Source organism: Aedes aegypti, chromosome 3 (genome assembly GCF_002204515.2).
Source record: "Aedes aegypti strain LVP_AGWG chromosome 3, AaegL5.0 Primary Assembly, whole genome shotgun sequence".
NCBI lineage: Eukaryota > Metazoa > Arthropoda > Insecta > Diptera > Culicidae > Aedes > Aedes aegypti.
In genome coordinates, this window is record NC_035109.1 from 298,947,019 (window position 1) to 299,091,197 (window position 144,179).

The 144,179-nt window shown below is 39.1% G+C and overlaps 1 protein-coding gene and 1 long non-coding RNA gene across 2 annotated transcripts; both read right to left on the minus strand.

Moving 5' to 3' along the window:
• Positions 1-12,511: 12,511 nt before the first annotated feature.
• On the minus strand, positions 12,512-68,421 carry LOC5568706 (low-density lipoprotein receptor-related protein 1; the record flags this gene model as incomplete). Its single annotated transcript, XM_021850801.1, has 15 exons — positions 12,512-14,098; positions 27,076-27,196; positions 27,261-27,419; positions 27,488-27,836; positions 27,902-28,720; positions 28,781-30,195; positions 30,253-30,642; positions 30,711-35,884; positions 35,949-36,156; positions 36,221-38,245; positions 38,359-38,631; positions 51,868-52,857; positions 53,021-54,170; positions 55,142-55,651; positions 68,307-68,421. Coding segments are annotated over 15 exons (13,884 nt in total), but the record flags the coding sequence as incomplete, so codon positions are not given.
• On the minus strand, positions 39,207-39,682 carry LOC110678364. Its single transcript, XR_002501526.1, has 3 exons — positions 39,429-39,682; positions 39,302-39,367; positions 39,207-39,246 (listed from the first exon to the last, which is right to left on the minus strand). It is a non-coding gene; the product is annotated as an uncharacterized LOC110678364 (long non-coding RNA).
• Positions 68,422-144,179: the final 75,758 nt, after the last annotated feature.

The following is a 144,179-nucleotide window of genomic DNA, read 5'->3' on the forward strand; positions in this document are numbered from 1 at the left end:
ATCAGTTGATAGTAATAAATTATAACATGTGTGTTGCTGGGGTTGCCTCGCTGGCCGACAACGGGCAGACAAGCGCGTCGAAACGCACAAGGAATGAGGATGCCAACCGGGCGGCGTACAGCAGGTTGCTGGCAAACAACCAGTTTGCCTCCCTGCCTGTGGACCAAGCCTTCCAGAGCGCAAAGGTTCCCCCTCTGTTCGCGGCGTTGAAGGACCTCTCGGCACTGCGGTCCGAACTAGCGGCCCTAAACATCAGACGGCTGTTTACCGCTGCCACACCGGCACCAAAATCATGTGCGCCTCCGGCGTCGATTTCGACAAGGCCAGCAAGCTACTGAAGGCAAGATCGCCAAACCTCCATCGGTCCAATCAAAATCATCGCAGCGTACTGCCCGAAACAAGCCACCATCAACGACGGAGCATCAGCGGCCCTGAAACAAGACCTCACCGAGCTGACACGACGGCAGAGGCAGTTCATCCTGGCTGGCGACCTGAACGGAAGGCCACTATACCATCCTGAGCCCGGATTCACCCAACCATCGATGTCTTCCTGACCAACATGGACGGCAACATCTCCCAACAGGTTGTTCACCAGGACCTCAGCTGGGCCCAGACAACCAAAATGTACACATAACGAAATCACCTGGAGGCTTTGTACGTGCAAAATTTCACTTATAAGATGTCGCGAAAAGGCCTTCTCCGTACAAAAGTGGAGGCGATATGCGTGCATATATTATGTGATGATTAATAACATACAATGCGAGTGTATAAATATTCTCCCGAACTAACCTGTTATCTTATGCGACTTCACTTATGATAACAAATGTTGATTTGACAGCTGCTACGAATTGATTCGACTTACTTTGTACAAATGTACGGGACGAAACAAAATGTACAAATGAACTCAGAAAAAAAATGTTTTATGCGAGGACACTCATCAATTTGACGAGTTTATCCACGGTGCTTTGCGGGTTTGATGTAATTAGTATGAATAAACGAGTTTTAACGTGAACTTTCATGCGATTTCTGGTTGTCTTGGGGGTGGCAGGGCCTCAGCCGGTGGTGGCAGAAGTTGGTTCCATGGTCAACCAGCATCTGGTCACCCAGGTCAACTACCACCGTGTCGACCGGTCCAATTTCAGCGGTTTGTCATCGCCAATATCCGGTACGAGGCTCCTCTGGCGTCCGTGGAAATTATCGACCGGCATCTGCAGAGCGTTGAAGAGGCCATCTCCGTGGCCCGAGAGCAGCATGTACCAGCATCTGGTCAGGTGAGCAACACCCTTTTTATCGATCGTGTTACCAAAGATCTCATTTGTTTACAGAACACCAAACGCAGGCAGTACCAACGCACTGGTCTGCCTGCGTTAAAAAGCGAAATCAATCGCATATCCAAAAGAAAGAAACGATGATTTTTCCGAAAAGATCCGCTCTTTCCCAGATTGTGCTAGGTCATTCTGGAAGAGGACCAAAATTTAAAAAACCAGACCAATTCCACCGTTGATCCTATTAGACAACACCTACTCTAAGGATCGCTTGATAATCCCTGCGGAGAAGGCTGCTGAGATAGGTCGACATTTCGTCAGCTCCCATAACCTAGGGCTAGACATTCCTAGCCCACACGAAGGTGCTGTCTCCGAACACGCAGCTAAACTACCCAGATTTCCCAAACGACTTCTCAGAAGAGTTGGAGATCACAGCTGACGAATTGCTGGCCTATGTCAAAACATCTAAAAACATGAAGGTCCCAGGTTTCGACAACATCCTGAACTTGGAGCTCAAGCAATTGAGTCTCCAATTCTATCAACATCTGGCACTGATTTTCAATCAGTGCCTCCGACTCCGGGTTATCGAAGCTTTTTGAAAAGGGATCAACAAACGGCTGCTTTCGTCAGCTGATCAAAACAACAGAAACAAAAGAACAGTTTGGCTTTCGACGCTTTCGTTCTACCGTACACCAACTGACTCGAGTAACCAACATTCTCAGGCGGAACAAGTCCCTTGCCAAATCCTCTGCCATGGAGTTGCACGATGTTGAAAAAGCATTTGACAACGTCTGGCATGACAGCCAGATACAATCTTCCCACCTATTTGGTGAAATTCATAAAAAATTATCTGTTTGACAGGACGTTCAGGGTTTCCCTCAATGGAGTCAACTCAAACCCACTCTTCATCCCCGCAGGTGTTCCACAGGGCAGTATTTTAGGTCCCCTACTATACAACCTGTTCACCTCGGACATGCCTCTGCTCCCTGAAGGCGGCTCTCTATCGCTGTTCGCTGACGACACCTCAGTCGTCTACAGCGGCAGATAGCCGAGAGCGTTAACATCTCGACTCTAGAGAGATTTGCATGTCTTGTCAGATTATTTGTACAGCTGGAATATCTGTATTAACGAGGCGAAGACCCAAATTATTCTCTTCCCCTATTCCAAATTCCCTAGACTTGTTCCGGCTGAGGATTGTAAAATCACCCTCGGTGGATCAACGGTGGAATGGTCTGATGAGGCCGACTACCTTGGTTTAACGTTAGACAGCAAGTTTCTCTACAAACAACAGGTTGACAAAACGGTCTCCAAATGCAACATCTTGCGTAAAGGAAAGCACTATACCCACTGATCAACCGAAAGTCAACCTTGTCTATGAAGAATAAGCTTGCTGTTTACAAACAGGTCATTCTCCCGGTCATTGAATATGGCGTACCAATCTGGGAGAACTGCGCCAAAATCCACCATCTGAAACTCCAAAGGACTCAGAACGGATTCCTCCGGATGATCCTCAACAGTCCTCCGAGAATGAGAACAACTGAGGTCCACCGTCTGGTCGAGATAAAAACACTCGAGGAGTGCTTTGGTGACTCGATCGATAGATATAGGGCTCGTTGCCAACAATCTGGCCAGCAGGTCATCCGTGACCTCGTTCCCCCTAGGTTAACAAATTTATGTAGTGTAAATAGTAGTAGTTAGGTTATCAATTTGTAATTTGAAAAAAAAAAAAAAAAAAACTACCAGAGCCCATAAGGCCAAAAGACCACTAGGGTAAAACCACAAAATCCAATCAGTACAAACAAATACTATCGCAATCAAAGCTGAATGACCCCTCGGGGTCAAACTCTTACAATGTAAAGCAATTTTATTGTAAAAAACTAAATGAAAAATATACATGAATTTAATCGAATACAAACCTTGTGTATTTTGGGTATATGAGACCAGTGTGCTGAAACTCACGTCTAGTCAAAGTTCCAATGATTAAGTTTTGATTCCATTGAGAATAATGGAAGGAAAAATGAGAATCCTAGAAAGTTTCTGATGAATCCTCTCAGGGATCTCTCAGAGAGTTTGGTTCGATAATCCGTCGCGTGCAGTCGCTCTCTAGTATCGCTCCGCGAGTAATGTTGGTTGTCGTAATTTTTTTTGTAATTTTAAAGTGTGAAACATATAAATATCAATGAAGCAAGTATAGTGCGTGGCTCTGGTGTGCGATTATTTTCTTAATTTGCTTAAAGTTCTGAAAACTGAGTGCAATTATTCATTCGCGTCAATGAATGACGCTGAAAAAAAATGCTCCCCCTCCGTAATAGTGTGATAGTTGTGCAACGAAATACCGAACCTGATCCGAAAATTGACGGACGCGTATGTGTTTGTGAGCAGCACGCCAATGGAAAAGTTCCCAGTCTCACTGTTGGATGAGAATAAAATTTGGTTGTCGGCAGTGATGTGGGTTATGCGGAGCGGATGTTTATTTTGGGGAAAACTGGCATGTGGTAGTGATTATATTTTGTGTGTTTTAGTGATGATAGTAATAGTGAAGAGTAGTGCTTCGTGAAGCCCAAGCAGGACAGTTCGGTTTTGCGTCGTCAGATAGGTTTTGCTCACAGTTTCGCGCGTGGTTTCGTTGCCGAAGAATCATTTTTTTTCTGTTTTGGAGCGTCTTGCTGGGTAGGCATTTGGGAAGGCACAAGCAAGATGGTTTGTTTTCGGGACGCCAAGAAGTTTTGCTGTCAGTGTCAGTTTTGTGTTCAGTCGAGGATGGATTACCAACTGGTGAGTTCGTTTCATGCTTGTGATAACACATTTTTTCTTGAAAGCGTAACTTTTAAGTAATATTAAAACAAACTTTGTATGGTTCGTCACTATAAGTGTCGGCATTATGCTTTTTTCTTATACAATTTCAATATACATATATTTTTCTCTTTTTGACATTATTAAAAATTATCTTTTCAATTGTTCGACATTGTGAATATTGACGTATTTTTTAAAACTTCTACCATATCGAGACAAATGCACAGTAATACTCATATGTAATTTTCAAACTAACTATGTATAGTTTGTCACTACAAGTGTCGGCATTATTCCTGTTTCATATAATTTAAAATATACACATTTAATTTTCAGTTTTCGTCATTAATAAAAACATCTTTTGAATTGTTCGACATTATAGATGTTGACGTGTTTTTTAAAATTTCTACCAAAAACTTCTCGAGAAAAAAATACAAAACTAGCTTTAAATATAAGTCGTATATTTCCCCCTTGTCCATGGATCGCATCACCGACCAGAGGTGACTCCCAGATCTTTTCCTCTCTCACTAATACACACCCTTCCCTTGGTGATTGTGGAGATGCAGAGGTATTCTCGGTCTCTAGAAACAACAATCATTACTCCCTAACATTCCTTCCCCATCCCAACTGACTGTAAGGACTTGGCCGGCGCCGTTATTGATCAATAATATTCGATCTGCTAAAATTGCACTTCGAGAGTAAGAGGAAACTCCCATCCCTTATTCATTTGGATCGTAGTGCAATTCTTACCAGTTCCGATCAATCACGGAGTAGCAACCATTGACATGTACAGTCAGTCTATGCTATGCTATGCTAATCCTCTCAGGGATCTCTCAGAATATTTATCAGAATTTATTTATGATAGCAAGATTCTCATCAGAATCATCGCAGGATTCACATAACATTTCTCCAGTATTCACATCAGATTCCTCGCAGGATTTTCATCAAAATTCTCTCAGAATTGTTCCAGGACTTTCATCAGCATCTTCTTAGAATTCTGTTCAGAATTCTCTTAAGATTTATATCAGAATCCTCTCAGAATTTTTTCAGAGTTGTCTCAGAATTCTAATCAGATTCTTTTTAGAATTCTTATCAAAATTCTCTTCAACTCCTTTGAAATTACCTCAGGTATTGAATCGGCATCCTCTTAGAATGCACATCAAATTCGACTCAAGCATTTCATAAGAATTCCTCGACAATTCACACTAAGCTCTTACGGTGAATTTCACCGTAATCTCAACAGCTGAACAGTTTGGCGAAATAAAACACCGTAACTTCGTCGGAATTTAACGGATTCCGGTGATTTTTTTTCCGAATACTGTAAAAATTTACTCCGTTAATTTATTTTACCGAACTGTTCAGCTGTTGAAATTTCACAGGAATCCGTAAAATAATTTAAGTGTGTTCACTTTAAAATTCAAAGACTCTCATCGAAATTCTCTCAGAACTCTCATCAGAATCGTCTCACATTAGAATTCTCCCAAGATTTTCAGCAAAACCCTTTGATGATTCTCTTAAAAATCACCCAAGGTATTTCATCAGCATACTCTCAGAATTCACATCTACCTCGGTTCGTGTTTTTTTTTTAGGATTCTTCAAATATTCTTTTTAAAACTCGAGGATTCTCAATAGAGTCCATTCGGAATGCTTGTCAGAATCGTTGTAGGATTGACATCAGCAATCTTTCCAAGATGCTCTTCAGAATCCTTCCAAAGTGCACATCAGAATCTTCTCAGGATTCTCACCAGAATCCTGCCAGTATACCCATCAGCATCGTTCCAGAATTCTCATCAGAATCATTCCAGGATTCTCATTAGATTTCATTTAGGATTTCCATCAGATTTCTTCCCGAATTCTCAACAGCGTCCTTCTAGACGCTCCAGCATTCTCAACACAATACTTCCAGCCTGAGACGAGACTCGCGAAGAGGAAAAAAAGCAACGTCATATGCAGCCCAGATTTCGCTGTCACGAAACGTCAGATGCAGCCAGTTGATTTTGTGGGCGAATATGTGGAAAGTATTGGAATAATTTCTAGAAAACTTAATTCAACGAAATATTTCATATAATTTGCACTGACGAAACTAAATCGAAACAAGCTAAACATTTGTTACTGCAATGTTTACTGCGTTTGTGGATATGAAATTTAACTTTAAAAGGTTTTCTGAACTTGGAACGATACAATCGCAATTCATCTTTGCCATTTAGTTCATGTAAAAGCTTGAACATCTTGCTCACAAATTTGTGTAAACACAGAATCGAAGAAGAAAATCTTAGCAACCGTAGAAAAAGAAGACCGACTTCGCGAGTCTCGTCTCAGCTTCCAGCCTGTGCTGGGAATGGTAAAAGTAGTAGGCTTGAATTTTCGCGAAAATCACGTGGCTCTCCCAGTACAGTAGTTCAAAAACGTGAATCTCATCAAGTAGCCTATGTTGGGTGCACGAATTTTCTAAATCATGAGTGTCATTGAAGGCTCTAAATGCGGGAAATGCAGTGGGAAATAGAACATTTTTCTACAGTAATTCTGGGTTGCCCTTAGCAACGCGTGTTTTGCTATTTTCAAGGCATTTTGCCTACAGCAGCGATGGGCGTGAGTTCCACTGGCTTCGCTGACTGTGATTGGCTTTGCTTGGCTCAAAAGTGAATTTGGACAAATTGAGTTGTAAGATTGTGAAAAATAATAGAATCGTTCTGGTGGGCTTCGAAAACACCGTCGGCTGGTTAAGCCGTAATAGACATGACAACCCTAGTTGAGTAAATTTGAGCGGCGATCTCTCTATCGCAAAAGGGGTCGATATGACGAGATACGACCACGTCGAAAGCCGGACCCATACTAACCATCTCATTGAGCCAATGTTGGCTTATGAGTAGTGTGGCACAAACAAGGCAACAGTGCGACGCTTAAAATAAAATCTCTCACTGTTGTTCGTAGGCACAATAGAAGTAATAAACCATAGAAGAAGAATGTCGCTGGCGTCGCAGTAGGAACATCTTTTGCTGGCGGAGATAGGCGGGGCTATAAATGTCAACGCGAAAATGTATGCAGTTTGACATTTATGTACCCAACATGTTTCTGAGCGAGAACAAAGGGAACATCAGTGACATTATTCTTCTATGGTTTATTATTTCTATTGTAGGCACGCTTAGGAGGGATTGTTCAAATATTACGTAACGCAACAGGGGGAGGGAGGGGGTCTTACATAGTGTTACGGTCCACACAAAAATTTAAAAATTTTCATACAAAAGCTGTTACGTGGGGGAGGGAGGGGGTCCTAAATTGACAAATTTTGCATTACGTAATATTTGAATGAACCCTTAGGAGAGTCGAATTGGGCATCTCAGAGAGCCGAAGGAGGTGTAGGGTTGTGAAGGAGAAAATGGGGTCGTGACGGACTTTGGTTTCAGGTTGGCCGATTGCGCTGCAGAATCGTTACCCGTTCTGTGGCGTAGTTGGTTAACGCGCCCAGTCTAGCGTATTGGGAGTCGTGGGATCGAAGCCCACCAGAACGATTCTATTATTTTTCACAATCTTACAACTCAATTTGTCCAAATTGACTTTTGTGTCTACGACCTTCAGGTATTTTCAAAACACCGTCGGCTGGTTATGCCGTAATAGACATGACAACCCTAGTTGAGTTTGCTTGGCTACTGTAGAGTGAATTTCAGATTTTTTCCCAACCCTGCTTCCAGGATTCTTATCAGAATTCATCAAGGATTCTCATCAGAATCCTTTAAGTATTCGCATTCCAGAATTCTTACCGATATCCTTCCTGGATACTCATCAGAATTAAGGTGAAACATCTCAGAATCCAAATATGGCCGGCACAATGGCCGTCTTGTGCCCCTACTCACGATTTCAAAGGCACAAAACTGGAGAAATAGTTGGCAAACGTTTCTGATCTTCTTATTTTAAGCTTTCTGCTAGTGCACAAAGCCAAAATAAAAAGTGCACGGTTGTTGGATGCTTTCTTTGCGAGATTTGTGCCTTTGAAGTTTTAGTGCAATCTTAGAAGTTGATTCAAAACTGTTTCACCTTAATCTTAAGTTTTTATCAGAATTCTTCCTGGATTTTGAACAGAACCCTTTTGGATTTTCATTACAGTCAACTCTTTATAACTCGATGTTGGAGTGACCATCGACTTAGGGAGGCATCGAGTTACAAAACATGAAACCAATGCAACTACGATCCAAGGAACGATCGAATTAGCAATGAAAAACAACATGTACTATGGTTCTCTAACATCGATATACGGAATATCAAAAAAGGGAGAGTTTACTGTATATTCCTTCTAGGATTCACATTGAATCTTTCCACGATTGCTATCCAAACTTTCCTTCCAATATTGTCACCAGAAACTGTTCAGGATTTTGATAAGAAACTATCCAGTGATTACACTATAAGCCTTCAAGGATTGTTATCAGAATCTATTCAGGATTCTCATTAGTTTTCTTCAGGGTTCTCGTTAGAATTGTTTCAGGAATCTTATTCAATCGTTTAAGGCACATCACCAGAAGAAAGCATGGATGAAAGTGACCAAAAAGAAGGTTGGCTCCACCATTGCACAAAATGTAATTAGGGGTCTTAAGGGAAAGGTGTGGGCTTTCATCGCAGGAATGGACATTGAATACAGTAATTATACCGAAACCTAAATATGTATTAGTTCATTTCCTGAAAGTTTCAAGGAAATCGAAATTAAAATAAATTTTTGGTGAACACTTTTATCTGGTGCACTTTTTCGAGTACAGGCCTTAAATCCAAAAGTGGTACTTTGAGTTCTGGCATAATGTTCGACCTTAACCCAAACACTCTTAGTTAGCTTACGATAGTTTTGCCTTAAGGGGTCATGCACAAATTACGTCACGCTCCGAGGGGGGGGGGAGTAGGTCAAGCCAAGCGTGACAAGCCTTACAAAAATTTCGGAGGACTCATACAAAAAACGTGACAAAGGGTGGGGGGAGGTGTCGAAAAAGTTGAAATTTAGCGTGACATAATTTGTGTACCATCCCTAACCATTAAAAGCCCGAGACGTAAGTTAATGCGTTTAGTTAGTCTTAGTAAGACTTCTTACAATCCTTGGGTGAGACATCCCACCTGTCCCCTCCCCCTTTTCTGGGTAACGAAAAAAGCGTGGACACGAGGGAATTTTTCGGATTCCAATTGTTCACCGTCGTACTTATTTTCCTGCATTCAGTTATTTGGCATTTACTGCATTTTAGAAAACACGTGTAAAACAGTGAAAAATGATCAATTTCACCCGAAATTACGGTATAGCACAAACATGCTGTGGAAATCTGTTCAAGAGTAAACATTAAACAGTAAACATTAGTAATTTACGCAACAAGTTAAAGAATTGTGATATTTACAGCACGAGCTGTATGAGGCTCGTCGAGTTGGATAATTACAACGAGTGCTGTAAAGAGTTGCGTACAACATTTTTAGCAATTTCGTAGAAGACAACTTGAGGGTATCAGAAACCATATCAGAATGCATTCACCATTATTTTGCAATTTTTAAAAATTGTTATCTAATGATTCATTACGCAACTCAAAACAGTAATGAAAAGGCGATGCGTAATATTTATTACGCAACTGATTTGAGTTGCGGAATGAGTACACTGCCCATAACTGCATAACAGTCACATTCGACATTTTTGACAAATTGGAGTTAATACCGGGGAGAGTCATCAAATGATAAATACTTTCGATCAACTTACTAAAATCTGTGAGTTTGTTCTAGAAAATTCGAAAAAAATACCAAGTTGTTTTGTCACACTGGCAAATGTAACCGCATAACAGTCACATTGAGATTATACATTAGCCTCATAATGTAGTAGCAACGAAATCTCTATCAGAATTATTTTCTGTCTATTCACCCAATATGCGGTATGAGTTGTACAAGATTTCAGCCTCAAATAAGCTCTTTTGAATTCTTAATGATTTTTTGAAATTTTAGTTTCCTCCCATACTGCAGTAAAATATAAACTTGGTACCCCGTTTACTCAATGCCTACTTTTGTCGAATGTTACAAATATGCAGTTATGGGCAGTACAGTGGGATTCCGTTTTTGGCATGCTCCGTTTTTGGCATGCTCCGATTTTGGCATCCTCCGATTTTGGCAACATTTTGCAATACCATTAAAATTTGTATTTTTTTTTGTAAATATTATCGTGTCTGTTGCTTTAGTCATTTGAACAGCATATGTCACCTCCACACTGATTACATTCCAGAGCTCCATTTTCGTCGATATTTCCCCAAATCTCACCAACTACTAAGGACTCGCGTACGCGCTTATTTACTTCAGAATGGTCATTGGTCATACATTAACAACGTTTCATGAGGTCAATAATCTCCACCAGTATCTCAACTAAAGACTCTTTTCTTAGGCATTCATATTGAGTGTCCAGCCCACTTGAGTCTGCCAGTAGGTGATACAATAAAAAATACTTTTCTACAGATTTGGAACAGCTTGTTTGAACAAAGCACCAGCACCGACATAAGAGCATAATCTATGACTCACACAGAGTTACAATCATAAATCTTGTCTCATCTTTTTGAATCACTGTCTTTATAATTATGGATTTACAAACATAACGCATGTAAAAACACACCGCAATAATATATACAAATATGTACAGCAAAATGTCGTGCATCATAACTTTTAATAAATTTCATTAAATAACATGACAAATGCGAATATAGTCCAAACTACAATTTATTCTCAATAATATCATTGAAGCGTGCGATAAATACGACTGAGAGTGTGTTAACTATTGGTCTGTGGTATTGGTGTGTATATTGATCTCTCTGCGTCAACTATTTAAAGCTACGTTTCCTTTTTTCTATAGACTCTGTAAGACGTTAGATTTGTTAAGAGACGATCCGAAAATTCTGTAATCAAGCATACGTGTCTTAACATCATCAAAATGTTCCTTACGAGCTGAGTATGTGAGATTCCTAACTAAACCCTGGAGAATCCTTAAGGGATTCTTGGTTCTTGTGGGACTTTCCAGAAATTTTAACGAATTCATGAGGATATCTGCAGATTCCAAGTGGACACTGAGCGCTTCTTGAGGGATCTTCAGAGTGGTTATGGAGAATTATGTCCAAAATCTGGTGATTCCTAATAAACACTAGGGCGTCCTGTAAAATTTAAACGGGATAATGTGAATTTCTAGTGGTATTTTTAATATTTCCGGCGAAAGCTTGGGGGTTTTGAAAAGGTTCCCAGAGGAATTTGAGGTGTGCTAGTGGTAGCCTAATAATAATAAACTTAAAATGTTTTTTAATCGGAGACTTGAGAATTTTCAGCAACATCGCAGCGGAATTCCAAGATATTAACTGCTAGCAAAGTCCTTAGCAAGATCCTGAGAACTCTATGCAAGATCATGCGGATGCTTGGCAAGATGCTTCAGAGCTCAAGCATTTTTCTGTATATTTCTTATGAGAACCTGAGGATTCCTATAAGGTTCTTGAGGTTTCATAACAGGATCCTGTAAATTTCAGTTGATTTCATAAGGTAGGTGTAAACATATATCAAGCTCAATGAAAAATTATTTCAAGAAAAAATTAAATTCTACAGAATTACAAGTCACATTTACGCATCATCCCACCTTTATGTTTGCTCTTTTGATTGCAGTCAACCGTTCATTATAAAATGCTTTACTTTATCAGAAACATTAATTGAAAAAGCAATTCTAAACTTACCGATTTTTTTCAAATTTTACGCTCAAGTCCAAAAGTTAAACTGATTTTAAATGTTCATTCAATTAAAAAAAAAAGCTAATGCCGTTTTGCAAAACCCAGCGCTTTTGATTTGCAAATACGTCTTTATAAGAAAACAAAAATATGTTTTTCGTGTTCTTTCATAGTTTTAAGAAAATGTCTAGTTCTTGAATAAAGGTCACTCATGCTATTATTGGTTTTACAAAGCCCTTTTATACAAAAATTAAATAAAGCTTCTAAATATAATTGAAGACGTTGAGGCGTAAAAACGCCACTAGAAAAACGTTTGCCAGATTTAACATTACGGGGCTATAGATTCATAGCATAGTATAACCCTTCGGGAAAATACTTCGAAGTGAACCTTTTCGAAGTCTCAAAGCCTTATGATTCCATAAAAATGATGTATTAACATTTTAATGATGTTTTCAAAACCAATAATTGAAAAATGAAATTTGAAATATGGGTTCCGATTTTGGCACGGTTCCGTTTTTGGCAACTGAAAATTTAAACTTTGTTGCCAAAAACGGAATCCCACTGTATTACCACACTGTATAAATCAGTGCAGGAAAGTAGCCCGTTTTATGACAGATTGGTGTGATGAAAAACAGCCTATTACAATGAGAAATCGCAAAAAAAAAATTTGAGTATAGCTCCATGAGTCGATATCGAGTCATGGAACTTCGATCAGTGAACGATCGAAATGGATATTTTCTTTCAGCGTTAAATGAACCCACGTTTGCAAAATTACAGTCTTTATTTCAAACGATTTTCCTAGTTTTTTTTTTCGTGGCAGAATTTCAACCGTCGTCATCAGTTTCACTTTGGGTTTTTCGTTTTATTTTTGCAACTCTTGCTTCAATTTCGACCACGTCTACGTTCAGTACAAAAACTACTACAGCTATGTTCACGTGTGTCGCGTAAAAAACTTCCACATATTTCGTTTGATGATTGATTTCTTTTTTCTTCGTCCTTTCCTTAATGCATACCTATTGTAATGTGTCTATTCTGTATTGGCAAACTGGAATTGATTTATCTATATGGCATTGGATATCAATGTGTTCGTAGTTTCATCTTCCTTTATGGCAAAATGTTTCCATCTAGAGTCGATCCTTCAGATGAGTCGATATCGTTCACATTATTTCTAACTAACTAGTATTATTTTAACTGCCGTGCTTCACATAATTTCTCAGAACTAGTAATATTTTTCTTTAACATTAGGATTCGTTTATTTACGTCTTGTTTTCTTTAAAAAATCACAAACAATTTCTAGTGTTTTTCGTTTAATTTCTGTTTTCTTTACAAACAAGCTTTGATCTGCTTTTCTTTAACAATAATTGTTGCTTTGTTATTTGCTAATTTGGCTTATTATCAAAAAGTGGATGGACAAATTCCGCATCATGGTTAGTTTAAATTTATTGTTGCTTTGTCGTTTGAGAAAAATGTGTTCGCTTCACAGGAAGAGCGCCGTCATAGTGTCGAGTAAAATGTGATAATGAAGCTGTTTCAGAGTATAATAACTATTTAGATACTGTAAATGTACACTGTAGTAATTATTGATTAGTTAACGTAAAGTTATTTAAAGCTCATTTGAAGTGATCTTAACGATCTGTCCTACCACTTCCAGGGCACCAAGATTGATCCTTGACTAACTAACGGAAAATAGAAGCTAACAGCAGATTCAAATTTATTCTAAATTCACTTCTCCTCGATTGGTTTTACTAACTGGATCTCGCTCAAATGCGATCGTCACATTGGGACAAACCACTCGACAGCCAGGTCAAGCAACTTTAAAAATCGTCACACGCCCGCATTGACTAAAATTGAATTTCGAGATCTTTAAAACTTTTTCTAGCTCGATCCTATACTTACATGAGTTTGAAAGTTAATTATTACTCTTACATACAGAATATCTACAAATCCTTTGCGAAAGGTTACCAACAGTAGGAAAATGACTATTCTTCCGTTTCTTTACTAAAGCGCAACGAAATCAACACATATTTCTAACAGTATTATCGGGGAAAACTTACAGCCAAGCATGCCTACGTTATCCAACTGGCACAAGTGATGCCAACGCTAATTCTAGAAGGATTCGGTCACCCTCTAGAATCGCATTTGCTACTATTTCTTGATCCGATATCATAACAAGTCCTGGGCGCTCGAGTCGTCCAGTGTGTGCTGGAGGAGTCCCTTCTTCTCCTCCGGAGCCGAGCAGGACATGTTCAACAGCGGGTGGGCACTGTTGCCCGGTATCGAGGAGGAATCGGCGTGGACGTTCACTCCGCCCGCGTACATTGAGTCGTACACTGGGTTGGCAAAGTGGGCCTGTAAAGAAAAAAAAAACACTATAAAACCGAGATTCTTGACTACTATAGAATGATCATCCATCATAATATCATTATCTAGTTCAACTGCTACTCTGGAGCTGTACGATCATCCAGACAAGCGATACAAACAAGTAATTTCTGTAGTTCAATCCACCATACGGCATGCAAAGTAATCCTGTTAGGGAAGCTACCCTACCTTTGAATCACAAACATCTGCATCAATTTCTGGTCTTTAAGCACTTCTGCACTGAACTTCTGCCAGTTGCCGATCTTTTTCTGGCCAAATCCACCTTGTCTCAAGCTTCTCCTGACTACGAAATGTCTTCTAACACCGCCGAGTTGATCGATCAGTAATCGCATTTCTCCAACCTCGACCTCATATTGGCCTTCGACTCTTGATTCATTGTTCAGACCCCCCCCTTATCTCTATCTTCTCGACGAGACTCTGTCTCATCGTTCAGGTTCTGCATCTTCATGGTACAGGTCGGACTCGATTATCCGGAGTATCGTTTTTTTTTTTCACTCCGGATAATCGAATCACAAAGAAAAAAATTGATATCTTTGATAAAAGAACTTAAATATTATCTTTTTTCGCTATTTTATTTATATGATGCGGTGGCGTAGCCAGAATTTTTTTCTAGGAACAATAGGGGTCTTTACAAGAAAACAAAAATTTTGACCAGCATACATAAAAAACTACTCTTTTAAACCCCTCTCTCTTAAATACGTTCTAAACTGCTAAACTATTCATATTGTATATCGCAATACAAAATTATCTCAGATTTATGCATAAACATTGGAAAACAAGAACATTGAAAAACGAATTCCGGATAATCGAGTCTAAAATTCCGGATAATCGAGTCTCCGGATAATCGAGTCCGACCTGTATCTTAACTATCTGTACCACGGACATGGCACTCGAAACTAACACAAACTCAAGTGCACCTTAGCAACCCATTTTGACCAAAGCCATCAGTGTAACAACGCTTCAACGCCGCAACACCGCCCGTCCAAAATCCTGGTTGTAGATACCTATCAAGATTGCAGTAGTTTAGGGGGTTAAGTTTAGTGTGCAGGGGTGCCGAGGGACCATGGTGTTTCCATACATCCGGAATAATGTCGAAATTTATCAACTCAAATAAAATTATTGAAATAAAAAAGGGATGAGCCAGCCTCAGACTGCAATTTTTTTTTTCAAATAGATATCTATCTATCTCCATCTGTCTACTAAAGCAAAATATTAGAACATTGAGAATGTAGTTTTGCTAATATTACGACAAAAAGATGATTGAGAAAGATTTGAAAACGATTTGGATAAGCTAGTAGAGTGTCATCCTTCTGTTTCAATTCTTAAAAATGTTCTAACGTGATTTTTCCAACTGTAACGAAAACTTTCTCAATGAAGTCTTAGGTTTGAATGCAGTTTTGTATATCTGCAGATCAAGTAACAAGACTTAGTTATTCGCATATTTATTTTGAAATAACTCTATATTGATCACACTGCAAATCTGGTAGTGGTTAAGTGCCTTGGATAAATGAACTTTAGGGACCTCTAGCTTGAACAAATAAAACAACAAGGGACCAGATAGCCCAGATAACATTGGTAGCCTAATAACAGTTTATTCAGCAGAAAAGAGACTGTATAAACTGCACATTAGCTGAATAAGCTGTTACTTGGGAGGAATAAAAAAGAGATCGAAAATGAACCCAACAGAAAACAGAAATACAATACGTAACCTTATAGGAACCAGAAGATAAGAGTTTGATTCTTTATCATAGGATCAGGCCAGACATTCTTTTTTTTGTAATTCCTCGTGACATTACGACAGTATTACTGCTCGTATTACTGTATGTATTTTTCATGATTTTCTTTAGGAAATTCGTAAGAATTTAGGTATTTCCTTAAGTTTCATAGATTTTTCAGAAGATTTTTTCAGGATCTCAGGAAGTGATTATTAGGGGCCCAGATAGCCGTAGCGGTAAACGCGCAGCTATTCAGCAAGATCAAGCTGAGGGTCGTGGGTTCAAATCCCACCGGTCGAGGATCTTTTCGGGTTGGAAATTTTCTCGACTCCTAGGGCATAAACCCAGACAACCAGAAATCGCATGAAAGTTCATGTTATAACTCGTTTATTCATACTAATTACATCAACCCGCAAAAAAACCGTGGATAAACTCGTCAGATTGCTGAGTTTCCTCGCATAAAACACTTTTTTCTGAGTTCATTTGTACGTTTTGCTTCGTCCCGTACACTCGTACAATGTAAGTCGAATCAATCCGCAGCAGCTGTCAAATCAACATTTGTTATCATAAGTTAAGTCGCATAAGATCATAGGTTAGTTTGGTAAAATATTTATACACTCGCATTAATAACATAATTCATCACATAATATATGCACGCAAATCGCCTGCATTTTTGTATGATCATCAGTTTTTCCTCGAAAACTTGATACCAGCCCTACACAAATTTCTTCAACCCAAAACTGTTAAATAAATCTGTATGTTCAACAATTTGAGTATTAAAACATAGAATAATCATGATGAATTTCAATCAAATTCAAAATAATGTTATTGTTGACAAATGACACCAACAAGCATTGAATATAGCCTGCAAAGGCTGGTTCGCTACTGACAAGAAAAGGAATCGCCTATCTCGATGCGTGGGAAATTTCTTCCCAGAAATGGTCCAGAAAATCATTTTTTTCTGATCGCAGTACGCAGTTGAGAAGAAATGTCATTTCAAATGAGGCTCTCTGTAGGAAATTTCTTAACCCATTCAGTTAAGGAATTTCTTTACTTTTCTTGAGCGAAACAGCATACTTAGCTCAAACAAATAAAATCTAAAACGATGTAGAAAATATTGAAGAAAACATAAGTAACATTAATTATTTTAAATTTAAAATTGGTTTACGTTCCTTAGGGATTTGAAGTGATTGTTGAACGTTATAAAATAGTTTTATTTCTGATAATGAAAACATTACACAGGGCATGAAAAAAATCTAGTCTATTCTAAACTATCAAAATGTTTTTTCTGGAAAAAGGGCCCCCACAAGACTATGGCCCCCGGGCCCCCACATTTGTAAATCCGGCCCTGCTGGCAGTGCTACTCAAGTGCTATCATGTGATGCAGCGCTTCGGCGATTGCTTCAAAGCTCGTTCAGATGAAAGATTCTTGTTGAATTGCTCAAGTGGTGTATAGAGTTCACAGACAACCTTTGGCCTCAGACCCTCTTCTCCCTGGAACCACCATAGGTATTAAATTAATTAACTCATTACGCGTGGTAAAGATGGACAAATTATGGGTGAAATTATGAAAAAAGTCCACGGCTGGGATTTGAACCCAGGACTCTTGTATGCTAGACGAGCGCTTTACCAACTAAGCTACCGATCCACTTGGTGACCCAAAAACTGGGTTGGTTACAAGCTTAGAATTCAAATCCCTACTAAATAAATCGCACTCGCTCTTTCCGCGTGTGTATTACCGTTTAGGTCCAGAGTGTTCCGTTCGCGCCTCAGGGTTTCGCCGTCGCGCTGTTTTCCTTCCTCGGGCTTGGGTCGAGTTACATCGCCCTGCCTTCCGCCCGCCTGGTATTATACTATAGCGAATCGATTGATGATCACTATGAGTATAACCGTCATCAACGCGCCAGTTCATGGTACCTAAAAGGCTAGGACTACAAAACGTCACGTCGATAATCGATTCTGCACCATTCCTGCGGAAGGTACTCACTGTACCCACATTTGCCAGCTCTAAATTTAATGTGGCCAGGGATTCCAACAATAGCTGGCCTCTTTGATTGGTGCAGCGGCTACCCCACTCCACTGCCCATGCATTAAAGTCGCCAGTTATCACTACTGGCTGCCGATTAGCTAGTTCGGCCATCATCCTGTCAACCATGTGGGAAAATTCCTCAATCGACCACCTTGGGGGCGCGTAACAACTGCAATAGAACACGCCGTTGATTTTTGCTATCGCAAAACCGTCATTTAAGCTAGAGACTACTTCTTGGATTGGGTATCATCCTGTCGTCCCTATAGCTGCTAGCTGTTGAGACCTATCTGCCACCCAGTTCCCATTGTTGGCTGGTATGCGGTATGGGTCCGATAGTAACACCACGTCAGTCTTGGTTTCCGAGACTGACTGCCAAAGCAACTGCTGGGCTGCATCACAGTGGTTTAAATTTAACTGTATTACTTCCGTTTGTGCCCGGACATTTGGGTCCGCCCGTTAAGTGTCCGTTGTCTGCTCTGTCGACACATATAATGCACTTAGCGATTTGCTTACAATCGCTTGCCCTATGGCCTTCAGTGCCGCATTTTCTGCACATCTTACTTTTGTCGGGACCATTGCAATTCCACGACTTATGGCCCTTCCCGAAATACTTGAAGCAAACTTCAGGAGGATATTGTATGCTCAGCCGGCAAACCGACCAGCCTACCTTGAGTATGCCCAAGTTCTTCGCTTTGTTGGCCTCTGCGACCGGCAGCCTGATCGCCGCCACCTGGGTGCCCTGCGGGCCCTTTCTAAGGTGGATGGCCTTACTGGCTACGTCGATGTCAAACTACTCTTTGAGAGCAGCCGAAACTTCCGCTGCGTCGGTGACCTCATCCAGATTTTTACACTGGGGAGTCGCTTCAGCAGTAAGGGATCTTACATCAACCTCGTCGCCAAGTACTTCTTGTGCCAGTTGCTTATAGACTGCACCCTTTTCCTTGGCGTCCTTCTTTAAGACTAGGATCATTTCGCCAATCCTTTCGCTTCTTCCGTTATGATAACGAGGACTTCGCCTAAATTCCTACGTTTCGCTGTTTTCGGTTTAGCGCTCTCCTTGGGCTCCGTTTTTGGTTTCCTCTGTTTTTTCTTATTTCCAACTCGTATCCACGGGTTGCTGTTGCCTTGCGCCCGTGGTTCCTGTGGATACACTGCCTGGTTCGGGTTATCCCGTGGCTCCTTTTTCTTGGCTTTCTTGGCCTTAGGCTTGGTGTTGGCCTCTCCTTTGTTGCCATGTCCTCTTGATTGCGGGGCTTGGCTCGTGCCAGCTTAGGTCACTTTTCCCTTAGCAACCATACGTCTTTTCGCCACGTATTCATTCTCGGATGGTCCCCTCTTTCGCATCGCGTATCGAATAATATCATCAGATATATTCGCGTTGCCTGTGAAGGAAAACACTTCGGTCTGACACGACCTAGTGTCTTTTTGGCCTTCTACCTTGCCAAGTTGTTCCTTGGCTTTCTCGTAGTCCTGCTTTGCGGCTAGGACTGATTGTCGCAATTTCAGTAGACTTGTTTTCAAGTCTTTGCTGATATTGCTTTTGCTCTTAACAAACTCGATGATGACATCAAGTTGCTCAGCTGCTACTTGCATTTTAGGGAGGTACTCCCTATTGCGATCCATGGCCTCGATTAATCCCGGGCCATCGGTCACCTTGCATGTTGCACTGGAGCGGCCAGTGCCTGCCGTCGTCACAGTATCTAGGCTTTACCTATGGTTACCTATGCAAGCAGGGAGGCCATGCTAGGATTGACATAGTCCTTTATGGGGTACTATGTTCAGAGCCGGATCGGCGCAAATCAGTTTATGACATCTGAGCCTACTCCCGCTCAGTGGGAACAACCAGGAGACGGATTTGAACCATACTTTAGGGCCTGCCACGGTTTTACAAGACGGGAGCAGCGATCGCCATTAGTCCACTCGCCGTTTCGGACCAGTGTCACTCGACCCTACTAAGGGAGTAGAATGTCGCCGCTGTCAGCCTCAAATCATACAGTACATATACCGTTACTTGTCCTTTGTCGTGCGCTGCCAGTATACATAATTGGGGCCGTACTGGCGTTGGTCCCAATGTGGTCGAAGCACTCCTACTCGTAGTTCCATGCCATGTCCGTTTGTATCGCGACCAGTATGCCATAATCAGGATCTCACTGGGATCAATCCTGATGTGCCGGTTGACACTCCTGTTAGTTTGGGCTAGGGTACTTTAAGCGACACCGGTCGCTGTGACAGAGTTGCATTCGGATTTTTGTGGTTTTTATGAAGGTTCATCAGAGCCCACTGCGAACTTCACCACATCCTGGGCAACTCCCACACTCGCAGAGGTCCTGGGGGGGAGGTCCTTTAAGCCCGTGGACTTTCGTCCCTGCTGCCCCAACAGAATACACTGTGTAAACGCATAATGCGAAACCATAAGGGTGAAAATTTAAACTAAATTACAACATCCTTATAATCCCACCCTTATTTAGCCTCAGGTTTGAGACTGAAGAGGAGCAACCGATTATTTCGGAGAAACAAAAGGTCACCTGCACCATTTCTCCGGGTAGCACAGGAAGGGAATAATACTGTAGAGGGCGCCCTGGTACTCCACAGGCTCCGTTTGCGGTCAGGTTTTTTTTTTAGACCCCCTAACCATTCATTCTTAGGCACGGTAAGCTTAAAGCCGTATAAATTAGGGGTCACCTGTGAGGTGGACTTTTACCACCGGAACAGGCAGTCCGTAGTGTTAATTCTTATCCAATTGAAACAACCGCTACCGATACTACACGCTGATCGGGAAAAGGAAGTTAACATTGACAAATTGATGATTACCTCTTGACATGTCCAAACACCCCGCACTCCCCTTGGAAAAAAAAAATCCATAATTTTATCCCATTTATCCACCTGCATTCACACAACACGCATGACATTTATTGTTCGTGGGAGTTAACGAGCCACGAAAGAAATAAAAAAACCCAGACACACATAGAATCAAACCAGTTAAGGGGACACGGGAGACCGTGTTATTTTCCCTATTATTCTTCTCACTCTAACAATTATCATCAAAACTTTGTGGAAGCAAATCTCGAGTTTTAATGAACCGATAAAGCTGAAAATTTATCGGGTTGTGCACTACATATATAGAATCATAGTGATACATTTTCGCATCGATATATGGAGTGGTTCTTGGGATTTGCTTCTTGAAATGAATAGGGTGATTATGATGACGTCCCGTGCGGCCTTAAAATGTTTCACATAGCTTCTTACTAGACCTGTTCATATTTTGCAAAAGTTTCAGAAATCAACCGGTCAAGTGGTATACCCAATTCTCATGATAAATTGAACTGCTGGTAAAAATTTCAGCTCATTTGGTCCAAATTTAGATGTGCTCAATCAATCAGTTTTATGTTTTTGGGCTGTATTTGAGCTTTAAAAATTTGTAACTCACGATTGAAGAAATAAAAGATAATTTAATTGCCGTCAAATGAAAGCCACACTAAAGTAGCAAAAGTTCTCAGAATAAACATAGTATATTTAAACATGTTTTATTTAATTTTAGACCATTTTTCTTCTGCGCGTCATAGAAAAATGTCTGGTTTTAGATAGATATTTGCCCACAGAAGGTACCGTAAGGACGCCATTCACCGCCCATGCTCCATTCACCGCTCATTGAATTATTTTGAAAAATCTGAACAAATTTCCGCAATAAAAGTCATTAACATGTATCAGTATACCAAAATTGTATTGAAATGAAATTCATATAATTTTATATTATACTAGTGGCCCCGGCAAACTTCGCCTTGCCTTCAAGTAGGCTGTTGAAAAACGCTATGGATCATCCCATACAAAATGACAGTTCCGTTCACGCTTGTTTTTCCAACTTTCCCGGTGAATGTCCTGGGATTTTTATACACACAAACACGTCGGAACACTTGACGAACAAAACGGAAAACCATTCATTCAAATCGGTTGACCCGTTCGGAAGCCATTTCGTGACATACAAACATCACTCCATTTTTATTTATATAGAAGATACTACTTATAAAAAATATTTTTAGACTGTTTAAGGTGGTAAACATGAGTTGAATAAAGATTCGTGTATGGCGGATCGAAAAATGCTTCTTAGCTGCCACGGTTTAATAGGTTGTCGTTATATACTACAAAGATAACAACCAGCTAATGAAAGTAAATTAATTCCAAATAGTGGCGTTTATAGGGCCTCATACTTTGGATGAGCGGTGAATGGCGCCCTACACATGTATCATTGGCATACATATTTTTCGATACCATTGTACGTTATTCACATTTCTATTTGTTTCATATAAAAACAAATGTTTTATCTTGCGTCTAGCGCAAAAAGTTGCGAAAAAATATTGAAAATCCGATTTTTGACAGAATTTAACGTATTAAAATGCTGTTAAATGAGCGGTGAATGGCGTCCTTACGGTACATACAGATCATTTATCCATAGTAAATGTTAAGGAAACAAACGCTTCATATTCATACTATTGCAGTCTAGCCAAATTTTCCATGTAGCTATTGAGAATAAATTGTTAAAAATCAATAGGTTTGAAGCTATCTCAATTTTCAGCCGCCGTACTGAATAACACAATGACACAAGCATTGACGGATATTTTTTCAAACACGTTAGCATTGCTTTTCAATGATGATTGATGATTGTATGTTATAGAGGAGTGAAAAGTCATTCTGTTCTGAAGCAGACAAGTTGCTATCATCGGCTGCCAAGGATTGTCTTCAGCTTTGCGGATTGGTGGAAGAACTAGTAATTCAAGAGTTGAAAGATCGAATCCGGTATTTTTTTTTGTTCCTGAGATAAATAGTATATATTTTAATCTATTCATTTATATATTCTTCATTTATATATAATATGGAAGACGAGAAGAAAGTATTTGTTCCGGGTGTTGGTTTGGCTAATCCCCACTTCAACAGAAATGGTTTGCCAACAATAAAAAGTACCTTACAAGTGTTTTCCATTATCGTCGTAATGAAAAGAAAAGTGTTGCGGAGAGTTGTGCACTAGTGGCTAATAAACTTATTGGCGTTTATAATAGTTCTCAACTGCGGACACAGCGTGCTTGGCATATTGGAAAGAAGGTTAAGGATCTGTATTTTTCGTGGAGAAAATTTCAAATAAATTACAAGCGAAAAGGAGAATGTTTCATTAAGCTACGACAAAGATGGGATTTAAAAATCAAACAAACTTTTAATGTTATGAATCGCAACTCCAAAGTGCCAATCAAGCTGGAAATGAAAACTGAAGAATTTGACGAATCCTGTAAGAAAGGTGAGTAAATGTTTGATTTTTGAGATCAATATTATTTCATTATGATATATGTTTGTAGCCGAAAATTTCATTGATGTGGACGAAGAACATTCCCAAAGTTCAGATGAATCAGGCGAAGAATTCGTTGCACCTGTTATTAAAAAGAAAAGATCATTTCCGTGGAGTAGTGAGACTTTAGCCCTGCTAGACCGAACAACGACATCGAATAGCGCTGCCGTTGCTGTATTGACGTCTAGTGTGTCAAACAACATTCAACAAGTCTCTCAACAGTCCGCAGATATCGTGGGGAGGTAATTATAGTCAATCATACACAAGTTAAGAGAATTCTATGAGTATCTAACATTACAGAATCGACTAGACGTGTTGGATCGATATAAAAGAGAGTTTGTTCTGGAAGATGCGCTAGTGGTTCATATGGACACGAAGCAGATGTCTACGGGCCCAAGCAAGAGAGCTGAAGAACGCTTGTCCATACCCGTAACAGGGAATGGAAATGAACAATTGTTGGGAATTCCTGTTATTAAAAGCGGTTCGGGAAAAGACATTGCTAATGAGGTTTACACGGTACTTGAAGGATGGACTATAACTAATTCAATAAAGGCAATCGGATACGATACAACTGCATCTAATACAGGAATACGTAATGGTGCAGTAACGCTGTTAGAGAAAAGGCTGGGTCGAAAATTACTCCATTTCCCATGCCGTCACCATATAATGGAGCTTATTTTGGAGGCCGTATTCAACGTGGCTTTGAACTCGAAATCAACAAGTCCCGATTTGGCGATTTTCAAAAGATTCCAAAAATCATGGCGAACTATTGATATTTCATCCTACGCATCAGCAGACGACAGTTCGAGTTTATCAGAAGATAGCAAAAAGGATATCCGTGAAAAAGTTTCTCGATTGCTGGATCTCGAATATGCGCGCGCAGATTACAAAGAAATGTTACTTCTATCTTTGCTTTTCATAGGGGATGATGAATACTAGGGAGAGAAGATTAAAATGAAAGCGCCCGGTATTATCTATGCTAAGTAGAAACAGAATAATATATTGACAATATTTTTTTTTACAGGTGCAATGCATCATGCCCGATGGATGGCAAAAGGCATATATACTTTGAAAATATATTTTTATAGAGAACAATTTACACTATCTTCAGCAGAGCAGAGATGATTAGAGAGAATATGTTTATTTATAATAAACATATATTTGGACGCCTGGTATACAGCTCCTTTGGCGATAGTGGCACCAAGGAAAGACTTAAATCTGCTAAAAATGCTAACAGATTATGAAAAAGTCGACAAGGATATTGCCACAGCTGGAAAGTTGAAACTTTTCCGTCATTTGGATTATCTCAACGAGCAAAATGTATGTTTAGCATTTTTCGATAACGAGGTAACCAATGACCTAAAACGTAAAATGGTTCAGAATCCTTCGCGCATCACTACCTCCAACAGTCCTAACAAAATCAATGAAGATCTCGCTGATTACGTTAGTGAAAATTCGAAAATATTTTTCCAAATTCTGGGTATTTCCATGGACGTCATATTGAACCAAGATCCATCAGAATGGGAAGCACATGAAGAATTCATCCAAGCGAAGGCAATGTGTTCAAAATTCGCCGTAGTTAATGATTCTGCAGAGCGTGCTGTTGCACTAGGACAAAAATATAAGGATTTTGCTACACAAAACGAAAATCAGAAGCAAGCTTTTTTGGCAAATGTTTTCATCAATCGAAAACAGTTTCCAAAACTTTCCAAAGGAGAAATTGCGGATCGAATACATAAGGCTTAGATTTTATAACTGCTGTTGTTTTTTCTTTTGAATAATTTTTGTTGTTAAAAATGTAGTTACTCCAGATTTTTTTGCTTATGTTTTACTGTTCATGAAACTTCCTTGTAAATTTCATTTATTTAGATTATTAAGGTCAGCATAAACAAATCATTTAGAAAATAATAATAACTTTAAAATAAAAACATTGTTATTACCTGAATTGTTCTCTTTTATTGAAAATATACAAAAATTCTAACAAATTACGAACAACAAATAGGTAGCTTTAAATGTTAGTTGTTTCATTCTCACGAGTTTTCAGTAGGCAGAATGGCTGCTATTGAGCCACCTGCCTTTACTCATTTTCAAATAATTCAATTTGGCGACAAAATGGTCCTTAAAAAATTCTCAACGCATGTTTTTCTTCAAGGCCTGATGTTGTGGTGCAGAAAACTGTGATAAAAAATATTCGATACATTCATGCATAAAGAAGAATCGAAACATTGACCATCCAATTATGAGCTCAACACGTTACCTACTAAGCCAACGACGTTGGCTATGAAACATTTTTCTGCAATCGATATTGTTTAAATCACAGTAACAGCAGCATTTGCTCTTCTAGAACAAACAATCATCAATCATCATTGAAAAGCAATGCTAACGTGTTTGAAAAAATATCCGTCAATGCTTGTGTCATTGTGTTATTCAGTACGGCGGTTGAAATTTGAAATAGCTTCAAACCTATTGATTTTTAACAATTCATTCTCAATAGCTACATGGAAAATTTGGCTATGTGAGGCATAGATTGCACTGTGTTGAGTAGTGGCAATATAATTGATCGCAGCAAGCAGTCTGGTGCATTGAGCATATTCTTTCTGTCACTTGCGAACCAACACTTTCCTGGGTAAGTTGTGTATGCATCATGTGGAGGGTAATTCCTCTCCATCGATAATCCAAACTCCACATTGGCGATCCTACCAGTTATCTGCTAATTTGCGGAAAGATATCTGGTTTTTGGTTTTCGTTTAATGGGAGGAATCACCCTTCAGCGTTGCAAGAGTGAAAATAGTGAGAAAAGAATACGAATGGAAGAACAAATTGATTTGTCTAGAATGAAATTTCCGGCTCCCCGTATGATGTTTGTTTTCTGCTTGTGTGAAAAAAAAAGTGTTCCGCAAGTTCCTGTAGAATCTGACAAAGTGACCGAAAGTTTACGGCGGCTAGTGAAGTGAACAAAAAAGCAGCAGGTTAAAATCGATCTTGTTGTTTTGCCTTGAGCAAATGTCAGATCTAAAAGCTTACAGCGCGTTGTTTGCCGTGGAGAAAGAAAATTCCCAGCAATGTCCGCTGCCGATAAGCTTACAGCGTGTTGTTTGCCGTGGGGAAAAATGGTCCCCGGCAATGTCCGCTGCCGGAAGATTCCAGCGAGTTGTTTGCCGTGGGAGAAGATGGTCTCCCGGCAATGTCCACTTCCGAAAAGTTTCAGCGAGTTGTTTGGCGTGGTAGAAGATAGTCTCCCGGCAATGTCCGCTTCCGGAATGTTCCAGCGAGTTGTTTGCCGTGGGGAAAAATGGTACCCGGCAATGTCCGCTGCCGGAAAGTTTCAGCGAGTTGTTTGCCGTGGGAGAAGATGGTCTCCTGGCAATGTCCGCTGTCGTAAAGTTCAAGCGAATTGTTTGCCGTGGGAGAAGATGATCCCCGGCAATGTCCGCTGCAGGAGAGTTTACAGCGTATGACTTGTCGCCTCACAGGCTAGACTGCAATAGTATAAATATGAAGCGATTGTTTCCTGAACATTTACTATGGATAAATGATCTCACATTTTTCTATGTCGCGCAGAAGAAAAATGGTCTAAAATTAAATAAAACATGTTTAAATATACTATGTTTATTCTGAGAACTTTTGCTACATTAGTGTGGCTTTCATTTGACGGCAATTAAATTATCTTTTATTTCTTCAATCGTGAGTTACAAATTTTTAAAGCTCAAATACAGCCCAAAAACATAAAACTGATTTGAAGCACATCTAAATTTGTACTAAATGAGCTGAAATTGTTACCAGAAGTTCAATTTATCATGAGAATTGGGTATACCACTTGACCGGTTGATTTCTGAAACTTTTGCAAAATATGAACAGGTGTACTTCTTACCTTATCATCCTCGTGTACAAATGATGGCACCTCTTCCACATCGCCCAGATACATGGGATTGGTGATCTCCACGTTCTCTGTGAGCCGAGCGTGTGAAAATGGAAGCCCGCCTCTACGTTTTCTGCGAATAGAATTGAGAACACATTAGTAAATTCTACAAGTCGCTTCATAGTGGTCCAACTTACTTCAACCCGTAGAGTGCACCGCCGAACCCGGCCACCGCTAACAGTATCACAAATAGCACGATCGCTAAAATCTTCAGCGTGAAACCGGCTCGATCTCGACCCTCCAGTTCGGCAACGGCAATCTCCTTCAGACAAATGCTAAGCGAACCATCTTCGCATCTGTTCAACGAAATAAGCGTTAAATGAGCACTATCTACATCGAATATCTCCGAATACCGTTAACTTACATGCACTCGTTGATGGAACTGCCGGCCACACAGGTACCGCACTCCTCGATGCAGTTCGGTGGCCGCTCGCATTGCGTTCCGGTCCATTCGCCGACGCACACACACGAAGGCACGTACGTCACGTTCCACACCGAGTACACATCCAGCTGGCAGATGCCACTGTTCTTGCAGTAGTTGATGCACGGATTGTTGTACCCGACGTACATTTCGCAGTGCTTGCCGCCATATTGGTTGGTACAGTTGCAGATCGGTTTACCACGCACCTCCAAACAGTGACCGGTGTTGCTGCAGATGTAGTGCTCACACGGAGTCGGCAGCGGGCTTGGTGAAGGACGCACCGGTGGGCAATCTGAGGAAGGGGGGTTTCAATCATTTTTGTGGTGTTGATGTGTGGAATCATCTTAAGGTACTTACATTCGGGTCGATTTTCGGAGCTTTCGCATAGATCGATCTCGCAGTACTGTCCCTCGTAGCCTTTCCGACAACTACAGAACGGCTTCGGACCGATCATGCAGAAACCTCCATTCCGGCAGAGTTCCTTACAATTTTGATTCTCGCAACGATCTCCGTACGATCCATCCGGGCAGCTGCACTTTGGATATCCCTTCTCGATGACGCATCCGCCTCCGTTGTGGCAATAGTTGGCACAGTTGTTAACCTCGCAGCTGCGACCGCTGAATCCGTCCGGACATTCACACTGATCCCTATCGGTGGCGGTTTTCCTACAGATGCCACCATTCTCGCATTTGAAGTTGGAACAGTGTTCGCACTGCGCTCCGCTGTAGTCCTTCGGACAACTGCAAGATAAACTGCCGTTGTTCGAAATCGAACAGTTGCCTCCGTTGTGGCAGTGCTGCAAGCATGCTTCCGTAGAGATGTCGCACCGCTCTCCGGTCCACTGGGGCAGACAGGTACACTTGCGCACGTTGTTTACGATGTAGCACGCACCCCGATTCTTGCAGTACTCGGAACAGATGTAGTGCTCGCAGTACTTGCCGTCGAACAACGCCGGACACTGGCACCGCTGCTGGCCATTTTCGATGACACACTTGCCGAAGTTGCAGGGCAGTTTACACTCCATTGGTGCTTCCTTGGCGCACTGAACCATCGGAGCAGTCTGGTTGACGATTTTGTGGTTGTCCGGGCATAGGCAACGCCGCCCGAGAGGATCCTCGATCGAGAGTAGACAAATGGCCGATTCGTGGCAGGGGTACATGGTGCATGGGTTGGCAGCTGTGGGAAAAAGGTTTCAAATTAGAATGTATTGAATATAAATGGCTGTTGAACACCTACCTTTTCGATTATGCTTCAACGGATGGATATAGTGCAGATCGGACGATCTGTATCCTCTGGTGCCCTGAAACACCTCCGTACCGTTGTCCCGGCCAAACTTGTTCAACTTTAGGATACTCTGGTTGTACAGTATCACGTAGATACTGTCCTCAAAAATGTCCAACAGCTTCGGCTTCGAGTAGTCGTACATCTCCCGGATCACATGCCGATCGCCACCGGTCATGAGTAGACACGTCTCGATCGTACTCTTGCGGTAGTCAGCCCAGTAGAGCCGGTTGGTGGTTTGATCAATGGCCAAACCGGACGCCCACTCGATGTTTGCACTCACTAGCTTTTGCTTTTTGTAGCCATCCATGCCGGAAAGGATGATGGCCTCCATGACGGACCACACCATCACCCGATTGATCGGATCGACGACGATATCGATCGGATGTTTTCCAGTCGCTGTGAGAGTCGTTTGGTTGGTGCCGTTGAAGTTGATCACGAAGATATTACTCTGCTTCTTGTTGATGACGTACAGGTGTTCCGTTAGCCAGTCACACGCGATTGCTAGTGGGATGACTTTTTGATCTTTCAGAATTACAGTCGAGTGTGTCCCGTCCAGTGTCTTGACACGATCGCTAGATGGCAGAGCTCTGGGTCGAACGCTGTGAGAAAATTCTACCGTTTCTTCCACCTTCACCGAAGTGTCCATGTGCACCTTCTGTAAGCACTTCTCAAGACTGTCGATCCAGAACAACGTGATGTTATGTTTGGTGATCGAGTAGTCGAACCGATCGATCTTCTTCGAAGTGGTCTGTAGGTAGCCCATCACGGTCGTTCCCTGGTAGATGCTTCTGAAGTCCGATTCGGAGGAAACCAACAGTAAGCCTGGTTCATCAGCTGCCACACAGGTATCATTGCGGAGTGGTCCCTTGCGATATCCCGCAGCGCACTGGCAATTGTAGTAACCCTTCTTGACCAAGCATATCTGACTGCAAGATCCAAAACCGCAATCCATTCGAACGCAACCGAGTTCATCCGACTCGTCTATGCAGTTCGCCTGGCCGTCGCACCGGAAGCTGCTAGGAATGCACTTCGAATCACTACTGCAACGGAACGTCCCGGCTGGACACTTATGGCACATGCTTGTCTTCTCATCGCTGTTGTCACCGCAGTCGTCCTTGTTGTCGCACACCAGCCCCTTGCGGATGCAGTTGCTATTGCTACATTTGAAGGCACGTTTGTTGCATCCGTGTTCCTGGCAGTACTCGAATTTTTCGTCCGATCGGTCGAAACAGTCGTCGATGCCGTCGCAGACCCAATTCTTGAGGATGCATTTGCCGTTGTCGCACCGGAACTCGTCCTCATGGCATTCGCAGTTCTCTTCGTCCGATCCGTCTATGCAATCGTTATCGCCGTCGCATAGGAGTTTCCTAAAGGTGAGGTTTTTGAGGTTAAGTTATGATTATACCGATATCAGGGATACTTACATGTTCACGCATAGGTTTTGTCCCGTGCACTTGAACTCGTCCGGTTTGCAACTCAAATCGCAGTTCTCCTCATCGCTGTGATCCTCGCAGTTGTACTCTCCGTCGCATTGCCGAATACCCCGGATGCAGTACCCGTCTCTGCAGCGGAATTCCGATTCCGAGCAGTTGCGCATCTTGCAGTTCACTTCGTCTGAGTTGTCGCCGCAATCGTTCTCATAGTCACACTGCCACCGTCCGGGGATGCACTTGGAGTTGTTGCACCGGAAGTACGACGCTTCACACGTTACCACATCCGGTTGCTTGCAGTTTTCCTTTTCGTCTTCTCCATCGTGGCAATCATCCTCTCCATCACAGCGCCATGAATTCGGAATACAGCGACCGTTGTTGCACCTACATGACGGAAATACAAGAAACGTTCTAGAGATTGAATCTTTCACTGATCCGTCCCATACCCTTACCTAAACTCTCCATTCTCGCACGTTCGCTCACCGCAGTTCTTCTCGTCCGAACCATCCGGGCAATCGACGTCTCCGTCGCAGGCCCAAACCTTCGTAATGCACTTGCCCGAACCGCACTTGAACTGATGGTCAGCACAGGCCGTCACGTTGCAGCCGATCTCGTCCTCTCCGTTGTGGCAATCCAGCTTCGCATCGCAACGCTTATGTCCATCCAGGCAGAACGCGCTATGATTGCCCGAGCGGCTACACTTGAACTGCGAGTTGAAACACTCGTAATCGTCGCAGTCCTTCTCGTCCGAGCTGTCGCCGCACTGATCAATGCCGTCGCATATCGAGCTTGGGCTGATGCATTTGTTGTTATCGCACTGGAACTGGCCTGACTCGCAGGCAAACTCTGGGCAGTCATCCGGCTCGTCGCTGTTGTCGCCGCAGTCATCCTGTTTGTCACACTTCCAGTAGTACGGAATGCACTTGAACGTTGTGTTGCACAGGAACTGAGCCGACGAGCAATTGGATATGCAAGTCTTGTTGTCAATGCCCAAAATGAAATTATCCGGACATGCACACTTGTAACCTTGTGGGTCTGGTGAAAGCAGACACAGCGTTGAGCATCCAGCTCGCAAGCAGGGATCCTCCTCGGGTTTCTTTTGTCGATATGGGTGGAAAATGCGGAGGTCCATGGGTCGATGAATTGTCTTGATCACGTTGCCGCACTGATCACCTCGATACTTGTGGCAATACTCGATCGATTTCGTTTCCCAATCTGTCCAGTAGATCCGATCCTCCCATACGGCGATGGCGAACACGTGATGCAAGTTCATGCTTGGATGCATGTCTCGGTAGATGATCACTTTGCGGTTGCGTCCTTCCAGATCACTGACGGCAATAAAGTCCTCCCTTGCATCGCCCCAGAAAAGTTCGTTGGTTTCGAAACTGATCGTCAAGGCGTTTGGCCATCCAAGGTGGTTCTTGATCAACATGGTTTGATTCGATCCATCCATACCGGCTTTTCCGATGTACGGTTGATCACCCCAATCTGTCCAGTACATATTTCTGCGGAAGGGATCCAGCACGATAGCCCTTGGCTCTTGGAGGTTTTCCGAGATCAAAATTTTCCTATAGCGTCCGTCCAGTTTGGAGATTTCTATCGTGTCCAGACTTTTGTCGCACCAATACAAATTCCTGGCAACCCAATCGATCGCCAAGCCGTCCGGATTCTTCAAGGTAGACTTGTGCAGAGTCTCCGTCTTGTTAGAGCTCAAGCACATCCGTTTGATTGAACTTATTACCGAATTGACGTCGGACCAGTAGTAGCACTTAGTCTCCCAATCAAAGTCCAGTGCAACCGCATTGGAAAGGTTGTGCGCCAGGATGGTCATGGAGCCGTTGAGGTCCACTTCACGAACATAGTATCGATTCGAGAATATCAGTTTCATGGTTTCGAGCGAATCGGCCTTACACGATCCGTTCTCGCGGCTAACGTAACCTTCCTGACACGAACAATGATACGACCCGTAGGTGTTGGTACAGATTTGACTACAAGGACGATCGAGGCACTCATCTACGTCGTCACAAAGATGTTTGTTGATCACATTGACTTTGAAACCAGGCCTGCACGTGCACTCGTAACCCACTTCTCGATCTTCGCAAGCATGCGCGCACAAATCCGGCATTTGGTCGCATTCGTTGATCTGGCAGGACTTCTCGTCACTCCAATCGCCGCAGTCGTTCTGTCCATCGCACAACAGTCCGCTAGTTATGCATACTCCACTCTCGCAACGGAACAGTTCCGGACCGGCGCAGATCAGCGTAGTGTTTTTGCACAACTGGATATCTTCATCCGATCCATCCTCACAGTCATTGTTGACGTTGCATGTTAGGTTACTTGCAATGCATTTCTGATTCTTGCATCGGAACTCATCTGCCTTACACGCGGTCGCCACAGCACTATCAGTACAGTTGATCGGTTCATCAGAGCCATCTATACAATCCGCGTCACCATCGCAGACAAACAGTCTACTGATGCGCTCGCCGCTGTGGCAGGTGAAAGAATCCAGATCCCATCCAATCGTCACTGTATCACAATTCTTCTCATCGGCTCCGTCGCTGAAACAGTCCACCTCTCCATCGCACATCCACTTCTTCGGAATGCAGCGTCCACTTCCCGGACACTGAAACTCCCAATCGGGACAAATCCGCTGCTGACAGTGTTCACCCTCGTCCGATCCATCGGCACAGTCCGGATTGTTGTCGCATTGCCAGCTGTTCGGAATACACTCGGAGGAGTTCAAACACTGAAACTGGTTCGGCTTGCAATGGCGCGTACAATTCACCTCGTCCGAACTCAAACTAGTGACCGTTCCGTCCAGACAGTCATCTTCGTTGTCACATCGCCAGTTTTGCGGGATGCAGTGGCCATTGTCACATAGGAACTTATCGGTGGGACATGTCGGCACGATCGAAGTCGTGCAATTCTGCTCATCGCTGTTATCCCAACAATCGTTTTCTCCATCGCAAACCCACGACGCCATGTAACAGGCCGTCGTATTTGGGCACTGAAGGAACTCTCCCGAGTGCATTGCACTGCAGTTGCGTACTTTAGGACAACCGATCTCATCCGAGGCATCCGCACAGTCAGGGTCATTATCGCAACGCATCTTATTTGATATACACAATCCGTTGTTGCAGCGGAACTTTGTCTCCGGATCGCACGGACAATTTTGCTCGTCACTTCCATCGCCACAGTTCTGGATATTGTCGCAGTACTGCGACTCCGGAATGCAACGCCGATTGGTGCACAGGAAGAATCCTTTCGGGCATTGCCTGCTGTCACAGAAACTCGCCATTTCATCCGACCCGTCGATACAGTGCGTGATCTTGTCACACGTCAAGTAGAACGGAATGCATCCACCGACCGAACAGCTGAACTCTTCTGCCGAACAGCGCGACGATAGATCAGGAACGCAACGCTTCCCGTCCGAGGCCAACACTCCCTGCGTACAGCTGCACTTGATCTTGCCGGCTGCGTCGATCATACAAACGTCTTCGCAGCCTCCGTTCAGCACACGACACGGGTCCGCACTGCAGTCCTGATCGATCTTCTGAACCGCAACAATACCCATCGGTCGTACAATATCATTCCGCAACCACAGAACATCGCTGCCGGAATACTTATTGGCTCTGATCACCGCATGCAGTATCCAGTCCGTCCAGAATAGCAAGTCCCCGTAGACGGCCATTGCGAAGGGATGCTTTGGAGTCGAGTGCGCCAAAACTACTCGATTGCGACCGTCGTAGTCCGCCCGTTCTATTTTGTCGTACCGTGCGTCGGCCCAGTACAGTTTCTTCGCTTGGTAATCCAAGGTGATCGCGTTCGGCATTCGAATATCGGTCGTGATGATACTCTCCAGCCCATAACCGGAAGGATATGCTCGTTGAATCGACGCCGAAAGGGGATTCCAGTTGGTCCAATAGATCATGGCTAGGCAAGGTTCAACGGCGATTCCTCGAGGTTTATCTGTGGGTTTCAGTTTGATCAGCTCCTTCACCAATCCGGCATTGGTCTTGGGGTCGTGGGTAATGTTGGACATGTCAAGTGAACGAATGGATGCTTCGTTGTTAGAGGTCCAGAACAGGTGCTTGGTGATTGGATTGTACGCGAGACCTTCGACGGTTAGCTGCTTGGTAATGATCTGGCGATGGTCCGAACCGTTGAAGTACACGGAGTTGATCGAACTGAACTCTACGTCTGAATAGTAGATCAGACTTTGATCGTAGTCGTACGTTAGAGCGATCGTGTTTTTCAGCAGGGTCGAGTTCTGAATCTCAGGAATGGGGCCATTGCGGTTCTGGGAATCGGTCAGGTGGATACTTTCGATCGCGGAAACTCGGGAGTAGATCAAAAAGCTGTCGTATGGCTCACACGTTTTGTAATCTTTGGTAGACACTTTGCCGTGGGAACATGCACAGATTGGGTGCGTTCCGTTAAATAAGCAGAGATGCTCACAGCCACCATTGTTCATACCACAGGCGTTCGTTGTTTGCTGTTTCTTTGAAGAGAATATTTTTATATCCTTCATCGGATTACCATCGGCCTCAATCACTGACCAAAAGTTGGTAATGTTCTTCACATTCGCAACTTTGATATTTCCTCGAACATCCGACCAGAAAATATTTTCCTCGTACAGATCAAGTGCTTGTACATTGTCCAAAGTGTTGTTCAGTAGGACCTTCTTCATATTGCCGTCGTAATCTACTCTCCAAATACTATCCGTTTGAACCTCGCACCAATACACAACCTGGTTTTCAATATCCAGTGTCAGATCACTAATAATTGCAGTCTGGTTAACCAAAATAAACTTCCCCGTGCCGTCCAGTCCTGTCCTTCCGATCTTTCCTTTTCCAGCGTAGAATATGTACCCGTTCACGGGATCGACCGCGATCAACTGAGGACTTTCCAAATTCGACGCTACCACGTACCGCATAAATCCATCCAATCGAGCCACCTCAATCAGGTTCCTCTTCTGATCCGTCCAGTAAATGTTGTTCGCCACCCAATCAACTGCAATGCCTCCTAACCAATCCAGCGAATTCCCATCCACCACCTGCTCAAAATTGCTCACGATCACCGATCTTTCACTACCGTCGCGCTTGATCTTCGTTATCGATCCTCGATCACTGTCCGCGATGAACACAAAATCACTGCTCGCGTGGTAGTCAATAGCCGTGGCAAGTGAAATTTTCTGCAGGGGTCCCAACACTACTTCCTTCTGATCCAACGCTTTACCCACCGGGATGCCCTTCAGTTGATGCCCGATCGAGTACATCAAGAAGTTGTCGATTCCCACGCACCGCGACGCATCTTGCGGGTCCTGCCGGTAGCCCATGGCACACTTGCAGGTGTGGGTCTGACTGGACAGCGGCACGCAAAGATGATGGCAACCACCTCCGCTGCTCTGTTGACAGGAGTTGGTCCCGTTCTGCGCTCCCGGGTGGTACATCCGAATGGCGTTTACTCCACCGGTGTTGTTCCGAACGATCTCCCGACTTTGGCAGAGATTCTTGTTGCACCGCACGATACGACTGTCGTACCCGTCGTCGAAGTAGATGTGCTCCCGGTAGATGGCCATCGTACTGATCGGGTGCGATCCGATCGCGCCCAAGACTTCGGTGATCTGCAAAGAAAAGTACGCAAGGTAAGTTGACTTAGAATAATAGAATAGAAGCAATATGGCCTACCTTTCCACTTTCAATATCGTAGTAGTAAATCTCGCCCAATTTCGAAGTGATGTAATACAGCCGCTCCGTAGCAAAATCCAGCACCAAGCTCTCCATTGGGTAGAAGGTCGAGTTGCTGATCAACCTTCTCTCCGAGCCATCCATTCGACTGGAGTACATCTCGTACAGTTTCGGTGACTCATTCGTGGTAGCAAAGTACAGTACTCCCCTGAAAAAGACCAAATTTGCAAGTTACCTGGATGAGCTAATTCAACGATCGAGGTCCCACTCACTTGGACGGGTGCACCACCAAGCTGTTGACCAGTGACAAATCCGTAAGGATCTCCGTAATATATTCGCCTTTCATGTTGCATGCCAGAATCCGGCTGCTGGTTTCCGTTCCCGTTGAAATGAAGAGCAATTTCGAAATCCAGTCAACCGCGAATCCCATCGAGTGGGAGACATCAGTATCCAAGATAGTTTCGATCGGGCCCGTAGCCAAGTCCGAGGACTTGATCTCATTCAGCTGGATGTCATTCCAAAACAGTCTACCCTCTGAAATGTCGTAATCCAACACGGCCGGCTGGACCACTTGCGTCTGATGGCTGATGGTTGGAATGGTGTAGTGGTTTGGCTGCTGAAGATCGACTCCTCGAATCTCTGTCGACATGACGAACAGAAGAATCTCCTCGTTCTGGACGCAGCGCTTCTTGTCCGAATCCAGTCGCATCACGTGGGGACAAGCGCACTGGTAAGTCTGGTTAACGCTGAGAAGGCACAAATGTGAACAACCGCCGTTGTTCATGGCACATGGATTATTGGTGCGATCGTTTGGTTGTCTACTGGAGTGCAAAATTTGAATGCCGAAGGGCTGACTTTGCGTTCGCTGAATAACTGTAACGTCCGTGCCATTCCATTTGTTGGCTCGTATCACTGAGTTTGTTCGCCAATCAGTCCAATAGACGTAGTTGTCAAACAAGGTTATGCTGAAAGGGTGCGAGAGGACCTCCTGATCCTTAATGACAAGGTGGTGATCGAGACCATTGTAGTTGATCGTGTGGATCGAATCCGAACGAGCATCTATCCAGTAGACCCGTTTCAGAACATAATCTAGTGTGATACCGTTTGGCCAACCTCCATCGGAACCTACATATTTGATTGTGGTGCGATCTTCACCTGCCATTGTGCATCGTTCAAGCCTGGGAGCGCCTTCTTCCCAATCCGTCCAGAACAGCAGTCCTTCCATTGGATCCAACGCGATCGCTCTTGGGTTAACCATGTCCCCAGCAACCAGCGTCCTGCGATAGTTGCCATTGGTTTTGGCAACCTCGATCTGATCCAGATTGCTGTCAATCCAGTAGAGGTTCATCCCGATCCAATCTACGGCTAGTCCTTCTGCTGTTGACAGACCAGACTGTACGACGGCTTCAACGTTGCTCAGTGAATCTCCCGTCAGTGTTCCACGAAAGATCTTATCATCGATAACGTCTGTCCAGAATATTTGTACTGACTCGTTTCCCCAGAGAAAGTCCAATGCGATGGTGTTTCTCAGCGAGGTGTAGAAGTTCTTCACGGCCAGCGTGTTCAAGTCTACTCCTCGGATTTCCTGCCTATTGCTGAAGATAACATGCGGTGCGTCGGGATTATTACTTCGGCAGGTGAACTTATCAAATGTCAATGTATAACCTTCTTTACAGCTACATTTGTAGTGTTTTCCATCGGGAGTACAAACCTGAGAACACGTTCCCCAATGTTCGCAAGCGTGATCAACCTTGCAGTCTTTCAGATTAGGCTGAAGGTACAGATGCTCCGGACAGGAGCACACAAACCCTTCCGGAGCATTGTGGCAAGTATGGGAACACTCGCGTGTAGTTTTATCACATAGCTGATCCTTACAACGAAACCCCTCGTCTGTATTGTCTGGACAGTCCATCCGGCCATCGCACAGCTGATCGACCTTTATGCACACATTCGTCGGTCGACATATTCTATCCGGATACTGACAAGCCGTTGGAAGCGTCGCATTCTGACACAGCTTTTGATAATGTTCCGTGCAGTTCTTGTCGGTTCCACAAAACTGTTTTGCTTCCTGTTTGCACTGAGCCAGCTTCACTTCATCTGCGGTCTTTACAGGCTCTGGTGGTACTATGGTAGTCCCGCTGAAGGTACCATTCGCTGGCTGTTCGCATCCACTGAACGCGTTCAAGCAGTTCAACTTGGGATCGCACATCTGCGATCGATCGATGCACCCGTAAGGACTACAGTAGAACTCGTTCGGTTTGCACTCCACGTCGCACTGAGCCTCGTCCGAGTTGTCACTGAAATAGAAACGCTGTTGTAAGATATTCGATTACTTCACTTTACACCGGATATGGGCATAAAATACATCTACTAGCGATGACTTGACTTGGCCAGGGATGGCCGTACCTACCCACAGTTGTTCTCTCCATCGCAGAGCTGCGCGAACGTAATGCACACACCGTTCTTGCACTCGAACTCACCACATTTGTGACAGTGCGGTGGTTCGTCCGAGAAGTCACTGGGACCACAGTCCGGATGCCGATCGCAGACCCACGCTTTCGGAATGCAGCGCCGGCTCGTTACGCACTGGAAGAAGTTGTCCACGCAGGTAACGTTCGCACAGTTGGCGTAGTCCTCGTCGGTTTCGTCGATACAGTTCATCGTGCCGTCGCACACCAGGGATCTGCCGGAATCGATTGGGTGGTTTATTATGAAATGCAATACATAGTTATTTGGTGGTTCAATACTGTATTTCACGTTTTGGTGACTACGTAGCAATGTGAAGTTTTGTTTTATACCGTATGCGGAGCCCTTTACAGTAGAATTCACAGAAACCCCCCGCGCATGCTCTTAGATAATTCACGCACTATTATGAAGTTATTATATATCAAACTATAATTTTAGACCTTAGTTATTGTAACTGACTGCAGTGGATATTGTATGAAGGTCATATTCATTTGTTGGTCTGAGAAACCCGAGTAGCCCATCAAAACCTCTATAGAATTGTTCAGTTGACCGGGTCAATTATTAATTCTATTTAATTCAGTTCCCCTTGCAATCCCGGACCAGTTTGGCAGGGCCGTAGCCACTCCGGCGAAGAGCTTTCTGACGAAGGAACATCCGGATGGAGGATGGCTTTCGGTTCGAAGATACCCCGACGACTGAAGCAAGTGACTCGATGTAGAGTTGTCGGAATATGTTTTTGGGGTTTTCGGCTTTCAGTCTCTGGGAATCATAAACGGATTTCCGTTCTACACCTGACGTTTCGGTCACATTTATTGTGCCTTTTTCGAAGGATCTACAAATGAACAATTAGTACGAAACATAAAACATTAACATAAACACAATCTTACAGACAACGATCACTCCGTTCACTCGTTTCGTGTATGTCTTAAACATAATTGTACGTCGGACCATAACTATAACGAAACACATGATCATAAGGGTATCAGTTTGTGAAGGAGGTGTTAAGAAACTCACGTGTTTCGAGTTCCCTTCTTTTACGCTCGTTTTTAAATCTACCGGTTGAATTTTAGTTTACCTCCTACGATAATTCACTACTGTCACTTTCGCGCCAGATATTAATTTCATGTGTGTGTCGTTATAGCTATAATACTATTGTGTGTTATCTCTTTCTGTTGTTCTACGTGTTGTGTGTTGTATCGTTTTGGTAGTGTGTAACACACCAGCGTACGTGCCGCTCAAGTTATCGGTATCGGTACGCTTGTTGACAGTGTGTGGTGTGTTCAAGATGTGGCATGACTCTAGTATGGCTAAATTTTGCTTCTTGCTAGTGGAATCCAATACTTGTACCCTGTCTAGTAGAAATTGGTGGTTGTTGGTGATGCAATGATCCAGTAGTGCTGTTCTCTCCCGTAGCCTTTCCATCTCGTAGTCCGTCGCGTCCTTCCCTGCTTCTCGTAATTCTCTCACTTTGTTGATTGTCGATCGGTGGCCGGACAACCGATCTTTCAGTCGGCATGATGTCATACCTACATAGCTTGCTTCACAGTCTCCGCATGGTATTTTATATATCACGTTTGATCGTTGGTTGATCTCTACCTTGTCCTTCACTCCTGGTATGATGGACTTGATAGTTTTTCGTTGTTTCGGACAGATTACGATTTCCGGATAATCGGGTTTAAGTGTCCGTTGGATTGTCCTGGTAAGAGGACCTATGTTGACGATCGATCGGTACTGTTTTTCGTCATTCGTGGGTGGAGTTACGGTGGGTTGATTTACATGGCTGTGGTTGATGAGGCGATTGATCAGTGATCTGGGATAGTCGTTTTGTCGTAGTTGTTTGTGGATGATTTTCTTCGTTGTGGCTTCGTCAACGTTAGTAGAAAATGTGGTGACCCTTTTGATCAGATTCTTGGCGACATTTATCTTGAGTGTCATACTATGCGCTGATCGATAGTTCAAGAATCTGCCTGATGCAATCGGTTTAGCATACCATTCTGTTTTAATTGACTGGCCTGGTTTTCTGACCAACATTAAGTCCAGATATGGTAGCCGTCCCTCATTTTCTACTTCCACTGTGAATTGTATTTTCTCGTGGTAATTGTTGAACGTGTCCCTCACGGTTTCGATTTCGCCTTTCGGGACTGCCAGCATAAGGTCATCAACATATTTCTTTATCACTGGCATGGGGAAATTGATCTGTTTTGTGACTGTATCCAACAAAGTTTCCATCACAAGATCCGCGATTATGGGTGAGAGAGGATTGCCCATTGCTGTCCCGTATACCTGTTGATAATATTGTCCTTTGAATTGAAAGTAGCTGCAATTTATACAGAACTCTGTTATCTTTAAGAACAAATCTAGGTTGATGTCCGTGTGCTCTTTTATAGCCTCCCAATGCATGATGACGTTTTGTACCACCAACTCTCTTGGGATGCACGTGAACAGTGAAACCACATCCAGCGATATCAGTACATAATCCGGTGGTAGCTGTACATTGTTAATGTACTCGCAGAAGGAGAACGAGTCCGATATGTTATATTTGCTCTCTAATGAATGTTGGAGAATTGTTCCTACATATTTCGATAGTTCGTACGACGGTGACGTCATACATGCTACAACCGGTCTCAGTGGTAGACCCTCCTTGTTAGCCTTGGGTGCACCGTATATGCGCGGTGCTGTAGCTGTATACGTTTTTAACCTCATTTCAGTCTTGCTGTCGATAAGCTTCAAATCCACAAGACGTTTTGCGAATTGGTTGTTCTTGCGTTGATAGTTGGCTGTGGGGTCGTTAGACAGCTTTAGGTATGTGACGTCATCATCGATCATCGCTTGTAGCTTAACATCGTACTCGTCCCTCTTGATTACTACCGTTTTGTTTCCTTTATCCGCCTCGATTACCACGATGTCAGGATGTTGTTGGAGGAATTTTCTGGTTGCTTTCGTGGCAGAGTGATAGAAGTTGCTTATCGTGTCCTTTTCATGTCATGTGTTTCGTTATAGTTATGGTCCGACGTACAATTATGTTTAAGACATACACGAAACGAGTGAACGGAGTGATCGTTGTCTGTAAGATTGTGTTTATGTTAATGTTTTATGTTTCGTACTAATTGTTCATTTGTAGATCCTTCGAAAAAGGCACAATAAATGTGACCGAAACGTCAGGTGTAGAACGGAAATCCGTTTATGATTCCCAGAGACTGAAAGCCGAAAACCCCAAAAACATAACCTCCATCACAGTCGATTCCTGTACGTTGTCGGAATAGTCTTCAACGCTGCATCCAACCTACTCTGGCGAAGAATTCCCTGGCGGTGCCGAGTTTGATCCTACGATTCCAACGCAGGGTAGCTTCTGATTTACAGACGTCTCAACAACCTTTTGCAGATGCTACCGGTCGGTCCTGCGGTTCCGGTGGAGAATGAATTCCAGTTTGTTGGTGCCTTAGCGTCCCATTAACTATTTTACATGTCGGCCTGACCCCAAGCGGTGAACCTGACATACTCCGCTCAAGCTAGATGATGTCCTTTATCATCAACAAAATCCAACATAACAAGTGTAGCGACGTCATAAAATTTTGGGCCATGAGTACGATCTTCAGCCGAGTCAGTATTTGCTGATCTCTAGGGTTAGGACTGTTTTTTTTTTATAGATTTTTGCACTTCTAGCAAAAGCTAGAAACATTCACCATCCACGGCTATCTGGGCGCCGATTGGGATTTTGTTCTCATGTCTACTTATGTCTACTATAACTACTCCGGCTCGCTTGAATTGTCGCGAAAAAGGAAAAAAGCGAGAAAACTCAATCACCCCACATATATACGGCTTTAGGATGAAGTCTACGAACTTTTGAAAGTAGTCTCGCAACTTCCTCATGGTATTACTTCTTGAGACAAGGCCTTCTATTTTTTAACGCCGCCATACTATAAGCTCTTCGCTTCTGTTGATAGCTTTCTTAAGCTGGCTCCCGCTCGCTCTCTTTGGTCCTGTGGAATACCATCTATCAGCAGATATCGCAGGGGAAATTTCACGCTATGCGCAGTCTTCGTCTTCGAGCTGCAGAGCTTGTCCTACAGTTCCGGTCTGGGGATAACGTCCGCACTGTCGGTGCCCTACATACCCGAAGCTCTTCTTCATTCTTCGTCGGCTGGCTGGTCAGGTGCCGAGGTCGGCCCGACGTTTCCGGTTGGAGAATGACTTCCGGTTCGGCACCCCGACGACCCAAGGCCATGCCGCACTCATTTCTTCTACTTTCTTCGTCTTTCTGGCATTCAAGTGCCGAAGTCGATCCGACAATTGGGTTATTGAGTGAAGAAAAATTCACAGTTCTTTGTAGCTTGATCGAAAACGCACATTTTTCCAAGTGTAACACGATTTTATTGCGCTTTATTATCTTAATTTTAATATAGTAAATGATTGGAGAAGATTTCATTACGTCGACTCAATGACATTTCAATTTACATAATGACAGCTCGTCCCGAAGTAAAATTTGCCGAGGGGTGATTCAAACGCGATTTCCATACTAAATTCAAACGTGTTTTAAAAATAGTTCCAGGGCACGGAAAATTATGAAATTTTGGATACTGGCTCAGTTTGTAACGTAGAATCAGAATATGTAAAAAACAGGATACCCCTAAACAAGCCAATTCTGGTTGGAGGATGACTTCCTGTTCGTTGGCGTTCCGACGACCCGAAGCCAAAGCATGTTACGTTTTGTATGTTTAGCGATATTGTATCAGGAGAAAACTTTGACAACCAGTAAGATTATAACACAAAAACAGTAAGGCATTGCTCCGCCAGTCAAAGTTTAAGCACCACTGCGACAACCATCCGTCACCAGCCTGCCAAATAACATCAGCACAGCAAATCATTCTCAATACATAAGCGCACTCAAGTACATAAGGGAACGAAGACGAAACAACTCCACACCTAACAGCACGGATGCACGCTGAAATAATTAAATACTAAAATGCTTAAAACTTATACTAAAATCATATTCAGTCCATTCACCCCATGAGATGCATATCTTTCTTTTATTCCTTCAAAGTATAAACGATATTTAAGAATGATAATGCATAATGGGGCAAGATTATTTAGCTGCTGATATTTTTATTTACATTCAAAACTAAAGAAGGGATAAACATTTCAAATGAAGTAATTCAAACAATTTGATAAAAACACATTTATTTCGTTTAATCACATACTACACTACCGCTTTTCGGGTATTAAGACAATACATTGCTTCGACACTATGTATTGAACCCGCAGCTGCATGAGTGTATCCTATGTAATCGGAACGGAACCCTCGTCAGAATCAAAATTCCGGTGGCTCTTAAATAGTTTCCGGATCACTTCCCGGTTTGAAAAAGCGTTGGTAAACCGTCCTCTGGAATCGCCAATTGGTTAATTTTGCCAGTCAGAGGTAATTTGCAGGAAGAAGGTGAGATCCACTAGCATCCTCGGGAGCGTCTGCTTTTTCCAACTTGGGGCTCACATCCGGGTGGCTGAAATGAATTCAATTCTTCCTACATAGTCTTATAGTTTGCTGCAGTTTTTCTTACTCACTTGTGAGACCCTGGAGTCTGTAGGATCATCTATATATATTCTCAGCAACGATTATATGAAAAAAAAAACGCGAATTACTTTCCACTTTTTTTTTTCCACGCGAGAGGCAAGAACTGAAACTGTGAAAGAAAAATGGCCAAGTCCCAGGTGTTGCTCATAATAGTCAAAAAGCATAGCGAATAATAATTTTCAAAAAAACATTGCGAAGTATAAAACATATGGTGAGGGTGCATTTTTCCTATGCTGGACAATGCATTAAATTAAAAAAATCAATCATTACAATAATTAACACCCTAAATAGTATTTTCAAAGTTCTCCGTGTGGAAGAGCCGTAGCAGAAGAAGCGATCTCTACGGTGACGTTGCTCAGCATATGCGGGAGAGTGATTGCCCGAAGGCCGACACACACACACGCCAACCAAAGCCAGCACGATTGAGCTAGGGCGATAAAGATTTTTCATCGTCGTTCCATTGTCAGTCCCCATGATGCGATCGGTCGGTTCGGTTTAATAAGCGGATTTTGCCACAAAAAGTTAGTGCCGTTTAAAGCCGGCGAAAGAAAACTTTTGCAGTTTTCCATAGTGAAAGGTTACATAGTTGTTACCGGCCGTGGCGGAAAACATCCGGACGCGAAAGGCGCCAGAGCTCATCATCGTCACGTTGCCATACGGTGAAAGGAAGGATCACGGTTTTCGCGGCAAATATCGACGACCTAGAAGGCACGAAGAAGCATTTTAGAGTGGTGAGTCAAATTGTAGATTGACAACGAAGTGGGAGCTAATTTTGTACATCATTCAGGCCAACCGCTTCGAAACCGACGTGATTGTCCGATCACGAGATCATCGCTGGCATCAGGACGGGCACGCATTGTTCAACAATAAGAACGCCGCAAATCCATTGTCTGCTGACGCTACTGCTCGGATCGTGATTCCGACGGAAAGAAAGGGGGTAGGTACGCTACATTGTGTGGGCAAAATGGCCGACTAATCCGTTCCTGATTTAGGGACGATTTTGCATCCACCAATAGCGCATAGCCACTGCAAGAGCCGTAGGAGGACCTCGAAGCGAGCCAGGTTGGCTGTCGCTTCCCTCGAAGCACCCACACACGACGAGAAACCCCTTATTGGGTATGTGTAGCCGGCAATCAAGAACGAGCAGTCACTAACCGGCAGAACAACAGGGTTTTTTCGTTGCAGTTTCGTTCTTTGGCTCATCGAAGGAAGGCCCAGCGAGTCTACACTCAGGGGTTCCCAACACCGCGGTGGAGGATCGTCCGCAGCCACATCAGCATTTGACATTTGGCACATCGGAGGAAAAGCGGACTGTGACTCACGACCAGGGGTTCCCAACACAGTAGTGCAAGGTCGTCGGCGGTGAATGACCGTCGAGAGCTAGCCGCTTCAGCTGAGGTGGTGCAGGAGCACAGAGCGTGCGACGACGGCGAGCGCAGACCGTCAGAAAGGATGCGGAGGCTGGTGGAGCTAAAGGCGGCGGGAGCATAATGGCCGGTGCCGTGAGTACCAGCAATCTAGGATTAAGCCACTACATGTAAGAAGGGATAGAAGATAGGCCTGGAGGTCAAGTTTAGGAGTCAGGTAGTCATGATGGCACCCAATATATGCATTTAAAATGAATTACTCGTTTTGTGATTGAGTTGGAGCCCTTTGCCTTCAGTGTTTGTGCCGAATCCCCTTTTGATAATGGTAGTTCTGCTCTACCGGGTCGGGAACTTGCAACAAGCACTGTAGGGAAAATTAAGACAAAGATGTACTCTTTTCAATGGTTTATTCAATAATAGTCGTAGTTTGTCAATAAAACAATGCACGAGTTCACTAATTTGACGTTTGAGCGGTGCCGAATTCACTTGTTACCATGGTCACGTAAACAACATGGCACCGCTCAAACGTCAGATAGTGAACTCGTGCATCGATCCATGAACCGATGCACGAGTTCACTATTTGACGTTTGAGCGGTGCCGTGTTATTTACGTGACCATGGCAACTAGTGAATTCGGCACCGCTCAAACGTCAAATTAGTGAACTCGTGCATCGGTCCATTGTCATAGTCATAGCCTGCTTAATTATAGAATCATTCACCATAGCCTACTACAAGCACTGATCTTTACGCTTCATATCTGATGATCGATGTTGTGACGCTCGCTAGCATCCGCTTCTTACTGCTTTTAATCGACGAGTCGTTTGCCATGATCCGGGATAACGCTAATATCGCTTTCGCCACCTTTTTCACAGGCATAGTCGATATGTTTGTTGAAATTCAGCCGATCATCAATCATTACCCCCAGATGCTTAATTTCGCGCATCGAGTTGATGATGCAACCACCAACCGTGATTTTGCCTTCTGCACTGCCATACGATAGCTGATCATAACCACTTCAGTTTTGTGGTGGGCCATCGCCAGCTTCTCGCCCGCATCCAATCATCTCGAGTACCTCCACCTGCTCTCTTGATTCACCGACTACCAATAGCACCACATCGTCCGCAAAGCTAACAATCTTCACGCCTTTGTAAAGATTCAATTTCAGGACACCATCGTACATAATATTCCACTGAGTCGTGCTGAGAATAAAGCCCTTTTTGGCCTGTTTCGTATGTTAGTAATCGGTTCTAAAAATAGTAATTCAAAACCCGGCTGTACCTGAGAGTACCTGAGCTCTCATGCTATGCAACGAATCGGCGATTGCTTTCCAGCTAGCGCAGTTGAAAGCGTTCTTCACGTCTAGTGTGATCACCACACAATAACGGTTTCCTCTCCTTTTCTGCTTCTGAGCTGTCTCCATGGTTTCCACAACAGTTTGGATGACGTCTGTAGTATTATAGAGTAAAGCGAAGTATGCAATTCAACAGAAAAGTAATCGCCTATCTCGATGCGTGGGAAATGTATTACAAGAAATGCTCAAGAAAAGCATTTTTCTTTGATCGCAGTACGCAGTTGAAAAGAAATTTCATTTCAAAAGGAGCTCACTGTAGGGAAATTTCTTGACCATTTCTTGAGCAGAAATTTTTACTTTTCTTGAGCGGAAGGGCATACCTAGCTTAAGTTAGAAAAAATATGTATACGAATACCTAAACATAATTCAGTTTATAAATAAAACAAAAAAACTTATCGTGATGTAATCGCTAGAAGATTTCCATCAGTGTAATCGTACTACTTTTTCTCAGCGATAAGTTCATCCCTCATTCATGCTAGGTGAACCACTTCCCCTAGCCTATGGACCAGTGCACGAGTTCATCCGTTGACGTTTGAGCGGTGCCGTGATATTTACGTGACCATGGCAACGAGTGAATTTGGCACCGCTCAAACGTCAGATTAGTGAACTCGTGCATCGGTCCATGGTGAATGAAACGAAACGAGATGAAGGAGGAAAAGAGAGAGCGTTTTCGGGAGTGCTTCAGTGGTCGGCGTCGGTGCGCATCATCGTTAGTCCAATAACGATTTTTGACGCGGACGGTTTGTGTTTATACATGATGAGAAAATAGAAAAAAAAAGCGGCTCGTGTTGCCATTGAAAAAAAAAAGTTTATTTATTTTGAAAGAATACGACTTTCCGGAAGCCGAACTGCATATTCGACAGCCCGTTCTCGCTCTTTGCATGCTTCGTAAGCCTGTTCAGGATATCGCCCTATACGTTGAACATTCGCCAAGTGGTTTCCCCGGCCTTGGTAGCAACACCAACTTTTGACGCTTCCAGGAGTCTAGAAGGCTGCCATCGTAAATGCAGTTCTGCAGTATGGTCCTGAACATATCGGGGTTCTCGAGGATCGCTCTTTTCTGAGCCAGATTTGGGATTCCATCTGGTCCTGGGGCCTTTGTGTCCAAGGATTTCGTTACACCGATCAACTCCTCATTTACTACACGAGGTTCATCAAAGTCTCTATCTTGCACTCCGTAAGGAGTGGGCCGCCAGGTTGTAGCTTCATGCTGCGTCAATAGTGACCTTCATTACCTACGAGCACCTTTCCAGTGGCACGGTTGGTCCTTTTAACTTCGCCATGGCTACTCTGTACGCGTCGTCCCACGGGCTCGCGTTTGCTTTGTCTTTAAGTTCTTGGAGACAAGCTTTTGACTTAATCTGATTTCGCTTATAAGAGCGAATTTTGCCGCTCTGTATACGAGCCAACGTTCCTCTCTTTCAGCGTTGTTGCAAGCCTTCTGATCCTCCTTCTGGCTCGAAGGCAGCTTCCACGTAGATTGACAATGGTCGAGTTCCACCAGTAGGCTGGAAAGCGACCATTAGCTGGTTTCCCAACTCTCGGCATATGTTCAATCTAAGCGCTTCAACGTGACGCTCTAGCCCTCTTCGGCGTGAAATTATTGTTCGACACGGCGGCTTCCCCCGTTACAGTGCTCGTTTCCACTTTCTATATGCGATGCTGAGGCTCCCACGCGGACTTGGTCACCGCAATCTCTTTTTCGGTTGCACCAGCCCTCGCCTTCAGTGTTTTCCATTCTTTGACGGCCGCTCCAAGAGCTTCTTGGATCTTCGTCACCAACAGTTTTATGTCTTTGTGCACATTGCTTCTTTTGTCGACATACTCGTGCAGCTCCTCCACAACTTTCTTCGCTATAACTATCTTCGGTAGTTTTAGTATTTACTCTCGATCACATACTATACTGCTGCTGTTGCTGCAGGTTAGTTTGCTCCTGGTCACGCTCGTGCTGCTGATGCGCTTGTTGGAGTTGAAGCGTTATCTTACCAACCCGCTGCTAGCAAACGGATTTGCCGCACCTTCTCCGATGTTATTTATACTCTCTTATCTTCAGGGTCCCCCTCCAGACCGCTATCGTCAACCGCCGAATGTAGTCGGATCGCATGGTTATCTATGCAAGCAGGGAGGCCATGCTAGGGTTGATACGATCCCTTATGAGGATCGTGTTCAGAGTCGGATCGGCGCAGGTCGGGAATGGCCATCCAAGCCTACCACTCATCACTTAGGTAAGATGGACGGGTTCCGAACGTAGCCAGAGGCCTGTCAAGGTTTCAACGGGACGGAGGCTGCCGCACCTTGAGCCTACTCACGATTTCAAGTTGGTTTCACCCTTCCTCACTCGGGGAGTAGAATGACACGACTGTCGGCCCAATATATCTGTCCAATCCAAAATCCTTGCCTTGTCCTATTTGAACGCCGTGACCAGAATACCGTAAACAGGATTTTACTGGCATCCATACTGATGTGCTGGTTGCCACTCCAGGGGGCTAAGGCACTTTGAAAGCGGTACCAGGTCGTTTGTTCAGAATAACTCGCAGATATGTGTTTTTTTATGGAGAGATTCAACTGAGCCCACTGTTGAATTCCCGCCACACCCTTGGCAGACTCGGCTTGAGCTTCTAGTATGATGGACCAGAAGTTCGACCACTTCCTGGAGGCAGTGCCAAAGGTGTGTTTCGCTTGGGATAGGAAAAAAATCTCAAGCGCCCACCGACAGGGTTAGGACTGTTTTTTTTGTGTTTATAGTAGGGTACAAAAAAGCTTCAAAAGCCTGGAATGTTGTGTGTTGGCACGGTGTGGGACTCACGTTAGGCGTGCTTAACCACTTAAAAATTTTCCCTACTGCCCCTGTGCCTCGATCCCCCCTGGAACTACATCAGGCAACTTCATCGGGGGAGGGCTGTGCTCATGCACTTCGTCAATCTCAGCCTCTAGCTGTTCTGCTAGTTTGCTGTTGGAGCTTAATGTCGTCAAAAACGCTGCTCACTACGACATTTCTACGGTGTTTCTGCGACTACAAGTTTCGCCCAATTGGCGGTTGAAGATATCGCCGGGGCTTTGGACAGCTTTCTGTGCGACGACGCATACTTCCCTTGGACTGGCTTCGCGTCAGAGCCATGTTGAACTTCTACTGGACGCTAATGTGCACTTCATTGCTCTACGACGACTCGTTCTCCGCTGCTGCTGTTCGAGTTCTCCTGGTTGACCAGTTAGATGCCGAGGTCGGTCCAGCGATTCCGGTTGGAAGATGACTTCCGGTTCACTGGCGCTCCGACGACTCAAGCCGGTGATACGCTACGTACTACTCAGGGTTAGGTCTGTATTGTTTCTTATGTGTAGTATTCCTGATCTTGTAAGCCTTTCAAATGAAGGAATTCAATACGCTATACAAAGTGGGTTTCACTCAGAAACCTTCGCAGCACTATGGAATCAAAGTGTCCCAGCAGCTTCATTTTTACTGTTACTGGCATGGTTAGGTCTGTCTTTTGATTATACGTGAATCATAACGTCCAGTTCGCTGATGTCACGACGCTCAACAACTGTTTAATTGTGAACAACTCTAGCAAGCCCCTGCAGCGGACAAATTTAAAGAATTGTTCAAGGAAGGATGGTCTCCTGGAACTGATTTTCCTCCAGCTCCCTGGATTTCCTCTTCGGATCAGCAAGGAAAGATGGTGTATTCTATCGCTAAAACTGCACTCAAGTACAGTGGCGGTGACATGGTTGTACGTGAGCTTGGCTTTAAATCGTTCAAGAAGCAAATGAAGAGAGTGGTTCGTAGAAAACCGGCAGGCGACTGAATCTGTGTGTTGAGGATAATGAGCAAGTTCTACAATTGCAGCTTGAGCAACATACATGCGCCAACGAATGATGCCCCATGCCAGCTTTCGTCAGCATTATGGGCGATGGAAACCAACCAGCCCCTACTTTGAGAGAGGTTAAACATGCCATTCACCAGCTCAAGAACAATAAAGCTGCTGGTAAGGATGGTATCGGACCTGAACTCATAAAGATGGGCCCGGAGAGGTTAGCCATTACGCTGCACCAGCTGATAGGCACAATCTGGGAAACAGAACAGCTGCCGGAGGAGTGAAAGGAAGGGGTAACATACCCCATCTACAAGAAAGGCGACAAATGCGGCCTACAAAGTATTAGCCCAGATCGTCTTCCGTCGTTCCGGTCGTTCGACATCGGACCAGATCTTTACTGTATGGCCGAACATATGAAAAAGGTGGCAGACATGTATAGTGTACACCCGCTTGAAACGCGCGGACTGGTGGAGAATGCGACCAAGACAAAGTCCATGCTAGCTGGTGGGACAGTGTTACGATAGACGGGGATACGTTTGGTCGACGAGTTCGTCTACCTTGGATCCTTGCTGACGGCTGATAGTAACGTTAGCCGTGAAATACGGAAGCGCATCATCAGTGGAAGTTGGGCCTACTATGACCTCCACAAGAAGCTGCGGTCAAAAAAGATTCACATCCGCACCATATGTACCATGCACAAAACGCTCATAAGGATGGTAATCCTTTACGGGCATGAAACGTGGACGATGCTCAAAGAGGACTTGCAAGCAGTTGGAGTCTTCGAACGTCAGGTGCTTAGGACGATCTTTGGCGGTGTGCAGGAAAACGGTGTGTGGCAGCGAAGGAAGAACCACGAGCTCGCCCAACTCTACGGCGAACCCAGTATCTAAAAGGTGGCCAAAGGTGGAAGGATACGATGGGCAGAGCATGTTGCAAGAATGCCGGACAGCAACCCTGCAAAGATAGTGTTCGCTTCGGATCGGTTGGAACAAGAAGGCGTAATTAAAGAGCAGCGAGCTAGGTGGGCGGATCAAGTGCGTATCGATTTGGCGAGCGTGGGGCAGAACCGAGGATGGAGAGATGCTTCCACGAACCGAGTATTGTGGCGTGAAATTGTTGATTATATGTTTAGATGTTAACTGAACAAATTAAATGAAATTAATGGCTACACCTAGCCCATAATAAATTTGGTCTATTCTGGTTTGTTAATATGATCTCTCATTTGAAATGCGTCGAAATCCGGGATTGAATATTTTGCTGCAAAGAATTCAAAATTATCGTCATACATAAAAGGTGAAATACAGTATTGTACAGTATGAAAACCATTTTCAATAAATCCCTCCCCTGCTTCCACCGACCTGTTAATGCATCTTTGGTCATCACATTTGAAGTTGTGCTCCAGGTCACAGTTCGGATTGCACGGTCCATCCGGGGTTTGTTCTTCATCACTGCCATCATCGCAGTCTCGATCGTCATCACAGGTAAACCGCTGATCGATGCACTGAACCCCGTTTTTACACAAGAAGTTCGTTTCGTTGGGACACTTCATCGGCGGCGTATTGACCGTGGCCAGCGAAACACACGCCGTACGATTCTCATTCAGCACGAACGATTCTTCGCACACGCATTCCGCACGAACCGGAGTGTTGATGCAAATTCCCGGACATCCATTGTCGCACAGCTGCTGGTGATTGCTGTTGTACTGCGTAAGGTTGTCGAATATCTTCATCCCATACAAACGAGGCTTCACTACTGCGATCGTATCCGTCCCACTAGGATCACTCATATTCAACCGTTCGATGTTACCTTTCACATTGTCGGAGAAGTAGATCTGCTGCTTGTAGACTCCGATCGTCACCGGATAGTGATTCCCAGCCATACCGTCGTACAGCAGAGTCCGATCATGTCCGTCCAACGTGACACTCTCGATCAACCCAGTTCTCGAGTCGCACCAATACAGCCGCTTCTGAATCTGATCCAGCACCAGCCCGCTAGGCCAGATCATCGGTCGAAGGCGTCCGTCTACGAGCGTATCCCGTCGGTTACCATCCATCCAGGACCACTCGATCTTGGCGTTATCCGGGGCCCACGAGGACCAGTACATCACGCCTTTCTTCGGATCAAGTGCGATCGATTGTGGTCGCATTAAATCTCTGAGTACGACATGAGCAATTCGCTTGCTGCCCAGCTTCAGAACCGTTATGTGGCCACGCTCCGAGTTGGTGTAGAAGAGGTTATTGCCGATCCAATCGTAGGCTAGACCATCACAGGAACCCTCAGCTTCCCAGAGCTTCTCCCGGCCGGTGCCATCCAACTTTTGGTTCTCGATGGAGAATTTGGCTTGGCTTCTAGAGAGGAATAGAATAGAAATATTTTAGTTAACCCATAAATCCAGGAATGATCTTACTCTGCTAAAGCTATGGTCATCAAGATTCACATTTTTAGCAAACTAAGATTGTCCTGGATATTCAAAGGGTTAATATTTTCAAGTCTGTCAATGGCAATACTCACTTGTCATGATGCGCGAAGAATATCAGCTGATCTTCTATGTGGTAATCGAAAGTGATGTCCCGTCCAAGGTCCGACACAGGCACGATCGCCTCCTGTGATTTGATCCCCAGTGGAATGCCTCGGATCATGCCGGGGTTTGATTTGGCATAGATCAGGAACGTCGGCCGTTTGATCAGAACACACTGTGTTTTGGACTTCAATCGGTAACCTGGCGAGCACATGCACAGACTGATCGCCACCGATTTCTTCCAAACTGGGATACAGAGGTGATCGCATCCTCCGTTCTGCCGACGACATGGGTGAGCTGTTTCCGGTTGTTTCTGTCGGTGGAAAACGTGCAAATGGAACGCCCGAGCAATATCCGTGGCGACAAGTTTAGCCTCTGTCGTGAACTTATCGATCGCTACGACTGAGCGATTCTTCCATGAGGCTAAAAAAATAGTCGACTCGAATACGTTTACGGTGTGGATGGACTGCAGGTTGATCATAAAATTAGCCGACTTTTTCAGAAACCAACGATTGTTACCGTCGTAGTCAACGCGTTCGATCGAATCCAGATAGGTATCGACCCAATACGTGTGCTGCAGAGCCAGATCCAGGGCCACTCCATGAGGATAGACGATCTTCTTCAGGACTATCGATGTCCGATTACTCCCGTCCAGAAAGGATCGCTCAACACTTGCCAACGATTTGCCCCATTTGGTGAAGAAGAGAAACCCCACCGTCGGATCCAGAGCCATCCCCCGGGGTTTCATGAGGTCATTTTCCAGGACGATCGAGCAGTGTTGCATGGAGGCCGAACAGACGAAGATTATTTCCCGTTGATCGTCGAGAAAGTACCAATTGCCGGAGATCCAATCGATGCTGACCTGATCGACGGAATCGATGTTGGGAAACAAATCCGGCAGGGGCATTTCCCACGTGTGGGTCACATTGTCCACATTATAACACTCAAAACGGGTTGTCGTTGCTGACCGAATCAGGCATATCGTTCGATTTCGGTGGTACATTTCCAGGGCACGGATGTTATTAAGTGGCAATTTAATGCTAGGTGAGTGTTCGTTGGTTACGACGGAACCGTTAATCACAGGAAATTTCTGCACATCAGCCGATGTGGCAAATAGGAGAGACATTGGTTCCTCCTTTGGCGCTGAAATAACAATTGAGGGTTAAGTTATGAAAGCGTTTGATACAGCTATCTTCCGTTATATTACGTACTCATCTACAGTTTCCATGTAGGATGGAACCGCGAATCTATCCCGGTCAACCAGTCAGCGAGTTTCGATAGCGATCGATACCGATTCGTTTTGAATCGTTGGCGATCGCCATCGTTGGACAAAGATCTATAAAGAAATCGGAGGACTGGTTGGTCGGGATCTGATACTCATAGTTTATTGGATTTTTGATGTATGGCTCTAACACATCTTAAGGCCCAAGTAAAAAATGGTGCAAAAGTCAAAACTGAAAAAGCAGTTTTCTCTTTTTAAACAGAAAAATCGATGAAAACAAAAATACACAGCTCTTTTGCTTGCCAAATAAAAACGCTGTGTGTTTTTATTTTCATCAATTTGTTTCATCAATCAATGAGAAAACTGCTTTTTCCGTTCTGACTTTTGTGCCATTTTATCCTACTTTTATTAAGTAAATGAAAAACCGTATTTAGTACCATAACACTTAATTTTCCAAGAGTTTGCATCCTTTGACAGATACCCTATTTCGAGCTCAACTGTAAGGCCGTCTTCAGTGTCGTGCGTTAGTCTCGACTTCTACTGAAGACGGCCTTACAGTTGAGGTCGAAAAACGTGTATCTGTCAAAGGAGACAAACTCCAGTAGATTTAAATAGCATTGAACTAAATTCGGACAAAGCAATATTGCTACCGTTCCGCCATCTTGAATTCCAAAATGGCGTCGCATATCAGAATCATCCTAAAAAATTGAAGAGCTTCGTCATAGAAAAAGACCTCTCATGTCGTGAGATGAACAAGAAGTTACCGAATCCCGTAGGCTATGCGGTTCCGTTCTACATGGAAACCTTCTAAACTGTTTTACATGGAAACAGCCTAGACGAAGAAGGTCGTAGATGGGGGGACAGCTGTAAAAGAATTTCTATAAGAACTTACTATTAATAGCCAGGCACTTGTTGTCGATCCGGGCGTACCCACTGGCGCAGGTGCACTTGTACGACCCGGGAAGGTTCTTGCACGTTTGGTCGCAGATTCCTTCGATCTGGCACTCGTCAAAGTCCTCGCACAAACTCCCATTCGGTTGACTTCCTTTGGCACAGAAACACTTGGGACCGTTCGGCGTTTGCCGACAGTCGAAGGAACATTGCAGCTTGGCGCACTCGGAAGCGTTGTTCTTGGGACACCTCAATTCGTCGTTCGTGCAATCCCACACTCCGTCGCAGAATTTCTCTATATCTAGACACTTGCCGTTGCTGCAAACGGTTTGCGTTGGAAGACAGTGCTTCGAACTGCGGCACAGGTCCGCGTCTTCGTCCGAAACGTCGATGGTCTGGAACTTTTCCACCACTCCGCAGTCCGCATCTCCATCGCAAGTCCAACTCCGAGGGATGCACTTGTTGGTCAGTTTGCACTGAAACTGCTCCTCTTTGCACTGGTGTGCTTTATCTGGAATGGCACATGGATAGAAAAGAAAGGATATGAAAGTTGAAGGGTGCTGATCTTAAGTACTTCGCAGTCTGTCATGCTGAATAAAATCTAGAATATTCTAGAACCGGGTTAGGATAGCTCTATGATTATGTCTTGAAATCCCCGAAGAGAGAATTCTCGGAGAAATCCCCAGAGAAAATTTTAGAAGAAGTCTCATTTTTTTCGTAGGAATCCTGAAAGAATTCTAGTAGGAATCCTTGAAGGTTTTCCGTAGCATCCGTACATTTTTGTCGGATTCCTTGCAGAAAATCCCGGAGGAATCCACCGAGAAATCTAAAAAAAATGTCCCTGTAGAGATTCCTCGATGGACTTCTAGAGGGATACTCAGAGATTTTCCCATAAGGATTTTTGTAGAAGTTACTAAGGGAATCCCTGAATTAACTTACATTATAGATTCCTGAAAGTTTTTTTTTTCAAGAAATTTCAAAACGATTTATAACAAAAACTTTTAAAATAAAAAAATCTGTGTACCAGATATTTTGTCAAAATATTTCTTCCAAAATAATCTAAGATTTTGACCAGAAATTCCCCATAAGTACATCTACATGGACTTGTTCAAGTATTCAGCTAAGTATTCTATTTAATTGTGTCCTGGATTGCCACAAGAAATCACATTGCGAATTAATTTGTGATCGTATGTCCATTATTTTCACTTGATATTTTTCAAGGTATTATACTTAAATTCTTACAAAAAATCCAGTTATTCCTCTACAAGTTCATCCCCTACAGGCTCTAAACCCAAAATGACTGTACAAACACTAATAATCTCTTGGATTCTGTCTAAAACTACTGCAAGGATTAAAAAAAAAAACCAGGAATGATTTTAGAGTTTTTCCTCAAATTTCTCCAGAAATTTTCTAAGGTTCCTTGCAAAACTCAGGCATCAAATATGCATATAGCATCTTCAGGAATACTTTATGAAATATCAAAAGGTGTCTTCTCTGTTAGAGTAGATTTCAAAAATAAAAGTTTAATGCTCACTGCTGTCGCCTGATTACCAATTTTTGAACCATCAGGCTTGAAGATGAATAGCTAGTTCTTGAATTACTTTGCCCAAGACGCCATTATTTTAAAATGTCAGTTTAATGTTCACTAACGGCATATTTCTTTGTGGTCACACGGTGCTCCCCTGACCGTTATTATCAGAAAAAAATCTCAATCAAATCTTTGCTCACCAGTCGTTTTCTATAGCTAAGCTGCATGTCTGGGCGAAATTTAAAAAAAAATCGTAGGGCCCGTTTTGAAGTTAAGCCCTTTTGATTGTATAGATCCACAAAATCAAAGAAAATCTGAAATATTTAAACGGTTTTTTTTTGGCCGTTATTATCAGAAGAAATAAACTATCGAAATTTGGTCCAAAGTAGGTGTTTTAGTTATTTGGAACTTCTGGGTGAAGTATTGAATGAGAAGATCGTCGAAATTTTGAGTTACGCCCTTTTGGAAGTGTAACTATCCAAATAACTAATTTTAAATAGATTAAGGTGAAGATGAATCGAAGCCAAACCTCAAATTTTCAAGAGCACAAATCTGAAGAACCAAACATCCGTTTAAGCTGAAAACATAATCGATTGGTCACTGGCTGGTGATGACCAATCGATTAGGTTTTCAACTCAAACGGGTATTCGGTTCTCCAGATTTGTGCTCTTAAAAATTTTAAGTTTGCCTTCGATTCATCTTCACCTTAATTAGGCATTATAATACCGGTAAGCATATTCATATGTTTTCAATGACACATTGTACTAACATGCCATCAAAGTCTTTCACGTTTGACTGATTTTTCATAGGCTCAAGCGATATAAGGCATTACAGAGCCAATTTTGTATTGTTATAATTAGTCGTAAACTATTGTTATAACCCAACTAGCTACCCCGCCTGTTCTGGCTAACTTTGTACTGCCCCAGAACTTTAACCTTAATTGCTGAGTAATACACTACTAGCCAAACTATGGCGCTCTAGATCGCTATCAATACTTTTGAGATCATTTGTAGCATACATAACAATATTTAGATTTTTCAAAAATCTATAATTATACCTGTGGCTTTCCCAGTTCTTTCGATCCCACAAACACGTAAGAGTCCTGGATAAATACAATAGTGAAAACAATATATAAATAAATCAACCCGTTCTCAAGACATATCGTGAAGAATAAACCTTGAAATACGTTTAAGAAAAGTCAGAAATATTCAGTATTGTTTGAATTCATGGATCATAACACTTACAGAGCTTAATTTTACATGTCTTCCTTAAAAATCAATACTCAAATCGAACCTCTCTTGGAAAGATTCTACCCCATAACCCCGAATTTCATTTCCACGAAATTCATTTCCCCGAATGTCATTAACCCGAGAGTCATTACCCTGTAAGTGTTCGTAGTTCAGTGGGGAGTGTTTCTGAAATTTTGTTTAAATTTGAGTCGTGGTTTTGTGAAAATACAGTGCAGGTAGTGTCCGTATATGTTGTGCAGTTTTCTCCGTCAGTTAGTCCCATGTTAGGCCATAGTAGAACAGTCCACCGTACTATACCATCATCCACCATCAACTTCATTAAAGCAGTTTCCAATACCCACCACCAGAGCGACAAACAGGATAACATTGGTAACAGGGGAAAAGAGACATAAAACCAATATGGACCGTCTATTACGGATACGATGTTTCATGAAATGTCTAGGTCACTGACCGTACGTCTAAGGACAGTGACCTAAGAAGCATCACTTGACTAATCAAGCAACCATCAACCGATAAGGTTTATTTAATTTTGCTCAAGCAGTGTGAATTGGTGGAAAAGAAAGTGGTGAAGTGTGTCGTGCGGAGGACAGCAGAGCCCCGCTGTTTTGGACAGAACTTCGGTTCTGGCGGTCCATCAACCCCCCTCCCCCACCTTTACGTTGGGCAGTTCCGGCGAAGACGCCGTTGACCGAGTCCGTCACGGAAGGATAGGAGAGAAGCCGACGATCAGCGTAGACGCAGCCATGGAGAAGGTCGTGGTGATGGATGGTGGAAGAAGAGGGGTCCCGAAGAAGTTAACATAAAGAACAGGTTAGAGTAGAGTAAGAAAGTGGGACAATAGAAGAAGCAGTAGTCGGAAAAGTCCGAAATAAATGAAGTTTGTGTCGAAACTTATGTGACGTGAGTTTTTATGTGTGACAGTGCGATCATTCCCTGCCTCGCGAAAGACTATTGTGAATAAGCATGCCGACCCTGAGGTCATGTTTCAAGGAGTTTCAGAAGGGCTCCCCTCTGAGCTAACTAAGAGTTACAACCCTGGACGAATGCTGAATGGTATGGTCCAGAATTTATAATTACCTTGAATGACATTACCCGTAATAATGGAATTCGAATGCCATTTTAGGAACTGAAACTCTGGGGTATGGTTTTCAGGTTCCTGGTATTTGAGGTAATGCAATTCAAAGGGGTATAATTTTTAATAGAATTAACTTCCAGTTTTTGTTACCCGAAAATCTTAAATTGTTCTATGGCCGTGTAGTAACCAACTGCTTATCTATCTACCATAACAGGATTTGAATCCTACAAACTGAAAATTTTTCTGTAAACTTTCATTTTTTTATCGCAAACTGTGCCTGTGAAGTTAAGACTCACCCGTCACTATAATCAGTGAATACAAACATAAATAAATCATACTTTGCTAAACAAACTTTTCATAGGTGACAAAGACAAATATTTAAAATTAAGCTCTGTTAATTTAAATTCCATTAAACAAAACAATAACGGATGTTTTATAACTTGCATTACTTTTTTCCATTTTGTATCGCTGCTTTCTACATCGTTGTTTATTCCATACCCCGCTACGTTATCTTATCCCATACCCTGCTACTTATAACCGAAAACTCAAATCCGAAAGTATTATTTGACGTCAACTTACGCTTCGATGTACAACATGACTTGCATGTTAAATAATCTGAATGGTGAGTTCATTGCTTCACCAAACTATCCAGTATTTGTTGTATAATAACTAATTTAATTACATTAATTTTATTACATTAAATTGGCTTTATAGCACTTGAGCCTATGAGAAATCAGTTGATTACTAAACACTCATGTGTTTATAATAATGTGTCATTGAAAATATTTGAAAATGCTTAACGGTATTAGAATGCCTAATTAATATAATAAAAATTGGTGTCTTTAATGGCTACACCTCCAAAAGGGCGTAAATCCATATTTTGTTGATCTAGGTTGTTGTAGGTGAGCATGCGACCAACAACAATGAAACGGGGGCAATCAAACACGACATGCTCCGCTGTTTCCTCCACACCAGCACAATTGGGGCACGCAGGAGATTCTGAGTGCCCGAACATATGCAGGTACTGTCTATAGCAACCATGTCCTGACAAAAAATTGCGTCAGGTGGAAGTTCACTTCCCAATGGTTTCTACCATACCAATCTGACACATTTGGTATTAGCCTGCTATCAGCTTCTGAGCGTTTACTCTTTACACGTGTCGCGGACTCCTCTGGTACTCCTTTGGTTGAAGCATTGAACATCTTCCTTGATGATGAGCCCGATGGGCGTCATTCAGACTATGATGCACACGGCCTCCTTAGATACCGTCCGGTATGCACTTGATACTCTTAAGCACATTATCCTGTACGAACTTTCATACCGCTTTAGGTTTCTGCTCGTTCTAAGCGATTTTGACCAGATTGGTCCTCCATACCTTAATATGGACAGCGCCACGCTTGCCAGCAGCTTGCATTTGCTGATTTAAAGGTGGCCCAAAGATAATGTACACTCCCGTGCAAAAGTTTGGGTTCACCCCCTCAAAAACATACAAAAGTGTTCAGTCCATATCTCTGTGATTACACGTCCAATTGAAACTCTTTAAGCCGCATTCGAAAGGCAAAGAGTTATTTTTACTTCGTATGTATTTTTCCAAAAACATTTTTTGAATTTTGTATACTAAATTTTCATTTAAAGTTGTTACATTTTTCAAAAAACACACTGAAAAATCATATCTAATTTCCTCAGCAATGGGTCGACCAAAATTTTAAATCAAAGTGTCATTAGAATCGTAATCTTATATTCTTTGAAGAGACCCTACGAAAATTTGGCGGAAAAATCTGGTAAGTATTCAAAATCAATGAAACAGTGAGTCAAGTCATCGTGCAAAAGTTTGGGTTCACCCCTCAATATGATGCAAATCGTGCAAAAGTTTGGGTTCACCTGAGCCGCACGCGCATCATTTTTGTCAATATCTTAGCCATTTTTCAACCGATTTTAATAGTTTAAAGCTTTTTTGAGCGCAAATAATGGCGCGTACATGATTGGTTTGAGATTTCACAGATTTAAGTAAGTTCAGGTGAACCCAAACTTTTGCACGATACACCATACTGAGGGGTGAACCCAAACTTTTGCACGATGACTTGACTGAATGTTTCATTAATTTTGAATACTTTTCAGATTTTTCCGCAAAAAATTCATGAGTGCTCTTCGAAGAATATAAGATTACGATTCTAATGACATCTTGTTTGAAAATTTTGGTCGATCCAATGCTGAGGAAATTAGATATGATTTTTCAGTGTGTTTTTTGAAAAATGTCACAACTTTTAGTAAAAATTTAGTAAACAAAGTTCAAAAAATATTTTTGGAAAAATACATACGAAGTAAGAATAACTCTTTGCCTTTCGAATGCGGCTTAAAGAGTTTCAATTGGACGTGTAATCACAGATACATGGACTGAACACTTTTGCATGTTTTTTAGGGGGTGAACCCAAACTTATGCACGGGAGTGTAGGTTTATGTGAAAATTACTATGGAGAAGTTTGCAAAAATGTTACAAATACGTTAGTACTTGAATTTTCAGTATAAACCTATCATCCCACAGTGAAAACTCATTATTCAAATCATAATGAAGAAATTTGTTGAAGAGAGCAATTTAATCCGACGTATAGGAGAAGAGATATTCATGAGTTTGTATCTTATTATTTAGCTTCATTTGGGATTATAGCCCTGTAAATATCTACAAAATTCCCAAACAAAATTTGCTCAAAAGGGAGTTGTTTCTTCAGCAACATTCTTCATTAAGGTTTGAAGAATGAGTTTTCTTAATGGAATTATAACTTTTTTACTGAAAATTTAAGTACTAACGTGTTTGGAACATTTTCCCAAATTTCTCCATAGTAATTTCTATACAAACCTACAACATCTTTGGACCACCTTTAAATCACCACCTAGAAAGCTGAAAATTTCACACAACACTATTTTTATGATAATAATGGTAAGGAAGATATGGGAGCTTGGATTTTCAAACATTTTTGAATTTTGAACCGCCCTAGTCTATACGCCGACGGGTCACCTGGTGGTTTCCCCGCCTTTGGTAGTAGCACCAATTTCTGTCGCATCCATACATCCGGGAAGATCCTTTGATCAATGCAACTTTGCATCGTGGTTCTGAACATGTCTGGATCCGCGTTCACTGCTGCTTTTAAGGCAACATTCGGGATACCATCGGGTCCCGATGCCTTGTTTGACGCGAATGATTTCACGACTTCTGCAAGCTCTTCATTCATTACTCTCGCCACTTCTTCTCCTTCATCTGCCGCATACGGTGCTTTTGGCCATGGGCTCATGGGATGGTGCGGGAAGAGTACATCGATTATCGATCGCAGCAACTCGGGCGACTTCTCTTGGGGCGCTATGGCTTCTTTGGTCTTAGCCAATACCACTCTGCAGGCGTCACCCCATGGACTAGAGTTTGCACTCTCGCATAGACTATCAAAGCATGCCCGTTTTCGACTCTTGATTTCCTTTTTGAGAGCCAACTTTGCCTCTCTGAATGCTGCACCGCGTTCTTCTTTTTGTGCTTCTGTGCGTGCACGTTGCATTCTTCGTCTAGCCCGGAGGCAGATTGCTCGAAGATTTGCAATTGATTCACACCACCAGTACACCGGCGGCCTGTTCTCTCTAGGAGGGGCTTTTCTCGGCATGGAAGCATCACACGCTCGTGATATCACAGCAACTAGCCCTTCACCGTTTAGGTCCAGAGTGTTCCGTTCGCGCCTCAGGGCTTCAGTGAATACTTCGCCGTCGAAGCGCGCTGTTTTCCATCCTCGGGCTTGGGTCGAGTTACATCGCGCTGCCTTCCGCCCGCCCGGTATCATACTATAGCGAATCGATTGATGATCGCTGTGAGTATAACCGTCATCAACGAGTCAGGTCACGGTACCTAAAAGGTTAGGACTACAAAACGTCACGTCTATAATCGATTATACAACATTTCTGCGGAAGGTACTCACTGTAACCACATTTGCCAGCTCTACATTTAAGGCGGCTAGGGATTCCAACAAAATTAAAGTCGCCAGCTATCACTACTGACTGCCGATTAGCTAGTTAGGCTATCATCCTGTCGACCATGTGGGAAAATTCCTCACTCGACCACCTTGGGACGCGTAACAACTGCAATAGAACACGCCGTTGACGCCGACATCTAGCACGGCCAGTGCCTCTAGTAGGATTTGACCTCACTGGTTCGTGATACGGCTTCCCCATTCCACGGACCAGGCATTGAAGTCACCCGCTATTACTACTGGCCTTCGCCCTATCAGCACGGTCATCATACAGTCCAGCATCTGCGTGAACCGCTCGGTCGACCAACTCGGAGGCGCATAGCAGCTACATAAGAGGACCCCGTTTACCTTGGCGATCACGAAGCCCTCGTAGGTAGTAGACACCAACTCCTTGACGGGGTATTTACCCGTCGTCCATATCGCCGCCATTTTTCCGGATCCATCCACGACCCAGTTGCCGTTGCCGGCGGGTACTCGGTATGGGTCCGATATGATGGCGATGTCCGTCCCCCACTCAGCAACTGCCTGGTACAGCAGTTGCTGAGCTGCGTCACAGTGGTTCAGGTTCAGCTGCGTTACCTGCACTGTGACTTTTCGTTTATGGCTCGCTTGAAGGTCGGGCACCTTGAGCCTCCCGTTGGATGCTTGTTGTTCGAAGACTTCCGGGAACAAATCAAGCACTTTGGAGGGTTCTTGCAGCCTAGTGCCTTATGACCTTTCTCACCACAACGCCTACACAATTTGGTCCTATCAGAGCCTTTACAGCCCCAGGACTTGTGTCCTGGTTCGCTACACCTAAAGCAGATCACCGGTTGCTCATGTATGTTCAGTGAGCATACTGACCAACCAACCTTGATCTTACCTACCTTAGCGGACTTATTTGCGACCGCCACAGGTAGGTGTACTAAGGCCACCTGAGTACCTGCCGGACCTTTCCGTAGCTGAACGGCAGCGGTGGGCACCTGAATCTTGCACTGTTGCCGCAGTGCCGTGACGAGCTCTTCTGCGTTGGTGAACTCGTCAAGGTTCATCACCTTCAGAGTCACTGACTGCGTCAGAGTCCTCACCTCGACACCCTCGTCAAGGACCTCTTCCGCCAAACTTTTGTAGGCGGCGCCCTTGCGCTCCTTGTCGCGCTTAAGCTCGAGGATCATTTCACCTGTACGAGTGCGTCTGACACTGCGTACGTCGGCTCCTAGATCTGCGAGCTTCGCGTCACTGCGCATCGCCTTCAGGACTTCCGAGTACTTAGACTCTTCCGTCTTGATGATGATCGCATCACCCTTTTCGTGCTTGGCACCTACCCTCCTACCTTTCTGAGGCCTGGTATCCCTGCGCTCCTGCACTTCCTGCTTCTTCTTCATCTTATTTCTCATTACGGTTGTCCAGGGGGCGTCCCCTCCCCTGATCCGCCCTAACCTGTGGTGATTGAGGACCTCTCAAAGGTCGCAACCCCCTATTCCCATCACTCCGTGAGGGGCCAGCCTTTTCGGGCCCACCCTTCTCGGCTTTCCGGGACGCCTGGCTGGGGTCCGATTTTCCGGTACTTCTGCCGGTTTTCGGAGTTAATATTCGCCTGGCCTTGCGAGCGCCGCCGGGTAGCTCCTCCCCTGACGGCTGCCTCGCACGCTTCTGCGATTGCTTGTTGTAAGCATTCGCTTCCGCACTTTTGGGGCTACCCGCGAAAACGAAGGGCTCCGTCTGGGTAGACTTCGGCACCTTCAATTCCACGGGTTCTGCCGCAGCCACAGTCACCATGGGTTCAGTATGGTTCTGCTTGGCCGCCAACATCGACTTACGAAGTCTGAACAGGGCCTGCTTGAGGTCCTTGCTGATGTTAGACTTCGAGGACGCAAAGTTAATGATGGAGTCGAGCTGCTGTGCAGCCACTTCCATCGCAGAGAGCCTATCTCTACTTTTATTGATGGCCCTCATCAACCACGCTCCATCCATAACCTCACCCGATGCGTTAGCCGGGGATGAAATATGGTTTCCAGCACTGGCACTACGTGCACTGCTGCCTCCTCCTGATTCCACTCTCCTCAACGGAGACCTAGCTAACCCACTTCTTGCGAAGGGGCTCGCTTCCCTACTACTGCTACTACCTGCACTACTACTACTATTTTGATTTTGGTTTGAAATTGTACTCATTTTTGGATCCCACGAGTAGCACGGGAAAAGAGGTCCACCACGCCAGAGCCCTGCATTAACGCGGTAAGGGACAAAATACTGTGAGGGGTGACCAGGTGCCCCACAGGCTCCGTTAATGGCCGAACATCTTTTTCACCCCTTCGAACATTCATTCCTCAGCACGGTTTTTCGTTTCACCCTGGGGGTTACCCTATTTGTTGGACTCTTACCACCGGAACCGGCCATCCGTAGTTCTATTCTATAAGCCGGAAACTACACAGCAAAAGGCATGCGCGTGGAAGAATGGAAGCGTTAGGGAAACGGTTTCTTGGTCATCTCTGGTTCTAGCGTTTGCTATGAACGAATAGTTTGAGTGTGATAGATTTAGAATGGAAGATAGAAGCAAGTGAGAGATATACAACTACAAAGTACGAGGAAAGGGACGGGCCTGGGATTGAACCCATGGCCTTCAGCTTATGAAGCAGAAGCGGTAGCCATCAGACCACCAACCCCGTCCTGCAAGAGAACACGCCGTTGATTTTTGCTAACGCAAAACCGTCATTTGAGCTTGAGACAACTTCTTGGATTGGGTATCGTCCTGTCGTCCCTATAGCTAGCTGTTGAGACCTATCTGCCACCCAGTTCCCGTTGTTGGCTGGTATGCGGTATGGGTCCGATAGTAACACCACGTCAGTCTTGGTTTCCGAGACTGACTGCCAAAGCAGCTGCTGGGCTGCATCACAGTGGTTTAAATTCAACTGTGTTACTTCCGTTTTGGCTGCTTTGATAGTCCGCTTGTGCCCGGACATTTGGGTCCACCCGTGAAGTGTCCATTGTCTGCTCTGTCGACACATATTAGGTAATTAGCGATTTTCTTACAATCGCTTGCCCTATGGCCTTCGGTGCCGCATTTTCTGCACATAATACTTCTGTCAGGACCATTGCAATTCCATGCACTCAGAAATCAAAATAGTCACAGAATTACTAAAGTTTATGCATTAATAACTATTTTCTATCTGCCTCTTTTTCATTCTGCTTTGAACTTTCACACTTACTGTCATTTCGACTGGGTTGAAGCTTAGCGATGCTTCAACCCAGGTGAATTGACAAATAGGAATAAAATTCCCTGCATGATGAAAGAGAGGCAGATAGAAAATAGTCATAAATTACCAAAATTTAGTCATTCTGTGACTACCCGTATTTCTGAGTGTGACTTATGGCCCTTCTCGAAACACTTGAAGCAAACTTCAGGAGGCTGTTGTATGCTCAGCTGGCAAACCGACCAGCCTACTTTGAGTATGCCCAAGTTCTTCGCTTTGTTGGCCTCTGCGACCGGCAGCCTGATAGCCGCCACCTGGGTGCCCTGCGGGCCCTTCCTAAGCTAGATGGCCTTACTGACTACGTCGATGTCACACTGCTCTTTGAGAGCAGCCGAGACCTCCGCTGCGTCGGTGACCTCATCCAGATTTTTACACTGGAGGGTCGCTTCAGCAGTAAGGGATCTTACATCAACCTCGTCGCCAAGTAGGGGAACTGGGTGTAAAATGCGCCGTTGGGGTAAAACGCGCCACCCTTGTTTTGAACCAACGACGTGCTTTGGGACGCTGTTTTTCACCCGAGATAATGGAAAATGTATTAAAATGCTTCTCTATATATATTTTTAAGTGTTTTCTTGGCAAAAATCGTGGAAAACTCGAAAAAACGTTTTTCGCTGTTTTCGTTGTAATTTTGTGTTATTTTCTAGGCCATTTTTCAGGTCGATAAACAACAAAACTTTTGAAACTATCACCGAGAATCGACTTGTGCACTCCCATAGTTCTTATTCCATGCGAAAAAAGTGTGAAACTTATCCTTAAAAAGCGTATTGAAGGACTTAAACTTTAATCAACTCGTGGGGCAAAACGGCCACTCCTATTTCATAACACCAAAACAGCCGTTTGAATTCAAATTCCAGCAAACGTAATGCCAAGCTGTAGTTACGTGCCAATTTGAACCTTACAAATGCACATTTTTCGAATCAGCATGTATACTATAATCGAACAATAACATCTGATTAAACGCCCTTATGTATGCAACGTATTTGCAAGCATGATTGCGCATGCGTGCGCGCGAATGACTAACGCCGAGATCAGGTGGCGCGTTTTACCCCGCAAAAAATAAAAATGCAGATAAGCAAGCACTTTATAAAAATTCATTTATAAACTCCAGAAAAAAGAAAATGGATGGCTGTTTCTATTATTTGATAGAAAACATGTTTGTCTATGAGATAATGAATAAAAAAGGCTTATAATAATGTTCGTCATAGCTAAAAACGCTTCTTTCCTTAGGGGGCGCGTTTTACCCCCAGTTACCCTACTTCTTGTGCCAGTTGCTTATATTCCTTGGCGTGCTTCTTTAAGACTAGGATCATTTCACCAATCCTAGTTCGTCTTATGCTCCGCACGTCTGCGCCCAATGGCGATAAATTCTCCGTGCTTCGCATCGCCTTCAGAACCTCGGCGTATTTCGCTTCCTCCGTTTTGATAACGAGAGCTTCGCCTAAATTCATATGTTTCGCTTTTTCTAATAAAGGTAATAAACTATAGAGGAAGAATGTCGCTGCCGGAACATTTTTTGCTGGCGGAGATAGGCGGGTCTATTAATGTCAATGCGAAAAAGTATGCAGTTTGACAGTTATGTACCCGACATGTTTCTGAGCGAGAACAAAGGGAACAGCAGCGACATTCGTCCTCTATAGTTTTCTACCTCTATTCTTTTTCCGGTTTAGCGCTCTCCTGGGCTCCATTTTCAGTTTCCTCTGTTGAAACTTCTCGTCAAATTTTCAATTTTTTTGGGAGATTTCCTTGCACTATGTTTGATTGGTTTTTAGAAAAGTTTACTCACTCTTCCTTAGTTTAGTTTTCCCCAGTGGAATAAAATTCCGTGAAGTATTTTATAGTGGAATTGGAATCTTCTAAAATTATTTGTAGGGATAAACCAAAATTAGAAGTCGAATTTAAAAGTATTCCCAGATCAAAATCTGACTCTACGCTGTTACTACGTCAATGGAACTACATATATCCTGCGTGTTGTTCATCTATAATTAATCCGTAAGCCAATAACATCAAACGATCCCTGTAATAATGACATCGCCCATCATGGGGCCACCCACAGAACAGAAACCCCCAAACTCTACTCACCACAATCGATTTCGTCCGAACCGTCCGCACAGTCGGCATAGGTATCACATTTCCAGTGCTGCGGAATACATTTCCCATCGCCACAGGTGAAATGCGACCTCGGGCAGGTGACTGAAAAAGATAGAGAAAGGAAAAAACGAAGAAACAATTAGCCAAATTAGTGCGACTGACTGCTGACCAAATCTGGGTGCTTGCAGCTTTGATTCGATGAAAACGATTTAGAAGTGTGACGGAGAAAAACAAAGTTGATATTTCACGTTCGATTCGTTCGATTTATGAAGTTCACCGAAGAAAATTATTTTTCTCGTATGCTTTCCCGCCATGAGGTAAAATGGTAAGATCGGAAGCTATTTGCAAGCAGGAGAGCAATGTGCAAAAGGTACTTAGGCTATAAACTTTTTAATTAATCGGCTTAATGGCTTTCGTTCGTCCGTAATTCTTTTACCGTCGTACGTGGAAATCGCACCCCACAGCCGGTCACCCGGAAGTTTGCGCGGAAGCTGGTGAGCTGCCATCTGCTATTTGGCGTCTATGAGGGGTCACCCATAGAATACGTCAAGCGAAATTTTTGATAGTTTTCGACCCCCTTTTCCACGATTTCCGTATTACTTTGCTTGCCAAGTTTTGGCAATTCTTGCTCCCAAAAAAAGCGAGACGTACTTCATTGACAGACCCTTTGAAAGTGTGGAGAAGAATTAGACTTTGGACCAGTAAGCTTTAGACAGAGCAATAGAGAAAGATACCGGAGAATACTTTCTAAATGGAGCATTTACCTTTTGGATCGTAAATTGTCGGTATCCTCTTGCACCGGCTTAAGCTGGTGAGAATGTGATGAGGCGTGAAAACAATTCATTTTTTTTATGGCCGGAGCTTAATATTAGTTGGAATTTTATCAATCATGAACACTGTTTGCAAAGCATGCTAGTTTTAAAACACTTTTTTTCGACGAAAGAAGTTTTGTTCCGTGAGTAGTAAGATCCTTGAATAGGCTACTAATCAATTAGTTTTGATTTGTGGTGTTTTCGCAGAAGATTTAATTTTTAAGAAACTGGTACAGATGGTGGTAAATCCTTGGCAATTGAAAAGCAAAATATAAAAGATTGTGATCTTTTGTCCCAATCCTAATGGGGCCTTCCTTAGCCGAGTGTTTGGAGTGATATACGAATGCGAAAATGGCAACTTTTTCAAAGAAAGCTCTCAGTTTTTTTTTTCAGCTTAGATCTTATACAAAAAATTAATAATGTTTTACTGTAAGCGAAAATTAACCGAAAAGTACAATTTTAAGGTCTAAAGCAATATATCGCTTCATTTTTCTCAAATCATAATCGATTTCTACAACATCTTGATAGAAAGTTCCATCATACTTAAATAGGATCCCAGAATAACACCATTAGGTATAATATTATTGTTTTAAATGGAAAAGAAAAGCAAAGCTAAAAATCTTCTAAGTTGGTATGTAACACTAGAACTAGAACATATAGTTTAGTTCACATAAAAAACCGAATAAACTGACTTCATATAAAGGGACTCCCAACACCGGATATTCCATCTCAGGATAAAGCATTCTCAATTGTCAAACTCACCGAAGCATGACAGCCATTAAATCGATTAAACTTCTAGCCCATTATTGAATCGTTTTGGAAAAGTCAACGTGCAAACAGAAGGGTAAAAACCCAGTTCAAACACCAAAACATTCAATTTCCCAATCCGCCCTGTGGACACCTGTTTGCTATTTCATTCCCTGCTTTTCCGTCCCCCATCAATACCCCTTTTCCTGCATCTCTGTCAACAAAATTCTAACGAAATTCCATTGTCATTTATAGAGCTTTTTCGATCCATTTGACAATTTTGTTCTGTTTCCTCCCTTTATATTATCTCACCTATCGGACGGCACACAGGACGAGGTACGGAGAACTGCTGACATACACTGCCGTGCAAAAGTTTAGGGTCATCCTCTACCAAACGTGCAAAAGTGGTGTCTGCATGTGTAAGAGTTGTATTTTTCCTCCTTATTCATTAGAGTGGTTCAAAAAATCGTTTTTGCTCCACACCGCTCATTCGATTCTAGATCAAATTCTGAGTGCCCTCCCAAAGTTTGAGCTCATTTGGATGGAAACTGAGACTACACAAGCCCTTTAAAGTTTATATGGGAATTAGTATGGGATAAGCAAGAAATTAATTCAATCGGCCATAGTGTTTGCCCATGTGCTCTTGGGGATTAGGACTATGTTGATACTGTGAGATACAATTATCAGTTACAACTTTGCCGAACCGTTTTTAAATCGGAAGCCCCAGTTATTAGTAATGTATTTTTGAATGAGTTGTAAAACTTTGGCTATAATTATTGTGCTATTCTGCAGGCGTGTGCGTGCTATCTTTCGCGCCAGGTGCTGCAATGTTGCCTGTTCAGAAGTCAAATGAGCACAGCTGAACAATTTGTGACTGGATATAAATCAATAACTAATTACTGAGGCGTCCGATTTGAAAACGGTCTTCGACAAAGTTGTAGCTGATGAATGTATCTCACAGTATCAACGTCCCAGACAACCAGAATGTACGTATAACGAAATCACCTTTTGCGTTATGCGATGCTTATATGCGCAAAGTTTCACGTATAAGATGTTGCGAAAAGGCCTTATACGTACAAAAGTGGAGGCGATATATGTGCATATTTTATATGATAAAAAACAACATGCAATGCGAGTGTGTAAATTTTATTGCGATTCAGTCTGTACTCTTATGCGACTTAATTTATGATAACAATGTTGATTTGACAGCTGCTACGGATTGGTCCGACTTACTTTGTACGTGTATACGGAATGAAACGAAATGTACATATGAACTCAGAAAACAGCGTTTAATGCGAGGAAACTCATCGATCAAACGATATCATCCACCATGTAGTGCGGGTGTGATGAAACTTGTGTAAATAAACGACTTTGCACGTACACTGTTATGCGACTTCTGGTTGTCTGGGGTAGCTCTAATTCCCAAGAGTACGTGGGCAAACACTATGACCGATTGAATGAATTGGTTGCTTTTCTCATAGTAATTCTTATATAAACTTTGAAGAGCTTATGCAGTCTCAGTTTTCATCCAAATGAACTCAAATTTTGGGAGGACACTCAGAATTTGATCTAGAATCGAATGAGCGAACCACTCTATTATCCATAAATCGCGTCACCGGCTAAAGGCAACTTAACTAAATTTAGGAGGAGACCCCAAACTTTTGCACGGCAGTGTACACCTGCATATAACTTCGGTATGTGGCACACGACTGAAGACAATCCAAGTAAACTGTCGTCGCCAAAGAAACGAAAATTGCATTCCTGTGTCTCGAAATCGAAGCAACCGTGTAGATATGTGTTGTGCAGTACAGCTTGCTGAGTTTTCTGCAATCGATAGGAATTTTTCCTTTCATATTGTAGCTACTATCACCGCAGTTCGAGTGTCTGATTTACCTTTTTCATCAAAATTGTAGCTGCTATAGCAATATGCTTTTCTGTCACAGGATGGTATCCATGACGATTCAGGCGTGGAATGAAGAAATAATAATAAATGTACCCATGAGATATAATGACGCTCTACCGTCAACTTTTTATATATGGATGATCTATATCTCTCGATATCGAGTTATAACATCATAGTAAAAGTTGCTTTTATCTCGCTACCTCGAAAGACCGTTGAACCAGAGTTACACTGATTGTGTGTTCTGTAGATCAATATATCCTTAGCTCGATGGTCCCGCCCTATCGAGCTTTAAAGAGCTGAATGTATATGTAAGAAGTGAATTTACGAATTAACGAATATTTCAATCGGTTTCTCGATTTCAAAAATGACAATATTAATGTTATATACAGAATCGAAAAGCCTGTTTACAGCTAACTTGTCGTAACAACATTATTTCACGATTTATTTACAAATGTAAACGATTTTCAACGATGCAAATAAAATATTAAAAAAAGACATTCCATTGGGGATGTTTTTTTCCTAGAATTAAAAACATTTAGTTACGACATTTTTCAATCGTGTGTGATGGTATTTAATAGCTATATCGAAAAACACAATAACTGGAGCAACGATAAAAAAACAGGGAATATGATGCTATTTGATTGCAGTGCACGCATAGGTTTGATAGGTATAGGATAAGCACTATTAGCATATTGGCTTTAAGGCGAAGTAGACCGTCATTGAAATTTGTACGCGTCGTTAATGATTGTTGCTAATTAATCTCACGGTTTCGAATCAAAGAATATCAGTTGGTTTTTCACTGACACACCTGAAAAAGTATCAGCATACTTTATGCATGTTAGCGCGTCCAGTGATACTTTTTCAAGTCAATATGAACTATCAAGGCTGAGTTTTATCACTGAATCAACTGAAAAGTCATCATTGTTGCCAAAACGAATGACGGGCTACTTAGCCTTGAGTGCGTATCGTGCTGTGCGTACACAAATTCTTCCTACTCTCGGATGTTTTAAAAACTAACTAAAGCAATAAAACAGTAGTTCTCAGTGCTACTTTTTATATCTATTGATCCCTTTACGATCCTTGTTTGGACCCGTGCCTACGTTAATTCCTTGTTGGACCCGTTAGCAAAAGCTAAAGGTGGTAATCCTTCTTGGACATCGGCACATGAACAAAAGGATGGGTAAGTCTCTGAATCCACATTCCTTTACTAGCAAACATTTTATAGGAACATATTTGTGCATTCAAACATGTTGGCTCGTCGAACTTGCATTCCATAGCGACCATAGGGTTCCGAGTTATTTGGCCGAATGCCATTTGGCCGAATGCCGTTTGGCCGAACGCCATTTGGCCGAAAGGGTCATTTGGCCGAATGCCGTTTGGCCGAAATAGGAAATAATAGTGAATTACATTTAGCATATAATTGTAGTGAGTTTCGAAGCTGATTTTCAAAGAAATTATACAGCTTATTTTAAAGAAGGTTATTATCATTGATGTACACATAATTGGCATGATGTTAGTTAAAAAAAACAGTCAGTGCTGAAAGAAGAACATCCTTAATGTAAGCAAATATTCACTTCTCTGCTAGTGGTAAAAGCTGCCAGTAGAAGCTTTTGCATTGTGTTTGTAGTCAGCTTTTGACAGTAACTAAAACGGTTCACGTATAATTAGTTCTGATGCAGGACTGGATTTCTTCGATCCCTCGTAATCGTATAATACGTATCGGGCTCGAATGCGTTCCAAATGCGGTAACACAAACTAATCAAAGGACACTTAGCAACCATGATCCATATCACCGCCCACCTAGCCAAGAAAAACGATTTTTGACTTCGCCTTCCTTGTTAAAAATCTTACCGCGTTTGGTATTCCCGCATTTGATATTCAAACGCAAACGCACACAGCAATATTTCGTAATTCTAGTAATAGCAATTGGGCCCGGATAGCCGTAGCGGTAAACGCGCAGCTATTCAGCAAGACCAAGCTGAGGGTCGTGGGTTCGAATCCCACCGGTCGAGGATCTTTTCGGGTTGGAAATTTTCTCGACTTCCCAGGGCATAGAGTATCTTCGTACCTGCCACACGATATACGCATGCAAAAACGGTCATTGGCATAGTAAGCTCTCAGTTAATAACTGTGGAAGTGCTCATAAGAACACTAAGCTGAGAAGCAGGCTCTGTCCCAGTGGGGACGTAACGTCAGAAAAGAAGAAGAAGAAGTAATAGCAAATTTTGTCTTCTTCTTTTCACAAAGGAGAAACTGTAAGCATTTTTCACGTAATTGTTCACCGAGTCAATCGGTTTACTGCTATATGTAAGCAATGGTGCTGAGCTCAGTTCACATGTTGCATTCTTAATATTGGAGGAGAAATAGGAAGAACAGCCTATGATCAAAAGAAGGAAAAATCTCTTATGAAAATTCAAGCAAGTGCTATGCAAACAATTGTTATATTAGTATAACTACAAAGAACTGCCGATGATTTAAAGAAGATAAAATTCTCAATTAACATATAAGCTGATTTATTGCCAACAGTAACGAAACCAGTATAACTCCAAATAATAGCCTATGCTAAATAGAAGGAAAAACTTCTAATGAAATCATTAAAAACTGTAACCCCATCATACCGTTGGTAGCCCCTGACGAAACAACCATGAGCTTTGAGTCTTGATGCAATGAGTGGAGTTCACAACTTCGTCCTAAATTAACGGGTCAATTTTATCATTCTCTTGGAGCACTTATATGGTGACAAAAATGACGTCCCGTCACATCATTAAAGTCAATTAATTAGCTGATCAATTATTGGGCAACACCTAACAATCTTGCACATAAGTGTTGTAGTAATTTGATAATTTTTTGTTCGCAATTCGGCCAAACGGCATTTGGCCAAACGACCCGTTCGGTCAAATGGCATTCGGCCAAACGGCATTCGGCCAAACGGCATTCGGCCAAACGGCATTCGGCCAAACGGCGTTCGGCCAAATGGCCGGACATCCGACCATAGGAAGTTGTATAGTGTGAAAGGAAAGCAAATTGTTCATTTGTCTTGGTCAGATTGATAATGATAACATTGGTGTTGGAAGAGAATTTCTCCAAAGGATGTTCCAGAAATTTCTCCAGCAGTTTTTCAAGACTCCCCCATGGATTTTACCACAAATTTGTTCAAGATAATGTCTACAGTGATGCATACAACGATTTTGGCAGAGATTCCTTTACGAAGAAGCTTTGATCGCAACCAGATTTTTTAGACCGGATTAGATCCCTACAGAAATACTGCCTGGAGTTCCTTCTGGGATTCCTCCAGAATAATCTCTACAGGGAATTCTTTAATGATTTCGCAATGAGTTTCTTAAAGAGTTTTAAAAGAAATACCTTCAGTGATGGATAGAATCCTTGGGTAATATTTATTAATAAGATTCCTCCTGAAATATCTTCACGAATGAGAATGAGCTTTTTCAAGGATCTGTCCAGAGATTCTTCAAGGCATTTTCAAGCGAATTCTCATGATGTTTTTTCAGAGATTCCTCCAGATATTCTTCCATAGACTTCACCAAACATTTGCCAAGAAAAAAAAAAAAAAATTAAGGGATTCTGGCAGAGATGTCTCCAATATTTTTTCCAGAGATTCCTTTAGGAATTCCTGTAGGGATTCTACCATGAATTTCTCCTGAGATTCTAAAAGTAATCACTTCACGAATTCCTAAAGAGATTCCTCAAGAGTTTTCTCCAGTAATTCTCTTAGATATTGTTCAGCAAAATCGCTACAGGAAAAACTTTAAGGATTTTTACAACTACACGACTATTTTTACAAATCCTCCAATGATTTACCTAGAAGTTTATCTAGAGAATTGTTCTGGGCCTCATAAAATACCTTCGGGGATTTTTCAAAGAATTCCTCTAGAAGTTCTTACAGAATTTCCATCACGAGTTTCGCCAGGAATTTCACCAGAAATAATCCCAAGAACTCTGCCAGGAATTTCTTTAATATTTTTTCCAGAAGGAAAAGGAAGAAGGAGAAGGAAGGAGTCATGAAGATTTTTTTTTGAGAAATGCGTAGATAAATTCATAGAGAAAGACTTGTAAGGATTTCAGGAGTAATCCCAGAAGGAATTCATAGAAAAAAAAATTGGAAACCCCTGTAGAATTTTATGGGATCGCTTGAGGAATTTCTGAAAGAATTATTGGAGGAATCTCTGATTGAATCTCTGGAAAAATCCCTGGAGAGATTTTTCTTGAGAAATCTCTGTCTATATTTTTCTGGAAAAATCTCTGGAATAATCCTTGGACGTATTGCAAAATTGGAATAATCTCTGGATTTTTTTTTCTGCCGGAATCACCGGAGAAGTCTCTGAAAGAACTATCTAGAGAAATCTCTGGAGTAATGAAATCAAGCTCTATCGGAACTGGTCTAGAAAATACGGTGATTGACTAAAGATTTTTTTGAGAAATTTATTGCAAAATGTTTTGAAGAATCCCTGGAGAAATAGATACTGTAGAGATTTGGAGAATATTATGAATAATAAAACGACTTACTGGGTGGTAATACAACGTTAACCGGGTCCACTAGTCAAAAATGAAATCCCGGGAGGTTTTTTTTTACGTGAAAGTCCTAAATAAATGTCTATTGATTAAATGATAATTTGGAGGGATTCGTAGAGAAATCTTTGGAGACATTTCTTGAATAAAACCTCAATGAATATTTGTAAATGTTTTTGGAAGAAGTTTTAAAAATATTTTAAGTTAAGTAAAAAACGTTACCAAATAAAATAATAAATGGAGTGTGAAGAACCTTTACCAAGAATGTTTAATAAAAAAACTCCGAAAAATTAAAATTATTATGGTAAATTATGATAAGCTGTATTATAATTTAACTATATTATATTTCTTGTGAAAATAAAAACTTGAATGCTTCAAGAGACTTATTACAAGACTCTTACAAAAATACTTTCAAATATTTCTTCTTTAATTTATTCAAAGATTTGAATTGATTTTTTTTTTATTTTCTTCATAGAATTCCTCCAGGATTTTTTTCTGATATTTCTTCAGGAACCCGTTCAAAATCATCTCTTGGATACCGCCAATAATTAACGCAAAACAAAACTAATTCTGGCAGGTTACTTGAAATTTCCCATGCTTCAGTAGATTCAGTAGTAGTATGTTTAGTTTCTTCCTAATATTCCTCCATGATAAACTTTAGATCGCAACCACCATTTTTAGATTGATTCTGATTGGGCTCCAGGAATACCTTCATTAATTTATCCAGGAATTCTTCCAGAAGTTACTCCAGGGATTCTACAGGGGTTCCTTTTTCGCAAGAAGGTTCCTAAGGAATTCCTATTGGAATGCTTGCAATCATTCCTCTAGTAAAATGTTTGCTGGAATTCCTCCTGGAATTTATCCAATTAATCCTGCAGGTATTACTCCAGAGATTCTTTCAAGAATTCTTGAAGCGATTTTTTATAGTATTGTTTCAAAGATTCCTCCAGAATTTCTACAACAGACTCCTCCTAGGATTCTTCTAGGAAACCTTTATATAGATCCTTCCCAAGGCTTTCTTTGGGAACTCCTTCAAGGATTACTTCAAATATTTCTCCAGATATTCATCTATGGAGGTAGCCTATCGGAACTGATACTAAAATATGATTGCGATCGAAAGTATTTTTTTCAGAGGAATCTCTAGAGAAATTGTTGTAGAAATTCCTGAAGATAATGACGAATCCGGATAAAAATTCATGAAATTTGAACTATCGTTTTATTTTAGTATAAGATGGTTTACACATTTGATATACATTTGATCGTTGCGCTACCAGCAGTTCTCGCCGCCGTGGTGGTGGTGTTCTTATCGCCGTTAAAGAAAAGTTTGGAACGACAGTTGTTTCTACTCGAGCAATATTGAACAACTGTGGTTTAATATATCGACTCAAATGACTGATCTTTAAATTAAAACAGTGCTTCTCAGTGCTACAAAGCCAGTAGTTTTCAGTGCTAAAATAAAAAACGATACTTTTCAGTACTATTTTTTTCTACTTTTGCGATCCTTGTTTGGACCCGCGCCTTCGATTTTTCATTGGACCTGTTAGCGAGAGCTAGCAGTGGTAATCCTTCTTGGACACCGCCTTAGGAAAAAAAAAACCTCTAAGAAGGTCGTATTTTTCGTTTATTCACTAAACATTGTTGCAACTACAAACAAAAGGAAGGGTTTCCGAACACCACATCGAAGCCGTCTCTAGCCCAGGCTCTTTTATTTAGGTGAGGAAACAAAGAGTTCCACTTACCGTGATCAGTTGTTCCGAATTTGGGAGTTTTAGACTGGAGATCTTGAACTCCATTAAGGGAATCAAGGTTTCCTTTAAAGTCGCAAAAAAAGAAGACTATCGCCTTTTGCCGGAAACTCTTAAAGATCGTAAACTCCGTCTCAAACATTTTCAAGCGAAGAAGCACACATATTTTACATAGGACGACAAAACTGAACATTTTTCTCAAGCGATTTTAGGTCACCTGAAGAGATCAAACATGGAATAAATGATTTACTTGGATTTTTTCCAGTCCATTCCAAGCATTCGACGGCAAGGGCTTTCTCAAGAATTTTATTTATTTCACTTTAACATAAGTGATCTAAATAATATTAAAGCTAAAGAAAAAGAAAGACTTATGTTCGATGTCTGTGTGACATGGGAATATTTCCAGAAACCTGGAGGAAATTTTCAGAATTCCACTCGTTGCCTTCGGTGCCAAAAGTGGGGTCATGGTACAAACCATTTGCGGAGGGTCTTCTCACTCCAAGCCTTGGAGTCCAAGGACGTCTGTCCAGTGAAGGAAGATACCGATAAGTTCATATGCGCTAATTGCAAGGTCCAATTTTTGGGATTGCCCTTCGCGCAAGAGAGTCGTCGAGGCTCGTGCCAGACAGATGAAAGATAATATCCGTTAAGATAACGGTCATTTCCGGAATTTGCCTTGTAGGGTATCAAACAATGCTCATTTTTCAGTTAACGATCGCTTGATTAGGAATCATACCCATCAGGAAGAACTCCTTCCCTATTCGTACTATAAGTACCCATTCTACTTGTTTCAAATCAAATGGAAAAAAACCCTGCCACCACAGGTAGCATCTACTCCGCCTCTTCGTCTACCGAAAATTCTAACGGAAAATCATCAAATGTACCCACTTCAAGTGATATGTCTGCCTCTGATTTTAATTTTCTAACTGAACAATTGAATCTAATGATTGATGCAATGTTCAAAGCCACCACTATGACTGAAGCAGTCCAAGTTGGTGTAAAATTTACTAATCAAATTGTTATTGGATTACGTTTTTCTAATGGATCCAAATAACAATTTGAATATTTTAAATTGTAATGCTCATTCTCTGAATGGTAAAGAGGAAGAGCTGTTCAATTTTTTTTACAGCTAATAACGTGCATATAGCAGTTATTACTGAAACGTATTTGAATCCTGGATCTAAACTCAAAAGAGATCCTAACTTTTACGTTTATCGTAATGATCGACTTGATGGGGCATGTGGGGGAGTTGCAATCATCATTGATAGGAGTATAAAACATGAACTGTTTTCGTCATTTGAAACTAAAGTTTTTGAAATGTACTTTCATAGCTGCCTATTTGCCTTTTCAATGCTCTGGGCAGCAAGTTAATTTGCTCCAAACTGACTTGCGTAAATTGACTCGCAATAAGTCAAAATTTTTTGTCATTGGTGACTTTAATGCCAAACATCGGTCATGGAATAATTCTCAAAGTAATTCCAACGGCAGAATTTTCTTTGATGAGTGCTCTTCAGGATATTTCTCAATTCAATACCCTGATAGCCCTACATGTTTTTCCTCTTCTAGAAATCCTTCTACGATTGATTTGGTCTTAACCGACTCTAGTCATCTTTGTAGCCAATTAGTTACTCATGCTGATTTTGATTCTGATCATGTCCCTATTACATTTCAAATATCCCAAGAAGAGATTCTCAATCCTATCAGCTCTACTTTCAATTATATACGAGCCGACTGGAATACATATGAAACGTATGTTGACTCTAATCTTGATGTTAACATTTCTTTAGAAACTAAATTTGATATTAACAATGCTCTTGAAACTTTAACAAATTCCATTGTTGCAGTCAGGAGCATTGCAATTCCAAAATGTGAAGTAAAATTCGAATCCGTGATTATAGACGATGGTCTTAAACTCATTATCCGTCTTAAAAACGTGAGGAGAAGGCAATTTCAACGCTCTCACGATCCTGCTATGAAAATTAAATGGCAGGATTTGCAGAAAGAAATCAAGAGACGTTTTTCACAATTAAAAAACAAAAATTTTGAAAATAGAATGTCTCAATTGCACCCTGGCTCTAAGCCCTTTTGGAAATAATCTAAAATTTTGAAAAAACCTCAGAAGCCAATACCGGCATTGAAGGAGGAAAACAAATTATTACTAACCAATTGCGAAAAAGCTGAAAAACTTGCTATGCAGTTTGAAAGCGCGCACAATTTTAATTTAGAACTTACTAGTCCAATTGAAAATCAAGTTACTCAGGACTTCGAAAATATTCTCAATCAAGAGAACGTTTTCGAAAATGCCTGGGAGACTGATTTGGAAGAAGTGAGAACTATTATTAAAAAATTCAAAAATATGAAAGCTCCTGGCGATGATGGAATTTTCTACATCCTCATCAAGAAACTTCCAGAAAGTAGCTTATCATTTTTAGTTGATATATTTAACAAATGTTTTCAATTAGCATATTTTCCTGACAAATGGAAAAATGCTAAGGTTGTACCTATTTTAAAACCAGACAAAAATCCTGCAGAAGCTTCTAGCTATCGTCCAATCAGTTTGCTTTCCTCCATCAGTAAACTTTTTGACAAGGTTATTTTGAACAGAATGATGGTCCACATCAACGAAAATACATTGTTCGAATAATTCAAAGTTATCTGTCAAATCGTACACTTCAGGTTAGTTATCAGAACTCCAGATCTGAAAGACTTCCTGTAAGAGCGGGTGTTTTCCAACGCAGCAATTTGGAACCGATATTATACAATATTTTTACGTCTGACTTACCTGAGTTACATCAGGGATGTCAAAAATCTTTGCGGATGACACAGGCCTCTCCGCCAAAGGACCCAGTAAACACAAACTCGTATACGATAGCGCATAAGAGTACAAATGTGGAGGTGTACGTATATCGCCGCCACATTTGTACTCATATATCCCATCATATACGATCGTGTGTTTGGGACGAAGCCTGCGTGTCATCTGTAGTAGATAGCAAAAAAGTTTGGATATGTTTTTCTTCATACTTGCAAAAATGGAAGATTTCTCCTAATGCTTCCAAAATTCAACTAATAATATTCCCACATAAACCAAAAGCTCTTTATTTGAAACCTTCAAGTAGTTATGTTTTCACAATGAGAGGGGTTCCAATAAATTGTTCAGATGAAGTTAAGTATCTAGGGCTCATGCTAGATAAGAATTTAACTTTCAAAAATCACATTGAGGGCATTCCAGCCAAATGTAACAAATATGTAAAATGTATCTATCCCCTTATTAAAAGAAAATAAAACTGTGTCCTAAGAACAAGCTTTTTATATTCAAACAAATTTTCAGGCCAGCCATGTTGTATGCTGTAACAATATGGACTAGCTGTTGTAATACCAGGAAGAAAGCTCTGCAGAGGATTCAAAATAAAATTTTGAAATGATACTGATGTAATGAGTTACATACAATGTCCAATGTTTGAATTTGATGTTTAAAATGTTACTTAGGCTGATACAAATATTAAATTTCTTTTATGTTCGAGACCACTTGTAAGGTACGAGGGGGGGATAAAAATAAATAAGGAACAAAAAAAATAAAAATGAAAAAAAAGTATTTTTTTCGAAAATTTTTTTTCAATGATAATTGTTAAACTTTTTTCAAACGTCCTCTGGATCATTTTTTTACTTGTTTTTTGTTTTAAAATTGAAAAATACCTATTTGATGTCAAAAAAAATGATGATTTTTTTTTCTCCCCTTCAAAATTTTAGGATTTTTGAAGGGGGGGGGGGGGGGTGACATAAAAGAAAATCAATATTTGTATCAGCCTTACTAAGAAATTAACAATAAGTTTTATGTTAATAGTTCAATTCTAACTTCGGATTTCAATTTACATCAAATATTCTACTACATGCTCAAGAGTTTATTAGGTTCAACCGAAGCATACTAAAAATTGTGTAGCATCGTTTGCAATACAGCTCTAAAGTGTTTGCTCATAGTTTCTGGGAAAGGCATTCAGCTCATGTCGAATACACTCAATCATCCCGGAAACGTATCAAACTTTATCATTTGCAGTGGCCGAGGTGAACCGACAACTGGTTTGCTATTTTGCGACCAGAACTCATGGTGGTAAATTAATTTCGGCAAACTCGCCTTATTGCACATCATACCGGTAGCCAAACCAACAGGCTGCCGCATCCCAAATCAGAGTAGAAGTTTTACCAACGTATCCATGGTACAGAACGAAACCAGGTGAATGTCTATAGCCAAAGGAGGTTTACCGCCTCAGAGATTTTCATCAATTTTTGATTACGTCGCTATATGCAGTTTGAGTTATTCATTGGACTCTAAGGTGGGATATTTGGTGTTTGCTGCTCAAAACTAATGGGCAGTTACATGAATTTATTTATCCGAGTCTTAAGTAATTCTAACTATAACTTCTAGATCTGAAACTCTGTCTCTGGTTTAATCATAACTGCCAGGTGGCTGATAAATGAAAGATGTTCCACTTGTTTACACAGAAACATCTAGTACAACATAAAAGAGGCGAAACAGTGTAAACAACAACATAAACACAAAAGTAATCACGAAAACAACAGAGAAAATAAAAGAGAAGAATTACCAGCATGATGAATGGATTAATGAATGGAACTACTGAGAAGCTAACAAGAACAAAACAACAAACACACACACGCAGAACATCATTCAGCGATCAAACGACGGTAGATAACGTAAACAAGCACGTACCCTAATGCACCCTCACCGCACCATATGGCATCAACAGGCAGGACCCACAGCAGAGCAAACAAGCATAAAGTCTGATGAAGATCAAACACCAAAACGACACGCGTTCGGTTTAGCTCGGTTCTCTCGGTTTCCCAGGCGTGGTACGGGAATGTTTTGTGTAGACTTATAGTATTGGACAATACATTTGCAACATTCGAGTATAACACGACTAAGTAACGTCTGACGTGCTGTAAAAATTTCATTCAAATTAAATAACACTGCAGAACACGTTTTTGTCTCAAGCACCAAAATATCGCTATTTACTTAATTAAGGAATGCTGGATCCATTGTCGTTTTCTAAAATATCATATCACGTCTAATTTTTGAGTTATTGGCAGTTGAAAATTCAAAACTAGACTATTTCAGCCAACTTGCATGCAAGTTTGTCAACTTGAACTGCATTTTTTTTTATAATTCGCCACAGAATTCAAACTTTATATGTATAACAATATTTTTAAAGAAGTTCATAACATTTGCGATGCTCAAAAGTTATTTTCTGATGTTTTAGAAAAAGTTCAATGAAACCAGGGTTTCATACAACTTTCTCGACCTGTAGCTTAAAATTATAGAGACATATAATTTGATCCTTGAGACACGCGAACATGTTATTTTTGTTACGCTATGTAACTGAGACATAGCCTACTAAAGTTGTTCATTTTTTAGTTTTAGTTACAAAAGTGTTGCTTATTACTGTACATGCATTTGGCTGGATAGACCAACTTTAGAACAACAGCATCAAATAAAAACGAATGCACACACGGCTGTCTATGTGTCGACTTTGACGTCCACGGGTGACATCCCTTTGTTCTCACGCCGTCGCGACGTTTGATGGAGTGAGTTTGGCGCGTGTCACACATCTGTTGATCCCTTTTGACGGCGATGGTGTGTGGCAGACAGGTCTGTTTGATATGTCCATGATTAGTGTGTGGCGTTCAGGATTGCCACATATACAGATTTATCTGTATTTTACAGATTTTCTCGAATATTTTTTGACCAAGATTCTGTATATACAGATTACAGAATATTTGGAAAAATACAGATTTACAGATTCTGTATACAGAATTCTGTAAAAATTATACAGATTTATACAGATTTTTGAGCAAAAATGAAAATACATACTTTTGGAAACCTTAAAATTTAATCTGAGATGTGACAGTTCTGCAATGTAGTTGTAAATGATTGGTATTTCCTTGAATTTCTTGTATAATTCTCATTGCTATTCCAATTTTCAGTGATACAGATTTAAAATACAGATATTTTGCTCCAGGATACAGAAATACAGATAATTCTTCGAAAAAATACAGATTTAAATGTGGCAACCTTGGTGGCGTTTGGTCAAGGAATGCATTCGTCCAACTTTGCCTTCGGATAATGCCATTTCGCGATTGCAGTTGTAAAGTGATGGTTGGAAGCTCATTTAGGGACAATTAAGGGAACTATAATCTCGCTTCTTTTGGGTAAAACTTTCCCAAACGAATGCATTCAGTCATGGGTGCTTTTAAAATTATTGATCTACGAATCTACGAGCGGAATATCTCAGCGGTAATGCGATCGCAGAGAATCGCATCAAGCTTGGTAAACATCAATTTACAGAAGTGAGTTAGTTTGAGTTCAATTTGGCTCGCAACTATCAATCCGTTTCAAATTGAACTCAAATTGAAAATTTTATCCTGACTTTTTGACCTTTCCAATATTATTAATAAATCTGCAGAATATCGGGTAAGACGTTTCACAAACTTGTGGAAAATGTGTAGGCCTTCTAGAGTTGCCATGCATGATTCTCTGTTGCTAGATGGTAACATTCGAATAAATCTTAATAACTTGATTCTATACCTATACGAAACCCGCAAAACAGTTAAATTTTGCTATTTCTAAGAGCAGTTCTGAATTCTTTGAAAATAATATCGTGGAAAAAACTGACATTTAAGGCTTTTGTCAGTTAATGGAAATGTATCCGTTTAACAAATCACTGGGAAATACAAAATACGTATTGAGCTTTTGCGAAAACTTTAAGTTGATTGGCGAAAATTCAAAAAGGTATTGTACGCATTATGAATATTGAACTCCTTAAGATCACTGGAAGAATTCATGAGTGATATTTTTTATTTCTTCTGCAATGAACATACACTCCCGTGCAAAAGTTTGGGTTCACCCCCTCAAAAACATACAAAAGTGTTCTGTCCATATCTCTGTGATTACACGTCCAATTGAAACTCTTTAAGCCGCATTCCAAAGGCAAAGAGTTATTCTTACTTCGTATGTATTGTTCCAAAAATATTTTTAAAATTTTTTATACTAAATTTTTAATTAAAGTTGTTACATTTTTCAAAAAACACCCTAAAATATCATATCTAATTTCCTCAGCATTGGGTCGACCAAAATTTCAAATCAAAGTGTCATTGGAATCGTAATCTTATATACCTTGAAGAGACCCCACGAAATTTTGGCGGAAAAATCTGGAAAGTATTCAAACTCAATGAAACAGTCAGTCAAGTCATCGTGCAAAAGTTTGGGTTCACCCCTCAGTATGATGCAAATCGTGCAAAAGTTCGTTCAGTGTGTTTTTTGAAAAATGTCACAACTTTAAGTACAAATTTAGTATACAAAGTTTAAAGAATGTTTTTGGAAAAATACATACGAAGTAAGAATAACTCTTTGCCTTTCAAATGCGGCTTAGAGAGTTTCAATTGGACGTGTAATCACAGAGATATGGCCAGATCACTTTGCATGTTTTTTAGGGGGTGATGCACGGGAGTGTATAGTGTTTCGTTCTACTTCGTCGTAAACGCTATTATTCGTCGTATCAAACTTAAAATGTTCCACTATCAATCAATTGAACTCAAAAACTGATTCATTTTGATAAAATCCGTTTTTTTTTTTGAAATTGTAGTGGATACCGTTAGAAATGGGTTTGAATTCATACGGGACTCCGTTTTTTAAATAAAGTTGTATAGGTGGATGATGTCGATAATCCTTAACGAGAGGAGCGGCCGCTTTTACGATAGTCATATCTTGAATATGTTCTAAGCTGGTAAAACAAAGGTCTAAGGTTTTTGTTTCCGTTGCACTGGAGCAAGATATTTCACCGGTTGAAGATTGTGCAATGAATTCGACTAAAGCAAGGGTTGAACTGAAGCACGTTGATTGAGTAAACGTGGATTTCGAAGAATTGAGCGTAGTTGTGTCTGACTTACTACAGATTTGCGGCTGTTGGATCGCCTGTCTAAAAAAGGGGTTATAGTAACTCCCTGTGACCAAAATCCATTGGCAAGTACGACATTTTCAATTCCAACAGGAAACTTAATTTTGAACGACAACAACGATAGCTGTCTTGTGTCACTATTAGCTCGAAACAGTTTTTGGCACACTATATGTGAAGTGTTACATTCGTATGATGTATAATGTAATAAATTATGTCGCTTTCAATTGCATGTGACAAAAATTTTGAGAGGTAATACCAGTTATCATTGTTATTGACTGAGATTATAGGTGCAGATTGAGCTATTGCTAGAAACGGTCTAGTATAAGAATTACAATTGTTTTTAGTTTGAATATTAGCTAGAGAACATGATGATTGATACCTAGGGATTGTCGGTCCAGATGAACTCACCATGTTAAGAGGGACAGTCAAGTCGACGGACTCTGAAGGCCTGGACTGCGGTAGACGACAACACAGAAAAAAATGTTGAAATTTCAATGTCACGTAAATCGCGTGGCCTGTGAATATACGCTAATTGAAATTAAAATTACACAAAGCATTTGTTAGTTTAATACGGTCGCATATGAAAATCAGCTTTGCGGCGTAATACATGGTTGCATGTAGAGAAAAAGGTATTGGATTGCATCAGCACCAATGAAGTTAATGAAGAGTTGGTTTATCTTGGAACACATGTGTTTGAGAATTTGGTCGAAATATGTTTAGTAGAAATTACGTTTACTTTCATCGAACACATAATCCTTAGAAAAGTATTTTATTACAATACATTTAAAAAAACCTACAGTGAAGTCTCATGTTTGCCCAAAGAATTAAAGCTAGCTTACTTCGAAATCTATTATTGGTAAAAAAAATTAGCAGGTTTTTGTACAAAAACAATGCACAATATTGTATACCAGAGGTATACAGCCTTTCTGGTACGCGGAGCACATCTAAAAAAAAAATGTTGCGCGGAGCACCTGTCCTTCATCAGCACTCCGTTTGAAGTCTGGACTTTTCTACAAGCTCAAACCGACCATATAATTGCTCACCAAATTCATGAAGTAAGGTTCATGTTCGTTAATCTTTCATTAAAGTTAAAAAGAATTGTAGCTAATCCTGAAATTGGCAAGAACACAAATCCGAGAATCAAATATTTATTAAAGCTGAAAACTGTATTAGTTGGTCACTTGTTGTTGGTGGCTAATCGATCAAATTTCCAACTCAAACGGATTTTCGGTTCTCTAGATTTATACTCAGGATTTTTTTCGAATCATCTTCACCATAATTTTGATTTTATTTAAAATTTTGATTCTAATCTAAAACGATTGGTTTTATTTGGTTTATCTTTTTTATATTTGGGGTTTCGTCAAATATTTCAAAATCTGTGGTTTGAAAACGGCAGAATTGCCTTTATTAATGTGTTTGATTGGATGAATGACAAGTTTAGTAGATTGCATAATTTTGATAAAACTAGTAAATGCTCCAAGTTGCAAGTTCCTCAGATTTGTTTCAACGAAGATGAGTGTCCAGACAAAACATTCACACCCTGAGATTTTCGAAATGTTCTGTCGGGGAAAATGGGATTTCTTCAACTTCAAGAGTTGTTTTCCGTACTAAATTCAAGAAAATCCAATTTTGCATCTAAAACCGTCACATTCAAAATGTTTGGAAAACTTTTCTCGGACAGAATATTTTTAACTTTCTAATTATAAAATCTTGGCGCAAATGTTGAACGAATACAAACAATATTGTAAAAAACAGTGTTCGCCTAAAATTTCATCTTAAAGTTCTAAATGCACCTTTCCGCGTATATCGGGTTTGAAGAACATTTTGAAATGGTATGTTAACATCTGTACTCCCGACCCCCTTCAGAAAGTCGGAAGTGCAACTTTGACCATGCATCTTTCTAGTTTTCGAAGCGATTTCAAACAATTTTCAGCAATGGAACCGGATACCACACAATGGTCGAATAAATAAACGAAGTTTGGCCAAAACTAGTTTTATCGCCTTAATCGATAAAATGTGTAATCTGAATATGTTAATTAGAGTTTTATTGATTCAGAAGGGGTTATTCACATATTACGTAACTTTTTTTTAAAAAAGTTTTAGAAATGCAATCAAATTTGACTGAAAGCATAAATTTTGTTTGTATTTTAACGAGCTTGATCAACATATGTATGAAGAGTAGTTAAATAAATATTATATCAACTTTGTATGAAAATTATCGTGAAAATGTATGAAAATATTGAATTATTCAAATAGCTCTAACTTGAAAATCAGCAAATTTCTGCAAAAAGTTCAAAGTGTAATATTGAACAGTATTAAAGCTTCAACCAAGTATTTTTTTTCCATATTCATGCTCGATAAGAGTATTGAACCAGTAGCTTTCAGATAGTGTGAAACTTTGGGAAAATATTGCATTCTTTAAATATGAATTTTGTACTTTATTTTTTTGTTACACTTTTCAATTTTTTGACTTCAGTCAGTTTGACGTCATAAAAGTCAAACAAATTTAAATTTGAGTTCAATTTCAATTGCGAACCATAATAATATAATACATGAGGTATATTTTAAAATGATAAAAACCATAAAAATCTCAAAAAAGTGTTTTGGTAGTTTTGACCGCTCCTTTATATAGAGCCCGATCACTATTTAAGATTGATGTTCATCTTTTGGTTTTTAAAAAAGATGCATCTACCCAAAGTTATTAAGCAAAAGAAACATCCTAGTTTTTTGAAAAAAAAAAAACATATTTTTCACAAATTCAACAATAAAGCGAAATTTAAAGTGATGGCATCTAGTTTTTTTGACATTAATTTGCTTGAATGAGTATAGTGAACATATTTGAGCGGGGACGGACCTGGTGTAGTGGTTAGAACACTCGCCTCTCACGCCGAGGACCTGGGATCGAATCCCATCCCCGACATAGTCACTTATGACGTAAAAAGTTATAGTGACGACTTCCTTCGGAAGGGAAGTAAAGCCGTTGGTCCCGAGATGAACTAGCCCAGGGCTAAAAATCTCGTTAACACACCGAGGACTAAGCCTCAAAATCAGTTGGAACGCTAAATTCAACCCACTATATCTCGGCTGTCCTAAGCCCGATTTACAAAATTTTGGCACCTACAGAAATGTATGGGCTTCTAGATTCATGTCAGATTTTTGAAATATTTTTGGGAACTACTGTTTGATTTGTAGTACTTAAAACATCGGAGCAAGTCCTAAAAAAATTTCTAACCGGCGGTAATTTGTAGATAACTTAAAATTTATCGCGATAACCTATAGATTTTTTTATTGTATGATGATCGTTTTAGTGTAATCTAACAATTGGCATTGAATTTTTGATTGTTAGCCGTTCAAAGAACTACAATATATTCACAAAACTGCGTAGAATACAGAAAAAAAACATTTTCAATTATAACTTGAAATTTACCGCGATGACCCAAACATTTTATGATCTTAATATATACTCATATTTAAGGCCATCAAATTTGCAGAACACTGATAATAAATTTTTGCTGGAAAAACTAAAATATTTTCACAAAATAGTAAAACATACAGGAAAATACAGGTTTTCTACAGTAATTTCATGTTTTTCGCCATGAGTCATCAAATTTATAATTTTAAACTCTTTGTGTGTTCATGAGAAACAAATTTCCTGAACATCGTTGATCGCTGTTTGTTCAAAGAACTACAATATATTCACAAAACTGCGTAGAATACAGAAAAAAAATACATTTTCAACTATAACTTGAAATTTATCGCGATGACTTAAACATTTTATAATCTTAAAATATACTCATATTTAAGGCCATCAAATTTGCAGAACACTGATAATAAATTTCTGCTGGAAAAACTACAATATTTTCACAAAATAGTAAAAAATACAGGAAAATACAGGTTTTCTACAGTAATTCCATATTTATCGCAATGAGTCATCAGTTTCATATTTTTAATCTCTTTGTTTGTTCATGAGAAACAAATTTCCTGCACATCGTTGATCGCTGTTTGTTCAAAGAACTGCAATATATTCACAAATCTTCGTAGAATACAGAAAAAAATACATTTTCAACTATAACTTGAAATTTATCGCGACGACCCAAACATTTTATGATCTTAGAATATACTCATATTTAAAGCCATAAAATTTTCAGAACACTGGTAATGAATTTCTGTTAGAAAAACTATAATATCTTCACAATATAATGAAAAATACAGGAAAATACAGGTTTTCTACAGTAATTTCATATTTATCGCAATGACTCATCAGTTTTATAATTTTAAACTCTTTGTGTGTTCATGAGAAACAAATTTCCTAACATCGTTGATCGCTGTTTGTTCAAAGAACTACAATATATTCACAAAACTGCGTAGAATACGGAAAAAAATACATTTTCAACTATAACTTGAAATTTATCACGATGACCCAAACGTTTTATGATCTTAGAATATACTCATATTTAAGGCCATCAAATTTGCAGAACACTGATAATAAATTTCTGTTAGAAAAACTACAATATCTTCACAATATAATGAAAAATACAGGAAAATACAGGTTTTCTACAGTAATTTCATATTTATCGCAATGACTCATCAGTTTTATACTTTTAAACTCTTTGTGTGTTCATGAGAAACAAATTTCCTAACATCGTTGATCGCTGTTTGTTCAAAGAACTACAATATATTCACAAAATCTTGTATAATACAGAAAAATCTTAAATTTCTGCTGCAATGTATTGATTGCCTCTAGATCAATTAAAAGATTTGAAGTATTTTTAGTTATGAACATAAATATATTTACCGAACATTTTTGATGTTTTTTAAAGAACTACAACAGTTTCACAAAACTATGAATAATACAGGGAAATTACGATCCTAACAACAGTTTGAAATTCATTGCAATGATACATGTATTTTGTGATTTTAAAATATTGTCATATTTAGGGTTATCAAGTTTTCACAATATAATCGATGAAATTTTATTAAAAGAACTACAATATTTTCACAAATTACCATATAATACAAAAATATTCTGTTGCTACCGAAGTTTGAAAATTTATCATCTATATAATTTTCTAAATCGTTGTGTATTTTCAATAAAAATAAATGTGCTCAAAATTATTAGAAGTTGTTTGTTTGTTTGTTCCTTTGGAATATTGTAAAACTTTCTAATTATGAAAACATAACCCAATTACTGAACTGTAGCGGAAATAAATCCGAGGTACATTCGATTTGCATAATCTGCTGATTTAGACATAGCGTGATATATTCTAGCAATATTAACAACTTTCAAATGAAGTCGTCTGACTTTTTTTTTTTTATCTTTATTAACGAGATTTTTAGCCCTGGTCTAGTTCATCTCGGGACCAACGGCTTTACTTCCCTTCCGAAGGAAGTCGTCACTGTTTTTTTTGTGACTATCTCGGGGATGGGATTCGATCCCAGGTCCTCGGCGTGAGAGGCGTGTGTTCTAACCACTACACCAGGGCCGTCCCCTCGTCTGACTTAATCGCTATTACCCATGCATTTTACAATATATAAATTTTCTCATATCTAGTGTAGTTTGATATTCATTGCGATGACGCATTGATTTTATTAACTCAAACCATTTTCATGTTCACGAGAAAAGAATATAAACGAAAATAGATTCAAAAAACTAACATATTGTCATTAAATAATTTATTCAAAACTAAGAACTCTTTTGTAATTTAATAATTTTACGCAATGACCTATATTTTATGGTTCAAAACTTTCTCATACAAAAACAAGAACATGTTTGATGCCATCTATCTAATAACCTCTAATAAGAATTAAGAATAAAAATATAAAGGTAAATATTTCAAATATGCAGTTATCCTAATCACTGTCTCAGCTAGGGCTTAATTGAAAACCTATTTTCATGTCACTTTTTCAGATCCATTTTTATTTTGTACTAATAGCATATACTATTAACTACCATGTAGTAAGTTAAACAGTAAGAATCGATTCAACCAGCTTTACTTTAATAATATTTGAACATGACACATCTTAAAAAATCTGCTTCAAAATACTATCATTTTATTCCTAAAAGAACTACAATCACAATAGAATGTTGCATGCAATAAAAAACTTTCGTTTACCTATTGCTATGGAAAACTTACAGATATTTTAATGTTTAACCATATCGTACTGTTTACTATCACCGTAGTTAATATAGAAAATATTTTTAAAACATTAATAAAACATATTTCATTGGAACTGTTACTGCATCTAAGTGTTCCTATTCCGCTCACGGTAAACAGATTTCGTGACGAACATACTGGATAAAAAGCATTACATAATTAGAATTTCGTTATTTATCCTGCTATTTTTTATGGTTAAATATACCTACTTCAGCAAAAACAATTAGTATACATAATAATTTTTGAATAAACGATTATTGAAACATAAAAAATACCTACTGATCCAATAGCCGCTCAAGGCGTCTTGTGTTTTTAATATATAGAATAATTTTACCACATAAAAATAAAGTCAGACGACTTCATTTGAAAGTTGTTAATATTGCTAGAATATATCACGCTATGTCTGAATCAGCAGATTAGGCAAATCGAATGTACCTCGGATTTATTTCCGCTACAGTTCAGTAATTGGGTTATGTTTTTATAATTAGAAAGTTTTACAATATTCCAAAGGAACAAACAAACAAACAGCTTCTAATAATTTTGAGCACATTTATTTTTATTGAAAATACACAACGATTTAGAAAATTATATAGATGATAAATTTTGAAATTTCGGTAGCAACAGGATATGTTTGTATTATATGGTAATTTGTGAAAATATTGTAGTTCTTTTAATAAAATTTCATCGATTATATTGTGAAAACTTGATAACCCTAAATATGACAATATTTTAAAATCTCAAAATACATGTATCATTGTAATAAATTTCAAACTGTTGTTAGGATCGTAATTTCCCTGTATTATTCATAGTTTTGTGAAACTGTTGTAGTTCTTTAAAAAACATCAAAAATGTTCTGTAAATAAATTTATGTTCAAAACTAAAAATACTTCAAATCATTTAATTGATCTAGAGGCAATCAATACATTGCAGCAGAAATTTAAGATTTTTCTGTATTATACAAGATTTTGTGAATATATTGTAGTTCTTTGAACAAACAGCGATCAACGATGTTAGGAAATTTGTTTCTCATGAACAAACAAAGAGATTAAAATTATAAAACTGATGACTCATTGCGGTAAATATGAAATTACTGTAGAAAACCTGTATTTTCCTGTATGTTTCACTATTTTGTGAAAATATTGTAGTTTTTTCAACAGAACTTTATTATCAGCGTTCTGCAAATTTGATGGCCTTAAATATGAGTATATTATAAGATCATAAAACGTTTGGGTCATAGCGATAAATTTCAAGTAATAGTTGAAAATGTATTTTTTCTGTATTCTACGCAGATTTGTGAATACATTGTAGTTCTTTGAACAAACAGCGATCAAGGATGTTCATGAAATTTATTTCTCATGAACAAACAAAGAGATTAAATTATAAAACTGATAACTCATTGCGATAAATATGAAATTATTGTAGAAAACCTGTATTTTTCTGCATTTTTCACTATTTTGTGAAAATATTGTAGTTTTTCCAAAAAAAATTCATTATCAGTGTTCTGCAAATTTGATGACCTTAAATATGAGTATATTCTAAGATCATAAAATGTTTGAGTCATCGCGATAAATTTCAAGTGATAGTTGAAAATGTATTTTTTTCTGTATTCTACGCAGATTTGTGAATATATTGTAGTTCTTTGAACAAACAGCGATCAACGATGTTCAGGAAATTTGTTTCTCATGAACAAACAAAGAGATTAAAATTATAAAACTGATGACTCATTGCGATAAATATGAAATTATAAAAATGTATTTTTTTCTGTATTCTACGCAGATTTGTGAATACATTGTAGTTCTTTGAACAAACAGCGATCAAGGATGTTCATGAAATTTATTTCTCATGAACAAACAAAGAGATTAAAATTATGAAACTGATGACTCATTGCGGTAATATGAAATTATTGTAGAAACCTGTATTTTTCTGCATTTTTCACTATTTTGTGAAAATATTGTAGTTTTTCCAACAGAAATTCATTATCAGTGTTCTGCAAATTTGATGGCCTTAAATATGAGTATATTTTTAGATCATAAAATGTTTAAGTCATCGCGATAAATTTCAAGTGATAGTTGAAAATGTAATTTTTTTTTCTGTATTCTACGCAGATTTGTGAATATATTGTAGTTCTTTGAACAAACAGCGATCAACGATTTTTAGGAAATTTGTATCTCATGAACACACAAAGAGTTTAAAATTATAAAACTGATGAGTCATTGCGAAAAACATGAAATTACTGTAGAAAACCTGTATTTTCCTGTATGTTTTACTATTTTGTGAAAATATTGTAGTTTTTCCAACAGAAATTCATTATCAATGTTCTGCAAATTTGATGGCCTTAAATATGAGTATATTTTAAGATCATAAAATGTTTGGGTCATCGCGATAAATTTCAAGTTATAGTTGAAAATGTATTTTTTTCTATATTCTACGCAGATTCGTGAATATATTGTAGTTCTTTGAACAAACAGCGATCAACGATGTTCAGGAAATTTATTCTCATGAACATGCAAAGAGATTAAAATTATAAAACTGATGACTCATTGCGATAAATATGAAATTACTGTAGAAAACCTGTATTTTCCTCTTTTTTTACTATTTTGTGAAAATATTGTAGTTTTTCCAGCAGAAATTTATAATCAGTGTTCTGCAAATTTGATGATTTTAAATATGAGTATATTCTAAGATCATAAAACGTTTGGGTCATCGCAATAAATTTCAAGTTATAGTTGAAAATGTATTTTTTCTGTATTCTACGCAGTTTTGTGAATATATTGTAGTTTATTGAACAAACAGCGATCAACGATTTTTAGGAAATTTGTTTCTCATGAACACGCAAAGAGTTTAAAATAATAAAACTGATGAGTCATTGCGATAAACATGAAATTACTGTAGAAAACCTGTATTTTCCTGTATTTTTCACTATTTTGTGAAAATATTGTAGTTTTTCCAACAGAAATTTATTATCAGTGTTCTGCAAATTTGATGGCCTTAAATATGAGTATATGTTAAGATCATAAAATGTTTGAGTCATCGCGATAAATTTCAAGTTATAATTGAAAATGTTTTTTTTTTCTGTATTCTACGCAGTTTTGTGAATATATTGTAGTTCTTTGAACGGCTAACAATCAAAAATTCAATGCCAATTGTTAGATTACACTAAAACGATCATCATACAATAAAAAAAATCTATAGGTTATCGCGATAAATTTTTAAGTTATCTACAAATTACCGCCGGTTAGTAATTTTTTTAGGACTTGCTCCGGTGTTTTAAGTACTACAAATCAAACAGTAGTTCCCAAAAATATTTCAAAAATCTGACATGAATCTAGAAGCCAATACATTTCTGTAGGTGCCAAAATTTTGTAAATCGGGCTTAGGACAGCCGAGATATAGTGGGTTGAATTTAGCGTTCCAACTGATTTTGAGGCTTCGTCGTCCGTGTAAGAGACGAATATCTTAGGCGGACAAGTGTTAATAAAGTCAAACCAAAACCAACATATTTGAGCAGAAATTGAAATTTTTGATTACACACAAATTTTTTTCAACCCAAAACATTACGAAATACCTTGTTGTTTGGACCCGTTTGGCTGTAATTGTAAAATTCAAATCGATGACATATAATTTTTGTGTATGCATTTTGAAATGGTATGTTAAAATATTATATGTGTTCAATTATAACAAATCATAATGAACAATTAAATTATTTGGAAGAACCTTTTTTAAAAGAAAACTTATTATATTTATTGACCAAATAAAATAATTGTTCAGTACTCGGTTATGATTATATTTGATTGAATAATAATATAATTGAAGTCAAAATATTATGCGAAAAAAACTTATTTTGAAACTTCTTGAGCTTGAGCTTGAGCTTGATTGGCCGCCCGTGGATGCTACTCCAGTATCGCCAGATTAGCTGCACTTACACAAGGAACCAACCGAATGACTGCTTGGGCACAGAGAACAGACATGGAGACTCGAACAAAATTCCATCAAAATCTTGTATAAAGGTTAAAGTCAATCATCAGCACCGCCAACGCAGACAGCGCGACATACAAACTCGTTTCGACCACACGATGGTGCTAGTAAACGTCAACACTAGGGCGGTTCAAAACTTAAAAATGTTAGAGAATTCAATCTCCCATATGATCCTTACCAACCTTACCATAAAAATAGTGTTCTGTGAAATTTCCAGCTTTCTAGGTGGTGATTTAAAGGTGGCCCAAAGACAATGTAGGTTTATATGGAAATTACTATGGAGAAATTTTGAGATATGTTCCAAACACGCTAGTACTGTAATGTAAGTACAAACTTATTATCCCATAGTAAAAACTCATTCTTCAAATCATAATAAAGGAATTTGCTGAAAAGAGAAATTCAATCCGACGGATAGCAGAAGAGATATTCATGAGTTTGTTTGCTATTATTTTGCTTATTATGGGATTATAGCCCTGCAAACATGTTCAAAAATCCCAAACAAAATTAGCTCAAAAGGGGTTTGTTTCTTCAGCAACATCCTTTATAAAGGTTTGAAGAATGAGTTTCTAATATGGGATGATAAGTTTCTACTTACATTACAGTACTAGCGTGTTTGGAACATTACTCAAAATTTCTCCATAGCAATTTCCATATAAACCTACATTGTCTTTGGGCCACCTTTAAATCGCCACATAGAAAGCTGAAAATTTCACAGAACACTACTCTTAAGGTAAGGATGGTAAGGAGCATATGGGAGATTGGATGTTCAAACATTTTTAAAATTTGAATCGCCCTAATGCATAGTGCTTCTCTTTCATGATTTATAAACTAATAAAAAATAAACTTTTTGTGACTCAACACACATTGGCACACAAAGCAACGCTAGCGACAAGTGGCAATTTTTGATGGTGACACTAGCGCCAAAGTGTAAAAAGCGGCAAAATTGAAGCTCTTATATTCTGATGACAGTGCCGCGTAACATGAGCATAACGACATACTTTAAAATGTCCCGTGCAAATCTTTACACACGCTGACAATTAAAGATAAACGTCTGTTCTCTGTGGCTTGGGAATAATAGGCATTCTCAGTGATGCATCAATACCCGGACGCTTAAGACGACATGAATGTTCAAACGCCGATTTATGTGTCTTCAGGGCAAATTTTCTCAAAGTGTTATTATTTAACACATTCTCATACTTCAGATCGTTATGAAAAATAAGGAATTTTCGATATTTTTAATGATTATTACAAGTAAATCAATGAAACAGTAGGGTCTATCTTGTCTTTAAATCCGGACACCTTATACAAATGATGTTTTTAAATCCGGACACTTTTGGATCGAAATGCGGACACCTATAATATAATGTGGGATATTTTTATTTATTTTCAGGAAAACTTCACAAACTCATAACTATTATAAGTGTTTTAAACACCTGAACTGAAGCGTGTGTAGTTCGAGCTCATTTACGTGCGGCTTGGTTCTGATTACGAAAGATTTATACAATTTATCTCACATTGACCCTTCTTCTGAACGTTGTTCATGCATATTTTTCAAGGCTGTTCTTATTTTTTTTTAAATATTTTTTTTAAGGTACTCCGTGCTCGTGGCCACTACTGTGCCGGACTGCCGGTTGATCTTGTAGCTTCTTTACCGATACAGATCTATTTTCAACTTATCTATATTTACATCTAGTTTCACTCTCTCCTACTCTTTTACTCTCACACCGAGCAGGTAGGAGAGAGCTCTGCTGTTAGTGAGGCTAGCTGCCTGCGAAGAGGGACAGTTTGTCTCAGTCACCATCTGATACTGACGGAGGATGGATGTGCTCCCCAAAGCACGGTCCTCCGTGAGGCGTCTTCTGGTGGCTGGACGGGTTTTTTTTTTGGAGGGGCTGGGAATCGAACCCATGACCTTCCATGAAGCGAGAGCGTAACCTCAAGGCTACAGACCCCCCTTATGTTGTTATTTTATCTTCGAAAAATTCATTTACACTAGTAAAAAGTAGGATTTCCATATGCTGTCCGGATTTAAAATCACTGGCTCGTAATTCCGGACAGTCACTTTTTACATAATTAAATACACATTTGCATCATTTTTCGCACCCGAAATGTCATCGAACATTATCAGTATCTCTCTGGACCTAATTTGTTTCAACACAATCCGCAAAGAACACATCACACACTTTTAATTCCACTAAACGTTATTCGTGCATTGGCTTGTGCGTTCAAATATCGTAGAACTTGAATCAAAATGGACCACGATGGAATGACGTCCGTCGAAAACAACTAACTTATTTTGATTTTTAGTAATTATTTGACAATGCCAACTAGTATGCTAGTATGTAATCTTCAATATTTAAATTAAAGAGTATGAATAAAATCAAAACGTATTAACATTCACATTAGCTAAAATAATTTAATATTATCGGAGTGTCCGGATATTGGTACCGTCCGGATTTTGATTCACCACGGTATAAGTGCTGGTGATCTTCTATTTTTAGGCGACAATGGTGCCTGCCACGTCAGAATGCAGACCAATGTGGGGAAGGGGGAGGAAATGATGTTGCACTTATACTGGTCCACTGTAGACCGTGGAGTCCGACTGCATCTACGCCAGTTTATGGATGGAATTGGGATTGGGGGAAAGGCAGTTTGCTATGAACGAATAGCTGTGAGTGTGATAAATTTAGAATGGAAGATAGAAGCAAGTGAGAGATATACAACTACAAAGTACGAGGAAAGGGACAGGCCTGGGATTGAATTCATGAACTTCTGCTTATGAAGCAGAAGCGGTAGCTTTCAGACCACCAACCCCGTAAAAAGCCAAAATATTATGCGAAAAATAACTTATTTTGAAGATTTTGAAAAATACTACATTTAAAGGAGACATTTTGACCAGGGACTTTTTTTTAGGATGATAGTCAAAATATTAGCGTTAACTAAAATATACGAGAACTTTTTAGATATTGAAACATTGAAACTTAGTGAAAAAAAATCCTTACTCAATTATATGATTATTTAAAAGTTCTGACAAATAGTAACATCAAATACCTCCGTAAAACTTTAATTACGATTCATTACGATGGCTGATATTGAAAAAAAAAACAATACTTTGACTTGATCAATAAAATTTTAATATCTTTTTTTCAGAATATCGGCAAATTTATTGGCTATCAGACGTTCCATATATAAACATGCCTGTAGTTGAAGCTCGCTTCCAGCTTTCAGTAGCTAGTGCCGTAAATTCGGGTGTAATTGATCAGTAGGGTGAAATTGATCGCCGTGTCACGCGATTTTCCTTCTTACTAATAGTGCTCCAAATCCATTGTAACCTATAGTAAATGAACGGTGTTTGTCTTAAATAATATATATTTGTGTATAGTGAAGAGTTGTGTTTGATCCTTTGACCTTGACGCTTGCTCCTGCGGGGGCCGGCGATGAGGGCAGGATCAAACATGTCGCGCGTCTATCGAGTAAAGTGAAAAAGTGCCGCTTTCGATTAGTTCTTTATGATCTTCCACCATTGACGCTTGCTCCTGGGCAGTGCTTCAAGAAAGCCCGAGTAGTCGTCAGTTGTTTTCCCTCACGGGTCGCGCGCCTATTTTCTCTGAGTGTTTTTATATAGCCGAGCAAACGACTGAAGCTGAAAGAGGATTGTTGCTCAAGGATGACGGATCAATTGGTGAGCTCGTTTTATGCTACTGTTCCTAATCTATAAAATATGTTTGACTGTACCGTTATTCGTTACAACGGTGAGATGTAAATATGATGTTTCAAAAAAATATGAATGGTTCGTCACTGTGAGTGTCGACATAAACTCTGATTTATAAATTATTTATGTTTAAATTTTTTTTTTATTCAATACACCTTCTTCTTTTTACCTTTATTTTTGTAATTAAAGATTAAACTTCAAGTGTAGACTTCCGAAAGGTTCACTTTATTCAACAAACTTTGAAAGGTTCGTCACCTCAAGTGTCGGCATAATTTTTCTCTACATAGATATTGTTCATATCAAATGAAAATATTATATTTACATATAAGCATGTTTATATCTCACAAATAATTATTTATCATGGTCTAATCGCTTATCAAAGTGAATCCTGTGCCCCTAGGATCGTTCCCATTAACAAACATCCCTCCCAGTAACCTTTGTGGAGATGCAGACGCAAACACGGTTTCCAAATCACGGTGTCTCTGGTAGAAAACATTAATATAAAAAAATCAGTATCGATGAAACACCCACCAAATGAAAGCTTAGGCTTTCCCCTTTCATTTGAGACCGGTTTGAAAATGTTCTATCGGGGGGTCCTGAACATTTTTTTTTATTTTAGTAAGAGATACGTACCATAGGTGATCTTCTTCCACCAATAGTATGATACAATGAATCGCTTGTACCATATGATGACAACTTAATAGAACCGTAGAAGGCCATGACAAATATTTCTGGACAAACATTTAAAAAGGGCTGGAGAGGTCTTGAGGCTTTTTTCAGAAACGTTGCTGTTGAGCCCTTTTTAGCTCGCCCATGCAAACTAACACCACTATCAGAAAGATTAGTGTTAGCTCTTCCTGATTGTAGTATTGGTAAGCGTGATCAAGTTGAATTGGGCTCAACAGCGTCTTACAAAGACATTGTTTACCTATGTCGATGTGCCCTTTTTAAATGTTTGTTCAGATTTTCATAAAACAAGCTTGTTTTTGTTTTGGCAGTGTTGCTGTTCAGTTGATTATAAATTCAGTAAATAGTAAAATTGTATATCTTTAATCAAAATTTATTCATTTATACAAAACTAAAATAGTTGTAAATAGTATTTAAAATTTTGAATAAAAAAAATGTTTAGAGATTTCAAAGATTTCCAATAAATAACCGTTATTTAGATTTAGTTGTATGCTATCGTCTTAAAATTCAAATATATTTTCATAAGATATTGCTTTTACGATTAGTAATAACCAAGGCGTTTGAAAACATTTACTCTTGGATCATTACATTACCAATGGTTTCACAGATTGCAAAAAAACTAAATTGGCATCAATGATAGGGAAATCGGCGCTGCGTTATAACGCTTCATTGCTTAAGTTGTCGCGTTCTAAGGTGGTATAGAGAAAAATTGGTGCTTATGTCGCGTGATAAGTTTATAAATTCATTGTTTTGGGTCAACATTTTGGTTTGCTGTTTAGAGGTATGCTGTTTAGGTATGCTGTTTAGAGGTATCCTAAAAAAAACATTTCTTCGCTGATGACTTGTTTTTGATTAAAAACAATTTTTTGGGTTTGTAGAGGTAACACATTTGCACTTTGATTTGAACGATAATGCAGATACTGTAATAACGTAAATGAAAATGCATATAAATGCGTTCAGGGGTCTTCCTTAGCCGAGTAGTTAGAGTCCACGGCTACAAAGCAAAGCCATGCTGAAGGTGTCTGGGTTCGATTCCTGGTCGGTCCAGGATCTTTTCGTAAAGGAAAGTTCCTTGACTTCCCTGGGCATAGAGTATCATCGTACCTGCCACACGAGATACGAATGCGAAAATGGCAACATTGGCAAAGAAAGCTCTCAGTTAATAACTGTGGAAGTGCTCATAAGAACACTAAGCTGAGAAACAGGCTCTGTCCCAGTGAGGACGTTAATGCCAAGAAGAAGAACGTTCAGGGGTTAGTTGATTATGTGACGTCCAAAAAGGGGGGTTGGCCTGGGAGTTCGATCTGCAAGCGATGGAGAAGGGTCCTTTAATCATTTACCCTGTCGATTATCGAGCATAATTCCGACGTCATCGGGACTCAAGGCCGATGTAAGGATACTGTCGTAAAAATACTGTTGCTGCTTGCTGTTGCTTCTGGCGTTCCAGAAAAATATGGCAATATTGAGAAAATGTGGAAGACACTGTTGCTATTGAATAATTTTTGGTGCTCCATTGTTGGAGATTTGAAAATCGTCAATCTGATTTTCGTAATAATGGGAGGTAGTTCAACATTTCCTTGCCCATACTGTACCACACAAAAAAAATTAATCCAATTTAGCTGGTCATTCACGAACACTTTGTCACATACGCGTCCGCGAAATGGAAAAGTCTCGGCTCGGACCATAAAGCAGCAGGCGGAGCAGTTCTTCAATTGTATTTACTATCCACTGCTCGATGGATCACCCGACGAACAAATTGTCCACCACCTTCCTTGCATATGACACTAGGTGTTGTAATTCCAATCGACAAAAAAGTATAGTACATTGATCCAAATAATGTCGAGAAATGGGTAAGCATCAGCAGTTTGATTGTGTGATTCATAAAGATGACCTTAAAATAATTCTTTTATCTCAGGTGAGGATCACCAGTTGCCAACGCCACAACAAATGTGGATTGACCAGATGAAACTGTCAGAAGCTTTTGAAAAATCGGCATGTTTTGGAAGTGTAATAGGATCTAAGTTTGCGTGCAATTGTAATTTATCGTACTGTTCTGTAAATTGTCTCTTTTAAATGAAAAAATGTATTTCAGGCGCTTGATCATTCTGATCAGATACATAAAAGTTGTTGTCATACGAGTCTAGATGATGATTTTGCAGAAAAGTTGAGAACTTTTCAAAAACATGGATTGTTTACCCAATAGCTCAAAGTTTCATATTTCCGCTCTCATATCCCGGAGTTTTGTGAAATCACAGGAAGTGGTTTGAGCAAATACGGGAAACAAGCCAGTGCATTTCGATTTTCAAGTTGCTTGGAATCATGTTAAGGTTCCGGAGAACTCCGAAGCATATGATCGACAGTTTCTTTGAGCTGTAGTAATGTACAATAGTGAGCATTTGTAAGCCGTATTATCCGTTTTTACTTTATCGATATGTCGTGTATACAATTGGTTTAAATAGAATGGTATAATGCTAAATCTAAATCCTTTTTATTAATTGGTTAACTATTCGTAGTAAAATTTCTCATGGCTACCTAGATAAGCATGAAAGAAAATGACTGTGTGAACCATAATTGAGAAATCAGTACTGAAAAAACGGCATTATACTGTTTTGAAAAAAATGTTCAGGACCCCCCGATAGAACATTTCCAAACAGGTCTCAAATGAAAGGGGAAAGCCTAAGCTTTCATTTGGTGGATGTTTTAGCGATACTGATTTTTTTATATTAATGTTGTTCTACCAGAGACACCGTGAAATAGCAAAGGTTACACACTAACATTCCTTCCCCCAATCCCACCTGACTGCAAGGACGTGGCCGGCGCCGTTATTGACCATATATAAATAGAGGCACTGAATTATGCACACTGAAGAAGATTATGGCCAATCCCAGCCGAACTTCTAGTTGATTCTTTGTGCATTTTCACTGACTTCGGTCAATCACGGAATAGCAACCATTGATATGTGTAGTGAGTCTAAGCTAAGCTAATAATATATATTTGTGTATAGTGAAGATTTTTGTGTCACAGAATGTTTATTTTTATGAAAATAATGTAAAATTCCAGAATCAAGTTTGATGTGAAATTGATAGACATCCATAAACTTCTAGTTCTAAACAAAGATGTGGACATGGTGTAAACCTGAAAGTTTGTGAGGATGCTAAAAATATATCTCCAAAACAGATTTTACTATCAAAACTCTTACCAATTTGCTCGTTTTGTTCAAAAATTTGATTTTCTGCAACAAAGTAGAGGAATCCTTTGGAAATTGCCTACATTTAGGCGTTTTTCGCGGTATTTTTGAAATTTCATTATTGATTATTTCCATAAATATTGTCTCGTTTAGATTTTGGCAAGCATATTTGAATTCAGAAGGCCCAAATTAAGTATGTAAAGTTGATTTCAAAACTCACAATAATCACATTGACAAAGGATCAATTTCACCCCGAAATGGGATTCCTCGATTTTTAATTTTAGAGCTGATTTTTGACACTAACATCACGTTTTGGTGCATGAGCCAATGAGGTTCACCGCCGTACTTGTTTTCCAGCATGTGTATTATTGATAAAATTTTAGAAATCATACCAAGAAAACAGTGAAAAATGATCAATTTCACCCGAAACTACGGTGCTTATTTTCACGCCCAGTTGAGCATTGGTAAACATCTTCAAGATGCCACCTGCTCCAGTACGGTAATCTACTTCATCGTAAACGCCACTTGCTTCTCTGCTGCTCAAGATGGGATGGAACTCAAACAAAACACTCAAAGCCAAGCCACTGTCTCTTAATTTTGGTTTACCTTCCTGGTGGGCGGTTCGGTTAGCATAAAGCCTTCAGATCACGTTGTAGGCGATGTAATTAAGATTACAACAAGCTAGTGACGGCCACCGCCAAGTGCTCCATTAGTTCAAACAACAAACCACCCCTTCTTCTTCGTTCCCTACGCTGTAGTCTACTGTTGTTTGCTGAGGCTTGAGCTAAGGTTACAGTTGTGGTTACTCTGTCTCTCGAACGGAGGAGCCATAAATCGTGACTATATGGCCACACTATGAGGCGTGAGTTGCGGTGAATCTCTACTAAAAGGCTTGCAAACATGAAATGCCTCCCACTTCCCTCAACCACGAGGACGACGACGACTTTCCAACAACGGGAACCGCAGGATATGGAGAAAGTTTCATCGCTTTTATCTGCTAACTCGCTTTTGTATTAGATATTTACACAGAGGAACACCCAACCAGCAGCTTGTAACAGTTACTTCTTATCGCAAAGGCAATAAATTTGGGAAAATTATTGCTCTACTTACTACATGCCATTTCCACTTCACTCATGCGGTAAACGAGCCATGGCAACGAAAGGGTTTTGTGTCGGAGTTGTTTATAACTTTACGTTTTCGGCACGGGTTTCTAACTCGAGAATTGTTGTTCTTTAAATCTTTTGTGAAGAGAATTATTTATACTCTGAAAGGTTAAGACAAGCTTTTTATGAGAGCCTCGAGACCTAGTAAGATTTTTTTTCAAACTTATAAATAGATATCTTTTATTCCACATCGGTTCAAAAACCTTGACAAAACTTGAACTGTAAAGATGTCTATGTTAGAAAATTGATGTGTTACATGATATTGGTATGTAACCATCGGAAAGATGCCCTTGTCCAGAGCTCTGCAATCGGTTTTAGGTCATCCCGGAAATCCTTGTAGATGGCCCTATGTCGCTTACAATTACTCAATATGCTTTGTATTTCAATTTTGATGCAAAATCTTGAACATTCACATATTGTGTCGCATTATATGGTTTGTGCTGAAAAAAATTGTTTCCTAAATGATGCCAATGGAATGTGGCAGTGGGCTTTGGTTGAACTTTAAGTAACGATCCGTTTTGGAAACTCTTTGCGGTTTTGTTAAATCCTTCATGCCTTGAGTAGTTCTTCACTCATACTTTTCCCGTGGGCCATTTTTTTTTTGTGGTATTTGACAGACGATTATTTCTATGATCTTCTCCACATGAAACTTTTCCCACTCGAAGAGAACAATCTCCACGCAAGGCGTGAGAAAACACATCAACCACTCTTGTTGAATTTATTACCAAATTGCGGCTTAACAATATTAAAAAATAAACTTTTTGCTCTTTTGTGTGTTTCGCATAAGCACGCCCTTTAGATTTCACCTCGCAGGCAGTTTCCCGTTGGAATGCTCGTTTTCAAAACCTACTATCGTCCTTTAGACCCCCGAATTTTCCGTCAAATTATTGTTTCATTCCTTCTGAAACGACTCGAGCAAAATCTCGTAAAAACTCTGGAGCAAGGATAATAACACGAACAGCGATGATGCCGCTCGTCCTCGTGCTGCATACAATCCCGGTGAAAGCTTTTTTCCGCACAGGCACGGTAATCCTATATATTACCGCCGCCACTGCCACATTCTGCAGCTAACCATCCATCCGCATCCGATGGAATCTGACAGCATGGGAAAACTTTTCCAATAGGGAAACATTCTCCGCCGGAAAAGGGGTAACCCACACGAGACGTTGTCGCTCATAACGTTGTGTTTCGTTAGCTTGCTTCTAGGGGGGCGGAAGCGGTGAAACCAATACAACGGATATAACCATGCACGCCAACACATCAGACAAAATTGACAGTTTTTCTAATCTTAAAAAATAGTAATGTATTCGATATTAAGTGCGGTGATTAAATAGTAGACACAAACATTTGAGATAATTTCCTTAACGGCATAGAGTCAGGGTTCAATTGAACATTTTTCTTTTCAAAATTTGTATTTTTCAATTCATAAACAAGTTTTTAATTTATTTTTGCAGACCCTGCCAATGAAATTTTCATAACAGGATCGTCAAAATTGTTTCTATTTTAGCTGTGGTCGATTTAGTACAGGGTTATTACCAAGTCCATTACAACATGAAAAATCAAAAATGTTTGATGCCATCCAGAAGTATAATAAGTATTATATGTGTCATAAGGAAATCTGAAAATAATTATTTTTATTTATGTTGAAAATACCTGAAAAGCAATGATTACATGAAGTCACCTTATCTGGAGAAAAAAAACTAGTAATATTTTTAGAATTTTGTCGTTCTATTAACCCGTATAGGCCTGAGTGAAAGCAAAAATACTGAAACTCTCACCGCTCAGCGAATATTTAATGAATTCAATTAAAATTTTGTCAGTATACTGGCTCACATATCTAGTTTCTAGATGTGGCCAGAGAAAATCGGGAATATTCATGTGGCCGGAGTTATTCCAGTGGGTCACTGGGTCAAGTCGTGTAGAAAAGGGCGATTTTTTGGAAAATGCCAAGTTAGTTTTATTTGTTTGTAATGGCAATCATTTTAATTTGCATAAATCATTAAGATCTGTTAATCAGCATCTCAAATGAAGAGTTTTTCAGCGTTTAGATAGTACCAGATGTGACTACTCGGACTTAATGCCCTGAAGAACCGGCTATAGATTTGTTTGATATTAAACCGTTTCAATTCTCTTGTAGTAGAGATAAAACATAGTAGTTCATTGAAATGCGTTCCCATAATCTTGACACAGATGTTTAGACCCAAATTGGCCACTTTATCGTAAATTTGAGCCGCTCGGGGACCCGAAAATGATCATTAGAAGGATTGAACAAATGTAGGACATATGGTTATCCAATTCAATCGTTTCTCAAAAATTTTACGCTTATGCGTTCTACTTAAAACTCCTTGAAATAGTGGCCACATTATAGACGATTCCGGAGATTATCTGTTACTTGAAATTTGCCTATCTTCAGGGGCACAACACCACGGCACCTTTTTCACCCGACCTGACCCAGTGACCCACCGGAATAACTCCGGCCACAGGAAAATTCCCGAAATCCTCTGGCCTCTTTTAGAAACAAGATATGTTAGTCAGTATATTGACAAAATATTATTTGAATCCGTTTAGTATTCGCTGAGCGGTGAGAGTTTTAGTATTTCTGCTTTCACTCAGGCCTATACGGGTTAAATTTTTTCTAGCAAAGTTGTGTCGCTGCAAGCACTCTTATATGATACTATCTAGACCAACGCGACGAAAATCGCAGCAAAATCGCGCCACCGTGGCTTGGGCACGCTCATAAAACTGTGCATGCAGCGAAATATCAGCTAAAACATGGTGATTGTTTGTCGCTGTCGCCGTAAAGATCGCCTTGATCTGGGGGAGCCTTAACGCGACCGACGCGCGACATGTTTGATCCTGCCCTCATCACCCGCCCCCTGCTTGCTCCTAACAAGGTCGAATGATCAAAAACTACTCTGCGGCCCTCTATTCAGTCGAATACACAAATAAGTTTCTCATCACTTCAATTTGAAATGATTTTTTATTGTGTATTAGATGTTGAGCATGTATGTTATAAATCAACCATATGAATCCAACAGCAATTTGCAGGATCCCGCTATGAAACCCCGAGAGCCCGATAAGATTCTTCAGGTGTCCGTTAAGAATCCACAGGAACCCGCTAGAAGTCTGAAGTAGCTCGCTATGAATCCTCAGGATCTTGTTTAGGAGTCATATAAAAATTGACATCTATTCAAAAGCTTGCTAGAAATTTTGCTAATATCACTATGAATTTTAAAATTCTGCTGCGATAATGCTGAAAATTCTCTAGTCTCCGATGGAAATTCTCAAAAGTTCATAAGGACTTACCTTGCTTCTACTAACAATGTCCTAATTCCGCAAAAAAAAACTTATTCAGAACCATCAGGATTTTGCCGGAAATATTCAAACTACCACTAAAAATCCTCCGTTTTCCGCTAGAAATTCACAGGACGCCTTGGAAAGGTTACAACAGAGGTAACAAGAACGCCTTAGGAAGGTTAAGCGGTTACAAGGAATCGACAGATTTCGTACTATCGTATCCCCGCAAACTAATTATACATTCTCAGGATCCCACAAGAAACTCCTGCATTCATACAACACGCATGACATTTATCGTTCGTGGAAGATAACGATCCATGGACGAAAACAAGACAGGTACACACCACCCACTGTTTGGTGCCGATCACTGTGTGTCAACACTTGCAACATTCGCTGACCCCCTCTCTTTCTGATCAAGAAACAGAGGCGAATATTTTTTTATTTTCTTTGCTATGGGGGCCTTCCTTAGCCGAGTGGTTAGAGTCCGCGGTTACAAAACAAAGCCATGCTGAAGGTGTCTGGGTTCGAATCCCGGTCGGTCCAGGATTCAAGCTCAGGAGTTTTCACCTTCACCATCCTCGGCCGGTTCGTCCCGCTTTCAACTTCACCATTCTCAGCCTCTTCGAGTTACATACTTAAGTTAGATTGAGTTCCACCCGTGAGTACCGTGAGTAGAGATTCCTGTCATCGTCATCGAGGCACTCACCACGGCCACGGTGAACAGCGCCAACAGTACCTATCCATCTAGTATTCATTGCTTTCTCCTCCATGGTCCCTCTTACTTCGAGCAAAATAGACCGATATGCCGATACACAAATTCAGAACTTCCGAATGATAAATTCAGGCTCACCAATAATATTTTTTTCCGGGGGGCAATGAAATGTACAAATTTTAAATGTCACTTGAATTGAAATTCACTGACATTTGAAGGTGCTGATAGATCACTTTAGTGTGCTGAATTATGAACGATTATCACGATACCAAAATCTGATTGCACGTGTAATTTGTTTGTGATTTTATAAAAAAAGAATCGTCTGATTTAGATCGGAAAACTATGTCTTAAAATTAAGAGCAAAAAACGAAACATTACAGGCAAGGGTAGAATAAATGAGAAGAATACTTTTTGTGAAATAATAAATAATAATGAGGTCAGGTGGGATGTATTTGCGTAAATGGAACATCTCGGCATTTAAAAATGTTTACGGTTATGTTTTTTTTTTTTTTAATTTTTATTTTTTAAGGTAAAACAGTTTAGACTGATTTTTATGTATCAATATATAAAACACACTAATTTTTCGAATGAAGCGACACACAAAAGTGCAATTCGCATGTTTGCTTTTTGATTTGAGGAAAGCTAAAAAATCAAGTATTGGTTTAGTGTCTTGGTAATCGAGAATAAAGACACTATTCGCTATTGTGATGTCCATCTTTGGATTCTGAAATATTGCAGCCCAATACATACATTTCCCTTGAATTTAGTTGATTGTGCTATTTTTCTCCAAATGTCATATCTCTGAATGTATGTACCGTAATCCGGGGTAACATTGATGAGCGGGGAAACATTGATCGGGATGACTCATCTTGTTAAACGTTCAAATAAAGATTTATTGATGAAGCATTTTCGAACCATGAATGGTGCCTCTCTTTCGTATATTCATAAGCTAATGATAATTAGGGTTTTTGCCAAAATTGCGTTTAGTTCATGCGCAAATTTGTCAACTTTTTGAAACAATGATATCTATCATTTTCACTGACACTACCGAAAATTCATGTCTCACATGAGTTCTGCAGACGATGTGATCAAGGAAAATGCGGGTATTACTAAAAATGGCATCGCCGAAAACGATTCCGTTGTCAAATTTTTCATAAGTTTATTCATTTAGGCAACTTTAACTAAATACTATTACGAATGTAGAATTTCCTAAGGAAATTGCCTACTTTTAGGTGTATTACGCGGTTTAAGATGTTTTTAATTTTGAAATAACTCAAAAAGTAAATGCCTTGTAAGAGTTTGGTCTTCATATTCGGCTTTAGGGGCCCTGATTTTAGTAAGTAACGACATTTCCAATATTAGCGAACGTTGTTTACTTGGGTGATCAATGTTACCCCATATCAGCTGAATCAAAAAATCACTTAAAACATTTATTTAAACATGTTTAAATCTTTCGAAAAACAAAATAAAGTACATAGCTAGGAGCGGTGGGTGCCAGTACTTGTTTTAAAAATATGATACTTGTAACATTTGTATGGTGAAATGAAAAATTTAGGAAAAACTAAAAAAAATGATCAATGTTACCCCGGATTACGATACCCCAAAATCAGTGCCAGAGTAATAAAATAGTGAGAACAATAAGCAACCATTTGGCCATTTTCAATTAAACACATATTACCAAAAATGCCGATGTCGGCGAAACTCGAAAGCACCGCCAACCAAATATAGAAGGGTGAATATTAGTTGACCCAAAGGAGGAAAAAGGTTGTTCGGTGGATTTACATTCGAGTGATGGACGTTTGCTAAAACGATATCCGGTGAACTGACACTCGGGTAAAAGTAGCACAACCAATTGTATTATAATTCTAATCATTGCTTATTTATTAACATTCAAACACATGGAGAACAGACTGCCGAATATTCAAAGTAAAGTTACATATGTTTAGCCAAATTTAGCCATTTCAGACAAGACAGGTAACAGAGATAAGTTGAAAGAACAGATTATTTTAAAAAGAAGGGTAAATCATCTATGAAGTCCAAATATTTGAAGATAGTGCATATTGACTTGATTAAGTATGGGGTCGTCGATAAATGACGTAGCATTTGAGGGGGAGGGGGGTCTTCACGGATTTGTGACGATGTGTGACGAGAGGGAGGGAGGGGTCCCAACCAGTGGCCATAGCATTTTGAAAAATTTCGGTAAAATGAGTAGCGCTGAAAAAACTGACAAACAGTTTATTTCTATCAAACTTCTTTATCTGACTTGTTAAACTTGAGTTATAAAATGATGATTAAGCTTCAAAACATTAAAAAAAATCTAATAAATTTTAAATTTTAATGATAAATTCAATCAAACAGATTTTATGAAGCTATAAATAGTTATGCTAATATTATATTGTATTCGTGTCCAAACTATTTTATTTATTAATAAACAAATTGAAACATTAATAAATGACTGTTTGCTGAATGGATTTTAATTTAGAGAATAATGACAAAGATCCATTCCAAATTAAGGTATTTTGTTGATCATATTCACTGAAATCTGTTTCTCAACCACGAATTATTAAAAAAAATCTGTTTAATATGTTGTAAAAGATTTAAAACCTTCACTCATTGCTATTAGCTTTATCAATCCTTATATTATCTTTATAAACTGGGAATCAAAATTATGTAATTGAAACAGGAAATATGTGTATTTAAACTGTTTTCCTATTGATTTTTGAGCGCTACGCTATATCAAATTATCATTCGTCAGACTATCATTACTTCTTCATATGCTACGTATTTTCCAAGGATGGTATCAGCATTTGTGACTTGATGCTACGAGGTGGGAGGGGGTGTACAAAATCAGTGAAAAAATGATACGTCATTTATGGACGGCCCCTATGTAGATATCTTAGACTCATCTTCGATGCTTATGTATTTCGAAGAAAGGACCTCCCCTGTCCATTATCTTTGGTGGTAAATCCAAATATTTTTCAGTCAACATACTGACCTGAATGACGGGTAAAGTGTCGTTAATAAAAAATCATCATTGTAGAAAAAATATTTCACGGTAAATGGTTTCCTGGTAAATGGTCTTCCAGTAAATTGCATTTTGGGTAACGGTTTTCCGGGTACTGTCGGAGATCCTTTGTTTCTCCAAAATAAAGAATTCCCTAAACATCCTTGCAGAACTCTATAACATTTCAAGAAAGGTATTATTGATTAGTGACGGCATTTTCTATTTTATTCCATTTTAATGCAACTTCTGGAGCCACTAATCCTAAACGGGGATACATCCCCAGCAATCATTTTAGTGCAATAACGCTAAAGCTCATTTCAACTAATTTTATTTGGGACACGTTCGTTTAAATATCTCACTGAAAAGACCACCATTCAGCGAACTGTTTCCTCGTGATGTGATCACTAAGGTTAGGATACAGTATTCTAGAGGATATCATGGCAAAATTTCTTCTGAGCAGAATCCATTTTTAATCTCTTTGAGTATTTTTTTATGTTTAAAACATTTTCTATTTGTTTCAACAAATTTTGTTGAGCTATTTTTTGAAGTAAATTCTTGATTCAAGGGTAAAATATTCAGATTTGTGTTGGAAAAATTCACTAGTTCTGCGAATCCATCTCTGATCATATAAACAGTAATTTTATAACCATTTGTATAAGTTGAAGAAATATCGAAGCCATACCTCAAAACTTCCAGAGAACAAATGTGAAGAATCAGGCAGGGTTTTGAGCTGAAAACTTCAACGATTGATCAATCGATCATGTTTTCAGTCCGAACGATTATCTAATTTTGTAGATGTGTGCTCTTGAAGAGTTGAGGTGTGACTTCTAGATAACATACGGATCAGGGGTTGAATTCTGAGGAAATTGAGAGTATCTCTCACTTTTCTCTCTCTTTAACAATCATCTGCACATCTCATGATGTGTATGAGAGTCAGTTTATCGCTTACTACTACAGCTCTGATTATATCTGGAGGGTAACAGTGCATTATAAACCCATCTGCACAAGCTCCAAACCTGGGGGACACTATTGCTATCAGATGTTCGAGGATTAAAACCTACCCCCATTGGTAAACAAGCGAGAAAAATTTGATTTCTCTGTTTGGGACTCTCCTTCCCTGTTGCTTTTTATCAAGCTTGTTACAACTTGCGAAACATTGCCGATCATGGACCGATACAGATGCAGTGTTTTTCTTTGCTTGCTTTGATCGTGCTTCGAAATAAATTGAGAACGAACTCTGAAGAAAAATCGAAACCATCATTGGAGTCTTCGAAGAGCACAATTTTAGAGAATAAGATAGCTTAAAACTTGATCGATCGATAACTCGCTGGTGGTAACTGATCCTTTAAATTTTGTATTCTTTTTGCAAAGACTTTTAATGAATATCAATTTAAAGATGATTCTCAAGCTATACAGTGATTTATCATAGAAAAAAAAAGCTCATTAACCCGAATACAATTTTATAAAAAATAGTTTAGCTTTGACTTAGTGATCAGACTACATTTAAATCATAACCGACAATGCTGAAAATTTAACAGAAATTATTTATAACGTAAGAATGGCAATAAAGATATGGAAGAGTGAATTTTCCAATTTTTTTTTGAATTCTGATCTGCTATTATGTATATTAGCATGTTTAAAAATGATTGATGGACAAATGATGTTCTGAGGTAATAACTGTGGAAGTGCTCGCGGAACACTAAAAACAAGAAGTTCAGAATCTCCTCTAGGGGTTTATTAGTGAAGCAACTTACAGTTAGACCTACAGATCCAATAAGTCATAAATTCAGTTTACCTGAAAAAAAAATGATGATCGCTGAAATGCAAACTCTGTCCCAGTTGGAACGTAATTCCAGAAAGAGAAAGGATAATAAGATTGTATAAATCCAATAATTTCGTAGTTTTGCATATATTGTCTTAGGTTCGCGATACTGGAGATCTTACCCTCCTGAATATTACAGTTTTCGTTATTTGCACAGCTTTTTTTCTCATTGAACCTTTGTTACTCGCTTGAATGAACAATACAATGAATGCAGGTACCTACCTACGAATAAACGAAAAAGTTTCGTAAACAAATTTGTCTAAACTTTTCCTTCCGTTCCGTACGACAATCACCGTCATTGCCAGCAATAGTGCCCTAGGTGTGCAGGACCGAGTTTTTTTTTTCGTAAAAACTTTTTTCTGCAACAATTTATCCGAATGTTGTTTACTTTTAAACGCCTGCAGCAGCGGTCACGACGGTGAAAAAAAAAAACGAGTCACCCATTAGCAATGTAAAAGTCAAACACAATAAAAACCCATCACCAAGCCCTTCCACGAGGACACTAAACGGTGGAGTTCACGGATTAACGTATATTGGATTTGGTAGATGAGGCGGATGATTCGTGCTCGTGATGTGGAACTCTCTGGAAAGGGACTTTCCAGTTTGGTTTCTGCACGTGGAAAAGGATAAGATAAATCCTTCCATTGGCGAGCAGAGTATATTACTGCGCAATGCATGAATGGCAAATAAGATAATCTGCAATGCACCTGGAATTATTAATGCCTGAACAATCGGCATCATCGATGACGTTCGTAGATGTGGAATGAATAAATGAATCATTAGGGTGACACATAATGATCAATCAACAAAAAGCTTAAGGTAGCCCCAGCGAGTGAAACGAGTTTGAAATATGTATGAAAAAAATCAATCGAATATATGAGAGAAACGGTTCCAAGTAAGTTTTCGACCATAGATATCGCCAGGCTGGATATTTTTTTATTTTTTTTTTTTTTTTGCTCAGCGTGCGTTTTTTTCGTGCTCCCGTTTTTCGTGATTCCGCCGATATTGGTTAGTGCTACGCCTGCAGAATTTGTTTAGAGTGAATCACCGAAAGCCCCCGTAATTAAACGTTATAATTCGTGTTTTGTTGTAACGGTTCACCGGCAATTGCAACTGGCTAGTTGGTTTATCCCTGGAAAAATTTGTCTCCGAAATTTTGATTTGGGTTCTACCGCCACCCAGAATGTTGAAACGTGATAAAAAAGAGCCTCTTTGTGACAAAAGGAACAAATTAGAAGCAACAAATATCGCGTTCTGTGATTGGATTTGTTGGAGAAAAGTGAAAAAAACGTCGTGCAATTAAAGACATTGAAGAAATGTTTTTTTTTGTAGTGAAATGACGAACGAATGTGCGGCAAAGGCGAAAGAGGAAGAAAAATATATCCCAACGCTGGTTGAGTCGAAGGTTTCCATGGCGACGGCAATGCCACCTTAGATGGTTTTCGGTGAGATTGTTCTGATTATGATTTTTACTAAATAAAAAACTAAATACGTGCCAGTTGAAAAGAAAACATCTTTTAAACAGGAAGTGTGTTTTCATTACCTTTATCCATTTGATAACGGTAATGCATGCATGCGGGGCTTATTGTTAGTGAAGGTGACTTCTGAATGGACGTGTCTCTCCAGCCATTCTGAAATGGGTCACTGGATCTGCAATAGAGCTATCACCTTCTAACTCCTGGACTAAAGCTTTCTGCAAGAGCATCAAAAAGCATTGCAGAAAGATTTCTTCCATAATATCGCTGCCGGACAGTGGGTGTTAGTTGGATTACACACACACACACACACATAGATATCGCCAGGCTGGATAGAAACTCCTCTGCGATGCAAAGATGAGGCGGTTTCGCCGTTTTTTTAGGAGTAAAAACTGAACTCACAATTATCAACACAGGTCCTTAAGGTCCTTAAGAGAGTGCAAAGCAAAATATGCGTGAATTTTTTCTGGTACTCTATCTCTCTCTCTCTCTCTCTCTCTTGTTGCGATGCTCATCTTTACTCACGCTTCAAAAGAACTCTTGTGTGTCCCGCTGGAACAAGACAATCCTCGGGGAGTTGTCATGGCACTCTTTTTTGATAGAATTTTACTCTGTTGTGTTTTGTGATGTATCTTCCTCGCTCATTTTGCGTTGCCTCTCTGCTGGGCCACCCTAAATGCACGCTGCAATGCAGCAGCTGGTCAATCAATTTGCAAATAGGCTTCCTCTTCAGCAAGCTCCCGGAAGCTAAGCTGGTCAAATATTTTGACAGAGTGCTATCCAATTTATGTTCCGACGGCTATGTGTGTGTGCGCGTGACTGATTCCAAAGTGCATTTGGGAAAGCTTTTTCTGATGTTTTCCTTACGGGGGGCAATTTATGGTGATTCGTGTGAATTTTCGACCCATCTCAGTGATTTGCGTGGTGGTCGTCGCGTCAGTCTGGTGTTAGCTTTCCATATATATTGCATACAAAGAGCGCTGATGATGGCAGGATCGTCACCGTGGACATGGGTGTAGCCAGAGAGAAATGGAAAAATGTTATTGGAACTTAACTTATATTTTAATTCACCAACATTGTTTCCGTCACCCATATTTGTTAAATATTTGCCTCATGAATAATAAATTTCTAGATTCCGCCCAATAATCGGGTTTTTGAAAAAGTTTTCACTAGACACCATTACAAAGTTTTATGAACTGTCCACAATGGATCTTGTGGAGAGTCTGTCAAAAGTATGTTATAGAACTCAAAAAATGTATGCCAAAGTTATTCTCAGCAGAGTTATTATATTGAAGTTAATTTTCCCAGTAATTTTTCAGAAAGCTCATCAACTAAACCTAAAACCAGGAATGGAAAGCATAAATGTAAATACAGAGTGTCATGCGACTTTTACATAGATTCTTCCCTCTCTGTCATTGGACGGCGAGATAGTCACAGAGATTTTTTTCAAATTCTCTTTCATTTTTTCCATCGCTACGGCTTGTGACGGAATCGTAAGCTTGATAATGTTTAGTTCATTATTTGGTATGATTGTTTCGTCAGTGTCGCAAGTGGGTCATGATACTTAGCAGTTCATTTTATATTCCAATAAATTTCCTCAATAATCATCCCAAGGATCGTACCATAAATTTTATTTTGAGAGTACCGTGAACCAGGGGCAACAGCCTTTTCTTTTTTATTATCATTTGAATTCCAATTATTGTAAAAAAAAAAATCAATATTTAGCTGAGCTCCTTCAGCCTACAAATTTTTTTGAAAACTACAAATTAAGTAAATAGCGGTATATTTGTGCTTGAGACAAAAACTTGTTGCACTATGTAATTAAAATTCTTAGTAATTTGCATTAAATACCGTCCAAGCTATACTGCTCGGATTATACTAGGAATATCGTCAGGCATCATGTGAAAAGTTTTCAACTGTGAAACATTGAAAAAGGACCTAACTGAAAAATGTAAACAAAATCGATTGTTCACAATTCTTATCAATATACACATAAACTATCTCTGCATATTCTCAGAAACACGCAAAACGCATTTTTGTGACTGAAAGTTTGAAAAGGAGTTATCTGTTCATGTAATATCTGAGAGGGCCTAACGGGGCATTGAAGAGCGTAACTAAAAATTGCCATCAAAACCAGATTGGCCCTCTTATACATTTTTTATGTTTTCTCGTTTTCCACGCTTCTCTCACATAATCGTTGTTCACGAATTGTGCAAATCAACTCAACTATCGATTAAATTGACTAATCTCAAAAGGGCCTAACTGAAACTATGTTGAATCAAAGGGCTAAACTGCTGGAACCTAACTGGAACTATGCTGAACTAAAGGGCCAAACTGATGAGGCCTAGCTGGTTTGGAGTCTCGTAAAAGAGCCAATCTGCAGATGATGTTTGTATTCAATCATTTTAACAAGTTATGTTATTTGAGATTTAAAATGTTATAGGCCACTTAACAGAATATAATGAGTATTAAAGACTAATATGAAGCTAGTAAAGAGAATAAGTTTGAAATAGGTTTAGTCAATATTGTAGTGAATCTTCGACCGAGGATTTCTCAATGCTTATGTTTTGCAGATAGGCTCTTTTCAAATGTTTCGCTAGTTGCTGTGCTTTGGCAATGTTGCCATTTTCGCATTCGTATATCGTTTAACAGGCACGATGATACTCTATGATCTAGGATGAAATTTCTGTTACAAAAAGATCTTGCGCTAACCGGGTATCGAACCCACCTTGGATTCGATTTGTAGTCGCGGACGTTACTAAGTGGCTGTCTAAGTGGGAGTCTTAGATAAATATAGAAATGTTTTATTATAAGTTTTGACAAAAAAAGGGCAAAAATAAAAAACAAATAGACAAGAACTATACCAAATTATTTTAAAGAAATGTCGCATGAATTTCAATCAATCAATCCTGCGATTTTTCAAACAGGATTTTTTTAAGGATTCATTATGAATGATTTCGTAGATTTTTTCAGAAGTTCATCCAATGTTTCCTTTTGGTTTATTGTCATCTATTCTTCAGGCTATGAACACCACAAAACATACTGTTAAAAATATGATTGAACAAAATAAGTGATCAAGTCCTTTGTAGAGTTCCTTAACAAATTCTGAAGTAATTATTAGAAATCTCTTGATGAAATCCCAAAGAAATTTTAATATGAATCTTTGAGGAGTTCATGAAATATTTATGGCAAAGTCCTAGAAGAATTACCAGAAGTAATGTCAAAAGAAATATCTTGAGGATAAGGAAAAATGAGAAAAGAGATTGTTTGTACAACACATATGCGTATATTCCAGACTATGGGTTCATAACAAAATTATATCACCTTGTGGTATTACGATATAAAGATTTTATCGAACATAGGTTGATGGAATTTTGATGCAGGATGTTGCAAGAATAACAGAAATGCTAACAAAAAAATATATGAATTGTATAATAAGGCTGATACAAATATTAATTTTCTTTTATGTCACCCCCCCCTTAAAAAATCCGAAAATTTTGAAGGGGAGAAAAAAAAAGATTCATCATTTTTTTGACATCAGTTAGGTTTTTTTAAATTTTTATAGAAAACAACAGGTAAAATAATGATCCAGATGACAATTGAAAAAAGTTTAACAAGTATTGTTAAAAATAAAAATTCGAAAAAATAACTTTTTTTTTCCTTCTTATTTTTTTGTTCCTTATTTATTTTTATCCCCCCCCCCCCTCGTACCTTCCAAGTGGTCTCGGACATAAAAGAAAATTAATATTTGTATCAGCCTGAATATAATTAAATGTGTTTTAAATCTATCAAAAACATATCAAACTCAGTTATAATATTTGATACAATGTATCAAAATTATAATACTGTGTGTTATACGAAATAACTCATTAAGTTACGAGTTTTTTGGATCAATTATAAAAAAAATTCTAATAAGACATGATATTCCGCACAATAAACAGAAAAATGTATGTTTTGCTATAAAACAAGCAGTTTAATATTGGCATTGTGTAGCAACAAGTTAATTTTCAATCTCTTGCAATTAGTCAATTATTAAATTATGGTCATAACATTTTGTGAACAAATCGAAAAGTTTTTCTTTTACTCCCCAAATGAATACAAAATAACTCATTTTTATCAAAAGTTAGTTATTATTTACAAAAAAAAACATGATATGATTAAAAACAATATCGACATATATTTTTTGTAAATGTTGAAACAATAAAATATACGATTGAAATGAAATGGATGAAAAAACTTAAAACCAAACAATCGTAAGTCTAGAAAAAAACGTAAATTTCTAAATATCATAACTTATTTAAATGCACTGATACAATCACCCCACACTGTTGAACCACCCACAATTTATGAAGCAGTTGATTTTAAGAGACAAATCTATAATGAAATTTATTACAAAACATCACTGAAACATTTTTGCTGATAAGCTACACAATGTGTCTAACCATTTCAATGCTTTCAATCACGGTAATGTCCAATTTTATTATAAAACTGTTAAAAATAAACAAATGTGAACATGTTCAAAATAAATATAACATATTATGATATATTTTTGTTTTAATATTTTCTGTGAATAATAGTGTCTAACGAAATTATATCAGAATAAGATATGTAAATCACTGTGTTTGACTATTCCTTTAAATTCATAACACTGGGTCCAGCCCGTTGCACGAACTGAGATTGATGAAATTTAAAAATAAAACTATTAGATTCCTGAAACAAAAACAATATTCTGATATAATCACTAAGAAAAGAATTTTTGATAAAATATTTCTCGCGTTTAGTATCATACAGGCGTATCTGCATTGATCGATTTCTCTTCGTCGATATTCTCTTTGTTCGAGTACAGGGAATTCAATCGATTTAGGTATTATTTTTTGATGTAATATGACGAAGGACGATGAGTTCTTTCTACAGAATCGAAAAAAGCAGTCAAAAGCAGTAACCCGACCGAGTAATTAGCTAAAGAGAAAATCGATGAAGAGAAATCGATCATTGCAGTTACGCCCTTATGATACTAAACGTGAGATTTGATATACTCTGTTGAGTAAATCCTGGATGTGAATAGTTAAGTTATTGATTGCAAAACAATCTTAATGAAAAACTCGTATATATTTAACACAATAACACTGCGGACCACTTTTTAGTCTCAGGCCCCAAAACGCCTTTTTTAATTAATTAAGGATTGCTGAATCTATTGCCGTTTTCAAAAATATCATAGCACGTCCAGATCTATTGGATGTTGAAAATGCAAAATTTGACTAATTCAGCCAACTTGCATGCAAGTTTGGCAGCTTATGGCAATTTATTTGCTTAATTTGCAACAAAATTCAAATGTAATGTGTATAACAATACTTATAAACAAAGTTCATAATATTTTCGATGCCTTAAAGCTGTTTTTTGATGGTTTAGAAAAGAATTGTATTTTGCCATTTGAGAGAAACGAAGGACTTTGTATGGAAACTGCAAGCATGTTGAAAAAATCAATTTTATTATGCAATTTCAATCGAATTATATCTGAAATGAAAGCTTAAGTCGTATATTACATGTTTGAAGGATTAAATTACAAAAAAAAAAAGTTTGATAAATCATACTTTAAATGTCATATAAACATCGATGAAGCCAGTGTTTTATACAACTTTGGCGACCTGTAGGTACCTAAACATTGTGAGGTGCTGGAATATTTCTGAGAATGGTATCAGATTTAGCAATCTCAAAACTACTAGAGACACATAATTTGATCCTCAAGACACGCAAAAATATCATCTTTTGTTACTTCTTAAAATTTCTGATGAATATTATTGACGACTAAAACTAAACTAGTTATAAAAGTTAAATTAAAAATAATCCTGGAAGAACTCCTACGCGAATTGTTAGACAAATTCTTGAGTGAATTTCAACCAAATTCCTTTCAAAAAACTCTTTGAGTGATATCATCCTGGCTATACCCATGGCCGTTGAAAACCGTAGTGTCCAGCAGTGCCATCTGGTAGACAGGTCATGAAGCAACTCTCACGTTGTTCTACCCCGCATACAAAGTCCCAATCTGGGATGGATGAATGGAGTTGGTCCCATTAGGATACGGACACGAACCCGCCGTTCGATAGATTGTGGCTCATGACATCAAGTGAATAGCATTGCCACTCACTATCCTTTTGACCGTCGTGTCTCAGCCCGGAAGCGTCCAACCGATTATTGGCGACAAAAAGTGCCATTTCAATTAGATCGGCCGAATGCCGGCCGGTTCGGGCTGACCCGTCTCGCAATGGCTGTCCAATTAGAACACGGCTGGGCACTATGGGGCAGATATCAAAATTTCGTGACAACATTCTAAGCTCTTTCAAAATTAACCTTAATGTAAACCAAACCTTAGTATAGCGTAGCATAGATTGACTGTACATGTCAATGGTTGTTACTCCGTGATTGATCGGAACTGGTAAGAATTGCATTTCGATCAAAATGAGTAAGGAATGGGACTTTACGCTTATTCTCGAAGTGCACATTTTAGCAGATCTCACATTATTGATCAAAAACGGCGCTGGCCAAGTTGGGATGATGAAAGAATGCTAGTATATAATGATTGTTGCTTCTAGAGATCGATCATACCTCTGCATCTCCACAATCACCACAGGCAGGGTGTTGATTGGAGAGGGAGGAGAAAGATCTAGGAGTCACCTTTGGTCGAAACTAGTTTCACCTCTTACTTCAAACTAGTTTTGTATTTTCGTTAGGCGTTAAAAAAATGGTAGAAGATTAAAAACTAAGTTGACATTTATAATGTCACACCATTCAAAGGATACTTTAAGTAATGACATAAACAGAATGGTATGTGTATAATAAAATTATATGAAACAGGAAGAAGGTTTGATGCCGACGTCTGCAGTGACGTACCCCTCAAAGTGTTTGAAAATTAAACAAAAACAACGTTGCAACGATAAAAAGGTATTATCATAAGCATGAAACGAGCTCACCACTCGAACAAAGTGAACCAGAAACGATTGATCTTGATTTCGTTTCAAATTCCACAGGAACATGCAGCGGAATCACGCACCATTCTACAATTATTATTTTCGCCATATTTACCATGCACTATTTTTTTATAAATAGGGCGGTTTTCCCTTAGTGGACATTCCCCTATAGTCGCACTAGTGGCTTTTTACGGCCGTTTTGATATAAACCTTTTCAAAACATTTTTTGACATGAAGGTCAGGAGCTATTTATCTAAGTACCATTGATACACAGCTTGATTTTGTTCAAAAAATGATCTAAATAATTAGTTTTGCTTAAAATTTGAGCTCCCTTGGGCCTAAAGTAAACCTGTTATTCCTATAGTACAGTGGTTCCCAACCTTTTCGGAGTCGCGACCCCCTTTGAAACTTCACCAAAGTCTCGTGGACCCCTAAAAATGAATGTTTATGAAATCAATGTTCATGGAAATACCAAATTTCCCACAATAATTTAATCTTCCGATCGCTACATGGATTATCACCGCCAGAAGCACTATGCTGTTGTTGGGACTGAAAAGCGAGGTTCTTTTCAACTGTGTTGTACAAAACACACAATGCGACTATTGAAGTGGTATCTGATGTACTGGGCAGGCACTCCTTTAATTCATGTCTGTAATCCACCACAAACTTCAATTGTGAAATAGTCAATACGAAAATCCTGCTGTGATCCTTTGGAGAAGTCTATTAAAAATTGAGTTAGGGATCTACCTAGTATTTTACAAAAGAGAACATTCATGAAGGAGCTTGAAAAAAAAAATCCTAGGAGTTTATTGCAGATTTCATGGGTTTCTTAGGAGTCAACTATCTTCCGTTGGGAGAATTGTCAATAAATTCGCCAAGAAGATTTCCAGAAACCTTGTCATATAACCATTAAGAATTTTCGAAGAAATCTACCGAAGATCACTGTGGAAACACCAGAGTTCTAAGGAATTTTACGAGCATCTCGTCCGTAAGCGGGCAAAATCTACAAGGGATAAAGCCGCAAATATTTCCTAAAGATACCTCCAGAAATAATCATAATTTATAATTTTCAAGATCATTATGCTTATTATAGCTGACTTGCAATCCTTAACTGACAGGATGACAGTGAAGGTATTTCCCAGTATTTCACAGTTGGGGATTTTTATTTATTATCGTACAAATTGGGCCGAAGGGTCTCAGATTTTTATGAAACTTTTTCCACAGGCAGGGTTCATGGATATATGAATAAAAATAAATTGAGAAAAATTCAGGGTCGCCTATTTTTCCGAAAAACTCAGGTGGAAATTTTTTGTTTTCCCTTGACACTACTTACTTTGAAAAATCATAACTCAAGAACGAAGCATCGTAGAAACAAAAATTTTATCTAAAAATTTAAGCAAATTTTCTCAAAAATCCTAAAAAAATATGAACTGGAAAAAGTTTTCGACAAAATTTTCCATCGTTGGGAAAATTTGTAAAGAAAAGCCGGAAAAACTATGCCCGAACTCGTAGAAAATTTTCAAAAAATATTTTCGAGAAGGTAATTTTATAAGCTTTAATCACTGAAATTTTTGGAATGCACTTTTTTTTCGTTTTTGAGTTATGGCCAATTTTGTGAAAAATGTCCAGATGTGCCATATAAGACTTTTCTTTGAAAAATCATAACTCAAGAACGAAACATTGTAGAAACAAAGTTTTTAAATGAAAATTTAAGCAAATTTTCTCAAAAATCTAAAAAAAATATGAACTGGAAAAAGTTTTCCACAAAATTTTCCATCGTTGGGAAAATTTGTAAAGAAAAGCCGGAAAAACTATGCCCGAACTCGTGGAAAATTTTCAAAAAAATATTTTCGAGAAGGTAATTTTATAAGCTTTAATCACTGAAATTTTTGGAATGCACTTTTTTTTCGTTTTTGAGTTATGGCCAATTTTGTGAAAAATGTCCAGATGTGCCATATAAGACTTTTCTTTGAAAAATCATAACTCAAGAACGAAACATTGTAGAAACAAAGTTTTTATATGAAAATTTAAGCAAATTTTCTCAGAAATCCAAAAAAAAAATATGAACTGGAAAAAGTTTTCCCCAAAATTTTCCACCGTTAGGGAAATTCATAAAGAAAAGCTGGAAAATCTATGCCCGAACTCGCAGAAAATTTTTATTAAAATATTTTTGAGAAGGAAACTTTCTAAACTTCAATTCTAGTAACTTTTAGGATGTACTTTTTTTTTGTTCCTGAGTTTTGGTCAATTTTGTGAAAAATGACCATATTAGCCTTTTCTTTGAAAACCCATATTTCTGAAATCGAAGCATCAGAAAAACAAGTTTTTTTTATCAAAGCAATTGCAAATTTTCTAAAAGATCTGAAAGAAACGATATGGTATTGGTTTTAATGAAGTATAAGTCGGATTGGATTATATTTTTCATGAAACATTACACCGTTAAGCAAAGCTGAAATAACTGTTTCTTTTCCATTCCAAGGGATTCTTTCTTTTCTAACTTAATAGATATGGTATCTTTCAAGCCAGGAAATGGCCGACTGATATCATCCCTTAGGTAATAATTTGAAACTATGTCTTGGACATCTGATCCATGCGAGGATCGTCCTACTTTTGAAAGTGGTTGAATCCCTAAATTGTATTTTTTTTGATTCAGTTATAACGTGTTGAGACACGTCAAAATGAGCTTTAACTTTGGCATATGACCAATTCCTAGGAAGTAATTTTAGAAGTTCAATTTGCTTGTCAGGTTCGGCTTTTGTAACAGCTGAGTTCAAATTTAATAAAACGGAATTAAAATCCTCTGTAACATCGACAATATTAGGAAACCAAGTCTTTATTTTACTCAAAATTTGATTGAACATTTCATCCATAGAAGCATTGCGATAGTTACTACTAGAAGAATCCAAACGTGAAGATTTTACTTGAAAAGTAATTTCCAAGAATTTAGCAAGCTCTTGTATTTTTTGTACATTATTTATAGAACTAACTGACTCACCCTAGGAAGGAGTTTCCTTTGGCGACGCCAACGAAGATAGTGGTGAAACTTCAAACGCCATTGCTTCTGGAAGATCCGTTACGAGAGCCTTCTGGTCACCGGTAATGGAGCACTTCACGCAAATTTTCATCTTTTCCATAATCCACCGAACTCCATTCGAATGAAGCTTACTGATGAGGCCTTGGCTGATCGATCGTAGATTTTTCCTTACTGATTTGTGGCCGTCCAGTCCGAAGGGGTTACAGCATAAAGAATTGTATTCGTAATATTGAACTTTGTCCATTTCAACAGCTTCGGGAAAACTTTTTTCACTTTACAAAAAATAATAACGAGGAATATACAGCTGATAGACAACACTTGCACTTTCTTACTGTTCTTTGTTAGTTTTTGGTAAACTTATGATTCTTAAGCCATTTCAACGCTTTAAACTTGAATTGGTAAATACCTATTTGTCATATTGTCTACCCATTTATTTAACTGTTAATTTTGTAGTTACCTAACAGGAAAAAGTTGTCTACATTCTGATTGAAGAAAACTTTGTTTCTATGTAGTTTCGTTCTTAAAAAATTTTGTTTATGAACTTATTAATTTGTAAATATATGGTTCAAACAGCTCATCCTAGCAATATTTGATCATGTTTTAGGAACGAAAAATGAGTGTATTGAAAAATATTGTAGGATTGGATCTTATTGATCGCTCTTTTCAAGTATACTTTGTTTGAAAGCTGGAATAGCTAATCGGGTTTTCATAAACAGTAAAAAATGTCCTGGGAAACTGATTCCATTTCAAAAATTTCATATTTTTGGATAATTTGAATCCGGTTCGACAAGTTATGATGAGTCTTGAGTCATGATTTTTAAACGAAAAGGCATGTATGGCAAATCTTTGCATTTTTTACAAAATTGACCATAGATCGATCAGGAACTAAAGAAAAGTCCTAAAAGTTACCAGAATTGAAGTTTATAAAGTTTCTTTCTTAAAAATATTTTATTAAAAAATTTCCGCGAGCTCGGGCATAGATTTTCCAGCTTTTCTTTATGAATTTCTCCAACGGTGGAAAATTTTGTGGAAAACTTTTTCCAGTTCATATTTTTTTTTTGGATTTCTGAGAAAATTTACTTAAATTTTCATATAAAAACTTTGTTTCTACAATGTTTTGTTCTTGAGTTATGATTTTTCAAAGAAAAGTCTTATATGGCACATCTGGACATTTTTCACAAAATTGACCATAACTCAAAAACGAAAAAAAAGTGCATTCCAAAAATTTCAGTGATTAAAGCTTATAAAATTACCTTCTCGAAAATATTTTTTTGAAAATTTTCCACGAGTTCGGGCATAGTTTTTCCGGCTTTTCTTTACGAATTTTCCCAACGGTGGAAAATTTTGTGGAAAACTTTTTCCAGTTCATATTTTTTTGGATTTTTGAGAAAATTTGCTTAAATTTTCATATAAAAACTTTGTTTCTACGATGCTTCGTTCTTGAGTTATGATTTTTCAAAGTAAGTAGTGTCAAGGGAAAACGAAAAATTTCCACCTGAGTTTCCCGGAAAAATAGGCGACCCTGAATTTTTCTCAATTTTTTTTTTCATATATCCATGATCCCTGCCTGTGGAAAAAGTTTCATGAAAATCTGAGACCCTTCGGCCCAAACCCGTACGGTAATAAAAAAAAATCCCCAGTTGTAAGAAACAAAATAGGTTTCTGTTCAAAAATACTTCACAGATCAAAAGTTTGCAACTCGGAAAAAAATGTTCTCTTGAAACCTGGTTGGACAACAAAGTCCTCACATTTATTCATCAATCAGGAAACACGACACTTATTCTCAATGGCTTCGCGGACCCCCTGAGAACTCATCACGGCCCCCTAGGGGTCCGCGGACCAGCGGTTGAGAAACCCTGCTATAGTAGCACTACTGAGAGAAACTATTTTTTATTTTACAAAATAATTGATGAATTAAGAACTTTTTTTTACATCAAACGAAAGCTTTTGATCCACACTTTGTATGAAAAATATAAAAGTTTTGTAAACATACGGTTTTGATAAGTATTTTGCCAACGCCGGGATGCTAGTGCTACTATAGGAACAGAAATTAGAAATAGTGCTACTATAGGCACATGTATTCCTATAGTGGCACACGCGATAATAAATGCAAACATTTGAGTTTTCGCAGTTTTCATATTTTTCCCACAAAACCAAGATAAAAAGCTTTCAGATGATGAAAAAATAATGACGATAGCGTTATTTTTCGATTTTATACGAATTTTTGTTCTTAGATATGCGGCTATTGGTACATCGACCCTATGCCGAAAATGAAGTTTTTTCGTTTACACAAAATTTTACTCCATAAAGTGCAATGAAATTCGGTCATAAATAGAATAAAATCGTCGGTATACAAACACACATGTTTTGAATAATGAGAAATTCATGTCTATAAATTATTAACAAAATTACTAAGTGGATATAATTATAAAGTGGATACGAGTAACTGACACTGAAGAAGATTGCAAGTGGTAATCGAAATACGCGTATCTGTCAAAGATAAGCATTTAGGAGTGGAATTAAAAGGTATACGGTACTCCATCTACTTTTAAGTTTCTCTATTGAGATTCTGCTCAGAGGATTCGAACATTAATTAAAAAGAAAAATTACTTGTTTGACCTTTTGGCGGGAAATTTTATTTCTAGCCCATAGTGGCTGGGGAGTGATGCCATTATAGCCCCACTAAAATAAGCCGTGTCAGCTTGTTCAGTTGGACATGGCTCTCTTGCACGCTTTTGGAGACAAAAGGAAAACGTTACTGTTCCGTGAATTCAATGGAATCGGAATCATTGGAAGCTTCGGCTTCGGTTCTGAGTGGGTGGCTGGACATGAATGGGATGCGTAACTAAGAGACCCAGCGGAAAGCAACAATTATGCCACTGCGTAACAGTTATGCGTTTTCTATGGAAGTGGTTCTGGGAAATTGAACCATTGTGGTTGGAAGCGGCTACTGGTGCAATTGAAATGAAATGCTGATAAATATGTCATTACCATGGCATTCCGGAATATACCAACAATTTGATATTTAATGGCCGTTGCGAAGATTACTTTAATTGCTAGTTCGGCGGAAACATGCTTATATTTGAGTGGAAAATGATATTTGATATGATTATATTGATTACATATTTGGATCCATTGCAAACAAAATATGCTATTACAAGTGTTCATTATATTCTAATCTCCAACCGAAATTTTCATCGAATAAATTTCAGTTTTGATCAGAAAAACTGCTTTTGAAGTTTTGATGATGACTTTGATTTATACCTGCAGGAATAAAATAGACCTCTTTGTGTGGTCCTTAGCCTCTTGCCCAGCGGCATGCGATAGTACCGACCGTGTAGAGCTATGGAAAATCATGGACGAGAACAGCTCACGAGACAGATAAGAGCGACGATGGAAGGTGTGCAAAATTGTGTGAAGGTTTCAGTCGAACATTCCAGCACGGCAAGGTGATGGACACTTGTGCCTGTTGCAGACCTGTACCCCCGCCTGAAACGCGAAATTAGATAAATTCTCTGGATAATCTTGGAACAATTCTAAGAAGAGTTCATGAAGGAGTTCTTGGAAGATTCCTTGATCAGATTTCCAGGACAACTTCTTGGAATAAATCCCTGGTGGAACCTGTTGAATCCATGACATGCCATGACATGGTTGGGGCCCAGATAGCAGTAGCGGTAAACGCACACTATTCCACCAAACTAAGCTAAGGGTCGTAGGTTCAAAACACTCCGGTCGAGAAGCTATTCGTAATAGATTTTTTTTGACCGCGCAGGGCATAGAGTATTTTCGTACTTGCCACACGGACAAATGCAAAAAATGGTACACTAAGCTGTCAATAAGGCTTTATCCCAGGGATGTTACGTCAGAAAACAAGAAGGAATTCTTAAAGAAATCTTTGGCAAAGGAATCTCTAGAGCATGAGCATGATTGATCGTCAGCAGTTGCCACTGCATTATTGCAATAAGAGCTGTACTTACACAGGGAACCAACTCAGGATCAGTAGCATCTTCAATGTGTAAGAACTAATCCTCACATTATGATTACAAGCAATAGCGGGGCCGGCTGCGTCCGAATGCAGGTCAATAGGACGATGAGAGGGAAATTTTGACGTGTTACTTGCTTTATGAAAGCCGAAGAGTCCTCTGCACTTCCATAAGAAAACTCTTGGAGTTTAGATATGAGAAAGAATTGTTAAAGGGATTCGTCCTGGAAAACGAAAAAGATATAATATGAAATGAATACTTGAGCATGACCGATACTTTTTTTTGCAAAAGCACTACGCGAACCGGACATGATCCGGATTTCCTCACCCGTTCCACAAGAGCATCCCAACTAGCTGAAACTATCTTTTTTTTGGTATGTAGCTATAGGGTTAGAACTGGAGCTTTTAATCTGCCCCACTGTGTACCCTAGCAGCAATCAGCCTTGGCCATAGTTTTGCAGTCTAGAATTCTAGACTACTATAAAACTTTGATGAGACCTAAAATGCTACTAACGTAGTTGAAGTGAAAAACGAAATAGTTTCATTAAAAGGTCCTTTTTTCTTCATTTTATTCCATCAGTCACTGTCACATAATTACCACACTTTTATTTTTGACACTATCTTTTATGTCACTGAGTATCACTTATTCAAATTCGTAAAACACATCAAGTATACTTTCCATAATATAACTTTTCACTATTACAGCTATAAATTTTCATCTAAATTACATCCCACTACTTTCATATTAGTTCATTTTTATTAGAAAATTAGACAATATTTTAATTTTGATACTTTAAAATCAACACATATAACTGGGTTTATTTAACCCAGTTTATTTAACGAATTCCAGTGAAATACGGGTCCTATAAATTCAGTCATCAAAATGAACGAAATTCAAAGTATTGTCCGATTTTCAAAGCATTCGGTAAAACATTCACAAAAATCCATGAAATAACTTTTGTGTGTAGAATCCTGTCAAGCTACTCGTGGAACCAATTATCGAATTTCTTCAAAAATGTTTTTCAAATTTCATAAGATTTTTTCATGCAACCAAAATAGAAGATTATGCCAAAGTTCTCTGGGAAATTTGACCAGTTATGAAATTATATTATTTGGTGTTATTTTCTTTAAAACTTGTCTCCGGAATACCTTAGGAAGATTTCGCAGCAAAATGGTTCACTATTTATAAAGAAAATGAGCTTCTTTGGTATCTATTTGGACTATTATATCAGTAGCTACTTCCTTAACCTTGTGAAAACGTCATGCTAAAGGGCCTAGGTTTGATTTCCGGGAAACTCAGAGTCATTTCGTCATGGAAATGTCCTTAATTACTCTACGAGTTCTTCCATAGATTCTTCTGAGAAACTTCGTTCAGGCATTCCACTCTTTTAAGGTAGAACTGCCTGAAATTCAAAGCCAATAATTTACCAAGATTTTGAGGCACAACTCTCGGAAAAGAAGCGTCGAATCACAGTTAAAGTGTTATTTTAGCTCTGTGTAGTAGCAGAAAGCTTAAGAAATAAGAAGATCAAGCTCTTTCGTTGAGTTTAGTGCTTTTTTACATAGAGGATAGGAACAAGCCGGCTGTTGTGACAACCATCTTTGTATTCCATAATTTCTCATTTTAAGAGTTCATAATGGTAAAGTTCCATCAATTCCTTCCAGAATTTTGCTGGGAAACAATTCAGGTCATTTCTGTATTTTTTTCAAGAAATTCCTGCTGAGTATTTTATAGGATTCCTCTGGAAATTGCTTTTCCAGCAATTACTCAGTTTTTAAACAATGTCAATAGAAATTATGGAAGGATATTTTCCAGGAATTACTTCGGGGGCTTAGATAGAGATTTCTCTAGACCAGGATTTTTTCTAGAAAACATAAAAAAAAACATCAAATAAATCCCCGCAGAAATATTTTCAGTAAATCTCGCAAGATTTTGCCCAGGAATTTCTACATGGATACATAAAGTAATTCTTCCAATACTTACCACGGTGAGTAATCTAAAATGTCCTGATGAAGTTCTACCAACGTTCCCTTCAGTAATTACTCTACCGTATAAAAATTTCGATTCGCATTCTAAAAAAAAATATTTATACTTTCGATAGATTTTGATGATCTTTTTAGGGAAAATCACAAATGAGTTATGTTTTCGATTCATGCATTTATTATTTTAAATTAGATGATGGTTCCGGATTTATGTCCAAATTTGTTGGGGTACCTAAGGTATTTCGAAATGGAAAAGCACAACAGCTTTTTTTCCGTTTTTTTCTCACATCTGAACCACGAGATACAATCAAAAAATTTCGCTCATTGAAACACGGATTGTCTGAACGAACATGGATGAACTTATCAATCTAATTTTCAGTTCCTCATTGCTATGTTGTTTAGGTTTAACACTTTCTCATAATTTTCAAATTGTTTTTAAAATATTTTCGAGGTTCAAAATTTATTGATAATTTTGATTTTGTGGTCATTTGAAAAGAATCCAAAAATTCCAAGTTCCAAGAATCTAAAAATGAAACAATTTCAAAACTCCTCAAAAATCCAACTCTCACAAAAATCGTCCAGAAATTACTTCACAGATTTTTTAACACGATCATTTCTTCAGTATTTGTTCAAGAAAACCTCCGGAATTAGCTCCAGTAGTTTCCACATGTATTATTTGAAAAAAATCTTTCCTCAAGATTTTTTCACTAACTAGCTAGAGTCGTCGGCTACAAAGCAAAGCAAAGCTGAAGGTGTCTGGGTTCGAATCCCGTTCGATCCAGGATTTTTTCGTAATGGAAATTTCCTAGACTTCCCTGGGCATAGAGTATCATCGTTCCTGCCACACGATATACGAATGCGAAAAAGGCAACTTTGCCAAAGATTTTTTTTTCATTCGTTCCAAATAAATATATATATATATATATATATATATATATATTTCGCTTGATTCAAAAACTCAAGTTTATTTAAATGCACAGATGTGTATTTTATTATAAAATTGTTAAAAATAAACAGAAAGAAATATATTCAAAATAAATATAACACAATATGATATATTTTTGTTTCAATATTTTCTGTGGATAACAGTGTCTAACAAAATCATATCATAATAAGATATGCATATCATATTCTGATAAAATTTTATTATATTTTTGTTATGTACCTCTAGTCGGGTATCTCTTGCAAAGTATTATTCTTGCAGTTGTTCCAATTTTATCTCGATTGATTATAATAAGTATAGGTATAATTTATAGATTTTTTGAATTTTTGTTTAATTTAATACTTCAGCAAATACTACAGCAATCATTCCGGTAATTCCTGCTTTTCTTTTTTTTTTCTTTTTTCTAGCGTTATGTTCCAACTAAGACAGAGCCTGCTTCTCAGTGTTCTTATGGGCACTTATCGATTTCATATTCACAAATAGTAATATGCACAAAATATATTAAAAAAAATTGAGCTTATCCTGACAAATTGAATGAAGCTGTCGAAAATGTAAGAAGTCACCCTACGTGTATGTATACCAAAATCATCATAACACAAAAAATATTCAGAAAAATCGTTTCGTTTCGAAAAACAAACAAATCGTTTCGTTTCGAACTCAAACACCACCATACTGCAGTGGTCCAGGAATCAGTTTTACGCGGAAAGATGTATTTTGCGCTTTAGAATGAAAAAAAAAAAAACTGCTTTCTGGACCATAGTGCAATGGGTTCATGGAAGCGAATTAATTTTCGAAAAGGAGTCAAAATGTAGTGAAAATGAAAATTATGATACAAACCAGCATGAATGAACTCACATTACCTTTCCAGCGTCTAATTTTAACGAAAGAAGAGAGAAAATTCAAAAATCGAGTGTCGCTGAAAGCCCCTCTCTACCATGAAATTAGAATCTTCCGCCCGCGAATGTTTTTGAACGTGTGATTGAAAAATCTTAGTAATTGAGTACAAAACATGAAGATGATGCCATCCCGAACCATCCCGTCGTGGAAGTCACCCGTCAAAAAGCTTTACTTCTTTTATTTCACTGATCAAAAAATGTAAACAAACCACCTCCAGAGTATCGTCATAATTGGGCTCTCATACACTCTTTGTACCAGTTATCAACATAGTGGAAATAACACGATTTTCAACTTAAAACAGTATATTTGATTGCTTACCAGCCAAATTTATTCATTTGTTCTCTCTAGGCAACATACATTTGTTGGTTGAAGCAGTTTTTCCGGATGAAAACATACATTTCGTAACGGGTGTCCTTTAGCAAACTGCCAAGAAGGAGACATATGTGTGAGGCAAAATTTTCAAACGTTCATTTTAAGAAGCTCATTGCACGAATGTTCATATCAAGGTTTAGTTACCATCAAATACAAATAACTCAACTCAATTTTCTCACAACTCACGCTTGAGATTATTCATGCGTGAGTTGTTAATCACGCAACTCAGCAGTCAAAAAATCATGGATGAATTGGCTGACCCTTTTGACTCATTGTCTCGTATTTCCATAGTTTACTCACACACGGCAATAATTTCTTGTTAGTCTTGTAAAATTATAGTAATCCTTTCTAACGTAAACAACAACATTCGGATATCATGAGGTTTAGCCTGGTTTTGCGACTGAATCATTTTTTACGGTTTGAGTTGATTGAGTTGATTTTGCATCAAAATCTCAAGCGTGAGATTTACGAAGTAGATCTCTAATCAGTTTGCTCTCACGGGAGAGCGTATTGATTGAGATTTGAGTGTGAGTCTATCAACACTGCTGGTGCTTTCCAAAGTAAGTTTTTTTGAAGATTCGAAAGCAAGAGGCATTTCCAAGACACTTTTTGTAGATAATTATTTTATAATCCGGGGATTTGGAACATCATTTCTAAAAAAAATAACATTGTAGAATTTCTGGCGCAATTTGTGATGTATTATGAAAATATTCCTGAAAGACTATTGGTGAACTTCACAAAACTTACAAACAGTTTGGGAAAACTATTTTAAGCGCTTGACAAATATGCTGTAACCGTTTGGTTACAAATGATTAGTTTTTGTTTTTATATTTGTTTGTTTGTTTCGGAACCTTTACGTTTCTCGTGTAATAACTGCAGAAAATACCACAGAAGCGTCAGGGTTTGAGTCGCTGTTTATAAACAGGATCGATACCAAGGATACAACATGGTAGAGTCTTGAGAAATGTCATGGTCGATAGGATAGAATGTGGGAAAATTGGAAAATAGTAGCCACTGCAACACGGTTGGGCTAGCAACAAAGTGTCCTGTTGCAATATAACTCAACGATTTGGAAGTAGGCCTTTGCTAAAACAACAAATGAGAAGTGGTCTTTTTTGACAGGCACTTGGTTTCGTTTTTGTACTTAGGCCTGACACGTCTTTTATTAGTTCTCAATGAAAATTAATTTGACTAAATGTAAACCTTTGTTTTCATACTATTTATAATCGAACAAATCTCGGTTCGACCAAATGTCATATGCTTTCTATTGCAATTAAACGTATCCAACCAAATGTCCATTCGACAAAATTTGAAATCAATGCGGTCTAAGTATTTTTTTAAAGTTTCTGGGTAAAATTCCCCAGTTTGTGACACGATGCACAAAAAAATAAACATCTTCTCTCGCTGAACTCCGTTCCAGGTCAAAAGACGTGTACCAAAAAGTTCAAAAATCTTTTAAAACTTTTACACCGCCTTGAACCGAAACCATTTTTTACCTTTTCCCCTTCGACAGCAACGAGGGTTCTCGTGATCAGTAAAACATTATGTTTACTTCAGGTTGCCCTGACAAACCGTAATTAGGGCAACACGTTTGCCCTAATCCCTCCGGGCGGTGGAAAGTGCTTTAAATATTGCTTTCGATAACTTTGACGGTTTTTCACGATGGGAGTAAAAAACAGTGTGTTGTCGGGATGGGTGGAAACCTTTTTCCTCAGATTCTTGGAAAAGTTAATTAAGAGATAATGAACTAAGGTAAGCAGGGGGCTGTCTGATTTGCATTTTTTACTGAGTAGCAAAAAACATTAAAAAGTAATTCTTCTTGCTGCTTTGCCCTTTTCTCCTACACAATCTGCCAGAGACAGTGTTTCTGCTTTAATTAGACAAAACAAACACGTCGCTCGCTAATTGTGGGCTTCTTGTCGGCTAATCAAGTCCCGGCTGACGGCGGTTGAAGGGCCGAATCAATCACCCTAATCAAATTTCAGTCTGGCACATTGATTAAACATCTGTTTCCACGACAATGATATGTTATTAAAATTCATTAAATCGATCACCACAACTGGCTGGATGATGAAACGGCGAACGTGAAGGCGGGAAAGGGCGGAGCTTTCATCAATATTGCCCGGTTATTATCGCGGTCGGTTCGACTATTGACTAGCTGTAGCCATATATTATTCAGGAAGGCATAACATACAGTAATTGCCGGAATGAAGTACTCTCTTTATGTCTTGAAAACGTTAGGGGAAGGAAATTTCTACAAACTCGCAGTGCCGTAGTATGCGGTTGGCCAGGTTGGCACTCGCCAAGGGCGCCAGGCTTTAGGGGGCGCCAAAATGCACGACGCACTTGAAAAAAAATGGAAAGGACATATTGAGTTGGATTGTACCCTTAGTCACAATTTCAATTTTTACAAAATCCTGAAAGAGTTTTCTAAGAAAACTGAGTACAAATTTTAAACAACTTAAAAAAATCTACAGAACGATTAACATGATTCGAATGGATGATTGGATTCCTTGAAATTTTCTCCAGATTTCCACATAATTCTGAGTAGGATTCTTGCGAAATCATTGGTATTGTTGGTACTCACATTATCCTCTACAATATTGTTATAGAATACGAAGCATAATTCTCGCATAAAATGCCGAACAGACCTACAACGCAATACTAAGTTGGGTTTGGGCAGAATAGTTTGAACTTCTGTTGTTTGAAGTTTCTATACATAATTTTCAAAAATTATCATTTTCAAAGATTCATACCTGCGAAAAACCTAGATCCTTAGATGAGATTTTAAACTAAAGAATTAATTAATAGTAATTAGCAAACGTGAGTTATAAGCTGTATATTTAGTTTATGTTTCTGACATGAGAAATTTGGTCAGCATATTTCACAACAACCGACAATTGTTTTTACGAAAATGTTGAAAAAAGTTGAGATAGGGTCGATGTACCAATAGCCGCATAGCTAAGTACAAATATTCGTATAAAATCGAAAAATAACACTAGCGTCATTATTTTTACATCATCTGAAAGCTTTTTATCTTAGTTTTGTGGGAAAAATATGAAAACTACGAAAACTCATATGTTTGTATTTATTATCGCTTGTGCCACTATAGGAATACATGTGCCTATAGTAGCACTATTTCTAATTTCTGTTCCTATAGTAGTACTAGCATCACGGCGTTGGCAAAATACTAATCAAACCCGTATTTTTACAAAGCTTTTATATTTTTCCTTCAAAGTGTGGATCAAAAGCTTTCGTTTGATGTAATAAAAGTTCTTAATTCATTAATTATTTCGTAGAATAAAAAATAGTTTCTCCCAGTAGTGCTACCATAGGAACAATAGGTTTACTATAGGCGCAAGGGAGCTCAAATTTTAAGCAAAACTAATTATTTCGATCACTTTTTGAACAAAATCAAGCTGTGTATCAATGGTACTTAGATAAAAATCTCTTGGCCTTCATATCAAAAAATATTTTAAAAAGATTTATAGCAAAACGGCCGTAAAATCCACTAGTGCGACTATAGGGGACTGTCCATTAAGGGAACACCGACCCTATTCAATCTATTGGATCATACATTTGGAAGAAGATTCTGTATCTCCCACGGGTTTCGCGTAAGTGTCTCTAATTACGGGTCCGCCTCCACCCTTTTGGCCCTTCATATACCGTTGTATGTTGAATTCTGATTGGTAATGAATTTGTACCTTACTGTTGAGTGGAACCGCAAATAGAGCAAGACTCAAGCAAGGATAGTGGCTAACTACATACATACATGTTGCAAAAAGTTGAAATGATTATGCGCTAACAAGTTTCAGGTTACAATATTATTTCTGTAACTGAACCCGCGGTTCCTAAGTTAGGCATGGTTGAGATTCTAATAATTCATTCGGTGCATGGAGAGTTTACAAGGTTTAGAAACAGTGTGGGATTGAATCAGGTTTAAAAGCCTGCCAACATCCTTTGTCGATAATTTTACACAAACAATGAAATTGCAAAAAGATTCTTAGTTGATGAAATGATTGATAACTTTTCTCCCCTTTTATGACAATGATGGTAGTGCAATCGTCTCTAAATTCCTTAGAAAAATTTTGATCTTATTCATCTCAACTTTCCTGGAAAACAGAGATTTTTTTTCCTAACACAAGGGAATTTTTTCTATCTTTATTAATGCGATTTTTAGTTTTTGGCTAGTTCATTACGGGACCAACAGCTTTACTTCCCTCCCGAAGGAAGTCGCCACTGTAACATAATAATAATTATTATTATTATTAGATTAACCTGCGTGAGAGGCGTGTGTTTTAACCACTACACCAAGTCCATCCCCACCCAAGGGATTTTTTGATCGTAATTTAATGTACCTATTTTAAATAAGTAAATTATCCTTGATATTTTTTGAAGGTTTTATCACTCTAAAATTAAAAAAGTATCTCTTATGAAATATGTCTGGTATACTTCACAAAACTTGTTTCTCCTACAAACTTGTAGGTATTTTGCTCAATGCAACGCAATTTGGCTTTGACTAAGGGGCGCCCATATAAAGGTTCGCCAAGGGCGCCATAAGAGCACGCTACGGCTCTGCAAACTCGTGATCCTTCTATGAATATTATATGACAGGACATGCAAAATGATGTTGGAAAACATGTTTTTTTACCATTTATAACTTTCCATATTTTTCGTCAATTTGCGTGATTACAAGCAAGTGGACGCTTTATTTTGGCAGTGACTGTACATCCCATAGACACTCATTAATTGGATCGCAAATATTGTGTTCAATTTATACAACTGTACAGGAGCAATTTCCGGTGCAATATATTATGTACTGTTCTGGATATGTCGAAGGTTTTTGTTGGTGCTGGCTGAAGCTAGCCCAATCGAAACATGGATTTAATAAGTCCAATAAACTATCAACTTATTGACAAGCGGTTGGTGCAAATTAGTTTCATTGCATTAGAGATGCTTTGCAGTTTTGCAAGCAATTAGTCTGCACATGGGATAATTGTGTTTCTGAATTTGTTCAACGGGAAAATTTATTGGTAGAATTGTTTGAAGCTATCTTTTTTCTGAATTCACACTAAATAGTTGATGCTTAAAGTATCCTGTGAAATGCGTTAAAACTAAAGAAGAATGATATCTTAGATATAGGATAACTGTTCCATAACACAGCGTAACAAGCGACATTTTGCGTGTCTCAAGGTTCAAATTATGTGTCTCTAGTAGATTTGGGGTTGCTGAATTTGATGCCATTCTCAGAAATGTTCCAGCACAGCACAATTTTTAGCTACAGGTCGCCGAAGTTGTATAAAACACTGGTTTGATTGATGTTTACATGAAATTTAAGTACGATTTATCAAACTTTCTTGTGATTCAATCCAGCAAGCATGCATAATATGACTTAAACTTTCAATTCACATATAATTTGATTGAAATTGCACGATAAAATTTAGATTTACCCCATTTTTTTAACATGCTTGCTATCTCCATACAAACTTCTTCGTTTCGCTTGTATGGCTACATACATTGTTATACACATTAAGTTTGAATTCTGTGACAAACTTGCATGCAAGTTGGTTGAAATAGTAAATTTATGAATTTTCAACAGCCTATATCTCAAAAACTAGACGTGCTATGATATTTTTGAAAACGACAATGGATTCAGCAACCCTTAATTACGTGAATAGTGGTATTTTGGTACTTGTGACAAAAATGTGTTCCGCAGTGTAATTCATATTATGCTCATCGTATTGTATGCCTAGTGTTGTAAAGATCATAGTATTGCAACTTGTTGCTTAAACTAATATTTTGCAATTTTGTTACATATCAACTAACATTTCGTCAAGGAGATGAACAACATTACGGCCTAAATTTGCTAAAAAGCATAACTTTTCAGGATCGTCTAGCGACATAGAGGGTTAAATAGCGATATAGAAATTAACCAGTGGACGTAATGCCAAGCATAAGAAAAAGATGTTTAGTTTTTGTTTTTATTGCAATATATACTCTAAACAGATTTGTTGAAATTCCGCGAACAAAGTCTTCTATGTAGATTGGATCTACAATCCGTGATGCTTGTTTTCGTGACATTTGATATGCATATGGATGTTTGCTAATTTTGTGGCAATTTGAAATGAATGAATATTCAAATATATGTTTGCTCTATACATCAAACTGTGAAAGCACCATTTGTCAAATGCTATGCGAAAAAAAGCTCTAATTAACCACTCAAACAAACAGAATATTGATACAAACATTATTCACGAAGAGCCGCATTCAATATCCTTCCACGGATCGCTGATGTTGTTTAATTGTTTAACAAACCTCCCAAATATGTACACACTTCTGATTGCTGACCCTGAACTCGGGTGCAGGCACATGTTTGCCTTTGGGGCCTTCCTCAGCCTAGTGGTAACGTCCACGACTACTAAGCAAAAGCATGTTGAAGGCGTCTGGGTTCGATTCCCGATCGGTCCAGGATCTTTTCGTAATGGAAATTTCCTTGACTTCCCTGGGCATAGAGTATCATCGAACCTGCCACACGATATGCGAATGCGAAAATGACAACTTTTTCAAAGAAAGCTCTCAGTTAATAACTGAGGAAGTGCCCATAGAACAAGTTGATAAGCAAATTCGTTCCTATGGGGACGTAATGCCAAGGAGAAGAAGAAGGCATGTTTGCCGCAAAATCCTTGTGAAATTTGAACCAAGCCAACACCGAGAGCATTCGATGTATTCCCGGCTTATTGGTTTCTGGTGGTTCAAAATCAATTAAATCGTTATTTTTTTCACCCATCAAATCGAATCAAATCATAGCGCCGTGCCACCCTTCATTTTACCCGGTAGTAGTGATTGAAAATAAAAGCTCCACCGACGACTCGAGGGAAGTTGAGGTGAGGTCAGAGGGAGAGCGAATACCAGGCGCTATAATATCGACAGCCGGTAGCATGCGACACTAGGGTGGGACTTATTTCCAGAAATCTCTGAGTAAACTAGCCATATGTGTTTCACGTTAATAAAGAAAAAAAAATCCAGAAATCTCTCGTGGTTAAAATCGACTTCATAATTTTGGTATGCCTTTCAGTACCAGTTGATTCCAGTTAAATTGGATGTATTACTTTAGTCGAGTCTAGTGCACAACACTGAAAACGACCACCCTGTCAAGGGATCCAGACTCTGGTGGAGTGGAATGGTTCTTCTTCTTGGCATTAACGTCCTCACTGGGACAGAGCCTGCTTCTCAGCTTAGTGTTCTTATGAGCACTTCCACAGTTATAAACCGAGAGCTTTCTTTGCCAAAGTTGACATTTTCGCATTTCGTGTGGAAGGTACGATGATACTCTATGCCCAGGGAAGCAAGGAAATTTCCATTACGAAAAGATACTGGTCCTTCAGTATGGCTTTGCTTTATAGCCGCGGACTCTAACCGGAGTGAAATGGTGAAAGATTCGATTTTCATTTATTTATACGTTTTCCACTAAGCAGTTTTAAGATTTATTTAGGTAAGAGTCGTATTTTTCATCCTTATCCATGGATCGCCTCACCAATCAAAAGTGACTCCCTGATCTCTTTCCTCCCTCACTGATCAACACTCTTCTCGTGGTAATTATGGACATGCAGAGGTATTCTCGGTCTCTAGCAACAACATTCATTACACTTTACATTACATGTCTTTCCCATCCCAACTGACTGTAAGGGGAACTGGCCGGTGCCGTTATTGATCAATATTAGAGCTGCTAAAATTTCCACTTCGAGAGTGCGTGGAAAGTCCCATCCCTTATTCATTTGAATCGAAGTGCAATTCTTACCATTTTAATGAATAATGATTACACAGCGTAACAAAAATGACATTATTGCGTGTCTCAAGAATCAAATTATGTGTCTCTAGTAGATTTGGGGTTGCTGAATCTGATGCCGTTTTCAGTAATAATCCAACACGTCACAATTTTTAGCTACAGGTCACCAAAGTTGTATAAAACACTGATTTCAATAATGTTTACATAAAATTTAAACAATGATTTATCAAAAAATATTATGAGCAAATCAACCTACCATGCAAAATAGGACTTTAACTGTCAGATACAGATATAATTTGATTGGAATTTTATTTTTATTTATTTATTTATTTATTTCACCGTCTTCAGCTTACTGTACAGACTGTATATTCTTAAACTAATTAATTACATACTATTCAACATAATCAGGGTATACTCCATACATGTGCGACAACTTCATTCTGAGTGCAAGGACTAAAATCAACATTAATGAACAATACTTCACTACATACAAAAAATCACATCAAGAATAGAATGCACAAGACATTAAAAACAATTATGGTTAAATACAGATAACAACATATTTCTAATTAACAAATGTACAAATATATTCGTTTTATCGCCTAAACTGTTGCGTTTGTATTCGCCGAAGGTTTCCATGGCGAGCTTGGCCTTCTAACGAACTCTCGAAATTTTAGTCCTCGTGGCCAGGTATTTCCATTCAGAGCTGATTGCTTCCATCTTTCGTGCAGAATTATCTTGAACGAAATGTAATCCAAATCCTCACAGTTTCTCCAACTCGGCACCAATTTGGTCACGTTCATGCATTCGGGTCTTGGCGCGCAAATAGTATCCGACACTAAACAAACAATTTCGTTCTCACTGACGTGTCTATCAACGTTCGTTAGCAGTAACGTGAAGGTTTTCTCTGTGTTATGTTTAGTTGTGCAGTCAGACGCATACACACTACTATTGTTCGTTGTTTCGGGCGAGGTGACTGGAGTTGAGTGCTGTCGTACTGCTTCAAACGGGGCAATGGTTAGACTTAACTTGGCAACCGCGCTACTCAGCATTTCTATTTGGGATTTCATTCCTTCCAGTTCAGCGGTTATCGAAGTTTCAGGGGAAGTTGAAGTTTTGCGTGAACCAGAAGTGCTATCTCTATATTGACAAAAATCTTTCATGCAGTTGTCGCATATCCAAATTATGTTTTTGGAGAACGAACACAACTGGTCCTCACTCACACCAACGCATGATGCGTGAAACTTTCCCGCACATCTTCCTTCACAGACAGTGTACAGATTCTTTATGGTGTCGATGTTAGCGAAACATTTCTTGCACTGGTCATCCATTCTTGTTCTCGTCGATTCCTGCTATCGCACCCACAATTCTTTTAAATATACAAGGCTTTCCAGCGTTCCAATCCAGAAAATGTTGTGGCAAAAAGGTTTATTTTACCGGAATCTCATAACTTGCATTAGAATATTGAATTAATGAAGCGACGTATGAAATAAATCAGCAATCTAAGACGGCACAAAAAACGAACTTGTTACTCAACGGCGGTCTATCAAGCAATTGCACGATTAAATTGAAGTTAAATCGATTTTTTCAACCTGCTCGCAGTCTCCATACGAAATTCTTCGTTTCTCTTATATGGCAAAATACAATACTTTTCTAAACCAACAAAAAATAATTTTTGAGCATCGGAAGTATTATGAACTTTGTTGATAAGTATTGTTATACACATGAGGTTTAAGTTCTGAGGCAAATTAAGCAAATAAATTGCCATACAAGCTGGAAAACTTGCATGCAAGTTGGCTGAAATAGTCAAATTTAGCATTTTCAACAGCCAATATCCCTTTCGGGACGGACCATATTTGAGTGATTATTTCAAAATTTACCTTATAAACTCGTCATCTCGTAGAACAAAACATTCTTTATTTTGGCTATTCTATCACTCCATGAACTTTTTAGGGTCAAATTCAGACCAGCACAATTGTGCTGGTCCGTCCCCAAGGCGGTCGATGTTCGAAAAAAATATTTTTTTTTTTATTTTTTTAGAAAGTTGTTTGAGTTATGCCTTTTTAAAAAATTTTGGACCCGTATTTTTTTATTTCGTCATTAGGGTGCTCTTTCGTGAAATAGGGTGACCCAAAAATTCAGGAATAATTATGTTTTTTAATGCACATTGAAATTTAAAAAAATAATGTATTTTAATTAATATGATTTTTTTTTTATAAATGGAACGAGAACAATGTACGAGAGATAAAAATACTTCATATTCTCTGTAAGATTCAAAGCATCACGTGACGATGACGTTTATCGAGATTATTCAAGAACTAGTCTACGCCATATAAAAATGGGTAAAAATACATGTGTGAATAACTTGAAAACTAATTGGCTCAATCAAATCGTCTTTGTTTTGTTATGTTTGTTTATATCATCCTAAATTATGTGGGATTTTTCCTCAAAAATAATTTATGCAATAAAAATTAAAATTGAAAATAATAATAAACCTTCGAATTGTTTAGTGGAATACCTATAAATAAATGAAAACCGAATTGAGAACTATATCATTTTATTCCACTACAGTTTGTATCCTTTGACAGTTACGCATAATTCGACCTCCACTATAAGGCCGTTGTCAGAGTCGTGTACTAGACTCGAAAATTAAATTATTTTTTAAAGACTCCCTCCAACCTTTTTCACTCACTTTACCTAACATATACACTATCACTTTTGAAATCACATAGCCCTTCTTCAAATGATGCTTGAACGATGTTTTTGTTAAGGTTGGTAACATGGAACTAATTTATTTTAAATAACTGGAATCATTCATTTTATTCCTAGAGCTAAAAAAGAAACGTCAAAATATTCAGTCTGCGTAAGCAGCTTTCCTAAAAATTCATGTAAATTTACGTCATATGTGCCCGACCGCTTGGACTTTTTTAAGTGCAAACAATTACCATAAAATTTCTTCTTCTTCTTTCTGACGCTAAAGAAGCCTGCTTCTCAACTTCTCATGAGCACTTCCAC